The sequence below is a fragment of the Catharus ustulatus genome, chromosome 12, assembly GCF_009819885.2.
Source record: "Catharus ustulatus isolate bCatUst1 chromosome 12, bCatUst1.pri.v2, whole genome shotgun sequence".
NCBI classification, from domain to species: Eukaryota; Metazoa; Chordata; class Aves; order Passeriformes; family Turdidae; genus Catharus; species Catharus ustulatus.
Genome location: NC_046232.1, coordinates 8,187,061 through 8,307,275, shown reverse-complemented (window position 1 = coordinate 8,307,275; position 120,215 = coordinate 8,187,061). Strand labels below are relative to the sequence as shown.

At 40.3% G+C, this 120,215-nt stretch overlaps 5 protein-coding genes across 11 annotated transcripts; 1 reads left to right on the top strand and 4 right to left on the bottom strand.

The window, feature by feature from the left end:
- Positions 1-33,825: 33,825 nt before the first annotated feature.
- Positions 33,826-40,268, bottom strand: RSL24D1 (ribosomal L24 domain containing 1). Its single transcript, XM_033071033.1, has 6 exons — positions 40,154-40,268; positions 38,428-38,541; positions 36,812-36,884; positions 36,046-36,109; positions 35,505-35,590; positions 33,826-34,235 (listed from the first exon to the last, which is right to left on the bottom strand). The coding sequence occupies exons 1-6, from the start codon at positions 40,232-40,234 to the stop codon at positions 34,162-34,164; spliced, it is 492 nt and encodes a 163-aa protein (XP_032926924.1). The 5' UTR covers positions 40,235-40,268; the 3' UTR covers positions 33,826-34,161.
- Positions 40,269-43,457: 3,189 nt separating this feature from the next.
- RAB27A (RAB27A, member RAS oncogene family) lies at positions 43,458-74,563 on the bottom strand. 3 transcript variants are annotated; one of them, XM_033070860.1, is made up of 7 exons: positions 74,425-74,562; positions 64,026-64,143; positions 51,172-51,344; positions 49,545-49,630; positions 48,819-48,922; positions 47,993-48,116; positions 43,458-45,825 (listed from the first exon to the last, which is right to left on the bottom strand). In XM_033070860.1, exons 3-7 carry the CDS (start codon positions 51,322-51,324, stop codon positions 45,627-45,629), a joined length of 666 nt encoding a protein of 221 aa, XP_032926751.1. In that variant the 5' UTR covers positions 51,325-51,344; positions 64,026-64,143; positions 74,425-74,562; the 3' UTR covers positions 43,458-45,626. The 3 variants fall into 3 exon arrangements, with proteins under 3 accessions (XP_032926751.1, XP_032926753.1, XP_032926752.1); XM_033070862.1 differs by lacking the exon at positions 64,026-64,143 and having other exon boundaries at positions 74,425-74,563; XM_033070861.1 differs by lacking the exons at positions 64,026-64,143; positions 74,425-74,562 and adding an exon at positions 55,300-55,388.
- Positions 74,564-76,752: 2,189 nt separating this feature from the next.
- Positions 76,753-85,369, top strand: PIGB (phosphatidylinositol glycan anchor biosynthesis class B). Its single transcript, XM_033070241.1, has 12 exons — positions 76,753-76,843; positions 76,923-77,055; positions 77,230-77,347; positions 77,981-78,085; positions 78,231-78,361; positions 78,969-79,109; positions 79,508-79,559; positions 79,968-80,179; positions 81,385-81,449; positions 83,212-83,422; positions 84,144-84,324; positions 84,884-85,369. The coding sequence occupies exons 1-12, from the start codon at positions 76,762-76,764 to the stop codon at positions 85,040-85,042; spliced, it is 1,590 nt and encodes a 529-aa protein (XP_032926132.1). The 5' UTR covers positions 76,753-76,761; the 3' UTR covers positions 85,043-85,369.
- On the bottom strand, positions 85,358-106,834 carry CCPG1 (cell cycle progression 1). Of its 2 annotated transcripts, XM_033070239.1 has the most exons (10): positions 106,744-106,834; positions 102,401-102,472; positions 98,462-98,576; positions 97,906-97,985; positions 97,499-97,706; positions 93,247-93,495; positions 92,370-92,381; positions 89,678-89,799; positions 87,261-88,657; positions 85,358-86,092 (listed from the first exon to the last, which is right to left on the bottom strand). In XM_033070239.1, the coding sequence occupies exons 2-10, from the start codon at positions 102,458-102,460 to the stop codon at positions 85,915-85,917; spliced, it is 2,421 nt and encodes an 806-aa protein (XP_032926130.1). In that variant the 5' UTR covers positions 102,461-102,472; positions 106,744-106,834; the 3' UTR covers positions 85,358-85,914. The 2 variants fall into 2 exon arrangements, with proteins under 2 accessions (XP_032926130.1, XP_032926131.1); XM_033070240.1 differs by lacking the exon at positions 92,370-92,381.
- Positions 106,835-108,012: 1,178 nt separating this feature from the next.
- Positions 108,013-119,174, bottom strand: DNAAF4 (dynein axonemal assembly factor 4). Of its 4 annotated transcripts, none has more exons than XM_033070610.1 (9): positions 118,332-119,174; positions 115,514-115,661; positions 115,036-115,169; positions 113,779-114,019; positions 112,914-113,053; positions 112,212-112,321; positions 111,403-111,556; positions 110,256-110,361; positions 108,013-109,206 (listed from the first exon to the last, which is right to left on the bottom strand). In XM_033070610.1, exons 1-9 carry the CDS (start codon positions 118,413-118,415, stop codon positions 109,097-109,099), a joined length of 1,227 nt encoding a protein of 408 aa, XP_032926501.1. In that variant the 5' UTR covers positions 118,416-119,174; the 3' UTR covers positions 108,013-109,096. The 4 variants fall into 4 exon arrangements, with proteins under 4 accessions (XP_032926501.1, XP_032926503.1, XP_032926499.1 ...); XM_033070612.2 differs by lacking the exon at positions 118,332-119,174 and adding an exon at positions 117,847-118,286; XM_033070608.1 differs by lacking the exon at positions 118,332-119,174 and adding an exon at positions 116,203-116,344.
- Between the last annotated feature and the right edge of the window lie 1,041 nt (positions 119,175-120,215).

The window sequence follows — 120,215 nt, the reverse complement described above, 5'->3', positions numbered from 1 at the left end:
TGCCCCTACAATCTTTCTGGACAGCTACATTTTGGCAGCAAGCTCTTCCTTGTCGTAATCCAAACTACATTGTAGTAAGTATTGTAGACTTTATTAATAAGCCACTGTGGGGCATTCCAGAGACAGCTGCTCATTAGCAAGCTAAATTATTTTTCTATGTGATTATTTTTTGAAAGACCTATGTTAAATGGCTCTATCCTTTCCTGTTTCTACAGTCAGATAAAAACAGAGGCTGTCCATACCACACAAGTTGACTGCCTGGTACCTGAAGAATCACCTCAGGGAAGGGATGGGCAGACAGAGACAGAAGATCTCAAGTGCTGCTAGATCTGAGCCACTGGTGTAGGCTATCTCTATCCCTGTTTATTTGGTGTAGGAAAGTTTAATTGGAAACTTTGTAAGAGAAGTTTTAGAAGAAATGCCAGTACTTTCTTTTCAAGTGAGTCTGATACTCTTAAAACTGCATACGTATCTCCACTTCACATACAGTGGGTATCCAGAACTCCCAGTTCAAGAGGAATAATGTTCAAAAATAGGAGCATGCTTGAAACTTTACTTGAGAGATCCAAGACCAGAACAGTGTCCAATTAATTTAATCTTTAATGTCTGTGCTGCCTTTGTCAGGCAGCACAGCAAACCACATCTACTATCTGACAGATATTTTTTCCCACTCCCAACTCACCCAATACAAAGGTTGATGTGCTCTCCACACTTTGCACAAGGCAAAAAAATCACTGCCATTAAGTTCTCACAGAATAATTACTTTCAGTCAGTAGTCAGCAGGGGTTTTCAAGAAAGGGGTACTGAAAGCTCTGGGTCATTTTCTGAGTGATCTGGACAAATCCACCTTCTCCAAGTGCTTTAGCATCGCTTTGCCTTCTACAGGATGTGAATGAAATGTGTTCTTTTGCAGAGGAAATGCAAAGCTCTGCAGGTCTCAATCCCCATTCTGCAGAGTTGCTGACACCCCACCCTTTCATGACGACTAGCAGGAACCCAGAGACAAGGCAGAAATCAAGGAGACAGGTTCCACAGCAGGAACAAAGACAGGATTTTTTTGCATTTTCTTTGCTGTCATACCTGTTTCTTCTAAAGTGTCAGATGGAGTTTTGGTAATGTCAGGACTTTTAGCCTTTTCCATGACTTTACAGCTCACCCTCCTCCAACTTAATTCTACAAATCAAGATAAAGAGACAGTTAGCATTTTGCATCATAGGCAAAAATTAATTCTTTAGTGTTTGAAAATCTGATTTTTGCAACAGCCCCTATTCTAAGCGGTCTATCCATGTTGTACTAAGGAAACCATGAAGTCCTAATACAGCTCCCAGTGGGCAAGGAATCAGAGAACCAAACTACAGACTTGGTGCTGAGTCTCTTTTTTGTTCAGTAAAAGCATTCCGATACAGGTGGCTGCCATCTCTCTGCCATACAATGATTAACATGTTTTCTAAAACAATTTTCAGGTGTCAGCTTGCAAGTCCAGCCAGAAAGCAAACTCCCCTTCATCAGGACGTGCCAGCCCAATGAACCTCAGAAGACTTGAACAGGAACTATCCTCTGCCAAATAAATTTCCTTGACAGCTGAATAATTCTGGAAGAGGAGGAGAAAGAACAGGAGTCTGTCCACCTGTCCTGAGTCCCCTTGACAGAAATGCATAAAGGACAATAGCGTTTTTTAAATGCTGAGTTGCAGGAAGGTCTGATCACATGGCAATTATCAGCTTTTCTCCTGCACACCAGGAGGGGTTATCAGCTCGGGGCTAAGAAGCAAAGGATAAAAGTCTGGCCACAAACCTGAAGGGTGAAGATCATTTATAACCCCTTCTAAAGCAAGATCTGATCAATCAACTTCTTAGCTTTTCTCATTCTGCTACTGTTTTTTTCCCTTGGGTACTACCTCTGCCCAATTTTACAGGAAGAAAAAACTGCAACACTGCAGTGGAAGTATGAGGTGACAAGACACAGAGCCTCTGAAACATCTGTCATTACCACACAATATCCCCCCAGTTAAAGAACTAGAAGACAGATTGTTCAAAATGCAAAATAATTAGAAGACTCAAGATAAAAATCAAGGCACACTATTCTCTGTATTTGTTAGCTGAGTGCTTCACAACCTGTGGAAGTGTTTGTCATTGTCCCTGCTCTCTGTGAAGCATCACTGTGTAACAAGGACAGATCTTGAGGCCTGTTTTGTAAATGCTGCACGAGAAGGGACCACAGCGAGATTGAGCATGCAATAATAAGTAAAAGACATAACTGCATTTTGGACACAAATCTACTCGTTACTGAAAACAGAGCTAGAAAGTAAGTTGTATTATAATCATCTGCAAAAAAAAAAAATAAAATAAGGCAGACTGTAGCAATTCTGGGGCACTAGCTAGCTCAGGGAAACCCTTAGTCTAAACAAAGATGTCAAGAAGACTTGTATTTCAAGAAGAAATACACAGTAACTTGTGGACTGCATTTTAAAATCCCTAAAGCTTAATTTAAACCCACAGCCAGCACACAGTGGAACACAACTTTTTGATCACTTTTCTATAACCATGAAAAATGCTTTGTATAAACAGAGTTGAGCAAATTTTAATCTCTGGAAGACTACAAGCAGAATTTTCCATCTGTGAATCCCTTTCTGCAGAAGAGCTGTATTGTACTCTCCCTCCTGATAAGGGAGGAGAACTCAGACCTGAAATCTGAGCCCCACTTTAGATAGATGGCAGTGAATTTTGCACTTTTTGTACTAGTGCTTTTCAGATTGCCTGTTCTGACACAGGGCAGGTTTAGAATTCACCCTATTAAGTTATGACATTCATTTCCTGACTGCTTGCACAGCTGAGATGTTCAGACAAGCATGAGTGAAGGAAGGAAGGTGAGGATAAGGATTGCATTGAAAACATGGCATGATAGCTCTGGATTATACCTTTCCATCTCAGAGATATAAGAAACAGAGATTGTAAATCTTACGTCCGACCTGTAACTCTGCTTATCGCTATATACAGGAAATAAAAAGTCTTCTTACTGCAATTTTACGAAAATGCAGAAACCTAAAAAATCCTACATCCCCCTCGATTCTGGAGGATCTGTCTCATCTGAGACAATGCAGTGCCCTCTGCGGGCTCTCCTCTCATAATACAGCCCCAGCAAGTCGATGCCTTGGAGTGTCGTGAAATTCTCTCTGCTGATCTTCGTAATTACACTGTAAGTACCTATGAGATGAAAGGAAAACATAAACTGTTTTCTGAAAATAATAATAAAGAACTTGGATTTACAATAGATCTGCAGTTTAAAACGTCTCCTATGAAGACAGAGCTGGGGTTGTTCAGCCTGGAGAAGCTCCAGGGAGACTTCAGAGCCCCTTCTACTTCCAGTGCCTAAAGTGGCTCTGAGAGAGCTGGAGAGGGACCTGCTGGATAGGGTGAGGCATAATGACTTTAAACTGAAAGAAGAAAGGTTTAGATATCAGTAAGAAATTCTTTGCCATGAGGGTGGTTGGGCACTGGCACAGGTTGCCAAGAGAAGCTGTGGCTGCCCCATCCCTGGAGGTGTTCAAGGCCAGGCTGGATGGGGCTCTGAGCACCCTGGTCTGGTGAAAGGTGCCCCTGCCCATGGCAGAGAGTTGGAACAGGATATTGGTAATCCTTTCTTAACCCAAACCATTCTGTGATTCTGTGAAATGATTCACTGCTTAGGTGATGGAATTACATAAAAGCATAGAAAACAGGTAACTGCTACCTAAGCAGAAGAAGTCTGCTAATAGTTTTTACAGGAATTTCACGTGCTTTAATTATTAACTCCAGCAGGAGCAAGTACCATTGCAAACTCGATTAGCACTTAAAAAATCAGAAAGGAGAATCAATCACATCATACCAATTTATACAAAGCTTTTGCTTCCCTAGCACGTGTACAAGGTACACACTTAAAGCCATAACTGCTTTGGGCATAACACTTAAACACACAGCCATAAACTCAGAGCTGGTAACATGTGAAGCATGACAAAACTTGCTTCTTGGCCTACTTTTTCATGCAACAGAGAAGACAGAGATATAAATTATTTCAAATTAGCTTCATTTTAAAAAATTAAGTATTCATGATAAATTACCTCCGCACTTTTAAGGGTTTACCAAAGTACATGAAATTCTATTCAGGGCATGGTAACAGTTACTGAACTTCAGAACTTGTATGTAATTGAGCTGTGTTGCATTAATACATCACAGTAAGTTTTGCCACAAAACAGATTGATAAGTGACAGGAGTTGTTTCTTTCTGAATGTGTAAAATCCAGACAGAGGAAGCAAGGAAAAAGAGTAATAATATTGTCATTTTCCTTCCTTTGTATACAATATGACTCAAGGGCATGAAAACCCCTTTTAAAAATATCACTGAGCAAGGGGAAATGACATAGTAATAAAAGTCTGTTTCAAGACTGCAAAAAGCATTTTTTACTGAGATAGTTCTGCCCTGTATCAGAAGCATGGCAAATAGACATTGATTTTATACCAGAAACATGGCAAATAGATATATTGATACACGTGTGCATGCATGTGTAATAAAGCAAATAAACAAATTTGCTTTATGGTAATTCTTTCTAAGGTACTGAAAAGGAAAGTTCTGGACAGATACCCAAACCATTTCAGTAGAATTTCTCAGCTAAGGAACAGCACAGCAAACATCTGCTAGCTCATCAGATGTAACCCAAATGAAACAAAGACACTCTGACAAGTCACAGAGCAAAATGGAGTTCCTAACCAAAGTGGCAGTGCTCCAAAAGCAAACCTAGGGAATCTGTTTAGAACCTCACAGGAAAAGCAGCAGACTCTGACTTTGCAGACAAGATTAAAGGAAATACTGTCCTTATTAATATGCAGCCTTTCAACAATTTCAACATTATTAGGAGCAACATTCCATTAATATTTCGGTCACCTAGATTTTTTTCCTGCTATGCAATGGCATTTCCTCCCAAGAGAAAATACCTGATTTTGTTGCCTTTACACAAAATGCTTAATGCTTCCAGCAATCCCAAGTTTATATCAGTCCATTTTTTCTCCACAATGTCTTTGCTAATGTGATGAGAAGAACAAGCCACAAATCTTAGAGGGAAGAGACTGGATATGTGTTATCCCAGCAGGTCTCATCACCAGCTGGGTGCTGCAAACTGCTCTGAGCATGGAAGTCAATGCAGATGCCAATGACCCAAGATGCCAGGATACACCAGGTTATTACTGACCCCTAGTTGGGAAGCTGCAATCTGACTATTGGGAGTCTTTTAGGAGGACAACCATGCAAACTGGGTTATGAGACCTGTAACTCTGCTCTGATAGCTGTCCTGACACAGTCAGTGTCAGCTGAAGGACTAAAGATTAAATCAGAGAGGCAACAGCACTCTGCTGAGAAAAGCCAGGGGGGAAAAAAGGTTTGTTGGGAAAAACCAAAAATATTTGTTGGGGGAAAATAAAATAGAATCAGTCTCATTGTCTCACTGGATAAAATTATGTCAGGAAGTGAGGAATGAGAAGCAAATCATTAGCTCATGTGAGAGGATACACTGGTCTCATGGCGTGTCCCCTTGAGAACAGGCTGCAGAACAGTGGCTCCTTGACTGCAGCTCTAAGAGGATTCAGCTCCAAGAGGAAAATAAACACAGGTTACAGTGCCATGCCTGCAGTGCTGCTGCTGAGGGGCAGCTTACACACTGCCCTACGGTAGAAAAGAGAGATGCTTCACCCAAAACCACCTGGTATAAAATGCCATTTGCTGCTTTCAGCTTTTGATTAAGCAGGAGGTTACCCATTACAGAAATGAAATACTGGCACACCTCAGCCTTCCCTCTGTGCTGCCATTGCTGCTTCCTGGCACTGGAGCCTTCGCCAGGTTATTGCAGGCTAGTAGCTGTCTTCTGTGATTACAGTGTACTGCAGGGCTGACATCCTCCAGGGGCTCTTGCCCTGTGACAGAAGTAAGGATTCAAGAATTAAACAGTTGCTCTGATGCTCAGGTTGATATTTATAGGGAAGGCAGATTTTCCTGTGTATCTTCAAAGCCGGCTTTCATTATTTTGCTAGCACAGCATGAATTGATCCGTGTGACCTCAGGCCCCCGGCTTTCACTTCCTAATTTAATGTTAAAGAAAACCCAGTATCTTACCCTCTAGCTTTCAAAATGTGGATGCAGCAATCCAGACATACCTCAGGGAATTGTATGATGATGCTCCCACAAGTGTGTGTTTATAATTAGGAACACAGCCTGTAATTTACCAAGTGAACCGCTCAAAGTCGATTTCTCCATTGCAGCCAACAAACATTCCCAGCCAAGTCCCTTGTCACAGGAGGATTTCCAAAATGGGTGATCAGGCAGCAGCCAAAAAATTGCAATTAGTTGGATTCCAAGTAGATAAGTTCATCAGGAATTAGCCAAGTGTTAGAAAACAGACACAAACCCATATGGAAACTAAAGGCATACTTTCACTCTTGACAATTAGTGAAATATCCAGTATTCTGGTGGAATTGCAGATTTGGATTTCTTTTGCACACATCTTTGAGGATTCCTGCATTGTCACTTGAGCACAGAGATGCACAACCTCACTGCAGCTGCTGCAGAGACAGCAGAGATGTGACATTACCTGTGCCCACGCTGTCCACAGCCCCTGGGGGAAGCCAGGTGAGCACAGAGCACCTTGGTCTGCTGTTTGCCTCAGCACTGGCTTTGAGGGCCTCCCCCAGAATGGTCCTTCTTCTTTTTTCTCCTCACAATAGACAGCTCCCAAAACAAGGAGGACCTGAGAGAGAGGAACACAACAGCCAGGGTTCACACAGCAATGTCACACATTTAACAGAAACTTTCATCACTGTAAGGCCAGTTTGCCTGAGAGACAAATGGTGCTGTCCTTAATTCAGTCTGTTCACCACTCACACCACCACAGTTGTGTTCAAAGCCCCCCTCATGTCCTATTTCTTTTCTTTTTTTTGTATTGTCAAGTTTTGCCCATTCCATTAACCTCACCAATCCTCCCATGACTCTTAGCCAAACACACCAAATGTAAGCACCCAGATGACACTGTTTTCCTCCAGAATTCAGGATGAAAAAAGTGCTCCTTAGAAAAGCCAAATGGCCTGTTGCTATAATTCTGCAGTGCCCTACAGCATTAAGTATATAATAAGTCATGCCAAAGATGGGATTGCAAATTTAAGCCCAGCTTTCAGAGAGAATACAATGAGCTGATCTCTTGTTCTGTGTAGATATACCTGATTTAATTTTTTTAAGCAAAATTAAGAAGACTAAAAAATGGAAAATGGTTCAGTTACAGCTATTGTATTCTCCTTACTGAGTTTGTAATTTAAGCCAATTACACACCAGCCAGTTGCTGGGAGTCTTTTGTTTAGGGCACCATCCTTTGACTTTACAGGCACACAGACAGGATCCAGCTGTGCACCAAGCAAAACTTGTTGTACCATAAACCAGATAAAGACTTTAATGAACATGTTATATAGGACTGGAGAAGCCAGTCATTAAATCTGGATGATAATGAGACCTGCACATCTAACTCATAATAAAGTTATTTTTTACTCCAGTGTTCCTGTAACTCAATATGCACCTCAAAGATTGAAAAGAAAAAAAAGCTCTCCACATTTTCACTTGGAAGTTTTGTGCAATCACAAAAGCTTATAAAGCTTGTTTTATCTTTTCCATGACACATTCAGTAATTTTCAGAGATACTCTTCCCCCATCACTAAAAACAACTTTTCAAGTAAAAAAAAAAATATTGTAAATTATGGAAGAGACAAAACTGGAAAACATGCAAAGTACCTGGAAATAAAAGGCAATGCTACATGGAATTTCATGGCTGATTTTAAACTAGAACTGTCCTCTGAGCACACGAGGTCTCAGTGAAACCATCAGGACTCCACTAGAGCTCGGGTGTGTGTTCAAACGGCCCTGGGAAGAGTGAAGACACCAGGCTTTAAACCTCACCTCATAACAGCAAGGCTGCTTCAATGGACACTCTGGAGCTTTCACAGCAATAAACATATTTTAACTCAGTAAAAAAAAGCTGATTTCAAACACATATACACATATATACATAGATACACATAGCACAGAGATACTGAAAGTATAGCTGACATAATTACAAATCCAAGTATATTTGAGAGGTGCTCCTTGCCTAAGCAGTACTCATATTATGACAGTCCCACATATTTTAATACCAGCATGGTTTACATGGATTCTTGTAGTAATTCAGCTAATAAGTGAAACCTGTACAATGCTGAAAGGAGCAAATAAGGCCAGATTGACTGAATAGAGTGAGGGCATGCCTGGAATGAGTACTTACTGCAAGGAGATGAAACCAAGAAGGGAAAAGGAAATCATAGCATCAGAGGAGAGGGCAGTATGGACACTCATCTGCAGTTTGTTAGAAATGCAGGGAAGGAGAGGGAGAAGTTTCCTGCAATATGCTTGAGCACAGTGAGCTTTGCTGAGCAGCCTCTCCAAGGAACAGGGCATGGATGCACAAACTACACCACAGTTAGTCAAAAAGAACTACAGTAGTTTCACGAATACAAGCCGCACGGATTATAAGCCGCACCCCCGGTGCCTCGACAATGTTGCTGTCTTTGTCAATAGATAAGCCGCACCCCGAATATTAGCCGCACTTTCGTTCGTCGCGAGAATCCGTGCGCAGCTTTCACAAATTGGCCAATCAGTAACAGGATCGCGGCATAGCGGGCTTTACTGGCTCGGGGCGGGGCCAGGAAGGCTCGGCCCGCTCATGGTTGCCGACGGGGCCGGGTGGCCCAGCTCAGCGCCACGGCTCGGCGGGGCTGGCCGGCTGGTGCTGCCGCCGCCGCCGGGCTCGCTGGCCCCCCTCTCCCGTCAGCACCGCCCCGCTGCCGCGTTCGCTCGCCCGGCTGGCAGGGCTGCCGCCGCCGGGCTCGCCGCCCGCCCCGCTGCCGCTTTCGCTCGCCCTGCGCCGCGCCTCGCGAGTGCCGCGCCTCGCGAGCGCCGCACCCGCCCCGCGGCGGCGGCGCTTCCGCTCGCGGCGGCGGCGCTTCGCTCGCGGCGGCGGCGCTTCCGCGAGCGGCGGCGGCGCTTCGCTCGCGGCGGCGGCGCTTCGCGAGCGGCGGCGGCGCTTCCGCGAGCGGCGGCGCTTCGCTCGCGGCGGCGGCGCTTCGCGAGCGCCGCTTTCGCTCGCCCCGCCGGCAGGGCTGCCGCCGCCGCCACCAGGCTCGCCGGCCGCCCCCTCCCGTCTGCACCGCCGCCGCGTTTCCTCGCCCTGGCCGGCACTGCAGGTCCCCGCACCGCCGGGCTCCCCCACGCTGCTGGCCCCGATTCTGCTGGGCTTCCCCCGCTGCCAGGCAGCCCCACCCGCCGGCCTTCCTGCTTCTGCCATGCTCCCCTGCACTGCTAGCCCCAGTTCTCCCGGGCTCCCCCGCCATGCTGGCTCAGGCTCTGCCGCCCTCCCTGCCCCGCCCTGCTGGCTCAGGCTCTGCCACCCGCCCCCACACTGCTGGCCCCGCCTCTGCCAGGCTTTCCCACCTCTGCCGGGGCCGGCCGGGCTCCAGCTTGGCTTGGGGCTGCCGCGGGCTCTCACTTCCGTGTTGGCAGCTTTTAGAATTTTGTTAATAGATTAGCCGCCCCGGAATATTAGCCGCACTTCCGGGTTTCCACCAAATTTTTGGTCAAATTGGTGCGGCTTGTATTCGTGAAATTACTGTAATAAGCACAAAGCCATATAGCAGCAAAGGATGCCCATTGCCTCTTATTCACTGGTGAACATGGACATTATGGAATATTAGTTAAGCTCAATATTTACAGGAATAATGATCCTAAAATCTACACTACTCTAAGGTAGAACTGGAACTCAATTCAACCATCTCCCAAGTGAAGGAAAATCCACACTGAAGTCTGGAACTTTTGAAATTTTGCTGATGTGCAGCTCTGCTACCTCAAATATGCTTGTTGAAACTGGATGTGGGTAGGGACAGCCATAAGCAGCTAGTCTCTGAAATTACACTTTTGGTAAGCTGAATCACAGTTCCTTCTCCATATCAGAATGCAACAGGCAGTCAGACAGCAGCTGACATGCAAATACCAAACGCAAATCACAGCAGCTCAGAAAACTGAGATGAAATAAAAGACAGCTTGCTTGTGTCTATGGCTCTAAGGAGACAGAAAATACATAACTCTGCCAGAATCCTGTCCTGCCACAATTATTCATAACACTTCTGTGCCTCAGTACTTGAAATACAGGAATTGCACAAATCCCAGCACAAAGCAACTGCTGCAGTATCCAGCCAAACCAATGGAATCCTCCTCAGTCTATGTTTATGCTTTCCTTCGGGTCCTCTAAACCCAGATTTTAAAATCTGACTTTTCAGTTGGATGCTGATGGCATCCACTGACTGGAAAGAAAATCCAAGGGCCCTCTTGAGAAGAACCATTTTGGTAGTTATTGATGAAGATCTGGTTTGCTCTGGCACAGAGTAGTGGCACAGAGTAGTATTTCGCATGTAATCTTTACCAGTAACCATCTCTGAGCCTAAATATGACTATTATTCAGGCTGATGCCTTGTCCATAAAATGAGTCATATTATTCTAAAGAAATTGCAATTATTTTTAAACCAAGCTAATTATTTCAGTATGGAAAGTTAGAGTTCAGTTTAACTCAGATGCAATTTGATTTTAGAAGTCATGCTGAATATGCTGATACTAAACTGAAAATGAGACTGTTGAACAAAGAAGTTTCAACCAAATTAAATGCAGCAAGTTTATATATAGGTAGGCCTATGCAGTCCACACTTTGAGCAATAATTTACTCCAATTATTTTAACATATGTAGCAATTTCACACTAACTATACATTCAGAGATGCTTTAGAGGACCAGGAATGTTTATATTCAAATCTTACCCTGACTGAGGACTTAAGATTCATAGAGTGACTCACAAGAAGCTTATTTAAATCTCTTTTTCAGAAACTCATAGTATTTTTCTCACATACAAACCTTTGTTTGATCTGAAAAATCAGATTTCTTTCTACAGTTTTAATTGCAAACAAAACCCAAGTTGCAAGTAAAGGTAATTCTATTTTTAAGGCTGAGATCACTAGCAGTAGAAGAGCCGCTCATTTTTCTTCCCCAGGCAGTTGAACATAATTTAATAACTGTTTGTAAACAGTTATTTCAGACACTCTCAATTTTTGGTGTAATGTGTATCAATTAACACAGAATCCCGTTTTAATGAGAACAGTGTTTAGAAATGGAATAAATCACTCTTTAGAGTATCATGGACAAAACCCTACTGCAACACCAAAGAGAAAAAAGCAACAAAAGCAGAGCTCAGCCAGTATGCAGACTCCTTGCTCTTTGAATTAGAAGACAGACACCAAATCAAATCAATACCTAAGCCTACATGAAGACTTTACATCTAAGTAAATTAATTTTAATGTTTTCTTTTCATTTTTAATGCCACTGCTAATCCTCAAGATTTTACAACAGATTAATAAATTGGTATCTCACCAGTCAGTGGAAAAGAGAAAATTGGACATTCCTCTTCCAAAATTTAAGAGAGAGAGAGAAAAGCATATTTTATGTAGGCAAATAATTTCCTCTAGAGTTCTAGTGTACTACCCAGCAAGATGGGATAGACTTCTATTAACAGTTAATGGCTTCCATTCAACAATAACCTCAGCATTTACATTTCACAAAACAGTAAATCTTAAATCTTGAAAAGCCTGAGTCTTGCATCGTAATGTTGTCTCTTGTGGTGACAAGTCAGAATCTGATAGGCCTCTTATGTGTTTTATTCAGCACTCTGTTGAAAAAGGCTGCAGTTCCTGTGTGTTTCCTGTCACTTCAGCAGTTTCATATGTAATACTTCTCACAAGTTATTAAAAATACCAAAAATTAGAGGACACTTAAGTTTCTGAATGTCAACCTAAAGTAGGTAGCTTGATCTCTGGTATCCACCGAGCATTCAGTAAATATCAGCAAGAAATTTGTGGAGGACAATAAACTCCTGATTTGACAAGAATACAAGTGAGAAAAATAAAATCTGCAAGGCAGAGGCTGCATCAAATGATTAAACCCAGGAGTGACACAAGTGAGAAGAATTAGGTATTAATCTGCAGTAATCTCACCTGCTTGATTCTACTTTTTAGTCGTGAGAAAACTTCTGTATCCACTACATTATCAAAAAACATCGTTACACTAACAACAAAAACTTGGTTCACAATTACCTGTTGATTCCTTCTCTCTCTAGTATTGCATTCATCCAGTCTGAGCTCACAAAAATCACTCAATAGTTTGCAAATTCAGCACATGGGACTAAGGTGCTTCCCGATACACTCTGAAAGCACTGGCTACCAGGCCCAATTCAGGTAATTAAAAGAATTGCTCTTGAATTCCTCTCTTGCTTCTGCTGTAGTACATTGTCCAAAAATTTAATTGTCCTGACAGTTAGGAACTTGACTTCCAATCCAAGTTTATTCACTGCTAATTCATGCCCATTACTTGTGCCAACATCTATCTTGCAAAACGTTCTCTGGAGTTTGTTGGTTATATTTCTAAGGTAACACATCTTTTCCCAGGCTTCCCAGAGCTGAAGAAATGTTCCCCAGAATATGTATTGCCCGTTCCCTGACAAGCTCTGCAACTCCTTCTGCACCTGCTCACCCCAAGAGGCTGTACATACCTGCTCTGGCCCTTGGAGCCAAATGCCCTCATGCAGGGTGAGAGGAGCAGCAGCAGCAGCAGAGCAATGCCAGCCTGCAGGCACTGGGCAGCACATGGGCAAGGGTCCCACAGCAGGGACCCCAGAGCTCAGCCCCCAGTGGGGCACAGCCCAGGGCTCTGCTGGCACCTGCTGTCACAGCATCCCACCCACAGGAACCATCCAGGCAGCAGCAGCTGGGCACAGAGCCAGCCTGCACCCAGCAGGGCTGACACCAGCAATAAAGCTGAATCACTCACATCTCACTGGCTCCCTCAGCTCCAGCCTGCCAGAACCACAGCCAGTGAATCCTGCCAGAGCCCAGCTGGAGCCAAGCACTGCCAAACCAGATATCCCTGACAGTGTGACCCCCATTTACCTGCAGCTGAGGTTATGCACCCAAAAATAAGAGCGGGTCAGCTGCCTGACTTCCTAAAACATGTCTACATATATTTATTTTTCCTATTAATTGGAAGGCAGAAAATGCCTCATTCTAGTGTAACAGTGCTTGTACCAACACTGCAATCCAATTCTGCTAGACCCTGAAAGTCTAATATCGCTATTTCAGTTATGTTCTGATACCCTATGCATCACTGTCTGCCACTTGCTCTTTCACAAATACAGATGATATATTACACAGTCTGCATGCCAGATTCTGAAATCCTTTAGCACCAGCCCCCATGGACAATAATGCCATAACTCATCAAGGTCCTGAAACAGTGGTGAGCACCTTTGTGTTGCTCTGGCAACACCCATCTGGTGTGACATTTGCTTTCTGTTCCTTTCAGTCCAGGAGAAAAGTCATCCTCTCAGTCCCATCATGTCCCATAAACACAGGAGCTAAATAACGAGAGTCAGAAGGACGAAGCTGAGACCAGCTACATGCCACATGCAGTTCTGACCTAAACTGAAGTCACAAATAGAGGCTGCTACACTTCCAGGACAGGGGAGGAAAGGAATAGAAGAGTAGAAAAAATAAAAAACATGGAAAGCAAGGGTGGGGACCATTCCCATTCTGCCTGCCATTCATCGCTATCCCAGTCTCACTCTCCTGTTGTTTTGGGACAGCAATCAACAAAAGCCATGTTGTGAAACAGGTCTAGAACAGAAACCTGTCCTCAAAACCAAGACTTCAGTTTAAAAAACGGACACGTACTTCTGAATTCATTTCAAAGCCAAAAATCATTCAAGACAATTTTAAAAAGGATTCTATGAAAATTGAGAGTTGTCACTTGTCTCTGTGCCTCAGTTCATCATCTGCACAGTACAAGATTTGCAAGAATCCATCCAAGACTGAGACTTTCCCACTTTAATCACGGCAGCCAGAATCAAACACACCAAGCTTTCAAACAAAAGAAGGAAAAAATATTGGAACAGAAAAATCCAACTGCCAAGCACATACAACAGAGAGATTTTTAATTTTGTTAGGGAGGAAAACCAAGACTGTGCTGGGGAAAGGGAGGAAAGAGAAAACAGAAGACTGAACAAATCAGGAGTGCTGAGTTTTCAATTATAGTAGGGAGAACTCTAAAGAGGAGTGAGAGCTGCATGCCTTGCAAAAGTAGTGAACACATTTGGAAACAAGATTTTCCAGATCAGGACCCTTGGCTCTCTTATTGCATTGCTGGCTGAGAGGAATTTGCTGGTTTCAGCTGAGACACCAGACATTCAAGTTAGACTAAGATGTAATAACAAGGTGCAATAACAGAATGGTTGCCAGTGGGGTGGATAACATGGGAAACACCAGAAGTCATTTTCAAAACACAGGCAGCTGTTTTCACTCACTAGAAAAACAAGTTCTTTTTGGTCCAAATTACTATCTGCTAATAGCACTTATTATGAACCAATTAGTAGACAGTAGAGACAGTGAACAAATCTTTTCTATTGTCAATTCCTATGGTTCCCTTTGTTCTGGGCCCAGTTTACATCAGTTAACTCTTGCAAGTGACACCACCAAACATGTTGTGCTAACGTTGACACCAGGCATGTGATCCATCAAAGGGCTGGTGACTAATCCATAAGCCACTTGTCCTTTAACTGCTGAGAACCTGAAAAATAGAGAAATATGGGGAACACGCATCTTGTATCTACATGAGACCCACACCATGTTATGAGTCTATAAGCATAGACTGCAGACAGTGGAATTAAGTCTAGTGCATTTGTTCCCTCCTGTCAGGGTGTCTGTGCAGGACTGGAGTGCAAATCCTCTGGGGATATCTGGGAATTGATTTGTGAAATGAGATGTAAGTGCTTCACTGGAGGTTTTACCTGTCTGACTTTTTCTGTCACAAACAAGTTGAGTGCAGACAAGAGGCTGTCTCCAGGCACAAAGGCCAATCTTTTCATTCTTTCCTGCTTCTGACATTCAGCCCTTTGCTCTAACAAGATTTGCAAATCAGTACAGGAATACTACTAGAAAGTATCTTAACTTTAACCAAGGCCATGCAAAACAAAATCATGTGATGAAGTATATATTTGCCTCAGCACATCTGCATCACTGCACAGAGGATGCAAACATCTTCCTGAATATTTCACAACGCTAAGTTCAGATTGCTCTGCAATCACACTCACTTTAAAACTGTACTTTAGTTATATATAACAAAACAGCATGTGAAAACTCCTATAGAACTGCAGTTTCCACCACTTTCAACCTCCTCTCCATGGAAATCCTCATTCCTCTCCTTTTGTATTCTTCTGCTCAGGCTTTTAATGTTACTCTTCCCTTCAACAAGATTATCAGCATCTTTTTCCAAGGCAAGATAAATGAGTATGATTGCTCTGTCCTAGACAAGGTCCACCAGCAATCACACTATCTTTTTAATCAAAATCACCAGTCAACCAAAATGTTTTTTCAATGAAATTGCACCTTTCTTTGATAAACCACTTTCTATTACTTTTATCAAGGTTTTCCCTGATGCTGATTTTGGCTGATATGTTTGTAATTGACAACTTGACACAAGTCAGTACCTTTTCTGAATATTAATGATGTAGTCTACTCCCTAAATCTTAAAAATGTAATGCTAAAAGCTAAAAGGGTTAATTTTCCCCTCTAAGAACTCAGAGAAACAGTGTCAAGACTTTTAGACCTGACTTGCAGGTGCAGCAATATTAAAACTAAAGGAGCTTTACTAAGCCTCACCTTAAGGCAGGCAAATCACACACCAGCATAGCCATGAGAGGATAACACCAGACAGTTTTGGCCAGTAGAATCAAGCTCCCAAAGATTACTAACTCACATTTTTCATATTTACCATCAGGTTACATCAATATTCTCTTTGAAGACTCAGGAGAAAACACTTTTTCTCTACCCCCTAGCCTCCTTGGCAGGCAAGAACACTCCTTGCTTGGGCAGAATTCCTGGGGTCAATGGAAAATTTTACAGAGCATGTGAAACCAGGCAACACTAGAGGAAAAATATCAATATGTGTGGTACTCTTTATTACCCCTTTCCTTCCCATTTATCAGAGGGCTGGTTATCTCTCCCCCTGCCCTCACTGCAATATACTTTCAGCTGTGTATTGTAAACAAGCAGACAGGGTTTTTTTTAGCTGTATAATTAGAAGCCATTGTTTCTGTGTTTAATTTCTCTTTCTGTAACATAGCTCCCAGTCATTACCAGACAACAGTTGTGCTCTTATTACTGACCCTGCTGACTAGATACCTACTCAAACTTATTATCCACTCTCACTTTTCCAAATAAGGACCTTAATGAGGACAAGAATAGTCATTATCTCTACAACTGTATATTAAAATACATTAAATTTAAGATTCAAATTGTAAGCAGTAAAGGAACATAGGTTCAGAATCTTTTTTTTTTAAATATCTCCTTTATAACCTTGTGAAATAATTTGATAGCAATGATATTTTTGTAGTCACTACAATGCTGATGTTTCATAATGTCTGACTTACCTATTGCAAGGTTTATTTCCTTGGGTTATCTCCAAAAGGGCTTTTGGCTGTTCAACAAATTAAAAAGTTGTTGTTAAAAAAAACAAACAAAAGGTTTAAATTAGTCCTGGCTTAGCACTATAAATGTGTTCACAACTTCTTTTAGAAGTTGTTATTCCACTCAACTAAATAGCATTACGATTATGTAAAAACTGTAATTTTTTTTTTTTTCCCTGGAAGAATCTCTTAATTATAAAGATTTCATTATATTCTTTCTGTCACTATCATGGGGATACAGACAATCCCAAACAAACAAAAAAGTCCCCTCACTACTTGCAGTGTTCATGACTCCCATCCCAGCTGTCCCTGCTGTGTCAGCCAGAAGAAATGCATCACTTCTCTCCGTCCAGCAGCACCATCCATCAATGCCCCCTCTCCACACTTGCTTTGTTTGCCTGTCCTTTAGTAAAGCTTGCACTTCAGCATTTCCCCTCCTGAAGGAGGCTCTGAAGCCTGTACTGAGCCAGCCCACCACGCACCACGGCAGGAGGGCAGGTGAAACAACCCCACACTGGGATGTCCTGGGAGCTGAGACCAGCCCAGCACTACACACACACCTATGCACAGAGGCTCTGATCTTCCAGGGAAAAAACACTTCATTTACTTTGTTCTGGAGGAGTGTGCTGAGCCAGCAATATTAATACTGGATAAATCTAGAGATGGGCTTGGATATTTTTCTTCAGTTTTTAAATCAGACACTCTTGGCAAAGAAACCCTTCCCATCCACTGATGTTTTATACAGAGGGGACTGTAACAGTAATATGTTCAAATAACCCAGTTATGTTGGTACAGGTTTTAGCAAATACTAACAAAAACCATTTTCTACTTTGCACACAGCCCTCCACTATCGGCCTGGGGATCTGCAGAGATAATTGGATTTATTGTCCACCAGAGCCCACACTGAGAAAGTTATAATTAGTCATGAAGATGCAAATGTCTAAGCCCAAGTATCATCTTGCAGGCCACTGTACAAGAGAGTGAAATCTTCTGAAGACAGCTCTTTTCAAACTTGTTCACATTAGCAACACAGATGAACGTTCAGACAAAACTGTTGAGGATACCTGGCATGTTATCCCATAAAATTTGCCTCCCCATTTGTAGAACTGCACTGTTTATTTCGGCTGCACGTCACAATTCATTGGAATTACTATTTCAAGACACCATAAAATTCTCTTTCCTGCCCTTATTGCACTTAAATTGTTCAAATTCTCCTCAATTTTTTCTTCAACAGCAAACTTTTTTGCTAGAGTCAAACCAGGACATGGCACAAATACTTATGAAAAAATTTATTAGCCTAAACAGGTACATTTATAGATTCATTTGTTTTTGTCAAAACAATTTATACCATTCATTCCAATTCCTAATCTGGACAGCTCTTTGCTGACTCAGAAGCTTGCATTTGCAATGCCTTTCCAGCTGATCCCATGCTGAAAATACATCTCTCCTGTATCAAAAACAAATATACAAAAAAAGCCACGAAACAACCAACCCACCCTAATTTCTCCAGTAAGCTACCCTTGGATCAGCCAGGAACAGTTCTTTCTCTGAGAATTAGAAAGTTAATTCCTATCTCTGCAACATTGCAAAGATGCCCTCAGCTCCACACTAAACATGCCAGTAACAAGGCAGGACTTAAAGCACATTAAGCCTGGCTCTGACAACAAGGCTATAATCAAGCAAGATGAGGGATCTGATGACTCAGCAAATTAAATTTCCATAAGGATTTGATTTCATTGACTATATTTACATCAACAGATGAGAAAATCTCAAAAGTCATAACGCAGATTAGTGCAGTCTAATGAGGCACACAACAGAGGGGAAATCAAGTCAACTTATTTTAACCAGTTAATGCATTAATCAGCAAGCCAACAGCATTCTTAGACAAAAAACTCGGGTTGAACATTTTACATTGAGTGCACAAGCCCCCAGTGCAGAAATGCAGGGCATTGGGACCCTCCTACCCCCACACCTCCAGCAGCTGGCTCAGTGTGTGAGAAACCAAGCTTCTCCCTCCTCCCAGGGCAGGCAGCACCCGCCAGGTGAGCAGAGAGCACTGCAGCCATCCCACAGCCCAGAGAGTGAAGTAATAAATTTACAGCTTCATTCAGTACCAGAGGTGGCAGAATGGCAGAAGTGAGATGAAAACAAAAACTGAGGCTTTCTTGTAATTTCTTTCCATTACATCAGGTAAAAGTACAAGTTCTTTAGCAGAAGAAACCCCTGATTAAAAACACTCCAATAAGGGGGGCCAGTACCGAAATCAAAAGGATTAGCCAGGAGACCTTAGGACTTGTGAAAAGCTCCAGCCCATAAATCTAATCTCTTCCTGTAAGGTGTCCCAACTGAGACATAGCTATGCTTCAAAAGGCTGAATCAGAACAACCCCTCTTGCCCAGCCCTCCACACATGGTGGTGGGGATGTATCACATCCTGCAGTACACAGCCTGGTCTTGTCCCAGCCCTCAGGTCCTGCAGCACTAGCAGCATTCTCAGAGGGCCCAGACTCAGTGTGACAGCTTGCAGGCAGCTTTGCTGTCTAGAGAGGGCCTCCCCTCCTTCTCATATCCTAAATAAATTCATTGTATGCCCTACCTGCCCACAGGAGTTCTAAGGGAACATTAAACCCTCATAGTCCATCCCCTAGACTGGCCTTTAATTACACAGTCACAACCCCAGCAAGGCTCTGCTCTTTAGGGCTGTTCTAGAAGTTTCTAATCCCTTTTTCCTTCCAAGTACACTCATCAAGGCATGGAAAGAATAAAGTAGAATGAGTTCCAATTAAAGCCTGGGGGATTTTTGACCTGACCAAACAGAAAACCTGCTTTGAGTTGCTGTGGCTCATCCCTCCTGTCTCCTTTGATGAAACAGATCTACATGTGGAGACTGACCAAGGGAGCACCCACCAACCTGCTGCTGCAAAATGGTCTGAAGATTGTGTGCATCTAACAGGCAGGGGTTGTGTACACCTAATCTCTTCATCATCAGTTCCTGAGTGGCCTATTCTGAATGCAGTCAGTGGAAAATACAGGAGGAGTTATTCATATGGGCCTTCTCAGGTATCAAACCAAGAAGCTACAGGTTCAGCATATGCTGGGACTTCTGAACCACATGGCATGCATAAATCACAGCTTCCCCCCAAGGAGCCTACTTCCCTCAGCTCATCCCCACAGAGCCATTCCCTGTGCACAAAAGCCCCTCCTGCTCGGACTGCAGCGCTGTTAGAGGCTGTTTCAGAGACACAACCCCAGTCTGAGCAATCACCACTCACTGTTCAGTCCCCCACCACTCCCATCCTGTCTGCATGATTAAAAATCTGTCACCCTCTCTGTTTTGGTCAGCAAGTGGCCCTCTCTCAGGATAATGCTCAGCAGACACAGGGCTTTAACAGATGGCAAGACAATGACGCAGTTCAAAATCTGACTGTGATGCCACGAGATCAGAGCAGTGCAGATTTGGTAACAGACTCAGTGGAAAACATTACAACTGTGGAATCAATAAGGCATAGCTGAAAAAAATAAATGTATGCTCATACAGTGGGGAGTGGGTGTCCTTTGTTGAAGGATTAAAATAACTTTGCCAGAATGTTGCAGTTCCTGTAGGACTACTTCACATCTTTCCCATCTCCCTGCTAATTGCAAAGCAATATTAATCAGTAAATAGTTCTGCATAAAACACCAAGCACTGTGAATTAAAAGATGTAGTAAATAGATTTCATTCAAGTAGTTATGCTTCACATACCATCAGCTGTTCCTTGTAGAGGTAATGTACCACAGCTAAAAATGAGGACTAAAACTGTCTTAAACACGCGCTGATTTTGCACCTTGCTGCTTTGCTGAAAGTGAAAGCATGCATGAAAGGATTAAGTAATTGGATCATCTATCACTATCATTATCCAGGGAAGACAGGCTGAAACAAAAGACTGGGGAACTTCTGAGATCAAACCAGGGTAACTCAAAAGAAAAGCTAAAAAATTAATTTGAAAAACTATATCAAGATTTCTTCCCTTTTTTGTGAGTTTGTTAACTCAAAAGAGTTTAAAATACCAGCATATCACAAACACTGCGCCTCCTACATGAAATTATGCCTTTGGTTCTTGAATGTTTTGATAACCCACTAGTATTCCACATGATGGACAAGTACCTAAACACAATGTGAGAGATTCCCATAAAAAACACTAAAAACACATTACATACTTCAGCAGTTGAATCACTTATCAGGTCTCCTCTCTGCCTGGAATCAAGCAAAGAGCAGCACAGTGATTATTTCACACCCAGCTCCAGTGTTTGCTCTGCTGTCTGTCACCATCTGAGAGTGACACTGAATCACCCCAGATCATGCAACAGCAGTAAGGAAGTTATCACATAGGATTAATTACCTATGCTCTCATAAAATCTTCTAGGCTGTACATGAGGTAACTGAGAAAGACGGCAAACGTAGAGATACAGAGAAGTAGAGCACTGTGTCCTTGTCCCAAGGGAAAGCCACATTATGTCATTTTAGGTCATTTTAGTTTACTCAGGAAGTGAGTATGTTTCCTTAGAGCAAAAGATTCAGGCTGGGAACCATGGAACCACGGACTTGGATTTTACCCAAACTCATTTTATAGGGAGCTTTCAAAATGCAGCATTGATCCTGTGTTACTCTTTCCCAAGAGTGTTTATCACAACACCACCTATGGACTAGGCAAGGATCAGACTCCACCATGCCAGAAGAGAGAGGGCAGGTATGGAAGCACCTGTTGGGGAAACTATGAAGAGCAGTGGTGATGGATGGAGCAAAGAGCTGCAGGGCAGCAGAATGCACGAGGGAAACTTCTCTACTTATTGAAAGCTGCTGCTCAAGCTGTTACACAGCTTGCACAAAAGCTGTTGCAGACAAAGTGTCCCTTGAATGAGGGATGGCCTCAGATCCAGTTTGCTTCTTTCTAGCCCAAGGCACAACTCATTCAAGACAGTGGATGCTACCCTTGTGAAATATTTAGCCTTAATTTTACAACAGAAAATAACAGCAACAAGGAACCCTCACTACACAGAAACCCTGCAGCTGAAAGTATCAAACAGCATTTCCTCCCCACTCCTTCACACAGGCCCACTGGCTCCATCCAAGATTACTGCTGATCTTCTGGAACTTTAAATCAGTTTCTGAAAACTGATGGTATCCCTAAGGTACTTCAAGGCCATGCACTCTGAAGGATTTGGGTAAATTACATTGTGTTTTAACTGATCTCCCTGCCCACGTGGGCTCTGTGCTCCTAGGGCACCTGGACACCCAGACTCCCTCCATTCCCTGCCTAGGAAAGACAACCTTTCCCAGAAGATCCTTCTAGAGTACTGTAAACTCAGTTAAACTGCATGAGAGCAAGTAACTGAAACAGATTCCCCACAACATTCAAAAATCAACCCTTAACTACAAATTGGTGTAACATCAAAAATTCAAAGACTAAGGCAGGTCTCTCACAAATCTCACAAAAGACCAAGACAAAAGAGATTACAAAAGATCAGTGGGTTAAAAAAATTGTTTAGGTCTGTTTTGACAGAAATTCTTCCACTCCCTCATCACAAAAAAATCTAGAACAGCTGATGCTGTAACTTTCCAAGTTTATCAGGTATTGACTTTTACTTTCTGGAGCTCTTCATCACACATCCACCCACACTACCCACAGAACTAAAATTTGTTCTGCAAACTCTAAATCCATAAAAAATAAGTTTTTTCAGGGCATTATTCCCAATGTATTATAAAGGTGTTTCGCATCCTCTCCCCAGCAGAAGCCTTAGAATATTATAGAGAAAAATTACAGAAAAAAAAATAAATATACATGTGACTTTAAAAAAGGGAATCGAGTTCTTTGTTAAGTCCCAAATTCAACAACCTACATATGTGCCTAACTTCAGGAAGAGAGAAGGACTTGAGTAGCTATTGCAAGTCTTCAATGAGTTGAGGTCCTGCACACACAGATTTCTTCCCTTTTCCTTTCAGAGATGTGACTTTTCTGAGCACCTTTAAGTATTCAGCAGAAAATATTCAGCTCATAAAACAAGCTGAAATAACATCTTTATGTTAAAACTTTTGATAATGTTTACCTTTGTTTAATTTCCAGTGTACACAGATTGCCAAATCCTACTTGCTTTTCATATGCAATTACTCCTACCAAAATCCTTTGAGACTTCTTCTAAAACTAAAATGAGCAGGATTTAGTTTTTAATCCAACACTGACAGGAGGGGAAAATATGATACAGTGTTTTATCCCCAGCAAAGAACCCTGGCACTAAATCCCCCTGAGTGAGTAAAGCGTCAGTGTGTATTCTGCAGCTAATCTGGCAACAGAGCCATTTTCTGTTTGTAATTTCTATTTTTGCGCAAATTACTATATAGAGGCAGATGGTCACACCAAAGGAGGACAGTTCTGGAAAGAAATCTCTCTCCCTGAGGAATACTTCACAAGACCAGTCTGGGGACTGCCAAAGATCTTTTGCCAGGCAGATGAATCACAGCACACGAAACACCTTCAGGTTCTGGCTTCTGTATCACATTCTTACCTCCTAATAAATATAGCTCTGAGGGGGAAAGAGCAAAAAGACATTTCTGTGACTGGACAGGGCTTTGAATGCTAATGACTGGATGTTGAGACTCATTTCAAGTTTTTATCATCCAAGGAAAGCTTTTCTGACTGCATTTTCTCCATCTGTAGGAGTATGCCCTAGGTTACTGATTATCTGGGATCTCATCATCAAGTTTTCAAGAAAGATACTTGTTTCTTTCAGGCTGCAATGGCCCAAGAGAATGAAGTTTCTAAAACACATACACACAAATCTGATTTCAGCCACATAATTTTCCACTGTGTTCTGACACCAATTAACAAGGCCTTCTTTCTTTAAAACAAGTGAGAAAACGAGGGATTTTAAGAATTATTTATGAAAATACATGAGATAGTATTGCAACCCATGTATTTTCATTTGAATGCTGAATCTTCCTTCCTCTGAATTTTCAGCAATAAATTTGATCAGCAATAAATTAATCTCAAAAACCTTCAGGGGTCTCAGGTGGTAAGAGTGACGTTTCAATGGCAAGATGGAATCAAATGGTACTATGATCAACAAGGTGGAGAGTTGACAGCTCTGATTTTGATTAAGTCAAGTTTCAGAATTAAAAATGGGTTTAGAATAGTGAAAGTCTTATCTGTTTTGCTTGTCTGCAGACCAAATAAGACATCACTTCTTTCAGGCTGAGATACATTCTTCATAAGCTTGAGGGCTAAGAAAAGAAGTTTTAATTTACATTTTAAAATGCCAGATTACATTTCAACTGACAAATCATAAAATCTGCAAGCTTAGAATCACAAAGTATCTGTGCTATATCCTCAGTGAATAGCCTGGGAACATTTCAGCTCTTTTGTCCTCTGTCCCTAGCAATAATAAATATAAAGTTCCCAGCGCTAAATTTGATTGCTTACTAGACTTACACTGCTCTTTTAGGATTTCCAAATTACATAAGCAGAGAGAGTTTCTGAAACACGGCCTCAGAGAAAAATCACAGCTGAGTGTTACTAGATTTAAGAACTAAAGAATTACCAGCTATTTAACTTCAGCAGAAGAAGGAGAAATAAGTAAGATGTTCAACACTCTTGGCAATCACCTGGTAAAACAATAGTCAACTTCTTATTTATTCGCAGTCAGGTGTTTGGGGTCAGACAACTGAGTCAGTCATTACTGAATAACACCCAGTCAGACTGATATCATACTGGTTTCTACTGGGCACACATATGAACAATTCCCTCTGACCTCCAGAGCCACCAGAAAACTCTCACGAGTGAACCTGGCCCTACAGGCCTTAGTCAGTGACAAAAACCTATCCAAAAAAAGTGATGGAAAGGATGAATGAAAGGAACTCCATTTGAAAGGAACTCTGTTTCAGAGCTGGGAAAGTAAGATAAAAACGACATAAAAAAAATGTTCCATAGAATTCTAAGATAACATTAATTGCTGCAGTAAGTCTCACTTCAGTGCCTCACTGTGCATGGAAAAGCTGGAAGAGACAGAAAATACTCCTCGGGATCAAGTAGACCATTTCAGAGAGGACTCAGAAAAGCTGAACAACTTGAGTAAAATTACCAAGGGAAACAGAGCCTGGAATAAAACTCAGATCTGCTGACTTGTAGCTGTCTACTCACCACTTAGCTATGGCATGTAATGTGTGGGAAGGGAAATGGCATATTGCATTTAGGATGTCAGAATGTACTCCTGCAAAGGTAAATGATTCATAAAACTCCACACCAGAACACTTCCCTGCATCTACAATCAACTATGTTTAAACATTTAAGACAATGGCATCGCTCACTTCCAAGTCACAGTTCTCAAGAATGAAAAACATTCAAGGTGATTTTCTCTGCTTGCTCAGAGCAGCTGATGCTCATCTGTTGAGATCTGTTTTGGCAGCATTTAATTCCTTTGCAGGTTAGGGGGTTTTTGTGTGTTTATCTTTTTTATAATGCTGTTTATCTCACTTCTCTTAAAAGCACAGTCCTAATCATGATGCATTCAGGTAGCCTTGGACTTGTCTGTTCACTAAAGATTTAGGAAAACAGAGAGAAAACACAGTGAATGAACTGGCAAATTCTTAATCTAAATAAATATGAGCAGTGAAGGTTATTTTCTTTCTACAAAGCATGCAGGAAAAAGTTGGGGATGTTGAATAACACAGTTACAAAAGAAACAAAGAACAAAGGAGAAACAGTGCAGACATAAAGGGTACACCCATCCATATATTGAATACTGCAGGAATTTGTCATCGTTTCATGCCACAAACCAGACAGAACAGACATAAGGAGCAACAAAGACTTTCAGAGGCTTTCCTACAGAACAGGGTAAGAGATCAGGACTCTTTGGTTTAGAAAATAGGTAACTAGAGGTTCACAACACTGCAAACACTGCAAAGAGAATTACTAATCCAGCTTCCCACAACACCACAAAACCCAACACTGTCAAATCTAAATCACAAAGAAGTTCTTCCTCACAAAAATCATTTAAACAGAAGTATTCATCACAGGATCATTGAGAAAGAACAGAGAGGTTAAAATTTAGACTTTATTCAGTCACAGAAGTCTGTATCACCAGAAAATTCCAAAGAAATCCCTAAATTACCGAGTGAGTTGAGGAAGATAAGCCATGGAAAAGGGTACTCAGATGATGCTTTGTGATCCTTCTCTGAAAGGCTCTGCTATACTGGTGTTACAGGTAGTACAAGTTTAAATGGACTTTAGATACAAACCAGCATAAAAGTTCCTCTGTTTTCAGTCAAAATGCTTTAAACATTTCCAGAAAAGGAATTACAGTAATTTCACGAATACAAGCCGCACCAATTTGACCAAAATTTTGGTGGAAACCCGGAAGTGCGGCTAATATTCCGGGGCGGCTAATCTATTAACAAAATTCTAAAAGCTACCAACACGGAAGTGAGAGCCCGCGGCAGCCCCAAGCCAAGCTGGAGCCCGGCCGGCCCCGGCTGAGGTGGGAAAGCCTGGCAGAGGCGGGGCCAGCAGTGTGGGGGGCGGGCGGCTGAGCCTGAGCCAGCAGGGCGGGGCAGGGAGGGCGGCAGAGCCTGAGCCAGCAGGGCGGGGCAGGGAGGGCGGCAGAGCCTGAGCCAGCAGGGCGGGGGAGCCCGGGAGAACTGGGGCTAGCAGTGCAGGGGAGCATGGCAGAAGCAGGAAGGCCGGCGGGTGGGGCTGCCTGGCAGCGGGGGAAGCCCAGCAGAATCGGGGCCAGCAGCGTGGGGGAGCCTGGCGGTGCGGGGGCCTGCAGTGCCGGCCAGGGCGAGGAAACCCGGCGGCGGTGCAGACGGGAGGGGGCGGCCGGCGAGCCCGCCGGCGGGGCTAGGGAACGCGCCGCGGCCGGCGAACCCGGCGGCGGGGCTAGGGAACGCACCGCGGCCGGCGAACCCGGCGGCGGGGCTAGGGAACGCGGCGCGCCGCGGCCGGCGAGCCCGCCGGCGGGGCTAGGGAACGCGCTGCGGCCGGCGAACCCGGCGGCGGGGCTAGGGAACACGGCGCGCCGCGGCCGGCGAGCCCGCCGGCGGGGCTAGGGAAGGCGCCGCGGCCGGCGAGCCCGCCGGCGGGGCTAGGGAACGCGCCGCGGCCGGCGAACCCGCCGGCGGGGCTAGGGAACGCGGCAGCGGGGCGGTGCTGACGGGAGAGGGGGGCCAGCGAGCCCGGCGGCAGCGGCAGCACCACCCGGCCAGCCCCGCCGAGCCGTGGCGCTGAGCTGGGCCACCCGGCCCCGTCGGCAACCATGAGCGGGCCGAGCCTGCCTGGCCCCGCCCCGAGCCAGTAAAGCCCGCTATGCCGCGATCCTCTTACTAATTGGCCAATTTGTGAAAGCTGCGCACGGATTCTCGCGACGAACGAAAGTGCGGCTAATATTCGGGGTGCGGCTTATCTATTGACAAAGACAGCAACATTGTCGAGGCACCGGGGGTGCGGCTTATAATCCGTGCGGCTTGTATTCGTGAAACTACTGTAACACAATTGTCATGAAAAGTGAAAAACTATTAAAACTATTAACAGATTTTGGACAAGCAGATGAAATTCAGGTAATGAAACAGATTTAAATGACTGCCAAAAAATCTACATAGTCTGGTAGAATTATTTTAACAAAAGCTGGCATTTCCTTAGAAAACTGGGAGAATACCTGGTCCTCATATGAGCAGGTTCACCTAGATCATCACATATGACATAATAAGAAAATAAACTGAACTGTGTGCAATTCACATAAAAACCACTGGGAAAGCTTGCAATATTGTTAATTCCTTTTTCTATCAACACAGGAAAAAATAAATTTGTTACTAGAGAACTACAGGTCTCTATCCTGCTCAACCACCTTTAGTTTGACCTAAGAATGCCTTCTGTGTTCACACCTAGACGTTTATAAGCAGAACCTGAATTCTAAATATCTGTTGTAGAAATTCTTCAAAAGTCAGTAAAAGCAATTTTCAGAAAGCCATCTCCTTCCTCTTCAAAACAATTGAATCTACAGCAGCTGTAAAAAGTGAAGAATGCTTCCTGTCACCTTTATATCACAGCTTTCTGACAGCATCAGTGACAAAATCTGGCACACAATCTCCTCCCAAGTCAATACTAGACATGGAAGTAGACATCCATGGAGAAAAAGCACAAGTTCTCTAAATGCAGCATCACAGTATTCCCCAGATATCCTGGGGGTAATCTATATGAGGCATCCCAAGCAGTAGCAAGGCCATGCCCTAAGGAAATCTGGATTAAAGCGCCCTTTGTGCATAGAACATTCTAAATGTATTTCTAGCTCAAGGTTAAATACTGTTTCTTTCTAAATATCACCCATGATTTAAGATCACATTATGATATCTGTATCTTCTATTTCAAAAGAAAGATTTTCTCCACAGATCCCCAAAAGCTGGGTACAGCTAATCAAACAAACCTTGGAATGACTTTCCATCTGTGCCTAGCACAAGTAACCAAGCAAGGGAGGCAGGAGCAGCCTGGGGGAGCAGCCTGGCTGGTTCTTTCTGACTTCCAAACCCACCAGCAGTTTGTTTGGCTTGTTAGAAGAAAAAGCTGTCTATACAGCCAGGCCTGAAGGCTGCTGGGTTCAGGTCTGCCACCTTTATGTATCAAGCTAAACCTGTATGGCCTGTACTGCTCTGTCCCCAGGTTTTGTGTCAGGGAGTACAAAAAGCTGGGAAACACAGGGATTGGAAATGCAATCTCAATCTGCCCAGTGCTGGGAATGGCAGGTAATGGTGGTGTGAGAGAAAACCATTTGGACATTTCACTGCTCACCCCAAGAAGCTCTGCAGAGTCAACTTCTGCAGCATCAATTTCTGCAGCGAGGCTGAATGAAAACACTTCCTTCTGCAGGAGCTTGTGTAAACATAGATACTGCAACAAACCTCACCTCAACACAAGGGAGAATTTCTGGCAGCTTTTCATTTTATCAAGTAACAAGAAATCTTTCAAACTCTCCACTCAGGAATCACTTCAGTCAAGTTGATTACCAAAGCAATTCTCTTAATTTGCAAGTCTAGTGCAGAGCATAGCCTACAGAAAACAGCTCAAATACCTGCAAACAAGATTTTTTTCCAATAAAGCAGAGATGTCTGCCTGGATTCCCAGTGATAATTTGTAGATGCACAATATTGTTGCCGTATAAATAACACATCTATTTCCATTCAGGAGTCTGTTTCCCACACTGAAACAATGCCACTAATAAATCTCACAGTTTGTAGGGCTAGAGCTGACATCCCCCTTAATCAGAATGCACCTTTATTGTCATACATATGTGTGAGACAAAATGTTATCCAAGCACTTTTTAAAGGCGAAGAAACAGCTGTTTAAGAGTGACTTCACCAAATCAGATATAATATGAAAAATCTAAAGATAGGAGGAAGGGGAAGAAGAATAACACACAAACAAACCCAAAACCAGCAAAGAATGTCTTACAGCTACTTCCACAAATCCTTATTCCTCCCTCTGTTCTTACACAGTCTCAAGTAATGCTGCTTGTTTAACATGAATAAAACAAAATCAATTTCTCTGCATATGGTCTCTTTAAATTGAGACCTAAAAATAGACAGACAGCCAACAAGAAGGTTTGAACAATTTTATCAGTGTTTTGGCTTTCTCCTCTCTCTGGTTGCAATTCAGTGCAACCCATAAATAAGTTAGGCTGGTAAAGGAGATTGAATTTTTGAGGCCAGAACAGTAATTGAGGAATTGAACAGCCTGAAGGTTGAGATACCTTCTCCTGGGATATAAGCCTTTGGACCTATTAGCAGCTGTCAATTGCTTTTCCAGCCATGGACACCTATGACCACATCACTGATTTCATTTCTTCGTGTCACACACAGACAGATTTCATACATGTGCTGGGTTCCACCATGCCCTTACTCTGAAACAAGAATATCTCAGGAAAATTGTGGTCAGTGGTGTCTCTGGAGCCTGAGACACCATCGGTGTTCTTTTAGAGTCTCTGTGTTCCAGCCCAAGCGCCGGAGAAAGAGTCAGGAGTCATGTTCTGTAGTTTCCAGAGGTGGTTTATTTATCTAATCTAAAAGTTCCTTCCCTGACTAGCCAAGGTCTGTTCAGCAGGTCAGCCCCAGGCACACTGCCCGTCCTTGGGGTGGCATTATCTTTTTATACTATAAACTACATAGACATTATTTACAATTATCTTCCAATACCTATCACTTATATTGTACAGTCTGGTTCTACTCTAAACCAATCTAAAAGTGCCAACATCACCCAAAAGATGGATGCTAGGAAGAAGGAGAAAGAAGGCCAGAACACGCCCAAATTCCTTCATCTTGACCCCAGACACTTATTATAAACAATCTTAAAAACCTACTTTTTCACCTTACTATAATCTATTTTTTGTGACTTGTAATTCTTCATGTAAGGGTGGTAATTTTTCCCAGGGAGAGAAATCAAAGGCACAGGGGTTCTGGGCACTGTGCCAAGGTTCCTGAGCCCCCTGCCTGGGTCTCGAACCATCCAGGGAACCAGAGGGATGTCTTGGGTTCCCACAGAAAATCTCTGACTAGAAAATCTCAAAACTACGGGAAGGCCCAATGTCCTTTGAAGAAAGCCTGCAGCAGCTCAGCACAATTTGATTACAGAAAGGTGTATTTTACACTTTTTTCACACTATATTGGCACTTATAAAGACTGAAAGTGAAGCCTGAAAGAAGGAACTTCCATTTTTTTCTTAAAAATCAAACAAACAAGCAAAACCAAAACCCCACCATAGCCTGCCATTCCTTCAGTCATTCCCTCAGGATCAAACTTTGAGCAGAAAACCAAACTAAGAAGCAGGGATTGCAAACCCAACTCCTGACCAAGGGCAAAAGAAGGTATCTCCAGGTGTCACTCCACATGCAGGCAGGGAAAGGCCAGGCCTGCAGGCTGTGCCCCAGCTCCCCGTGAGCTGCTGGGGCTGCTCGGGCTGGCCCAGGGTTCTCCCCTCAGGGCCGTGCCCTGCCTGCCAGGCCTGGCCGCTGCTGCCCCAGCGCGCTCCTGCCCCGTGAGCGGAGCCAGGTCTGAATCACAGCTCCAAGGGGTGCAGAAGCCAGCACCCCACAGAACCCACGCCAGCGCTGTTTCTCAGGATCAAGCAGTGAGGGCTCCCCACACGCCTCCCTGAGCAGCCGGGCTCTGAGCAGGTGCAGTGACAGCCACACCAAAAACACACGGAGAACTGTGAGCAAAGACATGAAGGGCACTGTGGGGGGCTCAGGCAGGGCTGAGGCTGGAAATGAAGGAGCAGCCAAAACTCGTTCGCATGAGGCTGACCTCTTCCTCAAAGAAAAACCTCTGGTTACCTCAAAATCACCAAGAGATGGATTATAAATGGAAAAAAGAAAATATGATAAAAAGATACTTACTAAATCACTATTAAAATCCACATTTTCAACTTTTGTAGCCTGAAAAAAGAAAACAACTATACATCTGGTTTTATTTTGTAAGAAAAGATGACAGCAATTGAAACTACAAAGCATTTTTTAAAAATTGGCTTTGACTATATCACATTTGTTCTGATCGAGCCTGTTTGTTTTGAAGAAAGGCCCCTGACAGCATAAAGTACAAACACAAAATAGGAATAGTTTGTTAGATCTGGTAAATGCCAAGAAGACAAACTGTATAATGGAATCTAGCAGTACCAGTTACTCATAAATAATTCTTCTGATTAAATATTAACACGCCATCATCATCATCTGTCTTGTAAGTCTGTTCTTATAGGCACCTTGTGCTCTGCTCCTACCAGATCTCAGCACAGACAGGATGGTGAGTTGGATGTATGACACTAAACTAGGCTCTCTGCTGTGTAACAACGTGTTGCTCATAAAATGCCTCTCCCCAGCTTGCTCTTGGGGAACAAAGGCAGGTCCTGCCTCCCCAGGGACTGGCATAGCTCAGCCCCACACACAGGAGGCAGATGAGGGCTCTCTGCCTATCCCCAAACTCCTCTGGTTCTAGATTTAGAGTTGTTTGAGCAGAAAGAGGAATGTGTTTCCTTCCTTGTATTTGGCAGTATTTATCCATGACCACCAGGATACTGCTCAGTTGGACATTTTCTCTCTAAGTCTCGTAAACAAAATGCAAAATCTAAAGAAATTCTCATTTTAAGCAGGCAAAGATAATAGATCTTCCCCAAAATGTCTTGAATAATAACAATTTCTATTAGAAATGTGGTTGGACTGCCAGCCTCCTAAAATAAAACCACAACTCCTCTGCAGTTCAGCAGCTCCCCATGAAGGTCTCTGCATGCAGTGGGTTATGCAGAGATGTGCAGAATGATCATCAGCCCCACCTTTTTCAGCTGCAGCTCTTTCCCCCTCACCTTGTGCTCCAGTTGACAGACAAGAGAACAGTACACCACAGCAATTATATTTAAAAAAATAAAGGGCACCATCACAAGGGCTCCTTCTAACCAGGTGCTGCAAGCACATCCTACAAGGTTTACACAGCCAGCTGCAAGTCTGCTTCCCACAGAAATGGCACATCTGGCAGAGGGATAACTCAGAATTCACTTCCACAGCCCTTGCTTGAATTGTACCAATACTGAGGTACACAGGCTGAGCAATTCATACAGCTGGCAGTTCAGGATTTATGGTTGTGGTATACTCCTCAAATGGCTCCTGGCTGCTGCACAATGGCTTCACATACAAACCTTCATAGGAACATACACTTCGAGAGAGCACACAGAGCAGTTAATTATTGCAATTCATTTAAAGACAGGTGAACAGAACAACTACAGATATTATGTAATATAAATTATTTAATGTTACACTCAGATGTAAAATATTTTATATAAATACTAATTAACACTCAATGGGGTTCACCACTTTTGTCTGCTTTGCACAGATTTACTTCCCTATTTTTGGAGAAAATTAAAACTCAGCAATTGCTGAACATCCTATCTTTGAAATTTGTAAAATTGTAATATGAGTTTTAGATGAAGTATCCCACCTCAAGGATTAAGGACATCAAATACAACAGAAAAGGCCAGTCAAAAAACATCACATTTCCGAGTGAGATGTTAATTAGTATGTTTATGTGAGGCTATACAAATTAACATGCTGTGACTATGTCCCTCCACAAGGCCAAGCATCTTAGTGTACATATAGCACATATACACTGTATTTGTACTGCACCATCTTAGTGATTTCACCCCACTGACACATGTTTTCTGGCCAACTTCCCATATGCTTTTCAGATGGTATTTGTATTAGGTTGCAGGGGAAATACTAACATTGGCCACCTAAAATGCTATCAGCCATCGCCTTAACAGCAAATTTTAAATGATGGCAAAATTTTAATTTCGTTATAAAAAGGAATTCTATTTTTATTACTAGAATTCTCACTAAAATACATCATTTTCTAAATATCTGAATATAACTCATAAATCAAGAGATAAAAACCTCAGTATCATGCCTGTCCATGGCACACATTCCCCAAGACCCTTGTGTAAGTTTAAACACAATTCTTTCCTCCCTGAACTACACAATACACATGTGGGTGGTAGGTATGAGGTTTTCCAGTGATTGCTATAGCACATATCCGAGTTTGGAACAGAACTACAAATTATTATTTTTGAGGATAACTAGCATAATGACAGTAAATACTATAAATGCCTTTGAAAGCTTTCTTTGATCACACTGTTGCAGATGAACTGCTGGCAGTTTAAAACTATTTATCTCAGTGCTGACACACTGAATAAGTTCCACCACAATATGCTTGTGATTTAGCAGCATCTTTCCCATCAAAATAATCCTGGAATTCAGGTAAAAAACAGTCTCAAGTATGATTTACTGAGCATCTCCATCTGCTTGATTAAATACTAGATTTGCATTTTGGTGGGTGAGGATGATGGCAGGGCCAACTCCAGACTAGGTGATACCACTATTACTATTTTCCACACCTAAGTCCTGCATCAACCTTAGCTTTGTCAGGGGTCATCTGCAATGGAATCCTGGAGTGGCTGACTTAAAAAGGAGATAAAACAATTCTATATTCTTCAAACTGAAAAATTTTCACAAGGACAAGAAGGAAAATAAATCTGAACTGATGAAAATTAATATATCCTGCCCCACACTGTAATAATTTAAATAGATTTTCATCTGCTTTTACCACTATGAAAGAACACACAAAGTAAGAAAAGCTCAGGGCCAGCATTTTTTATTATTTAATTATTTGTATGAACATGGAGAAGTTATCAAAAAAAAATATAACTTCCCAAGGAGCACATAGTATCTCAAATAATGAAGCCTCATTCTCCATCCTGCTGACAAGGTTTTCTGAAATTGCAGAATTTTAAGTACTGCCCAAACTAGCATCCATCCTATTATTTTTCATTTTAAAAATAATTCAAATTGTAAAGGACCACTATTCATTAAAATGTATTTTTCTTCAACTGTAAGCACATTTCTGAATGATGTCAGGTGAGGCAGTAAGGAACTGTTAACTGCTGAAGATATATAAATAGCAAATAAAAGCACTTAAGAGTCTTCTTCCATAGGCACATCCTCTTGTAGCTTCTGCACCATTTTGTCCTCCAGCTGTTTTGGTGTACCTTCAAAAAAACAAGTCAAATTCAACATGTTTCTCTAAACCCAAATAACTGTTTTTCTTTGAACAATATATGCATCTATTCCAGCCTAAACATATCGCTTGAAGAATTATTTACAAGCAAATCCATCAAGCTCAAAGGTATTTACTGCTAACCTCCATCACAATCAGGTTTAGCAGGAATGCTGATGCTGCTTTTATGCAAAATCTAAAATGCAGTCAAGCCCGTGTTTTCATCTGCTATGACAAACTGATACAGCTGGCAAATACCTGGCAGAACCTTGCAAAGGACTACAAAATTCATTATTTATTACAGGTCTGTGGTCTTCTCACACTAGATTTTAAATGAAGATTTAAGCCCTCCTGAATGCTGTGCTGGACAGCAAGAATGTTAACTCTCAATAAGATGACCAAAAACAAAAACAAAGTAAAAAGCAAAACCCAAGATTTAGTTTTGATTCTGCTCTCTGCCCAGTCAGAACTGCAGAATACCAAGAAGGTGTTTGACCAACAGATGTGCTGTGCATCATTTATTTAATACAAGCAAAGCCAAACACAGAAATAAACACTTCAGTTAATTCTTTTCAATTCAGATTTTCTTCCTTTTATCAAAAGAAAAAAGAAGGTAGGGGAGGGGGATGGGACAGATTAGTCAGATTAAACCAAAGTTTAAATATATCCTGACAAACATCTAAGAACAAACATACAACACACTTCTAATTAATATCTAATAATGAAGAAACAAAATCAGTGGTAATTTTTATAAAACAAGCACTGATGGAAATGTTTTTAACTTGTCTTCATTACTTCAAGAGTATGTTTAAAAGTAAACTATTTAAATTTTGACTTTACTGAAGGAACAGTATTTTTATGTAAGTTCTACACAACTGACTGACAAATTCAAGCAGCAAAGTTAAACTACTGTGTTTTATATCATTCAGTGGTAGAGTCTGAGTTCAGCTAAGCAGTTCAAAGGGAAGACTTATATAAATGTGCTGGATAACAAACATGCAGTTCATGGAGCAGCAGGTATTGAGTACAATTTAAACACTCAAAATAAGGAAGAGAAAGGATGAATGCAGGACTAGATAAATAAAAAAGGTATATTTGATTCAGAGCAAAGACACTGCTTACGCTTAGTGGCAAGAACTATTCTTCATATTCAACAGACAAATTAATTGTTAAGACAAAAGTACAGGATTATTGATCAAACTGACAGAATGAGTCATTCACCCTAAAATTGTGTAGGCAAACCAGTAAATTAAGTTCTTACCTGCATGGGGAGCACGAAGAAGGTGGATATTCTGTTTGACTTCTTTGATGTCTTCTGCCTTCTGCAACTCTTTGCTCTTCTTCAATCTGGGAAAGGGGAAAATGAGATTTAATTACCTTCAAAGAGGAGATAATATACTTTCATTTTAATGCATGATATCTCTAGGTAAAGGTATGTACAGGCTGTAAATAACTATGATTATGAGGAAATAAAAGTATTTGAAAATCAATTCCAGAAAATACTGGATACAGAACCACAAAAAATGCAGCACTGTACCAACCACTATCAGAATTTTGTTTAAATTTAAGATTCTGTATAAAAACAAATACTACATTACAATTATTATTCTTAAATGTCCAAAAGCTACATTTCCTTGGACAGCCAATAACACAGGGTAGAGCCCCCCCAGTGTATTTTACCCCATCCCTTGGACGATTGTGTATATACAAAGTAAATTACTCTTTAAGACTGGACCATCCCATTTCTGGAAAGGTTGTCTAACACACACACAAGGGGTTCCCATCATACAAATAATTCTCACCTGTTCATAATAAATCTGGCTTGGCGTTTTTGCTTTATTTCCTCCACTCTCTTCATTGCATCCACTGAAATAAAGCAGAAGTTGTTTTTAATGTGCTTTAATCCCTGCAGCCCATGCTATTTTTGTAAAGCAGCTCTCACCAGTACTCCCATGATACCTAAATACCAGAGGCAACTCTTCACTATAAAGAAACTATTCCTTGTCCAAAGCGCAGGTAAAGGAATGCTCTGGGTAGCAACTGATTACTTGTATTTTACAACTTATTTATGCTTCCACTTTTGTGCCTACATATAATTTGTACAGTTAAGCATCACTGCAAAAGACTCCACTTGAGAAAAGATTGAAGTTACCACCTTCTCCTCAGTGGCATTTATTCACATGAATATAAGCAGTTCTCCTATTCTATGGCAATTGGTTCTGTGAAACAAACTGAAGCGGAATGAGCACAAACAGAAACAACTGCATCAGTGTAAAAGGTTTACATTGGGAGCCTCTTAAAAAGCTGGAAAACCACTAAGGAGTTTTGAAGACGGTAATTCAAAATAAAGGGCTTCTGGCCCTCATTTTCTGAAAAAAAAAATTACGTGAAACTCCACACCTGTTTACAACTCAAACCTCCTCCACACATTACAAATTTGGTCATGATTTCAGTAATTTCGAACACAATCACCACAAGCTGTCAACACTCTACAAAGTTTTTTTGAAAACAAACACATTCATGACAAGCAAAAAATTCATCTTTTTGTTTTTTCCTATAATGACTCACCAGTCTTGTTCCACAACTCTCTCTGGTATTTCACTGGTTCATTCCTACGTTTTTCAAATTCAAATGAATTATCCTGTATCAAGAAAAAGCAAATACAGACTATATGCAGAAGCTTATTTAGACCAATACATTCTTACTGTAGTAGTCACAGAATACTTTAAGGAATTTCCCCCCCTTTCAGAAGCTCAATTCCTAGACTTGAACAATCATTAGAGATAAATATGAGAAGGAAATCGAGTGTTTGACCTCGAAGTGTCAAGAGCCACAGTGATTTGTCTGAAGAGAACTATTTATCACAACATCTCCCTCAGCTATTTTCTATTTAGCAAGACAAAAGGAATAGAGAAAACCCACGTGGAACAGGAAATACAGAGTAAAATAGACAGGTGGAAGGTGAAATTGAAAACCAGTAGATTCAAAAGCATTTATTGCAGGACAAGTAAGTTCTACTCAACAGTTTGTAACTTTGAAATTTAAAAAAAAAAAAAAACCCCAACCACTATTTCATTTTAAGAATACTGAAACGATCTAATTTGAAATTGTGAAATATTTCAACTGATAACTCTGGCATTTGGGACAGCTGCCATCCCCCAACCATGTCCCCTTATCCCCATGAGCTGAAGATGAAAAAATAGTTTCCTGATCTTTTGTTTGCCAGGGACACTTAGCTTTAAGTCAGTTTTATCTGAGGACTTCTCCCTGCCCAAAGGTTGTTTTTTGTTGAGGTAAAGCTGAGTTACACCGTACTAAGTTCATATATTGACTTTATTCTTAAAATACATCATGTATCTTAAAATTGGAACATACTGTCACCTATTTAGATGTGTATAAAGTAATTTTAAATTCAGTTATTTTCAAAAAGGTAATTCAATATAGCCAGAAACAACTCAAAAGCAAGAAACACAACTACTGAAGAGGCTAATTAATCATGGTTTTCAGAGTCACATTAAAAAATAAAATCACATTCTTTCCCTCTAAAGATCCAAAGAAGGCAGGAAATCACTGTGTCAAAATGTTTACTAAATTTTTAATATTCTGTGAAAAAATAGGTAATTAAGTCACAGTAATTCTTAAATTATTTAAGGACTGTCTCACCAAAAGGAAATGTTTAATACTTTTACTATTGAGGCAACTTTGTTTTGAAATTGCATGCTCCTTTTCAAACATTCCTACCTATACAAAGACTTTTCCTACCCACCGTAAGCTTTAAAGAGACTTCACAGGTAAATATTTTAGGGGTCTACACAGAGAGACTTCCTGAGATACCTGGTAACTTAGATTATTTGTGCAGAAATACAACTACCAATTGTTTATGTACTGAGACTGGAGGATTTATTAGTGAGAAAAAATGCCTTGGACTTGGGAGCCCCCACGTGTTACCAGCACAGACACCTCATGCACTGGCTTCCATCCCAAAGGCAGAAGATCTGGGTTTTAATCAAGCTGAATGAACAGCTCACTATCAAGAAACTCTCACATTCTCTTCCACAGACCTTCTTCTCCCCAGCTCATTTCATTAAATGTCAATGCTTTAAGCCACCCAACCCAGCCTGTGTGCCATGGGAAGAGCAATTTTAGTGTGCTACTGTGAAGTGTGAACCAGTTCAGCTTCTTACCACTGTCAGTTCTTTGCCAGCTGCTTTACGGAATGCTTTAGTCCATCTCATCTTTCTGGGATTTCGCTTCTTTTTGAAGTTTCTGTGGCATTTTGATTTGCAGAATCTGAATATCTTCAAGAAGGGGGTGATAAAGAAGAAAAATCTTACTCAAATCACGTTATTTGTGCCCCACTGCAAGTGTGATATCAAATACTGAGGTTATTCTAACAATACTGCTACAATATGATAGAAATTATATTCAGCTTCCAAATGTCGGTATCTTTATAGAAAATACATCTATTAACAAAAATAATTTCAAGCACTAATGTTGTTTTTTCATTATAAAGCAATTTTCACAGCTGCCGGGGTTAAGCACAAGTACTTACAAATAAGCTGATTATACATAAAATGCACCTGAGTTTTGAGAATTATCATCTGCAAAATTAACCATAAAACCAAACCTGTGGTACGAATAAACAATTTTCTACAGCTGCCAGCACCTTTAGATACAGTACCATCCTGAGAACAACAAAAAATCCTCACGCCTCTCATACTGAATGCAACACACACACAGAGAAATGCCTGTTTTCAGGGATGCAGCCTTAAGCCCCAAAGTCCTAAGCAGGAGTCCTAAGCACATTAGTTGTCCTGGACTGAATTCATTGAAAGCTGTTAAAGCATATGCCAAAATGTTTCAAATAGCCTTTTTCTTTCTTCCCTATTTTTCTACATATTCTACAGAATACGACTCTTCACTTAAAAACTATCAGAATTACATGTAATTCAAGGGGTTTTGAAAGCCCTATTTTCCTACAGCCATATCCCCCTTCCTATCCAATAGCCAATTCTAAAATAAATTAATAGAAAATATGAAATTTTTAATTAAGACAATCATGTTCGGATAGCTTTTTTTTTCCTTTACACTCTTCTACCAAGTTTTTCCACCTCAATTCATGCCCACCTGTCATTAGCCTTTTCATAGACTATTTGTTCTCAGCTGATGTTTGCACAAACGCGCCCCCGGTGGCCGCGGTGAGCGCACGGCCCGTGCCGGTGGGAGCGCAGCCCCCGGCGCTGTGACTCACGCACGACCCCTTCCGACGCCCCCGCCCGGGAACGAAGCGATCTGTGCCAGCTCCGCTTCCCGCGGGGGCTCCGGGGGCCGCGCACCGACACGGAGCGCGCAGAGGCTGGGACACGATCACAGCACTGGGAAAATATCACAGCACTCGTGTACAGACGTGCCGGGCCGGGGCAGAGCCGCGCCGCGCTCTGGCAGCCTCTGCCGGGCCCGGCACAGCGGCTCCCACCTGCTGCCCAAGGCTGACAACTAAAGGGTGACGGTTCTGTGCTGCTCTGCGAAGTGTATTATTTCTTACTAAAAACTGAAAACTAGTACTTCAGCCCCCACTTTTGCCGACAGCAGCTGTCAAATTACTACATCACTCCAGGTTCTTATGTTTCAATATCAGTAAGACATGAATTTCACAGATTCACAGAACAGAGTTGAACGGACCCACGGATGCCCAGGGTTACTGACTCCAGCTCTTAAGCACACGCCCAAGCTCGGTGTTCTCAGCACCGTGCTCTGACCAGCTGCGCTCGCTGGGCTCCGGCCCGCACACAGGGCCGGGCGGTGGGTGCGGAGCCCGGCCCGGGACAGGGGCTCGGGCTGTGAGCGCCCCGCCTGAGGCCGGGAGCGCGGCGCGGAGAGCGGAGGCGGTGGCGGGCGGGCGGGCGGTACCTTGCAGTCGTTGCGCACGAACATGACGCCGTGCCCCGGGTAGATGGGCCCCGAGCAGAAGTAGCACTTCTCGATGCGCATGGCGGCGGCGGCGGCGGCGCGGGCGGAAGCGCGGCCCAGCTGACCGGACGGGGCGGGCCCGGCTCCCGCAGCGCCCCCTGCCGGCCCCGCCGCGCCCGCTTCTCTTTATCAAGGACAAATTGCGTTCCGAGGGCGGGAAGTTAGCTAATCAATACTAACATAAGGACAGACAGAGTAACCCAAGGAAAATAAGGGAATTAGACGTATATTTTTACGCCTATTGTTGATTTACTGTAAAATTCAGGCAACGCTTTCTATGCTTCATACCTGTAAAATCCAAAATCTAAGCAAAATTTGAAGCCGTGTCTAAAACCAATGGTTCTGCACACCGTATACGTACCAATTAATCCTTCTGTTCCCTCTCCTGGAGTTACCTGTTTATTGGGAAAGGACCTAAATCCCAGGCCCTGTACCTTCCAAATAGTTTGGAACTGGAAAAGATCTCTCTATTCCTCAATTGTAGGATGCCGTCCCAGCTTTGAGTCTGAAATCCTCCTCACCACATAAGTCCTTCCCCCGCACAATTCCTGCCTCTCCATTTAAAAGAAATTAAAATTTTTCACCTGAGCATCTGGTAAAAAAAATCCATGTGTTGAATTCTATGTGCCTCTAAAGCAGTTTTTGCTTTCTGGTTTCTAGAACAACAAAAGAAAGGCTGTCAGCTTAGTGCTGTATTAAGAAATATCAGAGGAAGAAAGAAAAATAGCTTTAGCACAGTGGAGTCACCTTATCTGCACAGAGGCTGTCTCCAGCCCTTCTGAAAACCAGAGCTCAGGCACATCTGCTGCAGGAGAGCGGGGCAGGAGCACAGGGCTGCAGGATGTTAATGACTCACTGCAGGGAGCGAGGGCTCTGCCTGCCACAGAGGATGGCAACCGGGGTGATCAGAGGAAACGATAAACACACACACAATCCAGTTTTATGAGGGAAGCTATGTAGACAAGTTTACTGCTAGAGGCAAAACCAAATAGTAAACAAGTTTGCTTAGGTCCAGGGCTGTTCTCCTTTTTCGGTTTGATTACTTTGAGTTTCCTGCCTATGCAACTCTTTTTCCCATGGGCTGTATTTATTTCACTTTTCCTGGCAGAGGACAGCTTTTTCCTGGCACAGCACTGTGTTGTGAAGTCTTTGGTGCTTCTACAGTTTAAACACTTTGAATAACAGGCTGTCACCAGTACATCCAGCAAACAGATAGAATGTGAGTGCACAGTGATAATACAAGCATTTACCATTAGATTTTCACCCTCAGCTCTTTTTTCACATCAAAGCACTAATCTCCTCTACAAGCCATTATGCTGTAGATTTGAAGTGCTTGTTCCTGACTAAAAGGCAATACACATTGAAAGTTGCCGATGACAGAATCCAAATTAATTATAAAAAAACCACTGGAGTACTTCTACTCCATTAATAGTTATTCACAGACAGAATCAGGGATCCAGCTGAAAAACACTCTCACTGGAAGAAGAGATTTTGCAGCAAACCAAGTGGCTCATTTGTTTTTGACAAAGATTACTACAGCAAGAATTGTTTCACCAAACATCTCAACTCACTACCCTAAACTCTGATCTGCAAGTATTTACATACTTGCACCAGTTTCCTAATACAAGAACTGTCATACAGCCATATGAAAAAATAAATAACTGTCAGGCAATTGGACTTGTAGGATCAGCTTCAGAGACACATGATCAGGTCGGGTGGAAGACACTTCTGGAAGTCATCTAGAACAAAACCCTGCTCAAAGCAGAACAAAGTAATACCAGGCTCAAGGCCATGTCCAGTTTAGCTTTTAGTGTCTTCAGGGATGGAGATTCCTTAAGTTTCCTGAGCTCCTCTTCCAGTTTCTGACCACTTGTATTTAGGCTTCATTTTATAGAAAACCTTTCTCTCCTGCCTCTTTCCTATCCCTGTGCCCTCTCAGATGAGTTTGGCTCCACCCATTAGAGTTCAAGATACCAGAAAGGTCTCCCTTAGCTTCAAGTTAAGCAACCTTGTTCTGTGTCTTCCTACCTCTTGTGCTCCAGCCCTCTGATTTTGGTGGCATCTGCTGGACTCTCTCCAGTGTGTCAATGTCTTTCTTCTACTGAGGGATCCAAAACAGGCACAGAACTCCAATCAGTTTTATAATTCCTGAAGATAAGGAAAGCCTGACTTTCCCAACCTGCTGCCTTCATTTTCCCAGTGCAGCCCTGGATACAGCTGGCTTTCTCTGCCATACTTCTGCATTTTGGTCAGCCTGCTTTGGAACAGGATGCTCATCCCCTTATCTGAAAAATGCTTTTTCAGCTAGCACTACTGCACTGGGTTATTGCAGCCAGGGTGGAATAGCCAGTGACACTTGCCCCTTTTTAAACTTAATGAGTTCAGCTAGTCCTCTTGCCTGTCAGTTGGAGCACCAATGTCCTCCAGTACATTATAACTTACCTGGTAATAGATACTGCTCTTGATGGAAGCAGTAACTCTGAAAAATCAGGCTCCTTACCTGTGTAGAAGCAATGAAGTTGACAAAATGTATTGTTTGATTCCCTTTGCTCTGAACACGCGACACGCTCAGATGAGCGGCATTGTGAATGTCTTGTGAACACAGAACTGATGTCTCCATTGTCTTCTCTGGGTTTGGGCTCCCCCTGGCATCACCAGGCCCTGTCTGACTGGTTTGGTCAGTGCAAGAGAGGGTCACCAAGAAGTACCTCGACCACAGCACAGACCTTGGACACATCTGAACAAAGAATCCTCACAACACACAGGGACAGTGCAGGACACAGACTGACATTGAACTGAGGTAACAGGAAATGTTACAATTCAGTTCAACAGTGCTGGCAAAGTTCATATCAGGAATGTTTAACTATTTTATATTATAATAAGAAATCCTGGGACAATCCATCTTAATGGAAACACTTTCCAAAACTTTGTTCAATTACAGATCAATCTGTAATTGAATCTTTCTCCATCTGACACTGAATGGAAACAACTTTTCTTGAAATAAGTTTTGTGCCACATAAGAATTCTTGTTTCTTTCTTTCTTTCTTAAAACCAGTACTAGTCTTGTAAGAGCAGTGTAATTTGTTGTCAAGAAACATTTTCCATGATTTCTAATGAGAATTTAAAAGGGAACAAATAATTCAAAACAGATAAATCTCATGACACATTTCAAAGGCTGACATGAAAGCAATTCTGTGTAGATCCTCTTTGTAAATAGTTACAAATAATAGGCATGACATAAATATGACAGTTTCAGTTTTAATATTTAATATCCAATTTAAACATAAGTATTCAAAAGGAAATATTTTTACACTATTTCAGTAGTCACTTAGCTCAATAGCTGGTTGCAATAATCCTTAAAGTTTTCAGGAACTGGATGGAGCTGTAAGCACAAAAACTCCCATTTTAAGTTAATGCATGACAAAGTTCCACTGCAACCCTCTGAAAAGCAAAGAGTTACATTAAAAGAAATTCAGACACTGAAGTACATTGAAATGTATTGTGTCTTACACTAGAGTTTCTTACTCTACTAGTCAGAAACATGATGGTAACTTCAAAAGGCACTCTGAATTAAACTACAGTAACTCCGGTCTACAAGCATTTTAGAAGTGGAGTAGAAAAAACCAAAACCCTATACTCATATAAATTTCTTTTATTATCTCTGTCCTAGCCCCAGAGCAGTCTAATTATATTGCACTTTTAAAATATTTCTGTGTAGGCTGTGGTAAAAATCTAATATTTACACATTGTGTTTGTTAAAGAACAATGCATTACTGTGTAAAATATTTTAAGAACCAAGTTTTAACACGTATTCTTGTAAGAATTAATATAACCGGAAGCTACATCAAATATTTTTTTTCCTTAGATCCTATCCTAGAAACATTTTGGTCCTTCCTTCAAAAATTTTGTTATGCTGCAATTCAAGTTCATAACTGGTATCAATACTTGCCTGCAATTGCAGTAGTTAGAATATTTAAATAAATAAATACATAATTTCTAAAGAAGCAATAGCTTTGGAGTTCTGTAAACAAGCTGCTGTGGAAGGTCTGTAACAAGACTCAATTTGGCATGTTATGACTTTAATTGGCAACCTTACAATTATACAACCTCTGCCAGGGTAGAAAACAGTTTGGTAGGCACATCTTATAAATCAGTCTGGGCAAAAGCCCAAAAAATACTGATTGTTTCCTAGGTCATAAGAATAAATAAAAATGGTTAGAGTAACATGATCCACTGAAACCAAAAACTACATTTATGTGATCCATAGTGGGCAGGGGGGCAGGGAGAGAAAAGTAACTCTATTCTTTTTAAAATACAATCTAAAGAAAATGAACAAGCCATAAATGACTATATGATAACCAAGATGTTCAGGACACAAAGGTTGGCAGAATAAAATGAGCATTATAAATTCATAGAAATACTGATCTACAGGACTAGTATCTTAGCTGCATCTCACCAGAAGACAATGATCATTCATTTCACAATCCAAATTTGAAGAAACATTCTCAATCTGTGTTTGGTAAAACAAATTCAGTGCAAAGCACCAACTCTGATGAAATTATCCTGACATCTAGGTTGCCCTACATTCCTGTTAAAACATGAGTGGGAATGTGAAATAAACATAACAGATGCACAGTTATGCCATTTACATATAAATTTACGTACATGCATGTTCTAGAAATTCAAATTACGTCAGGAGGTCTCATAGGCTGTGTTGGATATATTTCATATAGTACAGTTGTAGTTTACATGTTCAATTACATGACATGCCCCAAGTGCTCTGTATGCACACCCCTGTGCTTCTCTGAGGCTTTTTATTCTGTACTGAAGAGCTTTCCTTTGGTTTTCATTACTGAAAACTGATGGATTGGAGAGCAAGGAAAAACTACTCTCAGGTTTTTGTGGAAAACACAGGATATGCTCTTTAAGATTGTTATTAATTGGTGAAATTATTAAATGTTTCTGTTTAAAACCAAGAAGCAAGTTGGTTATCTTGCTGTTAGGAGACACCAAGAGCTGTCACAGTATCTAATTTAAATGCCTACTCTGTGTAGTTAATGGAGACTGCCAAGGGCAACTGCAAACCCCTCAACTCAGAAGCCTACCCTTTCTGGCTGCCCACAGAGACATGTTTCTGAATTTGGTAATAAGAATTCCTTTCCTCCCCTTTCCCCCCCAAGCAGAGAATTAGAGGAACATCCAGTGCTAATCCAAATTAAACCTCTGTCCCAAAACTAATAAACTGCATACCTTACAAGTGAAGATCAATGTTGTTTGAGAGAAAGCAAATAAAAATTTGTATCAAGAATTAATATAGCTCATTAAATAACTACACAAAGCGATTTGTCCTGAAGTTAAACAGGTAAGCTGCAACTGTACTGTATCATACACATTAAAGTTAATTGTAACTGGGCTAACAGCCACATCTGCCTTTTTCTTGCTCCTCATTCAGTTGTTCTGTAGAGCTGTGCCCATTGGAGCGCACCACCCCTTCAGGGATCCAGGATTTATCCACACATCGCTCCATGCGCTTCATAATGAGGTCAAGCAGAGTTTCAATGGCTTTGCTTACATTATTCCCATTTGCTGCACTGGTTTCAAAATATGGTATTCTGCAGGAGACAAAAAACATAACCTTACATCACACAGTTGTCATTCACAGGAGAAAAAAATACAGTATTACTGCCATGTACTTAGAACTCACACTGTCACTGCTACTCCACAGCACAGAGACACTAAGTGCTCAGTGGTATGAAATTAGGAAGAAATTAATGAAATGGCTGCCTGAAGGTAGGGCAGAAGGGCAAACATTAATGGAGTCCACAATTTACAGAGGCACTTGTCAGCATGATTTCCCAAAATTGTGCTCCTGAGGTCTGTTTTTTTAAACTCCATTCCCTGCAAGAGATGCAGTTACTCCAGAGCTGGTGTGCACAGAAATCAGTAAGGAGAAGAATTGTGCACACAAGGACTTACAATGTTATTGCAGGAAAAGGAATGCTGCTATGGCTTTCCTCTGCAGGCAAGGCACTAAAGACTCACAGTGTGGTGGCACTCATCACTACAGAAGGTGACTTTCTTCTATTGACACCGCAACTCCAAACTTTCTTACATAAAAGAAGAAATCTCAGTGCTCAGAACACCTTTGTCTTTATCAATAAAAGTTTCTGGCACCTTGGTTTCTAAAGGACATTGCTTGTTTTCTATATTGTTGTGGATCAGGATGTTCCACTGTGGGTCTGTAGGCTATGGCCTTCTGCACTTAGTGCTCCCCACAGCATGGTGCTACAGTGGCTGCATTTCTGTTATTGCCCAACAAACTGATACCATCACTTCAGAACTTTAAATTTAAATTTCTCACTTAATTTGCAAGACTCAATGAGTGGCCAAATGTATATTACTGTGTCTGTGCAGATCTCTTGCAGTCTCTTTCAAATACATCACAAGGCCCTTCCACAGAAGGGGATATTCACTGTCTCACTTAGTTACCAGAAGACTGTTCACTGCAGCAGGATTTATCTTGCCTCCCCTCAGGAGAAAGGGACTCCTAGCAGCCATCCTGTCTCACCTCTACAGGGCAGAGAACTTTCTAACTGCCTACAGATTGGATGTGACCCACAACCTTGACTTTCAGCTCACTATTCCTAAATTAAGTTGCATGTTCAGCCACAAACACTTTATAAATTATTTTCAGACATCACATGCAGAGATTTAAGATATGATCACATTCTATCTGCTGCTGTTTAAAACTTCTTGTTCCTTCACAAGCAGTTGGTTAAAGTACCACATGCACTTGTTGTTGTCTGTGTGACATGGACTTCAAACAAGCATTTTCACAGAAGGAAAAGGTAAGAAAGTATTACTGCACTAAACCTATTTCTCTGTCATAGAGAGATTGTTTCTGATTTGCCTCCAATGATTCTTTGAGGCCAAGGCAAGCTCATTTGTGTCTAGTGAACATCATGACACAGCAGAAGACCTGCAGAACAAGGCAGCTTGCACTGAGGAGCCAGTGCTCACACCATGCCTGTTTTGTGGGCCTTCCTTTGGAGCAGTTCTCCTCTACCCCTCCAGAAGGTGGATTAGTGGCTGGAGCACATCATTTAACTTGGTTTTCATTTGAGAGGGAATCCAGTTCATGTGCTAGAAAATTGCTCCACTATGTGAATTAAAACACAACAAATGCATCAGATGATTTCGTTCAGAAGTGTGTTTCTGATTCTCAGTGAAATGCAAATGTAATCCAAAGAGGAGCCCCATGAAAGTGTTAAGGGAGTATAAAAGTACAGATTAATATCTGATAGGACCAAAGATTTCACATACTTCCTTCAGAGGCACATGACCTGTGCCTACTAGGAAGGGGAAGGGCAAGGCTACCCTGTCTTCCTCCTGGTGTGACTCAGTTTTCAGACTCTCTGGGAGCCTGTGAGAGTGCAGATGCCTCAGCACAGGTAACAGCAAAGAAGTGACCCATTATTCACCTGCCTCTCTAGCTGAATTCTCTCTATTTTCCAGAACACTTGTGAAAATTTACACTGTTTACTGCCGAGCAAAGAAGATTAGCCCATCTCCAGTGCAAGATTATTGTAATACTAAGAATTTGTATTTAAGCAGTGCAGAAAGTATTAATCTCAGATAGAAAAAAAGATATCATACCAGCCAGTTAAGCATTCTAAAATGCTTATTCTCACAATAACCTTTCAGTATACAGAAAAAAGTATTACAGAAAATATCTCATTCTGCTCTAAACACAACAATAATTGGAAGAAAGTTACTTACCCATATTTTTCTGCAAGTTCCTTAGCCTCTTCTTCCTTCACCATCCGTTGGTCCTCCAGGTCACTCTTGTTTCCACACAATACAATGTCTGGGTTTTCACAATATGCATGCATTTGTAGCTGACCTGGCAGCACCAACATGGAGAGGAGTCACAAGTCACTGCCACACACAGCTCCCTAGCAGCACTACCCCAAAGCAAGCTTGTTCACTCCTGGCCCACAGCCCTTCTCCACTCGCACTGAGGAGCTAGAGAACAGGTGGGCTTCCACTGTCACACACAGTGAAAAACCCAGGCAAACACCAGTCTGGTAAAGTTAGCACAAAAACTTGTGTAACTGCAGCTTAAGGAGTTACACTCACTAAGTATCTACAGTGAGCTGCTGGGAAAGGATCTACTTCCCTCTCCAGATGGATGATGCAGTTTGGGAACTCCTTTGCCTGGATATACCAGCCAAGTAACATTTGCCTTCCATTAAGTTTTGCTGACAAACTTCAGGTGAGTCAAAGTACTTTTGGATAGGCTTTCCACCCACTTAAATTACTAAACAGCACCAGAGCTGGGGATAGGATATTGACTCAGCTTTCTTTTATATAGGTTAAGATCCAAGTTCAGTAGGCAAAGCTGAATTTCAGGTGAGCTCTGGAAGCCATCACTAGCAGCTATAACAATTATGAATACAACACCTACATTCTTTTACTGAGAAAGCCATAAAAAAACTAGTATTTTAAGTTCTAATTCTCAGTGAGACTCCATATTTACAAACATAACCCCCACTCCCCATTCTACCCATGCAAAGAAGGGAAAGAAAAAAAAAAAAAGCCATACTTATCCAGTTCCTGACATTCAGAAAGCTTTGCTCATTTGTCAGATCAAAGAGTAGAAGAAACCCCATGGCATCTCTGAAGAAAGCTGTAGTCAAGCTACGAAACCTAGACCAGCAAAGCAAAATTAATTCGCTCATCTGACAAGTTACTTTGAAAATATAATTGCTTACAGTCATAGAAGAACTGAGGTAACTCAAGACTGAATAAAACAGAAGGAAATATTCATAGTTGTTTTGCTGAGGCAGGGACTGTGTAAGGAAAATTGCTAACATTGCTGTGGCCTAATCAAGGCCTGAGGTGCTAAGGAGACTTGAGTGAGAGTTTCAAACAGTCTTCTACTATAAAGCATGCCTTGATCAAGATTCAAAACTTTAAACAATAATGAAACTCCAACTTTGAACAAAAATGTATCCCCTATACACATCAGTCCTTGAATTTAAGACTAACAACCACAAGAATGCTAGTCTTTTGACAGGCCAATAGAAAAGAATCCTCTGAGATGCCATTGCCTGACTTTCCCAAGACCTCAACATATTTACAGAAACTTAAGAGAACTTTAAAAAGACAAGTTTTAAAAGCATCTATATGCACTGACGATGAAAAAAATACTAAAAAGCAAGAATTTTTGTGTTCTACAGTTGTAAATTACAGTTAGAATTTAATAGGTACTCATATGAAGCTTTCCATTGCTGTTAAGGCAAGCTCCCATTGCCACCTTGAGCCATACCTTTCCTGCCCTGCAGTGTCCCAGAGCTGAAGGTGGATCCTCTGTCCTCTGCCACCGACACCATCTGGCCCATTGGGTCTATACACCTGGAAAAGGTAAATTTGCAAGACTGTCCAGCTGCTACAGAACATAAAAGAACTGACATTTCAAGTCATTAAATGCAGCAAAAGTAGCCCTGCTGATGCACAGATCCCAACTACAACTCAATCCTCTGCTTTGTAAGACAAAGGTAATATGACATGCATTTTAATATTGCATCCAATTAAATAGTTAGAAATCAGGGTAAAAGTGAAACTGCAAAACCAGTACCCAGTAGACCATGGACTCCAAACAGTTATTTAGAGCCACAAGACAAGATTAATTTTAGTGTTTTAATTTTCTGGATTTTTTTACTACAAGAAAGCAACAATGCAATCTGGCAATGTATTTGTAGTAGCAGCAGAACCTCATTAGCAAACAGAATATACTCAGAGATAATGACATCTATACTTAGCTGCCAAAATGCTGCTGAAAAATTGCTGAGGGTAGATCTTATCAGATCACAGCTTATAAAGCAGAAATTGGATGATAAAAATAAAAGCTGAAGAGTTTGCTCAGCATGAAAAAATAAATAAGGGCATCTATTAGTCTTGCAATGATCAGATAAAAATAGATTCATTTCTTGTTTAGAACGCTTCAAGTTAGGTCATCTTCTTTACCTTCAAATGCCATAGTATCTAGGATTACAAAAGCTACAAACATATCTTTACACATCCACAAATTCAACAAGTTTATGTGTCATAAGATTCAGGCTCTGAAGCCTAAACCTCATCCTGAATTATCAAATAAGCTGATCAAGTAAACCACCATGTTTATAATCCCACAAAAAGAACAATGATGTATTCAAGAGGCCAGTTTGGCATTTAACTAAGATATCTAGTCCTTGAACTACTGTGGTGCATGTCATGCACCAAAAAACCAGTCTGCACAATGCCCATTACACCATCCAGATTTCTGGACACAGGAAATCACCAGGCTACAGTGAAAGACATTTAATATCTGTACATAATAACAAAAAGCTTGTGCCAATTCCATTTCTCAGAGCAGTAAGGACCAGCATCCAATTGGCTATGACACTCATGTGCTCAGCTTCATATCAGAAGTACATTTGCTTAGTTTAATAACAATTCAGGGGTTGAAAAAAACAACCTTATTTTTAATAATTTTTCTCTGCTAATGGTGACTGCTTAGGAAGTCGGATCAGCTGCATGTACCATTTCATCCACATGTTTAAAAAACTGCATGTTTGTTTAGTAGCCATTTCAGTTCATAGCCAGCAAAAACATTTTACTACAGTTCAGTCCTTCCTTGTGAAAGGAGTTCAAGAGTAAAAGTGGTACTCCAGGTACTGTGTGCACAAGTCACAGAGTAAACACAGTCATCAACACCTGCTGAGCAAAAAGAAGTGGTTTCTTACAATCAGCTCTTTAACTTTTGGGGAAATGAGTCTGTACATAGCAATGACAAAAAATAGCCAGGTCAGATGAGGCCTTTCCTGTCACAAAATGAAGCTCACAATAACACTGATTGCAGACCTTCCCACAGATAGACACCATTTTCAATTAGCACATTCTTCATAGAAACTCACCACTCTCTTTTCCCGAAAGTCAATGCCCACTGTTGTGATGAATTTGGAATTAAATTTGCCATCTGTATATTGATAAAGAAGGCTGGTCTTTCCTACTCCAGAATCACCAAGTGCAAGGAATTTTATGAGGTAATCGTAGTCCCCATCAGACATAGTGAGAATTCAGGCGGCGCCTTGAAAAGCAAAACAAAAAGGAATAGTTAGTCCAGAGCTCTGCCAGGACTTCTGACAAACGTTTAAAATACAAATCACTCCCTGAAGTACAAAGCAGCAAGTGGTAGGGCCAGTTCTTTACACAGACTTCCCTTTAAACTCTCAATTACACAAATTACCAATATCAAGTTCAATCAGCTGTGATTGAAAAAGAGCATTTTTAGTTTTATTACACTCCTCTTACTAGAAAGGGAAGGCAACACAATTTTAATTTCTTCAGGCAAGACTGAAAATCAAGGTCAAACTATTCAAGGTATCTGGAACATAAACTGCAGAACTGTTTTTAATCTTCATGGGAGCTGGCAGTAGCTATTTAATTGTACTAGCAATGCAATTCTGGTCTCATACTCACTGTGGCATTAGTAACATATGAAAAAACCTGAATTTTCTTCCTGGACGGTCCACTATACTTAAATATAATTTACAATAATTTCCTATTAATAGTTATTTTTCAGTCTTGAATAAGCTTTTTCTTGCTGTGGGGTTTTTTGTTTTGAGGAAGAATCTTCAGTTTTTTTAGTGATGCTAGTTAGCCATTCAAGCTAAATCTTGAGCCTGAATTGACATTAAACAAAAACACACTTTTTTTATGGCTCATACACATTTAAGAAATTTCTTTCTTTTTTGTGTCTTTTTAAAAATAACCATATTCTCAATAGTCTGATCTAAGTACAGGAACAACTAAAATATGCAACAAATCACTGGCAAATTTCTCGTGTACTAGAAAAGCTGATGTAAGTGCACTGGCACTTTCCTGTTGAGTAGCTACTGAGCCTCTCCTCCCCCAAAACAAACAGTAGAGAGCTGCCTTGTGCTGTGTTCAAAGACATGAACATGAAAAGATAAGCCTAAAATAGCCACTCTAAAAGCAACAGAAAACTGGTATAGAATTGCCTCTTATGAAGGACAGAAAAAAATGCCAAAAATACAAAAAAATAGATGATTAAACAGAATTTTAAAAGAGTAAAATCTGCTGTTTCAACTGTAACTATTTTTGGAACTACTTGTAGCTTGAAGTAGATAAAGTTATTAATTTCAAATCAAACACTGCAGTAGTTTGCATCAGTGGCAAAAAAAAAAAAAAAAAAACCCAAAGAAAAAACCCAACTAATTCATTTCTTGAATATCAACTCACAGCTTGAGGTCTGGAACAAACTGTGTCTCCAGCATGTGGGCGTCAATCACCACCACTCCTCAAACCGAAACCATCTTTAAAGCTTCACCTTTAGAATTGTCCCGCTCTTGGTTACAAGTCAGAACTGTGACTAGTTGATGTGGCCATAAGTGGCTTACTAAAAAGCAGACACTGGTCAGATTTACCTCAGATACTCTCCAGCTGAAGAGTCAGTGGAAAGCAGACAACACTTTTTTTCCTTTTTGAAAAGCAGTGAGGTCTCCCTTTCCCAGCTAATGTGTATTTCACATTATGCCATCAATGCCAGTAAAAGCTTGCAGGAAAGGGTTTAGGTGACAGAGTTCACACTCACTGCTGTGCTACAGCCAGCTTACTCACTTCCTACTGTTGTGTTTCAACCAAAGCTTTGCAATAGAGTAGAAGGCTGAAAGGGAGAGCCCTGGAACAAGAGTTATCACTGAGATTTTTATATAAATGTCCCAACTGCAGGACTGCATCCACCATGCAGGTCTGAAGGAGCAGCATATTCAAGTAAGCAAGTTGAACAGGCAGCCCTAACACTGACATAAGAACATTTTCAGAAATTAAGAACCCTGATCCATTGGACACACTCGCATGTATCAGCAAAACTAATTTGGGGGGTGGATTATTTCATTTTTTACATCCTCTCTCCAGTTGGCAAAGGAAAAGAAAAAGCAAAACCAGATCACATACCTTGTAGCTCTACCAAAGTCTTTTCATTTAAATGTACCAGAAGAAAAGGAAAAATATTTTATTTAAAAATAGATTGATTTTTTTTAAAGCTAAATTTTATTTAGACTTCCATCCCACACATGGCGTTTCCTTTGCCCTCAGATCTTCTCAAAGGGCTAAGATCTGTGTAAGCTCATCCTCTACTTAAGCACATGTTCTTTCAGTCTCAATACCCCTAAATTAATTGTTGCTTTAAAAGACTTAGATGTAAATCTTAGTGCCAGTATATAACACAAAGACAAGCTTTCTTCATGTGCTATGCCACCTGCACAGAAATACTTGCCTTGTTGGTTTTCTGTTGGGTCGCTGTAGGTGTACAGATTTTAATAACAAATACCAATGACAGTGCACCTGATCACTGCTGATTTATGCACCCTGTGCAAGACTACACAGAGGAAGGAAGGAAGGAAGGAAGGGCACTGGGCACTGCAGTTCTGCCACAGAGCTGTAGGGAAGTGTTACAGTTCAGCTGCACCTTCCACTGGACAGGGCTCCATGAAAGTTCTGACCAAAACAGAAAGGTCAAGATTAGGCCTTGGGGAAGTAAAACCTAAAAGGTATTCCTAGTGTCATATCTCATTTGTAGAGTGTCTGTCAGAACAAACACACCTCATTTGGCCCACTGAAACCTCAATTTTCCCTGTGGCTGGTACAAAACACAACTTCCAAAGGACTGTCAGAGGGTGAGGAATCCTTCACAGGAAGGGCTTTAGAAACGCCTTCTAAAAGATTTGCTTGAGAAGGAAATTTTCTCCTTTGGTTTTGAAATGCACACACCTCTCACTGCACCCCATAATGTCAATGTATTATTCAAATATCTCCAGGGAGTGGTTCTTGTGAAACCCTGCACAGTTAACCTATCCTTGGAGACATGTAAAGAGCTATTTTCATAGCAGTTTCAAGCTTTGTCCTCCTCCCTGTACAAATATTTAAAAAGTGATCTCCACCCTCCACTTCCGAGACCTGCAGTCCTAGTGTCCAGACACATGCAGTTTCACGTAACAGAAATAAGAATATATTCATTGCAAAATATATTCACAGCAAAAACTGATGTGAAGTTTCTAAAAATCATGGCCCTGCTACTAAAACTCATCCTATTTTTTCCTTCCAATTTCAGTGGGTTTTTTTAAATTAGGTTTTATAGTTTTACATTTCTCAGTCTTTCCTTCCACTTTTCCATACCTCAAATATCAGGAGAGTAGGAGGTAGAAAAGGAAGATTCTGAAAAAACCAATAATCAATTAGAATTCACCACATTCACCAAAAGAAAATCATCCCCAAATCTTGCTTCTAAGAGTAAGAATTCCTTGGTTTAAAAAAAAAAAAAAAGCCCTGTACAGTTTTGCTTGTTGCAAATCCCTCCTGAAATCCCATTCAGCTCTGGCTTTGCACTTTGCCTGGTATGCAGAGGGACAAGAGCTGTGAACAAGCGCTGGAAAAGCTCCACTGGCCTTTTCCATGGCTGACAGGACCCCCACTGCCAGCATCTGAGCTGTGCCTGTACAGCTGCTGCTCTGGAGCCTCCACACACACACACAGATTGTGCCTTATCAAGAAGGGATTCTCTCCAAATCAAGTGCTCCTCTTGTTCCCTGCATTTCCTAGTCTGAGGTACTTTCACATTACAGACATCAGTGTTAATGGGTTCATCTTTTTGCCTCTGGGACACAGCTGTCACAAGACTATTGTTTATAAAACATTCCAGACTAAGACAGATTTGCTCCTGTATAAATTAAGAAAATTGGCTTGGCATGCAGGATTTCCCCCATGCAGTATGGGAATAGGGAATATGCTTCCTGAACACAAAACATGCAACTCCTGTGCTGCTACTGAGCTGATGGAGTGAAGGAAAAAGGAAGGTAAAAGAGATGAATACATGGAAACACAAGCCAAAAGAAAACCAAAAGCATTGATCTGCAAATAAAAACATGCATATGTACACACAATGTAAAATTCAGGAAATCTGAACATGCCCCTACTCAGACAGTCCTCAAGCACATCACTTTAAAGCAAGGTATACCACTTACCCCAGCTCTGCAAAAGGAATAGTTAGGGCACACTGGAGATAGTACTTCCAGTAGGAGTACTTTTCCAGCACCACCTCTTCAGCACACAGCCAGGAGGCTTACGTGTCAGCTGTTTGCATCCACGTTGATGGGTGCTCAGAGATAAAGAGGTGTGCCCGTGTCTGTGTCTAGGAGGGTGCTGCCTCACTGCATGGCTGGCAAGCAATTACACAGCTCACATGTCCCTTTTATTCCTAGAGGCAAACAGCATTTCAAAAGAGATTTGTGCAAGACCTGCCTTGGAACAGATCTAAAGTTGCTGCAAAATCACCCACACAACTTAAAACAATTATGTTGTTCCCAGCAGGGGTTTTCATCCAAAAATGCATGAATGATGGAGTATATGGATCACACCTGTTCAGTTCCATTCACAGCTTTACATTCTTTACCTCAGGTTTGAGAATACAGCAGTCTTTAATGTAAACTGCTTCCTTTCTGTTGAGGCTCCATGCTTTCGATTAGAGTTGACATGGGCAGGGGGAAAAATGAGTCCAAAATCCCCCACAGAGAGAAAAACAAGACCCTGCAGGTCTCTCAGTGGGCAATAATGCATCTGTACAGATTTGATTATTCTGCAACTGCATATCAATTCATACTATTTTTTTTTCACCAAGGCACTATACAAACAAACTTCAGGAGTGTTTTATGTGTCTCTCCATCTCTGAGAAAGCCATCCAGAGTGCAGAGGAATAAGCTCAGTAATCCTGTCACACCAGCACTGCCACCACACTGCAGCAAAGCAAAAACCACATTCCTGCTCAGCATGGGCGAAGCACTGCATGGCCTCACCCCGCTCTAAGGCTCCAGCAGCAGCTGAATGCTTGAAGAACTGGTCAATCAAACACCAGCCAGCTCTCTCCAAACAGGGGACAGAGACTTAAATAATGTTCCTACTTAGTCAGCACTTTGTTACAAGTGCTTTGTTAAAAGCTGCCAGATCCGTACAAATGTAAGGTAAACGTATCATGACAACAATTGTTCATAAACTCAAGTACCTGCTGTGCTGGGGGAACAGAACTAATGAATTAGCACTTCACCAAAATGTTCTGAGCTGCACTATTGTTTTTCTTAGGAATATGTATGACTTGGCTTGCTTTAGTTTTGGTCAAAATGACACTTTCTGTAACACAAACAACATGAAAAAAGAATACTCCTTGGTTATTTTCAATTGCTTTATTTGACATTTTACTGTTATGATGCTTTTAGTTTCAACTGCAGAGGAATTCTAAAGAATTGCAGGATGAATGTCTAACGAGTGCCTCTTTCTGGGAAAGATGTAACCAATTTTAAGGGTGCTCAAGATACATAAGAACCTGCAAAAGCAGGTGCAAAAAGACAGGCTGGAAGGTTTTAGCCTCCAAACATTGATGTCACTTTTACTTGGCTGAAGGTGCTCTACAACCATTTTCCAGCATCACTACAACTGCAGCATTTTGAGAGCATGAACTGACAGGCACACTGTGAGAATGAGTTACTATGGGACATGCTAGGCAGAAAATGATAATCCCACCCAGAAAGGGGACACAAAAGGGAAGCAGCAGGTCTGATGTGGTAAGAACCTTGCACAACAGGCCAGGCAAGGAAACAGCAGGTTCTGGACTTTGTTTCCAGAAAACCAGGAGACACTAGGAATGGAAGAGGCAGGAAATGGAACAACAGTTAGTTTTGCAATTGCATTTGCATTTCAGCATCACCAAACCAACAAGCAGGCAGCTAGATCTCAAAGGTTATCTCAGTTACACAAATGAATGAAAAGCAGCATGGAAGTGGAAAAAAATGAAGAATAAAAGCAGGAATGTTGCAGATGGTTATTCAACACTCCCCATACGGGAGGACCTTTGTGCAGTTTCAACTTCCATGCAAAAAACCACAGCACCATCTCTATTCCCTCATTTCCTAACATTTTCATGCTCCATGGTAAGGAAATACTGTAGATAAATAAAGATTTGCAACACTATGTGAGGGAAACAGTTGAATTCTCTCAGAGGACCTGTTGCCATCCTGGGAACAAGAGCTTTTGCCTCACAAGTAACCTCTTTGCACTCTCATCAGAAGCTGCTTTCAAGTTAGAGCACTGAAGCAAACCTCTGTATAAAGTGAATAAACTCCAGAGTAAACTGGGGAAAGTAAAGCAAGCATTTTTAATTTAATCAGTTCCTCACTGCTTACTCCATCCTCAACCATTCCCCTGTTCCTCTAATAAATACATTAAGCCACACTGGTTTCCAAGTGTGTTTCCATGCTTTTTCACTAACTTATAAACAGGAAATTCAGAGCAATGCTCAGCATCCTCCCTAACCACTTTGGGACCCACCTCCTTCCTCACAGCCCAACCTTGACATCTGGAACACATCACTGCACTGCGCCTACTCTTCACAGGATCAAGGAATTATGAATGACAGTCCTACACAGATACATTTTCCAACTGTTTCTGACAAAACAGGAGCCACAAGAGTTTCACCCACAAATTTGTTCATATTCACAGGTGGAAAATATCCAGGAGTTTGATCATCCACTGATTCAGCAACACTTTCAAATTCAGAAGGGCAAGAAAAAAGAGCACACTTCTATTTCTGCCCACAGAAATATCCACCAAAGGGTAAAGGAGAAGATAATAAGAATCACACAGAATAATAAAAAATGTACATTTCTTTAAGGAATAGTTTGGTTTTCCAGAAGATAAAAATCTCCAGCAGATAAGCAAACACATGAAAATGCATATTAAGAGGAATAAAAATAATAATTGCTTTTAAAGTTTAAAATCTAAACACTGCAAAAGGAATCAGTTTCACATGTGCAGGTAGAATATTAATGAAATGGCATCTCAAAGAAAACATGTGCAGGTACTCCTGCTAAAGAAAGTATAAAGTTGTGCTCTGCCTATATGGGTGGTGCAATACATGCTGGGCCAGGTTCTTTGTTTAATTCCATTAAAGCACACACTGTAAATGGCCAGAGAAAAATAATCACAGCTTCTTAAAAAAACCCCAAAACAATATAGATACAGATATACTTCTCTTTTGGAACAGGAAAATTCTCAGCTACCTTCTACCTTGTTTCATAGGCCAGATACCTGGAATATAGGAAATAATTCTCTAAGAGGTTAGACTGCCAAGCTTATGAAGGATACCAGATACATCCTGCATTAGAGAGGAGTAAATAAATTACCTTGATTAGGACAATTAGAAGTCAATGGAGAAGGTCATCTACCAGACACCTGAAGATATCTCCTAATCATTGTTAGATAAGTGAAGACCACACAGACATGATACAAATGGGACTATAAAACTACATCATTCATCTTACATGATATGATAAGGATACACAGGGGGGAGGCAGGAAAGAAGTGCAGTGCAGAATTCAATCCACCTTTTCATCCTTTGGATTGGGAAATACGTGGGGTTTTGTTTTTCATAGTAAGTAAACACTTTCCCTTGCTAATCTGGTTGTTGATTGGAAGATACAACAACCTTTTTCCAGCAGTCACTGACATTCTTTAGTATTACTGCTTTTCTGTAATATTGAGATCTAAACTAACAGGGTTCATGTATAGAGGATTTATAACATTTTGTTCTTCTAGTTACTTCTTAGCAAATTAAAGACTTTCTCATTATTTAGGCACCATTGAAATATCCAAAAATTTTGAAGTTCACTAGAAGTTATTCTGAAAGCAGCTAATCACAAGGCATCATGGCCTTTGGGAGCAGGACTAATGTCCTCATTCTTCCAGCAACCAGTGAAAACATCCTGTTCCCCAGAAAATTTACTGGTTATCAAAGTTACTGACTGAACAACTAAGCCATGTCCATTTCTAGTGAGCTGGAAAACTCTAGTATCTATGGATATCAGGCACAACATCAGGAATAATAAAAAATTACTGGTGAAAATATTTAATCAGAGGGATTTCTTGAAAGAATGTAACAAAAAGGACAAAATAACTTCATAGTTATCTGCAGGAAAGCAAGGGAAACTAACAGTTAAAACCTCATCCAGCAACTAGAGAAAGTTATTCTTCTACTCCTCAAATCCAGCATCACAGAGAGGCTAAGCAAAGAAAGGTACAGAATGGACAGAGATGGAAGGATGGATCTAGATTGATAAAACTGAGGCTCACAGGTAGCATTCACTTCTCTCAAGCTTTTAAACATCAGAAAATGTTGACAGAAGCATCCTTGCAGGTGCTGAGCTCACTGGACCTACCCAAGATCATGCTGCCAAGGGGAGCCAGTCAGAGCAGTGCAGGCAGGCAGCAAGACACTTCAAAGAGTCTGAGAGCTGGGTGGCAGCTGTGAATAATCTGCTTCTAAGAGGTCTCAAAAAGAAACTGAGCCTTTAATTTCAGAGTCTGTAATATCTACAGTCTGAGAAAGATTTTCAGCCAGTACTAAGCAGGACTTGTTCAGTAAATATGTTTGGAGATAGTGTATGTGATGCTTCCATGTTTCATAAATGCTATGAAAAGTTTAGAAATAACTTGCTGAGAATACTCTGGCCATGACTTAACATGCCCATTACATAATAAAACACCACTTCTGCCTGAAATAAGCTGTATTCAATAGGTCACAACCTGTTCTCTTCAAGAAGTCACTAACATGTGACAGCAAAGCAGAAATCTTCACAGAAATCTTTGCAAGACAGCAAGATACAGCCACTTTGAAGCATGCTTGTGGCTCAAAACTACCACTCAAACTAAAGCAAAGCTAAAACTATGGTGGTTGAGTGGGCTTTTCTTTCAAGGATTGAAATCCAAGCCCCTACTTCCACCCTGTCCTCCACTTGATCAGCTCCGGAACTGCAGCACAAATTAACACTGCCCAAGGCTTCAGAGGCCCTGCAGTCTGCCAAAATACTCAGACAGTGCTTGGGCAAAATGTTGGCTTCAATTTGTATCCTAGCACAGCTTTCTAGAGCCTCCAGGAAGGCATAATTCAAAAGAAGCACTGATTAAGCAGGCTGAACTGCTCAGCACAAAGCTGCCATTCAAAAAGCCTGCTGTTTTTCAACCTGAGTTGCCAACAATATTTATCTCACTGCTCAGATCAGAATCCCATAATACAGCATGAATTATAGTTAAAGCCTGATACACAACAAAGACTCCTGAGATAAACAGCACAGCAAACCAGAATTTCTTACATTAATTGGTGTTATATAGAAATATATGAGCAAGAAAAGCAAAAAGCAGCACAATTCTACTGCCACAGCTTACCCATACCTTTCCTTTTAGTTATGCCCAGGTGGAGGGAGGGCCCCAGGATGGCTGTAGAGTAAAATCCCACCTGAAACCTGGCAGCTGTTGCCAGTTTCATGCTGTAGGTGCCTTCCTAAAGAATTCTTTCATAACATTTCATGCACACAAAGCATCCTCAAGTTTCTCTTGAACTGACCTGCAGTAACAGGCAATTCCCTACCTCTACCCTTAGAAGGCTTCAGTTAAAATTCAGAATGGTTCTGTTTATAACTAATAAATGTTTCATAAGCATCAGTTAGCTTACAGAACAACTACCTCTAAAACCCAAGTTCCAGAAAAAATATACAAAGCTTTTCTATGAAAATAAATTGCCAGTCAGAATGGTCTAATTGATCCAAGCAGTGCAAGTTTCCTGTCACAAACTGTCAGGGAAATGCATATGCAGTTATCACACCACAGTGCATACAGACTGTGCTGTCTTGGTGAGACACCAAATAGAAATGTTGCCCGCTTGTAAAGAACTCAAAAATCTTACACAAACTGGCAAACCACCAATTCTACACCATAACTGAGGAAGGCATCAAATCCCTGAAATGAAGAATGGAATATAAAGGGTAAGTACATAAAGGGTAAGGAAATAATCTATTCAGCTGTGCCCTTCAGTGCACAAGTCACAGGAAATGGGAGTCTGTAATGGCATTGTCCCACAAGAATTTCTGTATGAAAAGTCTCATTAAAGTAGGTGCTGGTGTTTCATCATCTGCTAAAAGACTGACTTTGGCGTGCAGCATTTGGTTTGATTTTAAATCAGTGCATGTGATTCACTACAGAAGAAACTAAGAATCCAGTAATGAGATCCCAGTAAAAGCAAATAACTATGTGAGAAAAGAAAATCTCAGTTTGCACTAATCAGTGCAGCTGCAGTGCCTGTAGTGGAGGCGTGCTAACCCACTCACTCCCAGAGAATTTCCTCACCAAGATCCCAGTTCTTCTGTTTATACTAACAGTTGCATCACAGTGTATCAAAACAGATCTTTTTAAAAAGAAATTGTATCTCTATGACACAGTGCCTAAACAAAATTCAGAAGCAGGAACTACACTGTTTCCTAGTTATGAAGAAAAACATTTTAGACCAAATAAAAGTTACTCCTTTTTCTCCTTCCCATTGTCTAGAGCTTGATGCTCTCCTCCTACTAGGATACCTTCCAGATCTTTTTCCGTTAACTGTTTTAAGATTTTCTGAGTTCATTCCAAGTTTTCTATAGTTTCAGAACTTCTGTTGGTCTTTTTTTCTAAAGAAAAGAAATTACAATTTCTTTTTAATGCAATTGTTAGTGACATGCTTAAAGAAGCCCAGCTGAATTAGATTCCCCATTTGCCTTTACCAGGCTTAATTTCTAAGCATATTTTGTTTAAGATAATGTTATAAATTAAAGGCATGTTGGAAACATGCAAATATATGGAAATCCAACAAGAATATGATGAGGGAAAGGGTGGCAGCACCAAATACTAGCCTATTGTTTTGCAGTGTACAAAAGAATCCAACATTATCAAAGTTTAATCCCCAAATAACTAAGGCTATTAGAAATCACTATACTAAAATGTGCTAGAAATAGTTTCTGTAACACACATTCAAAATGCACATGTAATGCAATAAATGAAAGTATTGTGTAAATTACAGTGAAGCAGCTACAACAACCAATCCATCCACACTGCACAGGAAAAACAAAAAGAGTGAGCCAAGATCCATGTTTACAAAATCCTCTTTCCAGTTACTTTATATAAACTTTTCATACACTGGGGACGTCTATAAGGAAACTATAAGAAAATATATTTATTGAACTACATTTATGAATTTCTCACTTCTCTCTCATAAACACAAGTCAGATGGTGATGATCTGGAGGAGAAAAATCATCTTAAGACATTCTATGCTAGACATCAAAACCCTAGGAAAGCCTTGTGACCTCCACAGAAGTGGAGAAGAATGCTGTTTTCTGTTCTCTGAACAACTCCTCCTTGGTTATTTACAGTCTACAAAAACTGGAGTTTTGGTCCATGATTAGAAAAATGCTGGCAAACACATGGCTAGAAAGGATGCCTGATTACAAAATCATGCCTGGGGTGGCATGACATGACTTAGTCAGAGGGGTACAGATATTCTGATCTTCTTCCAAAGGAGATACAAAACACAGTAATAACAGCCCACCTTCCCATTGCTTTTACCATTCATTTTAAGATTCAAGTCATTACTATATGACTGAACAAGGAATGTGAACTAGATGAGCTCTCATGGTTCCTTGCTATTCTTTTTTTTTTGTAATTAAAAATAACAGCCTGTGCAACTCACCATTTTCATGCCTTTAATCACCCCTTTAGCAAACATGATAACAAACATGCTGGTGCACAATGCAGTTAAAAAACCCCACCATTCTAAAGGACTGTTTCATTCAGTATAATTTATCTTTAAATGCTAATGGGAACACAGGAAGAAATAGAGGGGGAAAAAATTCAAGCACTGCAACATTTCAAATGACCGAGTTACTTTGTTCAGTATTCTAAATGTTATTTGCACAGCACAGTTACTATCAGGGGTCTAATTTCACCTTCTAACTGCAGAACAAGTTTGACTTAACACAGAAGAAAATGTAGGCTGGTGACATGGGACCATAACAGGCATCTTAGGGCTACAGGATTCAGACTCTGCTCACTGCAATCATTTTATTTATTTTGTTTGATGCCTAAAGAGGCTACCTAGAACAGAGGCTAGACAGTGTTAAAGGAATAAAGTAGGTATTTTTTTAAAAAGGCCTACAAAGGATTCACCTTGGGCAATACAAGAGCCTGGCCATGGCTCCACCCAAGATGGATCCTGGTCCCGAGTTTTCACACTTTTATAAGTTTTAGTCTATTTACATTTTGGGGTTAATTGTCCAATTAAATTACAGCTTCAGGTTATAGAGTCCCATCCTCCCAGATTTCTCTCCTCAATTCACTGCTGTTTGCAGTTTCTGGGGCTGAAGCTGCAATGGTGTCCTTGATTCTCAGGCTGGAAAAGGATTGTTGTGTCTAACTAAACTGAAGAAAACTTGATAATGTTTTGTATGAAGTTCAGAGTTATGTACTAATGCAGTACAGAATCCGGAAAATATGAAAGCTAAAACTTAAGGCATCATGTCAATAAAGTTACCCTGGTTTGTATTGAAATCTGATTTATTTATGAAAAGCAGTGACTAAATATGTACCAAAAGAACTACAATTTTGTTATTTAGCCCCAAAGCCTGTGTTACATAAGTGTACTCCCCAGCTTTACTTTTCCCTCTAGAACATGAGGATGCAGCAATGCTGAACTCTCAAAATAAGAGTATTCCAGGCAGCTTGTTAAAGTCAGCAATGGTGTTTCAAAACTCTGAACAGAAGAACAGCTGGCACAGTCAGCTCAAGGAAAACAATGTAATAAATCTTCTGAAAATAAACAGAAAAGAGAAAGTGTTTACATACCTATGTTTAACAGCTGTGAATGGATCTGTAGTTTTCCAAACGTGCTTCAGTGGCAAGTTTCCTGACACAGTTCAGATCTCTTGAATACCATAGTCATGCAAAAAGAGCCATTTCTCATCTACAGGAAGCATCAGCAGAGAAAGAAACAAAACCAAAATAATGTAGTACAGACTAATAGCTCTAATATTCCCAGGGCATGGGAAGCTGCCAGCCCCACACAACCACCCTCCCCACCTAATTACATTCAGCTGCTTGTCATGTGGTCTTGCTGACCGATCAAGTGATCTCTTTTCCCCCTTTTAAAAGTAAGCAAAGTAGCTAACTAGATCACCCTAACCAGGTAACACACCTCGAGCCTTTGCATAAACTACTGACCCTCCTCCTTGTCTTAGGAAGTTGTATATGTGAGCATAACTTTTTCTGAGTATACAAAATATAAAATACAGAAAACACAATAGTCTACTATATTGAAACACAGCAAGCACCAAAGTTCCCCAAACTGATTTTATTTCTCACCTTTACAGAGAACAGAAAAAGTTACTGATTCCAAAACTGGCACAGACACCAGAGAGAGACCATGTGAGCAGGATTTGGGGCACAGGGGCAGCTGTACCACAGGGCTTTGTAGGCACCTGTATCTTTGTCCAGCCCTTTCTGCTGAACCATTTCTGATGGCAACAAGCTCCAAGGAGAGATCAGAGTCAGGATGGTGCCAGAAACTTTCTGAAGCACAGACACTAAACCTACAACCTCCTGCCCCTGCACAGTCCTAAGAGACACATGCAGACATTTTAAACATTTAAATAACTTCAAGGAACTAAAGCTACTGATTTAACAGGTAAACCGACTCTTCAATGAGTCAGTTCACAAGGGCCTGTTAACACAGGCCCCCCAAGAGGCAGAATTCACAGGTCTGCCCCAATTCCTCACTGGATGGAGGGCCCTGCTCTGGGTCCAGGGGATGAGACAGGACCTTCCCAACCCTCTGCAGTCCCACCAGACCTCATCCCCTCTCAGACTCCTCAGCATTACAGATGCTCACAGGAGAGCACTGAAAGGTAAGTTTTGCACTCACCATGTAAGGCTTAGCTGATGTGAGCTTTTGCAGACAAATCTCCATGGACAATCCTTTCTTGTCTCAGTTTCTTTCCTCAAGCTGCTTCAAGAGCAGCAAATAAAGGAAATTAAGGTGGTGTCTCCAATCTTCTAATTTAAGAAGTGCTGCAGACAGGCTGCTACAAATATTTAACATATGGATTCATCTACCAGTAACAAAGACAATTTTACAAGATTCTTAACTCTCACTTGTTTCATTGCTCAACTATGTTGCCTCCTTTCATGTGAATCAAGGCAATTTTTATTTTCCTTGCCCTGGTGAACATCTAAGATCTGTTATACAGAGCTGGAACACTTTTTCATGCCATGCCTTAGCATTTTTCCAGAATTAACTAAAATCCATTTATTTGACCTTTAGTAGCAGGTTGTAATTTTTCAAACTCTACCAATTCTTGGCTCAATCCATTCTTCTATAAATTTCACCAGTTTTAGAGGAATAGAAAAGGCCCTTTTTTTGCACCCACATGCAATTAAAAAACAGAATTATGGTTGATTTTTAGCAACGTGCACATTTTTAATCTTCAACTGCTTGCTTCCCTGATCAATACTGCCACATTTGCTTAACTGTGAAGAAATATTCAGACCACAAGCACCCTAGAATGTCTGGTAACTGCTCCAGAGTGCAGAAGGAGGAACAGGATAAGAAGTGTTGACAGACAAAGCAGCAACTCTTCTGCCATGTTGCAAACAGCCCTGGGGGGTGACTGCACACACTGAGCACAAACTGTCTGTCTGGAAGTCTCAACCAGCAATGTAAAAGGACTTCAAACTCTTCCACACAGTCAGATGTTTACCATCTTTAATGGAAAAACAATTCATAAACAATCCTCAGACTTCATTGCTTTAATTCAGGATGAAATGAGGCTGCTCAACTTGTCTTTTATGGTGTGAGGAACACCAACTAATTCTTTCTCCCTACCAGGCAAGGGTTTTACCTGAAACAGTAAGACTTTGTCAAAAAGGTACAGCTGAAATAAACATTTTTTTGAGGGTGAAGTTATGTTGATTTCCAACTGGAGAGTTATAAACTGGGAGGACATCAATGTTTGGTTATTTATAATGTCTATTTTTAAATAAACACGTTTGCAGTCTCTCAGCAAATGCTGCACAGGCAGCTGAGGCAGCCCTGCAGTGGTGGCAGGAAGCAAACACAAACCAAGCAGCAACAGCTGGAACAGGAACCACTGCAGGCAGCCCAAGGTGAACCTTCCTCCCACTGCTACCCCAGTCCTAGGGGGTTGTAAGAGCTTGGACAATTTCTTAGTTTATTTGGGGATCAAAATTACTGAAACTGTGAAATGTAGTTTTGAAGCTCCAGCTCTACAAAGGAATGCCTATCTATTCACTTATTAAATATTCCCAATGTTTTTACAACTTCTATGAACAGGTTGCATGAACAAGATGATCTGAATGCATGGAATTTATGGTTTACTTGTAAAACTTTCCTATAAAACTTTCCTATGCTTTACAGACCTAGGAATTTAGGAGGAAATTTGAAGAGCTAAACACAGTGAACAGCATGGAACATTCTTCACTATAAGCATCAGAATATTTGCCTTCATACCCTTGAGAAAATTTGCAGGTGTCTAAACTCTCCTGTAGCAGATATTTCTTCTATAAGAAAAATGCTGGATTGTTACCTGCCTGCAGAATTAAAGACATCTGCCACTGGAGAGAGGAATAGGAGAAGAATTGGATCTAGTAACAGCCCATTTCAGATAATGCTACAGAACACATCCCTGTTTCCAAAGCCAAAAGCTGTGCCTAACATCAATGTCATCTGCCCCTGCTCTGCAGTAACATGCCAGTGCCTCAGGACAGAACTAAAAGGACCAAAGGACCTGAAAGGAGGAGATAAATTCCATATAAAGAATTATTTTTCTTTTACTTTCCTCTCACCAATATCCTTTCAGGAAAAACAAAAACAAAAAAAGACAACCCACACTCACAAAATCAGCTTTCACACCAGAACTGTTATAGCTGAACTTTGCCAGGACCAAATCATGAAAGATCCCTTCAGTGATTAAAATAAAAGTAGGTCAGGCAGGGCTTCCTGCTACCCAAAGGCACAACTGCTAAATATTTAGTAATATTATAAAGTAAAACTTTCATTATGTTCTTTCCACTGTAAGCCAATCTAGGCAATTTCTAGTAATGATGACAGAGCTTTCTCTTAGCTTAGCATGTGATAAAGGATTGATATATTTAAGATCTGTAGCATTTTACATAGAAAGGAGGTTCTTAAAAATAATCCCCTCCAAGAGAGGCTCCATCCAAGAATCCAAGAATTACCAGGGTCTCTTCAACAATAAAAGGTTAACAGTAAAATAATCAACAAATGAAAAGCATAAGTTTTGCTTTCATAGATCATCGTACTGCCTAAAGACAGAAATCCTTTGCAGCAGCTGGGCACTCAACATCAGCATTTTGAAAAACTTTAGACGAAACTCTGTCATCAAAAAAAAAAAATTGCTTCCCAAATAAGATTAATATATGGTTATATTTGACCTCAGAAAAGATTAGTAGAATTATCCCAAACAAGTGGCTGTAATTGATCTGTCAGTTCTGTCAAAACTGCAAGTTTCTGCCTCCACACCTCTTTCTATCAATGCCCATGCATGCAGTCTGTCCCAAGGCAAAGCCCAGCTTTGATGACTATTCCAGATCTGAATCAAAAGGGGAAGGAAAGAACCCATTAATACCTGAACCAGGTTCTCTCTCTTATTACAGCTCTGAAATACCAGAAAGGAAACAGTATTAAAATAGTATTGTACATGTCCTTGTATAAGATGTTACAACACCAAGAAATTGTCAAAACAGGTTTATTTAAAATGGCAATAAAATGTGTATGAATAAACATGATTATTTTTTCTGACTGAAATGAGTAAATGTGATCATTTTGCATGCAGGAAATGGTATTTGGCAACATTCACACCACTCAAATTATGTAATCTGTACTCAAAGGAACATTTAACCAAAAGACATATGAATTATTTGACATGCTACAGTTCTTCTGTGAGACTACATTGTTCATATTTTGTAACATTTATGAAGTGAATGCCTGACTGCATGAAGAGAGCACCTAGAGCAGCACTGCATGAGACACCAGTGGCCCTGCATTGGGTGAGGAGCTGTAAAAACCCACCAATAACCTGATGTCTCTTTCTTCATCCTGAAGAGCTACAAATCTCATTTTTGATCAATGATCTTTATCTACTTTAAAGGGTTGATGACTAAGTGAACTTTTTAATGAAAAAACATAGTATCTTTACAGGAAGCTGCTGTACCAGTTTAAAGGAACCTGTGCACTATAGCTACTTAAGAAATTATTTTCAATGTTTTACAATTCTATACTAATACAGCTTTGAAAGTTTCTGTCATACTTCTATCAACACTGCAGCTTAATTGATGTGTGTTTATTCTTGGCACTACCTGATCCAACACATTACTTGAAAACCAAGAGCAGAGCTGGCTTTTCTTTCCAGCACAAGACGACACTGTTCACATCTTTTCTGAATCTACTCAACAGGTTCATCACTCTCCTCACAAGATACAACAGTGCCTTTTGCACTTTAACTCTGCTCTCAGGAGGAAAAAAGGAAAGGTTAATTATGTGAACTATGTGACAGAGAAGTCTGCTTCTTCTGAGCTACAGCAAAGAATTGCTTCTGCAGTGTATTGTTTGATCTTCCATGCAATGAAGACATGAAACCAAATTAAATATCTGTGATGCCTGTTTTTTCTACCATTTCTTAAAACATGAACACCATTAACATATTCATATGTTCCTTCATATTCCCATTCACTCAGTGGCTCCCCAGGTTAACTAACCTGACTGGTTGATCTGCTTTCCTTCAGGGTGTGCAGGAGGAATGGGTGGGCTTGGAAAGGTGGTGATTCTACAGTACATTACCAAGGTAGATCTTTCAGTTCCATTGGGCCCATTCCACTCCCTGTGTTACTCCCAATTACTAAAAACGTTACTGCTCCCATTCTTCATGCTCCCACAGTTTGCCAGGCTGAAGAAAAATTCCCTAAGGCTCAACACACCACACTGGAGATTATGAATGCAATAAGGACTTCTTGGAACAAATTTGCAATGCAAAAAACAAAGCTGAAATGAGCACATGCCTCTTAGCCTTGTTTCCTAAGGAAACAAAGCTCATTAGGGAGGGACAGAGACACTGAATTTCTATTATCTCTGTCTTCTCCCCCCATATTTGAATCTGCTGATCAGCTTTAACACTCCTTTACAGAGGGGAAGAAACCACAAAGATCTGAAATTTCTGAGCACTTTGTGAAAAAATGGTGAAAAAATGGCAGACTGGATAAAGGGAAGAGTGGGCTGTGTGCCTCCCCTGAAAGCTGGGGAAAAAAGTCACTGGGAAAGCAGTCACAGTTTCCAGTTCTGCAAGGGGAACCCACCAGCTGCCCAGGTTGTACCTGCTGCAGCACAAACTGTGACAGTCATTCAATTTTACATTTACTTTCAAGTTGGATTTAAAAGACACTATCTATTTTAAAAGCAAATTAAATTGAACTGCATCAATCATTAAAAGGTGAATGGAATAAAACCAGTGGAGTTTTGCCATATCAGCAGTTCAGATTTGGGGGAGGAGTTGTCTTTCAAAATCTACTAAAGAGCATGACTGCACTTTTGCTGCACCTTCTTTTCACAGGCGTTCCAAAGCCTGCTCTGCAGCTCCTCCTGACACACAGCAGGATATCCTGGGAGCTCTATCCAAACTATCAGAGAAAGATTTCTATTCACCTCTTCCATTTCATAGCTAGAAACTACTACTTTAACAACTCCAACTTGAGCCTGTATTTATCCAAACTAAAATTATGATAATTTTGCTATGAAATTCAGAAGAAATAGAATCAAATCAGGAGGTACTATCTTCAAACTTGGTTAACACCATCTCTGTACAGAGATGTCCATCCTGACACCATTCCAAGAAAAATATGGAAAAATTAAGTATTAGTCAGACAGTTCATGCCCCAACAGAAAAGACCTGTCAAGCTGAATCAGTGTTAGAAGAGAAAGTCAGTGGAGCATGTGCTGTTATGTGCACAGGATCTGAAAGTGCTGCATGAGAAACTGTTTGAAATGGATAATACCAGCAAGGCCAGAACTACTCTGCTATCTGGATTTTGGGTCATATTCAGTCACACATAAAGTTTGGTTTAGAACAAAACAAGTGGGGGTGGGGGAGGAGGAATTATGATTAGCCTTTGCAATTAAAATAAAACAAAACCAAGCCACCATAAAAAGACCCCAGTTATGCAGCCTTTGCTATAATCTGCATTCTGAATGTTATCTAGGCTTCCAAGCAGACAGGGAAAGCACCAGCCACTGGCAATAACTGTAGCAGCAAATCATCTCACGCAAAAAAGCATTTCACAGCACAAGCAGTCCTACAGCTGTGAGCCAAGAGAGATACCCTGAAATTCTTAAAATGCACCACTCTCCATGAGAGTCACACAATTATCAGCAGGGATCTCCAGGAGGAAAGTAAATGCTCTCAGCAATTACCAATATAAAGTACTATACTAGCAAGACTGGTGGAGACACATGAGAAAAAAAGAAAACTTGCATTTTTTTATCCATAAAAAGAAATGAAGTTTTCTTTCCCCCCTTCCCACCATACATGTTTTATTAATCCTTATCACTGCTAACAGCCTTCAGTCTAGTTCAAATATTCCCTTTCCCCAAGGATGTTATTGGAATGAATTGTTTTCTTCCTTTCAGTTCACAGAGCAACCGTTTTCCTTACAGTCTTTGGGTGATAAGGGAACCAAATGAAACATCTCACAGTTATGAAAATAAGCCAGGCCTTCAGAGTGAGACTGGGCTGACTTTGGACAACAGCACTTCTCCAGAGAACCTTCATCACCTTCTAATGATATATGCTTAAAGTATTATAAAAATTGTGCATCCATCGTTTTCAATTTTGCTTTGCACTCTATGTTTCTAATTCAAACCTGAAAGATGCTTACATACCTGAAAGCCTATCCTTTCCAACTAAATAAACTGCTCTAATAAAAGGCGTAGCTTTTACCCATGGAGCTCTCTCTACCTGAAAATATTACTGAAGAATCTGTTTTTATCTGCTTTGCTATTTATTTCTTTATCCTGTTATTACCTTTTAAATCAATAGCAGTACACAGCTGCAAAACTGCAGTCACATACTTCAAACCTAATTTGGACTCAGCTACTTGATTTGTGTAGCAGTGTCCTTATACCCATCCAGTGTTTTATTTTTTACATTAAATATTTCAGCAAGGTGTACTCCTTGCAGTACTTTCATTCACATATCACAGTTACACAAATAATTACTGCAGAAGCGTACAGTTATTTTCAAAATACTTTTTGCACGTGCCCACAAATTTAACTTTTAATTTAAAAATACTGGTTACATATTAACCAACTTCTTTTGTCCATTGCAAATCACAGGTTTCTAGAAAAGTTGTACCCCTGCTAAGTTTGTATCTTCACTGCTACTTCCTGCCCCTTTACTACCTTACTACCTCTTCACATTGTCTTCAAAAGTGCCTTTTTCTGACACGCTTCATTCTTACCCATTTCTCATCAGTAAAAGTATCAGATATAGAGAAGGAAAACTGCTATGGGAAATGGGTTTGCAAGCTCAGGAAAATATCACTGCACTGGTGTACACTTTGATATTATCCTCAGAGCCGTAGAAGCAAGGATATTTACTGGGTTTCTTTTCCTCCTGTAGTCTAAAATACTGAAGAACTTGTTAGGTCAGCTCCAGAGTGCTGAAATTTGCCAGTATGTGAAAAGAATTCCACCACCCAGGATATGCAAAACTGTCACACACACCCCAAAGCATCCCCAGCCCTTTGAAGCCACAACAATACCAAAGGAAAAAAAGTATGCTGGTTATATGTCATATTTTAATCTATATGCCATAAGGCTTATTAGCATGGAAAAGAAATCACAGACACTGAGACTACCTATTACTATAAATCAAAAGTAAATTCTGCTGTTTTATGTATGAAAACACAACAATGTAAGGGTGTTCCAGAAAAGAAAGTCAGGGCTAGGACTTATTCACAAAGCTCCACTGGAGATAAAAGGATCATTAAAGCATTAAGTGATCTCAGCTGATTTAACATGGTTCAAGTTAGTCCTGCCTCCTGACAGGGATGCAGTTCTGACTAAGAAGAAAAAAAAAGAAATGAGGAAAAGAAACCTCATAACAAGACGCTATATCCAGAGAAAGACTGATTGGGAATATATTTGTATAAATAGAAAAAAAATGTGTTTCTGCTAAAAAAGCTGCCTTTTAGAGAGGAATTTATCAAACCATGCTGTACTTATACAACCTTTCAGGCATGTTTGAAGCCAGTGCTGCAAACTCAGATTGTATCTGCAGCACTGAGTGCTATCTACAAGACAACAGGAGCAAAAGCAAGCTCCAGAGCACCATGTATGCCCAGCCCAGGAAAAGTTTAGCTGAAAGTATTTAAGTAACCCTCTGCAGGACCAAGCACATGTACAGAGTACAATAACGCAGCTTTAATATAGAAGGGAATGTTTGATGATTCATTATTTAGATCATGAGTTTAATACATTTTAAATGCAACTTAATTAATTGCTGAGACATCAACAGGGGAAAAGCAGTTTTCATTCTTTATATTCCACCCATAGTGCAAATTTTGCCTGTTTCTTCAGAATAAATTACATAAATTCCAACTACCTCTGTTGACTGTGACAGACTGATCTCAGTAATGGTGTCGATCTGCAAGTCCAGGGTTATGCTGGAAACTTGCACACCTATCACAGGTCTTTTGTCAGCAGATACCTGGCAGGAACAGCACAACCAAGAATTCAAAGGGACACAGGATTACTGCAGATAATACTTGTTTCTGTAAATGTCAAATGCTACTTAAGAATTCTTTTATCTCATCTTATCTTCTCTTTGAAAGAAAAGGAAATGTGTAATCAAGTGATAAAAAAATGTGTTCCCGTGTTTAACAATAGTGATAAAACAAACTTGCAGTCTGGTTTTAGCCATCTGGTTCATGAGAAATTTTGTTAACTGTGAAAATAAACCAGTTTAAATTGTAGCACACCCTCTCTCCCAAACTCCTTTGTGCAAGAGATTAAGTAGATGTAAAATCAGAACCCTGAACGAGAAACACAGGAACATGCTGTTCTATTTTCCATCTTTTTAACCATGCTTTTGAGACATTCATTTAGCATTACAAATACCATTCCTACATTTACCTATCAACATTTGAAATGCATATTGCAGTATATGCTTTTTCCTGGATGGAAAACACTTGGAACACTCACAAAACTAGTAAAAGTCTGTGACAAGAAAGAAGGGCTGAGAGAAGATGTCTAAGTAAGATTAAGTTTCCAAGAAAGGGCAGAATAGATTCTGTAGGGTTTCAAAGAAAAACCTGTAAAGCATAGCAACACATCACCTTGCAGATCTAACTCCAAACTTGTATGTGTAATCCTCATGAAAATCTCCTAACCACCATCCATGAGGGAAGTGTTAGAGGAATCATACAATCAGAAAGCTCAAAATATTCCTGATACACCTCTGAGAAATAAAAATTTAGTGGTTTCAGCAGTTCTACGCATGTCCTTTATACTTTGTTAGCACCATTAAAAATACCACTTATATATTAATATACTCTAGTTAGTTACAGAGCTAGGGAAATCAATAGGTGTTTCTAATGGATTTAGTTTTCTTTAGACCCAAGATCATCAAAGTGTAAATTCAGCCCAAGCACTGCAAACCAGGCTGAAGGGCCTTGCCAGCATGAATCCTCCCCCAGACAAACGTGGGGTGCTCAGAAAGGAGCAACAGGTCTGTTCATGGTCTCACGTAAGACGCGAGTCCTGGCTAGCCAGATGTAACACCATTATAGTGCTTTCACAAGGATTTACCATTTTAAATGCCTTGTCAAAGATTTAAACCAGACATGCAACCCACTCCTCCTCTGTAGAGAGAGACGCAGGTTGAAAGCGGGGACGCCTGCAGATGCTGCAGCAGCGGCAGGAGGGGAAGGCCCGAGCGGGGCTGTTCGCTCCGGGCAGCGCCGTGAGGGGAAGCGCCCGAGGGGCGGCCCAAAGGGGGCTGCGGAGGTCTGGCCCCGACCTCCCGAGTGATCTCCCCTTTGTTACAGCCCGGAGCGCCGGCACGCAGAGCCCCCTGCCCCAAACACCCTCCCAGGCTCTGCCCGAGCCCAGCCCGGCCGCCCCTGCCCGCCGCCCCGGCCGCCTCCCCTGCCGCCCTACCTGCTCGCCTCCCGGCCGCCGGCGCTCCCGCAGCCGCGTCACACCGCACCTGCCCTTTTTTGGGTTCCGACCGTGTCTTTCCCGTCAAGGCAACATCACTTCCCGTACAGCCCGAGGTGGGGGCGGGCCGGGCGGCACCGCCCCGGCTGTCCCGGCCCCGCCGCGGCCACCTGGGCGGGCGGAGCGCGGCCCGCGGGCAGCACCGCGCGGCGCTCGGCGGCATCGGCCGGGCTGGCTCCCAGCCTTCCCTCCTCCCCGCTCTGAGACACCTCGCGCCGCTTAGCAGGAACTCATGAGAACCAAAACAGGTTTTGCAGCGAAAATCCGCGGTGCCTGGTTAATGCGCACCAGCGTGGGTTTAACGAGTTCTTCCTGCCGCCTGCTGGCTGCCTGCCTTCCCCCGCAAGGGAACAGTGCTCTTACTCTCAGCAGCTTCCCAATACACGCTTTAAATCCAGCAGTCTCAAGAATTCAGCGAGCAGAGTCTTAAGCTTAGTTACACCAGTAACCCTTTCCACCTGTATCACTTCAGGCATCCTCTTTCTTGAGGCTTTTCAAATTCAATTGCCGTCTTTATGGACAATTCCAGTCATATTTACAAAGGAAGTGCTTTCTAGACCTGAGCTACACCTCTTCAAAGTGACCTTTTCAATACATAGTGGTACTGTAAAGGAATCTGCTGGAGCCACTGCAGTAGTCTAGTGTTTGCATTAAACTTCTGGGGCAATTTGTGGCATTTCCTCATAGAATCAGGGAACAGTTTGGGTTGGAAGGGACCTTAAAGATCATCTAGTTCCAGCCCCCTGTTACCGGCAGGGACACCTTCTGCTAGACCAGGCTGCTCAAAGCCCCATGCAAACTGGCCTTGGACACTTGCAGGGATGGGGCAGCCACAGCTTCTCTGGGCAACCTGTGCCAGTGATTCACCACTCTCACTGTAAAAAATTTCTTCCTAATATCTTATCTAAACCTGCCCTCTTTCAGTTTAAAGCCACTACCCATGTAATGTCATGTCCAAACTGCATTTTCTGCACTCAACTGCACCTCCCAGCCCACCTTCTACTGCTATCCTCCCATCTCAGCTTCCATACCACTGCCTCCAGCTATAACATTGTTCCTGGTTTAAAATACAAACACACCCAGACAACTGGTTTCTTCCCTCATTCTGTCCAAACAAGATTTTGTATTAAAACCAAAACCTGGCATAAGTTTGTCCCAAGATCTCCTGGGTTTGGTTTCTTCTTAGATTTACTGAAGTCTTGACATATCTACTGATTTGGTTTCCCTAAGTGACAGGTTCTGAGACAGACAGATTAGTCTGTCAGACTAACCCACACCTATTCCAAGAGCCATGCTGTCTTCCTGAGCTACACCAAGTACAACCCATTTTTCAGGCGGATTTTTCTATTTTATACCTCACTCTGTCAGAAAAGAAACCTGTGTATAAGCACATGTGATACGTGTGTGTATATACATATGGCCAGGTCTGATTATAAGCTAAAAATACCAAAGTTGGGTGCAGTTCCCTTGTCAGCCATTTGCACAACTGCTTTCCCAACTGAGCTAACGTAGTAAGAACTGAAACCATGAGAAGCAGAGAAAAATTATATTTATCACTTGGAGGATCAGATCAGAAGCAATCCAACAAAACCCACGAAGCGCAACCACACAGCAGCAGCTTTCTTTTTCGCGTTTTTGATCTTATTTATATTTAGAGGTGAAATAGACCTTCAGACATTCAAAAAGTCACACATGGTTCAACATTCCCGTCCCGAAGTCTGGTACCAAACACGGCCGCGCAGCTGCAGCTCCAGCAGGCGGGGGTTCCAGGCGGGGCCGGGCTGCGAGGGGCGGCTGGGGCGGGACGGCCCCGGCAGGTGACGGGCGGGACGGCTCCGAGCGGCTCCATTGCCCCGACGGACAGGCCGTGCGAGGGCCGGGCGGCGAGGCCATGGCCGGGAACGGCGCCGCACGTCTCCCTCAGGGCCTCTTGTCGGGCGCGGCGTCCGGCGGCGGCGCGGCGGGGCCGTGCGGGGCCGGGGGCGGCTGGAAGAGCGGCCCGTAGATGTAGATCCCGCTGGCCACGCCGAGCGCCACGGCCACGGCCACGTGCTGCAGCGGCAGCCGGCCCCTCATGGCGACACGCGTGGGGCTGGCGCGCACGGCGGCGCGGCCCGCCTCGGCTTCGGCCCGCGGCCCCGGCCCCTCACCTGGACGCGGGACACACCAGCAGCCCGGCCCCGCTCGCTGCAGGCACCGGCGGAAGTGCGGGCGCTGTCCCGCCCCGCGCAGCCGCGCATGCCCCGCCGGGGACGGGCCGGGGCGCTGCGGGCGCTGATGCCGGAGGCGGTGCGGCTCCGCAAGCGGCGGTCCGTGCTCTACAGCTCGGCCGGCGGGGCCGCCGCACAGCGAGGCGCTGGTAAGCGGGGCCGGGCCGGGAGGGAAGGGGCGGGGACGGCCCCCAAGGGGCCCGTGACCGACCGGCCTCCTCCCCGCAGGTGCGGCCGCGCCCGCGCCGCTGCTGGCGCTCGCCCTGGCGCTGCGGACGCTCAATTGCTTCCTCGTCCAGACCAGCTTCGTCCCGGACGAGTACTGGCAGTCGCTGGAGGTGGCACATCGCATGGTTTTCAAATATCCTTCACGCGCCCTCTCATCGCTCCCGGCGGGCCGGGGGGCACGGGGAGTGCTCAGCACGGCTCTGCACACACCCCAGCGTTCTGCCCAAAGGGACAGAAAGTTTCGACCCGGGTGGCTGGGGGAAGCTTTCCCTTTCAGTTGGTCATGATCTGTCCTTAATATTCGTAATTATGGTTACCTGACTTGGGAATGGACAAGTTGCTTAAGGGGCTACTCGTACCCACTGATCTTTGCAAGCATGTACAAAGCATTACAGCTGCTGGCTAAGGATAATGTTCAGCTGCTGGTGAGTATAATCAAAAAATGTGCATCTGCTACTAAAATCCAATTTCAAAGCATTGTATTTAAACACAGCGTATTTTTATCATTGTCCAAGAAAAATGCAAAGTCTTGAGTCTGGCAGTTAGAGAGATGTGAGCACAGAGACCCCATTGACTTCCCAGGGGGGCAGAACTCATTCAGAGATTTCCAGTGACAACACTGATGCCTGCAAGTACAGAGGATTATTCTTGGCCTCTGTCAATCTCTTGGAGTTTCATACTGCTTGTGTTTGCCACTACATCATAACTGCACAGTAGTTCAGTTTTCCAAAGTGTTTAGTAATATATATTTGCACTCAACTCACAATAATTAACTAACAACAGCCCCTTTTGATTTCTGTTGGAGATGTAAAGCAGATAATTCTACTTTCCATCTTTGAACACTTTCAGTTGAACATAGACATTCTCTGTTTTGGCAGAAATTCTATCCTTACCCAAGGACCTTACTATTTCATTTTTAAAATCATAAAAAGCTATAGGCAATATTTACCAATTCACTATTTTCATACCTGAACAGCCATTCACTAATTCAGTCCTCTCTTAAAACTTAGAATTTAACTTGGTTCGTTGCAAGTACAGTTTTCTTTCTGCTTACACAGATCTGGGTCCCTAGGATTGCACAGGCAGTGCTGGCTGCTTTTGCTGATGTGCAGCTTTACTCATTAGTGCAACATCTTGAAAATTCAGAAACAGCAAAGTTCGTGGTGAGTCACAGCCTTTAAAAAGTTATGCATGTTAATAAACACTGATTTTCCATTGCAAGTAAGAGCAGAATGATGTGTCACACCTTGAAAAATTACCACCTTCATTTAGGTGAACGTATTTTAATGTGTTCATAATTATTTTCAGTTCTTCTGCCAGCTCTGTTCCTGGTTTACATGGTATTCCTGTACCAGAACTCTAACAAACACCATGGAGACTATTCTTACCATTTTTGCTCTTTCCTACTATCCCATAAAAGGCTCCAAGATGGAGAACAGGTGAGAAACTTTCTCCTAACAGTATGGATAATTTTTGGTTTGGGATGGCACCAGTAGATTGGTGTCACCAATCTACTGGTGCTGTTTAAAATGCTAACTTTTTTTTGTCATCTAAGGCAACCAAAGCCCCCTCACTCATGTAGCAAGAGTTCTGTCTCATGGAAGGAACACTCTAGTATCTCCTCCAAGTATTTTTTTAAGATATTGTTATAGCTGGTATGTAAAATTAGCTATTCCCCTGTTTCCTTTTGCAAAGTGTGACTTTATGGGAAGTTTTATTTTAAACTTAAAAAAACTGGAATATATAGTAACTTGAGAAAAGATAACAAAAGCTTTTTGGGGTCAGATATAGGTGAACTTGTGGTCACAATTTTCTTTATTGCTTGCTATTTTAAAGTAGGTACTTCTAGCTAGCAACTCCATTGTAACAAAGCAATTCCAGAGTTGCAGCCTTCCAAGCAAAACAGAGTACCTGCACTCAAAAGTTACCTGCAGTATGAAAAACTTTTGGCCAGAGACATGACAGTTGTTAAAATGTCACTGTCTGCAAAAGAATTGACCAGACATTTTGATAAGCTGCTGGGTTTTCTATGTTTCTTCCTCCTAGTTGTAAGTATTTAGCTTTGGTGGCACTTGCAATTGTTATTCGTCCCACTGCTGTTATCCCGTGGATACCTTTGGTCTTCAGTCATTTTTTGCAAGAACAGAGGAAAGCAGACCTTATCCTACACGTCTGCATTCCAGTTGGGTAAGTTCTTTCTTAGAACCGTGACTGTGCACAGCTATGTTTTAAGATTGGTTTTGCCACTGCAAAGGCAGACAAGCCAAAAAACCTGCTATCATGTAAATAAAAAAGAGAACAACTAGAGTCCTTTTGCAAAAGTTTAAGGAAGGGGCATGTTTCCTTTAAACTATTGTATATGCTGCAAAAAAGCATCAGGAAAGATGCTGGTGAGACATGAGCAGCATTCCAGCTTAATCTTGGATTGTGCCTAGGATACCAGGTGATGGCAAGTGGCCACTGTAAAATGGCAATGAGTATGGATAATCTCAAAAATACTAGGAATCAGAGTTTTGACAGCTATCTGGAGAAGATACAAAAGCAATTCAGGTAATATCAGTGCAACAAACTTTCCATTTTTGCAGATTGGTCACAGTAGGAACCTCTTTAATAATTGACCGTGTGTTTTTTGGTGAGGTAAGCTGTTTTAAACTTGACTTTTAAGAAGGAGCTTGGGGTTTCGTATTTTAGCATTGATGGGTATTTCTGACTTCTCTGACTTCTCTGACTTCTCTTGTTTCTGTGACAGTGTCTGGCCTATGATCTCTAAATATATCCTTGAACAAACCCTTGAACACTGACTCCTCAGGTATTTCAAATGATGGACTGCTACATAAAATCAATATGCTCAGTCCTCAACAGTTATCAACAAACTTACACACTTCTGTGATTAATTGCTAAATATAGGAAGTCCATGCTGAGTCTTAGTAAAATAGCTGAAATGGGAGTGAAAATGCATTATACAGGGCCAGTGATGACTGTGTAATTCAATGTAGTTGTTGGGTTTGACTTTGCATTTGTGTTTAACTCCCCCCCATCTCCCAGTGGGTACTGGTTCAGCTGAACTTCTTGAAATTCAACGTGCTGCAGAATTTGGGAACGTTTTATGGCTCTCATCCTTGGCACTGGTACTTCACTCAGGGACTCCCAGTCATCCTGGGTCCCCATCTGCCTTTCTTTATCCATGGCTGTGCACTGGCACCAAGGAGATACCACATCTTTCTACTGACAGTGATCTGGACAGCACTGGTGTACAGGTAAACTCCTGAGTGGAACTACTGCCTCTCACTGGTTGTGTTCTTTGCAAAGCTCATGTCCTCTCCAGAAAAAAAGTAGCATAGTATTTATTTAGGTTAAGTGACAGAAAACTATTCAAACACTCCAAGAAATGCAGTCAGTTATAAAACTGGTTCTAGAATTTTGTGTAATACTGCTTCTTGTATTGTCACTACCATGTGTCTTTAGAATTGACTAGACCTTTAAAGAATAAAATAATTCATCATGAAATGCAATGGAAAATAAAATTCTAAAAAATCCCGAAACCAGCACTCAGGCACCCAGCAGGTGTTTAAACAAAAACAGAATTAGTTAGAAAACACCATTCAACCAGGTATTTGGTTCTTTAATACATCCCCAGTAAGGTGAGAGGTTCTTAGACCTCTAAAACGTACTCTATTCACAAATTTATACACAGCTCTTAACTATAATAAGGCTGTATTTCTCATTTTAAGCTCAGAAGTATAAGAAAAGGTAAGTTTTTTCTAAAGCATCAGAACTAACTGTCGATCAAACAGGAGAGACTTTCAGACAAGAAAAAAATACAGCAAGTAAATAAATACTAAGCAATAAATACTTTATAATATCTTAGTAAAACTAGATATTATAATATCTAGCAAAACTAGAAATGCCATTTCTTCTTTCCAACACAAAACTGGAAGTAGCTCTATTTGCTTTAGGACATTTTTACCTCCCTTAGTCTTATAAGAACCCCTTTGATTCCCAAGACATGAGTGTTGCAGTAATCCCCAAAAAAAAGCCCAAAAAGTTGGCCTGAGAAATTGTGTATTGTTGTATTAGCAGGGGTGACAGTTAATTTGCTAGATACAAATGGGCACTTGAATCTTAGCTTTTCATCCACACTATTTATTGTGTCTTATTACAGAAAACAGATTGGTGAAATACTGGCTAAATTACATCTAGTTGTCAAAGAATCAGACCACTTAATTGTAGTTGCCAGGAATTTTTACCAGTGCTTGTTTTAAAATGACCAAATACTCTTAATTCAAATGTACTTAGGTTCTTCAAAAGTGACAATTTGGATTTTTACTCTTAATTGCTTCAATACCAAAAGCTTCTTAATACATGCACATGCTCTTCCAGTCCCTGGTGTTCAAAACCACATTTTGTCAACAGAACTCTAGCATTTAACTTTCTTGATATACTATTATATGTTTTATTACAGCACATTGAGCCATAAGGAATTCAGGTTCATCTATCCAATACTGCCATTCTGCATGATTTTTTGTGGTAAGCATTGGTTTCAAATGTCTTGCACCCTTACCAGGATATAATTTTTACCCAGAGAGAGACTGTTAATGGTCATGTAGGTATTTGCTAAAGGATTCTTAGAATTAGCCTAGCCTTTTCTTATAGCTAGTTAGAAAGAAAAAGGTTGAGGAAGAGCAAGTGACTGTGCACAAATAAAGAATCCTTAGCATGGTTAAATTTTTCCTGCAAAAACATGACAGTTGTGTCAGTGACTCCTAACTTTTCAGCACCGCCACCCTTAAAATGAATCTTGTTCCTTGGCAATATTCTTCCAGACAGTACTTTCAAATATGCCTAACAAATGCCTTTAATTATGCAAGAAAAAAATTAAACTACCCTTTTCTAGATTCAGATGTTACAAAGGAAGATTAAAATTTCTGGAACATGAAGCTGTATAGCTTCAGTTTAAATACAAGTTCAAAACTGATGAATCACTGAACACTGTAATTTTCTTTTACTTTTGTTTAGACCAGCAAAATAGGTTAATCTTATTTCAATAATTTTGCTCTGTGCTAAAATCAAATATGTAATAAGGCTTGGCTTAGTTCAGTAGCAGCAAGATGAACCCATTCTACCTGACATGAATAAGAATTCCAGTCAAATAACAAAAAATACTGAATCTCCCCCAGCTTTCATATCTCTAAGACAATGAGATCATCTATACAATTTATCAATTCATTTTCACCCATCTGGATACTTAAAAGAAAAAACTACAGAAGTTACTTCTGATACTTCTACAGTCCGTGGTTACAAAGTGATCTTAATTGCTCCAAACATTATAAAATAAAAGCACAAAAAAACCCACATGAATTTCCAAGTAATTTCCAAGCACAGAAACATAAGCCAAGAATTTTTCACAAAACCAATTTAAAAAATTGCCCATAATAGAATGCTACCAATTGTGTTTAAACCACAAACTAATTTGTGGACTTCATCCAAAATACAATTTGGCAGAACTGACCAACTGAAGACTAATTGAATCTGCTTGTTACTGATTTCTGGAACATGCCTTGTTTCCTGTGATTCAGTACAGGTGTCACAAAGCTACATAAAATATTCTTCTCGTGATACTTACATGAAGAGGGTTTGACTTGAAAAGGGTTTTCAGACTGGCTGCAAGGTGAAGCTGGTGTCTGTGCCATCTTCTGCTAAGCTAGGGTTGTGAGAAAGGGGCTTCTGGAACCATCTCCCCCCCAGGAGAAATGCCTTTTCCCATTATTAGCTCCTTCAAGAAAAGTGGGGAAAAGGAGCAGCAATTGGAGATGGGAAAAAAATGAAGGAGTATGGTCTTCCAAGGCCAGCAGCTCAAAATTTAATAACAATAAAGGAATGCTGTGGTTTTCAGCATTTTGGAGAAAAAGAATACCACAGCCATGCACATGTAGTTACCATTTATTCTGGCTCTGTGGACGTGCATGAATTAGAATACATCAGTAAGTTGCCATATATCATTCATCCAAACTATTGAATGGACTGTTTTCCACTACAAGAAATTAAATTTAAAGAGACAAAGCACTGGTTTTGAAACTGTATTTCTATATTTCAGGAGACAGGTGTGTTTAAAGAGTGAAGTCTAGCCTTTGAATTTCCATTCAAAGAGTAAAGACTCAAAGAACACTCTAGTGAAGCATCTCAAAGCAAAGTGTTGCTATTTACTGAGTAATGGTTTGCCACTGTATTAGGGTACTTTCAAAAATGTGTGAATTGTTTATCTCCCAAACTTACTCAAATATTTCTGTAGGATATTCTTTGAAACACTTGAAAGCATGGAAGAAAACTGCAGCAAGTTTCCTGCTCTTATCCAATTTAGTGCCAGCCCTGTACACAGGCTTGGTTCACCAGCGAGGCACTCTGGACGTTATGAGTCACATCCAGCAGCTCTGCAATAGCTCTCAGCAGTCACAAGCTTTTGTCTTCATCCTGATGCCGTGCCACTCTACTCCGTTTTACAGGTATTAAAAGCATTAACAATGCACTACATTAGAATCCAAATTCTTAATCAGACATCAAGATTTCTTTTTTACAAGGCATAATAAATTGAGATAGATTTGATTTTTCATACAGTTAATGAAGAGTGAATAGGGGACATAAGCCAAATGTTTATACCACAGAATAAAATTCAGCATTAAACTTCATTTTTGTGAAATAGTTTTGTATGAGGATATGCAGTAATACTTCACCACGTATGTCGCACTTCTTGATTATGGTAACATTTGTAGCAAAATGAAACTAATTGTTGCAATCAAGATGTATTCATTTTACTTCTGCTGCTAGGCAGTAAAGAAATATTATTACAACAGAGTGACTGAGGTCACTGCTAAAGGTTTTCAGTAGATCCTGGCAAGTAAACAAAATTAAAGCACATATAAATAGTGAAGCTGATACGGAAAAGTACCTTTTTAAGAAACGGATGTTCTGCAAATGGTATTTTTATTAAGATAAATGTATTTTCTGTTAACTGCTAACACAGTCCCAGCAGTTTGGAGCTGAGTCTGCTTGTTCTTCTTTGCTTTCATATGAAGTATTCAAGGGAAGAAAATACTAACTACTCTGAGGGAAAAAATGTAATTGATTTTTGTTTTGACTGAGGTATCTTTTAAAGTGATGAGTCATTTCAAATCTCTGATTCTGGTCACTTTATCATGAAATGTGTGTTTTTGTTTTTCTCCCTAGCCATGTTCACTGTCCTCTGAAAATGAGATTCCTTCAGTGTCCCCCAAACCTAACTGGCAGTGAGAACTACGTTGATGAAGCAGATGTGTTTTACTCTAACCCACTTGGCTGGCTGAATAAGGAATTTTACAATGACACATTATTACCCAGTCATCTGATCCTCTTCAATGTGCTAGAACAGGTATGGTAACTGCAAGATGAAACAAACTACTTCTGAGGATAAGTTATGAAATAAATTAGGGAAGAGTTATAGTTAAATTTTTTGAAAATTGTTGCCCACAATTTTTTAAAACACAGCTTGTATTAAAATTAACACCTCTAGTCCATAATAAGGGTATTGATATAATATTCGCATATACCCTCTCCTCTGTGCAAATTCTATGGGCCACAAAGTAATGTTTTGTGGAATTCTTCTCAATCCATGTTAAAACAAACGTGCCATCTGTTTCCAGAAACTGCACTTTTAAATAAGCAACAGTGAAAAGCAAAAACACCTGCAGTACCTTTTAATCCTTCAAATTTTTAATGAATTCCATGCACTCAAACAGCGGTGGCTGGTGAATATCTGCTGCAGACAGGACCAAAAAGGATAGGTACTTCTTTTTCTAGCAGGCTTTCCTAAAGGATAAGGCTTCCCAGGGACAGCTGAACTGATCGTTGTCAAGAGACTTTGGAACACTTATTCTTACGCTCCCAGCTGTGTTTTCTTACTGTGGAAATTAATGTGTGTTTATTTACAGGAAATATCATCATTTCTAGCTTTAAGGGGCTATGAGAAAACAGCCACTGTCTTTCATACTCATGTACCTCAAGGACGAGTTGGAAGCCACATCTCCATCTACAGTAGAACAACTGAAATGAACTACCCCAGAAGATCAGTGTCTACACCTCAGACCTAATGAGATCAGGTTTGCAGAGCAGTAGCTGTGCTTAGACCTCGTACTGCAGAAAGGAGAGAGCAGTCAGTCTGAAACTGGGGAAGTCAAATGGTAAGTCCCATGAGGCAGCCAGTGGCTGCCTGCAAACACAGACCTCCTCCTGAAGGCAGCTCCAGTTGCAGTGGGGCAGGGTGGGGTTGCTGACCTACCTTACAACACTAGAAAACATTGGGAAGACCAAAGTTACCATAATACTTAAGCAATAAAATACAGACAAGAGTGGACCATTTTTGTAGAACTGTACAGCTATACTAAGTTTCTTTTATAAATAAAGACTTTTACCCACGATGTCTCTTTTATTTTTCTTCTACAATATGCAGATATGCAAGACATTTCAAGTGTTTAAATCAGCACACTGAGTAGAATGCAGCACAGCAAATTCTTCACAATTCAACAGGCTCTTGAACCCCCCCAAAGACAGGAAGCAAATATAAGGTTACAAAACACTAACAAATACATTACCACAATGTTGACCTATTTTTGGAAGGATGAGATGAAGTTAGTATATCAAACATTGGAGTTAGTAGTTGGTACATTATGCATGGCTCAAGCTTTAACTACACTAATGGAATGCAATTAAGCATTTTTTCAGGTCATGGCATGCCTAGTTTCTGCAACAATACTGCTGGCACCCAAACTATCTTCACTTCCAAAGAACAGTAAAAGCAACGGTACAGAATATGCAAATTAGAAAGCCTGACTTCTGCCTGTTAACAAAAATGTGTAAAAATCAAATTATTCAGAAAAAAACCTTCCATCTTGCTGCTTTGTTGAAAAATAATTAGTTTCCAGAGAGTATGTGAATTTTAATCTTAATTTTTACAATAAATTACTCAATATTTTGGATCAAAGGGTAGTTGCCCCAATTCTATTTCAAGATTTGCCATGTGTCTTCCATTAGTGCGACCATGTTTATACCATTTACCTTCTCTTTTATTACGGTGTTGGTACTTCTGAGCTTGTTTTTCATGTCTGGAATTTTCAGTTTGTGTAAAAGGTCTTTTAGGTCGACTGCAAGGAGTAAACAAAAGCTTATTACTACTAAAAGCATTTTGAAACACAATTACATTTTCAAGTACAGCTTTTAACATGCTGAGGTTCATGGAAAACAAAATTAGTAGTAAGTAGTCTTTTAGCTTGTAAGAAAAATGGGGGAAGCATTTGTTCGTTTAAATCATCAATAAGATGGTATGTATAAAAGAAATGCTTTCTAAAAATAAAAATGCAGCTGATATCACAAGCTTCTGTATAACAGTATCAGTAAAATAATTTGAAATTGTTTTTCTACAAACTAAAATTCTCACAAATTAGGTATTTAGTTTAAAAATAAAGTTCATTTGATAATAAATTAGGAAGATGGACTATAAATAAAATCATAAACCTTATGTGTTTGCCAAAACCACATTAACTGGGTAACTGATAATAGGACTATCACCCTCACGGTTCAGCTTTCAATAGGAAGCAGTGCAACCTCAGGTAATACTTAGTGACCCCCAAAGTAGTTAATAATTCAGACTTCCAGCTGCAGTAAAGTATATGAAACAATAAATAATACAAGCGTAAATCTGTAAAGCCCTGAGAACACCTTTAGATCCAGGAAAGGAATGTAGGAAACAATTAACACGAAGGGCTGGCCATTCTGAGCAAGTCTGACCAAAATTTAGTCAGGGTCAGAATCTGAACTAAAACCTGCTGTGTGATGAGCTCTGCTCTGGGCATACAGACTAACCCAGTATTACACTAATCTACACGGGAGTAGTAACATGTATATGCCAGAACAGGACTTGGAGACACCTCAAATACACTCAAAAACCTCATACTGCAAAGGACAACAAGGAAGCCCTAGTTAATGCTCCAAGACAATTATTCATTCCATCAGATGGGCAACGGTCTAAAGAAATCCTACTGGCAGTTACAATTTTCTAAAGAACCCAGCAGAAACATGAGATTGTGCTATTTACACACAAAAAAATTATATAAAGGGTAGTACAGATCCACTTTATATAACATTATCTAATATTTCCACTAAGTCCTTCAGAAAGTCTTCTAGCATATGTGTGTGTGTATATGTATACATACACATACCTCCTCAAAGACCATCCATTACAACAAGGACATTGGCTGTCTTTACAAAAAACAGTTCTCTGTGTTATCAAGTTCAGGAAACATGGAAACAAACCTGGGTCCATACTGGGGTGAATTGTCATAATGGAAGTAGTATCTGTAGACGTATTTGTCCAAATCATCAAAAACCTTTTCATTATTACTTTGGTATTCCTTCATATCTTCCAGGTAATCCTTGACATCATTAACAAAATCAGTGAACAGCATCTGGTCATGTATAAACAATCCATTATGAAAAAACTTATTGATGAAATTTTCTAATTCTCTCCAGTGATGAAAGTTATGTACAACTTGTTGCAAATACTTTCTCATTAGCCGATTAAATTCATCCACCCTGATGGGATCTGAAACTCTGTTAAAGAGACTGATGAATTCTTCATGAGCACATTCAAAAATGCCAGAGCAGCCCTTTAGAGCAAACTGATGTTTTTTATTACACAAATGATCATTGAGACATTTCTGGGAATCTGAATCTTTTCCAAATGTTGTAAAATGATGTTTTCTTCCGTTTCTGGACTCTTTTGGCATGTGAGGTCCCCTGTAATGCATGTGCTTCAGATTCTCGTAGGAGTTATGGTCTCGGTAAAAAGTTCGAGCTTTCTTGTTTGCCTCGTATTTTTTATTGCTTGATGACTTCTCTTTTTCATCAAAAATGTTTTTTGTGGTATCTTTGAAGTGTCTGAATGTAGACTTTACAGAATCAGAGAATTTTTTCAAGTTTTCTTTCACTGCTTCTTTAGCCTGCTTAATCTTTTCTTTATGGTGTCTTACAAACTCTTTTGTGGAATTTTTCATAGCATCGAAAGTTTCTTTAACTGAACCAAAAAATGTCTCCTTTGATTTCTTTCTACTCTTGCTTTGCCCTTTAGCACCTTTCTTTTCATAAATTTCTTGTTTTTCAGACTGGTCTTTTGCTTCAACATACAGCTTCTCCCATAAGTCAGAGCGTTGTTGCTCAAAGTTCAGCTTTTTTTCTAGTTCTGCCAGTCTTCCTCGCAGAGTTTCTATTTCTTGATTTTCTCTTAATGTCTCATCATCATCATTAGCACTGTCAGGTGTTTGACGAGAACTTAAGTGCTCTAGCTCTTTTTTCAGAGCTTCTGTAACGTGACGTTCTTTGTCCAGTTCTCGCCTTAACATCTGTGCCTCTGCAAAGAGCGTTTCCTTTTGCCTGAGAAAATTGCTGTTCCTTTGCTTTTCCTCTTCCAAATGCTCCCTTAATTTCTGATTTTCTATTACAATAGATTCAGTGCTACTACCTTTATCTTCTAAGTTTCTGATTTGTTGTCTTAGCTTCCTTAATTCTTCCTGAAGTGAGGCCAAAGCTTTTTCTTCCTTCTCTAGAGATTCTCTTAAGTGCTGATTTTCTGCAGCAAGACTTTTTTTTTGAGAATCAAAGGATTTCTTCTCCTCAGTAAAGGTCAAACATGTGGCAAGATCTCCCTTGGATGACTAAAAGAAACAAAAAGAAAACAAGAAGAAACTCTACTATGAGGATTGTTACAGTTTTAGCTAAAAAGATGAATAACCAAGGTAGCCCAAACAGAACTCCCTTGTCATTTTGGATGCAGTGAAACATGCACAGCAAGATGCAAAAATAGAGCTGTTTGTTTATCTCGGTTGGGTTTGTTTATCACACACTTTCTTGGCAACAAAGACCATGTGAGAAACTCCCCCAGCCAGCCAGAGGTCATCACCCCTCACTTGTATTGGCTTAACTAGCTAAAGGATAGTCAGTTGGGTACATGGACTCTAACATCTTAAAACGAAATAAAAAAATGCATGTTTGCTGTTGATTTATGCTCAGCAAACTGGACTTACAGATTAAAAAAATAAATTAGCAGAAGCAAAGGCATTGAGCTGTTGGGGCAGAAATTCACAAACTGATTTTGAACCAAATCCATTGCTGAAAATACCTGTTTGTGTAACTGTATACTAACACAAAAGGAGCTCCCCAGTCTGTTGGCATCATTAACAAGCTCTAGAATATGCTAATTATGTACAAATGCTGCTAACAGACACATAAAAGAAAACCTAAAAAAAAAGACTCCCTAATCTTCTCTGATGCAACAGTAAAAAACCACAAGTACGGCTTAAGTATTTTTAAAAATTAATAACCATTGATAATTTAGAAAGCAAATTCACAAAGCCTATAGGTTCAACAGGTTTTTACAAGCATTTTCTACTTCAGTTGTCCTCATTAATGTCAACCTGGCATTGTATCACAAGGAAACAGAGTCTCTGTGTCCAGATAACTTCTAGACTACAGACATAAAACCCATCATGTTTAAACACATTCTGAGAGCAAATTCAATCAACATAAATCTTTGTCAAGAATTATAGGGAAAGTTCTCTGAAAGAACTTAAAGACAAAAATTTAATGGATTTGTGGGAGAAATTCATTTCACTTTGTGTAAAACGCACACATAATGACAGAATTATGCAATGACTTCCAGCTAAGCTCACACCTACCCCCACTTTGTGGTGCACTTGATCTCCTTGCTCTTGTTGGCACTGGTAAAGGTCATCTTTCATATCTCTTAATTCACGTGTCTTTGTCACCAGCTGCTGCCTTTTCTGGATCTGCACTGTACCTACAAAGATAAAAAAGTTTTTTTTTTTTATACACTGACTTAGAGTAAGCAGTTAAGAGGAACAGAGGAACCTAAACATCATTCTCTCTGCAAGTACAAAAGCATTCTTACCTTGCCATTTCAGCCCTGTCCTTACCAGTAATTTCAATGATAAGCAATTTCTCAGATAAAAAAATTTGCTTCTACACGGTTTTTTTTATCATTAATAACAGATAAAGCAATTTTGGAACACTACACAGAAATAAGTTAGATCCAAAACAAAAAAAGTTATGCAGGAAAGAATATTTTTGACTTCTCTGTAACTTTTTTAGTAACATGCAAGTCAGCCAGGATGAAAGGGAGACTATTGGTCCATGCATTATCCACTTCAGAATTACAACCCTGACTGTAAATTGAATTACATGAATAAGGGGATATTAGCACAGTATTTAAATTTTCATGCAGAAATACAATCGTTACACACTGTTCACAAAGCAGCAAGTATTGCAGGCCCTATCTTGTCCTTCTTATCCATAAGTAAAGGCTGCAGAGTAAGCAAATCTGTTTTTCAATTGCCAGAAAAAGGCTGAGACACCCTGGTTTTCAGAAAAAAGTATCTTTGCTGTACTAGCCACCAAATCTTTTTGTCAAGAACAACTTCTTGACTGGTACTTCCTCACCTAACACATATTCTCTAAATCCTAACACTGATGTAGTTTTTATATATTTGCTTTCAAGATTCTCTTGAATTGACTCTAGAGAAGAATGAAACAGCAATTTTTAGGTATTTCTTTCAAAACCACTGCAGCATATTCAGAGCTCTATATCTATATTTAAAGGCAGGGGGAGATGTATTGTTAAACAGAAGAAATACTGTAAGTACACTTACACTGATAAATATTTTGTGCTCTCTTAATTTTTATCTATAGTCAAGTGTGACCTTAAAAAAAGACTGTTACATTAAACCAAGTTGAATTATAATAGTTCAATTCAGCTAAGCGAAGGTAACATTTTTACAGCAATGACCTTAAGTCTGCAGAGTCTCAGTAAAACTTTTTAGGAGCATAGATAGTTTCATAAATGAATTTAAGTATAGTGACAGTAAATTTGGTTTTAATATTTATCTTTTATGGATACTTTTGAGGAAGTCCATAGATCCTAACAATCCAAAGCCTGCATCTGAAAAATAATAATTTAGTATAAAGGGTTCATGTTAGTAGAACCTGAATTACACAAAAACACTTAAAACTCTCTTTCTCTCCCTATCAAAAATCCTCATTTAGGTACAGTAAGCAAAACTGACATTTAGCAACACTGAAAAGGAACATGTTGAGGTGCCATTCCTCAGGAATTGGTTTGTGTTTCCAGCTGGTACTTTAAGTCACAGTATCCTTCAGATTCTTTAAGTAATCAATCCAAATTCCTAGCATTATAGCTAAAGCCCCCCCTTGGAGCTTCTGGTTAAAGAAAAAAATTAAATATCTGAATGTCCATAAGGAGACATTTTTCTGCAAGGACTTTCTATTTAATTTGAGCCTCACCTGCTACCTGAAAAGTTTGCCCTCTTTCAGTTCTCCTTCCTAAAGCATCATAGAGCCAGTTAACTCAGTTTAATACTGATTAGGATAGAGTTACTGATTAAAATCTAACCCTAGTTGCTTTCTACATCTCTAAAAGACTTAAGGGGGTCCTGGAGCTCTAGCTAAAAGGAAAACAATATCCTAATATTGACCCATAAAAAGAAAAGTAATTTTATAAAGAGTTACCCTTTCCAATCCTCTTACATGAAAATTATCCTAACATTAGAAGAGTGCTGTGGGAAACATTCATTCCAAGCTGAACCACAAAAATACAAAGTAGTCCTCTAGGGAGATGGACTTCTCTCTGCACGTTTGTGTTGGAAAAAAAACACATCTAAAAAGGGGAAGATGGAAGCATGGAAGGACTTCATTTCCTTTCTAGAGGTAGAAAGATAAATTATCACATAACCATGAAGAACTTTCACCTGAAGAAACAAAAACTGAAGTCATAAATAGTTGCCTTCTTTCTGCTGAAAATGCTGCCATCACGGTCATCAGTGATGACAATTTTTATTTCGAAGTACAGATTCAATGAATGAACAAGTTAATTCCTTAAAAAATATATTTCCCTGAGTCCACATTCAAGGTGTACTTTTCATCCATAGAACTTCAAGTTCTTTAAAAGGATAGTATTTATCACTAACACCAAACTAAACACAGTGAAATGATTAACAACTGAAATCTCAAGTTCCCACCACAAGCACTATCACAGACTGGTCTGGTCATTGTGCTCCTCTATACCTCTAGCATGCCAATGTTCACCAACCAGTTTCCATACCAGTTACTACTACCTGCTGTACCTGCTACATAAAATGTGTTTGTACGATTGGATTAGTTGTTCCTGTCATCCCACATATATCAGCAATCCCTGAGACTTGACTTATTATTTTGTTTTCATAATGTAAGTATGCATACATATAGGGATGTGTGTGTACACATACACAGGCACAGTTTAAAAAGTAAATCTGAATGCAAGCACAGCATCCACAGTACATCACTCATGGCTCTTACCTTCAGGTTTACCTAAGAATAAAAGAAAAATTGGGATCAAGTGAAAATTAATACAAATTTCAAAAGAAGTACCAAAATTTAAATCCTTAACAATTAGTCAAAGTCAACACCAAATCCAAAAAGAATACAGCAATTTCACGAGTATAAGGTGCACTTCTGGGTGTCGACAAATTTCTGCACTTTGTCCATATATAAGGCACACCGGACTATAAGGCACACCTTTTTTTTTTCAGTGACGATCCACGTGCAACAAAGTAACGAATTAGTAACAGAATTGCAATCGCGGGGTTTACTGCCAGGTGCTCAATTTGCAAACGTTTCTCACAGATTGGCATAGCCTTTAAACTCAGCCCCAGGCGCCCTCGCCGTGCCGCGGGTCCTGGCACTCCCGCCCACCCCGGCACCGGCTGGCACAGCTCAGCACTCCCACGGCACTGCCCCACCTCGCAGCTCGCACTTCCGGGTTGGCAAATTTCCCAACTTTGTCCATATATAAGGCGCTCCGGAGTATAAGGCGCACTTCCGGGTTCGAACCAAAATTTTAGTCAAAAGGGTGCACCTTATAGTCGTGAAATTACTGTATATCCCCCATCTCCAACTGAATCACATGGTTTTTTTAGAATGGCATATTTTCATATAAAACTGGAGCTACTCAGGAAAAATTACCATTTACCACATTACTATACAAAGTGTGCGTATTACATACAGTTGCACTGCTGGAGCACCTCCCTGTACTACCAATACAGCAGCAGTTGCTTTCTCTCATTTTTAGGTTTAAGTTGTCAGCAGAGAACAAGAAAAAACATCAGAGTCCCGACAAAACAGCGTTTGCTACACAAGATGCAGGCTGTGCGCGTTCTGCTCTCGCTGAACTCACCGTAGAAGTGCCCAAAGCCCATGCTGATGGCGATCACCAGCGCCAGGATGATGCATCTGTTCAGGCCGCTGCTGAACTGGCGCTTGTGCTGCTCCTCCTGGGGCGGCTCCGCCTCGGGCCCCGCCGGAGCCTCGGGCTCAGAGCTCGACACCCCGCGTTTCCTGGGGCGCCGCTTGCGCACGGCCGGGCTGCACTGGCTGCTGCCTTCATCGCTGCTGGACTCGTCGGGGCTGGCCTGCGAGGAGAAAACTGAACAGCAGCACACAGCCCTGGTTACAATGCATTCGATACAGCAATAAAGAGCAAACTGAGTATCAGCATCCACAATGTTTACGCAAAATAGATTTGGCGTTTATCTTGGAGAACATCAATAAAACTAAAATTCTAATTATATAGCTTGTGCTGGAAATTATGCAAAGAATGTGTGCTCACCAAAGTAAAAAATTAATTTTTAGAACTAAATTATAGAGAATCAAGAAACCATCACTAAAAAGCTGTATGGCACTTTCCCATGCCTTATCATTCACTCATTACAAAGTCAATGCTGCCTCCTAAAGTACCTACACGTACTGCCCCTGCAAATTCTTGTGTGGTAGAAAGACTAAGAATTCAGTTTTCCTTCTTTTGCAGCTATTAAAACTGAAATACTTAATAGTGGAAGAGCAATATAAAGGGTTGCTAAAAGATCTCCTAGAAGACAGATGTGGTTTTGTCATATACTCTCAAAAAACCTAATTCTGTGATCTGCATGCAACTGCAGACAAAATTCCATTAAATTTCCATTAATGTAGCTATTAGAAATATTCAAAATCAAGATACAAATTTATTTAAATATACAATTTCATTTTATTTCAATATCTACCATATATGATCTCTTAACATCTTCATCCACCTTTCAAAAAAAGCCATTTTCAACCACTACTGCATGGGAAAAAAACACTCAAGGTGCTTTTCTGTTTGCTCCTTCCCAATACTCTTCTATTACCTGACTGAATTTCTGGTAAATTGGACAAGATGTGAGATAAGAACAAACTCTAACCTTAAAAAACACCTTTTATATAATTTTTGCGAAATTGTATTTGTTATACCATTTGTATGTTCATGTTCTAATGGCCCAAAAGCCACATATTCTAACCAGGAAAATAACTACACAGTTGCAATTGTTTGTTACCATTTGTACAAATGTTTGCTGTGCATATTGTAAATAGATTTATATTGTCCAGTATATAAGTAATTATTATTTAATCTCCCTCCTTTAACTTTCAAGTGCAAAGTGAATATCAAGGGGAAGCAGTAGTGGGGTGGAAAAGTAGCTTTCCAGTATCTACATTCTGTACCTAATTCACATGTCTGGAAGAAATTCGATGGGATCAGTGAAGTCTCCAGACCTGATAAAGCTCCTGCTTGGACACTAATTTTGCTGCTCACAACCACAAAATGCTAATGCTCCTCGCAGAAATACAGTTGTTCATCCTTGTATCAGATATTATTAGTAAAAATGTAAAAATACAAACATAGAGAGACTGTCCTTTAAAAATTCACCACTGAAAAATCATTCTTTTGAGCAAAGCCATGCACACATCACTGAACAGACAACGCCAAGCAATGCTAGCTATTATCCATAAAATGCATTACCACTTAAGATTCTTCACTTAAGATAAATTACAACTTGATAGAAGTGATTGCATCAAGCCCAGAAAATATTATCAATCAGTATCTGGAACACTTCTAAATTCTAAGTCCATGGACAAGCAACATGACAGATTATGAAAGACAACTTCCTCCCTTAATAAAAAACTCCATTTTAGTAAATCAGTCAAACCACACCAACCAAGCAGACCTTGCAATAAAGACAAATCACTTAAACAGTGATTCAGACATGCAGACACTTCAATGAATTTATATAGCTTAGTAGAGAAGAACACTATTTTAGAATCAGTTATTTAAGCAGATGCGTACTTCCCAATCCTGGAAAACAAAGGCAAACATTCAGAATGCATTCCTGGAATGCAGAGGTCAGACATTATAGAGAAATATACAGGACAAACTTAGTAAGAGGTGTTATTCTTGCTCATCTGTGGGGTTTTTCAGGGGTTTTCAACCACCAAAAAAGTTTACACACAAGGAATACAAAAGTGGTTAAGGAACAAGCTGCTTCTAGCCAAATGGGAAAATTCTTTGATACACATTGGACAGCAAAGAATAGGAAAGGAGAAAAAAGACAATCAGAAAGAAAAATGCTGTAAGACACTTAGAGCCATTCATAAGCACTTACTGGCAAGTTGTCAACAGCAATTACACTTCCAGGCAAGAATGACACTGCCTTACAGCTGCTGTAAGAGTTCAGTGCAACGCTGTGCTCTAACAGTACCAGGATGGAAAGGACTACAAATGAAACAAAGTGTGACCACAATAGCAGTCCAAAATCCTAGTTTCTACTGTGATTTTGAAGTGTCTGATCTACACCAAGATTCAGATTAAGTCAGTTGACATTTCTGCACAGACACAGCTCAGAGACAGTTCACTGCAGCATATGGGTACTTCTGCTGGCTGAATGTCATTCATGAAGCAATATCAAAACACTTCTGTTTGCATGATGAAGACAGCCTAAACAGGAATTGATTTCCAAAAAGAAGTGGTAGAAAATCCTTGCAGAACACTTTAGCATCTACATTAGGAAGAATCTGAGGCTCATCCTTTTCCAACACAAAAGAATACTCAAGAGGAAGTGGATGGCAAAGATTTCTATTGCCACTTGTTGCACTGCTAAAACTTCAGCATTTAAAATAATTGCTAAAGTATTACCAACATTTTCTGCAATGCTTGATCAATTGAATGCACAGCACTAAAGGCCATGCTGAAATCAGCTTAAGTTAGAAGGAACAAATTCTTTTTGCCAGTCACACATAAGCTTGAATTCCAAGAAGAACTATTCATTTAAACAATCAAGCACACACACTAAAATGTATTACAAACCTTACTGATGTCTGCTCCAAACCTACATGCAAGGTTAACATCTTTTTAAAGCAGCACATAAGACACTGATAGTTCAGCCAAGTTCTTCAGTGAGGATTGGCTTTCAGCATCTGTCTGTCAGATTGCTATCAAAAATTGTAAGAACACTCCATGCAAGCCATGAGCAATCAGCTTTGCACAAGCTGATCAAATTTAATCACACCACCTTGGAAAGGAAGACTGCGAGACACATGCTCTTTCACCTCATTTCCCCATCCCCTTACACAATCAGGAATCTTCCACAGCTTCTCCAGCCAACTGACTTTTGTGTACAAAAACATAGGGGGGAAAAAAAGGCATTTTTAGAACTCATCCCTAGAAAGAAAAAAACAAAGTCAACTAAAGCTTAACTTTAAAATTAAGTCAGATTTCCCAGACGACTTAAAGAAGGTGACAGCTTTGTTACAAATCTTCACTGGTTATAATCAGATGCTGTCTCTTTCTGTTTCCAGTGGATGTTATACAGACACACAAACAAAAATGATGCTGTATCCTACTCTAAGATAAAACAGTATTTTAGGTAAAATCCTGCTTGTATAATAAACTTAATTTGGAAGATAAAAATCAGCAATACAAAGGTGTCATAGAGAACAAAGAAAACAGAAGAGATTACAAACAAGCAGCCAAAAAGAATTGCAGAGGAAGACTAGCGAACTAGAGAAGAGCAAAAAACCAGGAAGATTTTTGTTTGGATTTGTTGGGGTTTTGTTTGCTGTTCTTCTTCACTGGACAATTATAATGCACTGCTTATTTCAGCCAAGCACTGGGAGTATCTTATATATATAAACATACACTACATAGCTATGAGGTTGGTACAAAGTTCTTGTAGTCGTACTGCTTAGTCCTCATGGCACCAAAAATCATCTCCCATTTCCTAGTCATTTATGCCAACTCTATATAAAGCCAAAAATATTGCCAAGACAAAACCTATAATTATTCTAGGAACTAAAAGTAATTTTAATTCTACAAGATATGCTACAAGTTAACTTTCTATTTAAAATAGTGAACACTTAATGAAAGAGATTGCTTTCATGTAAAAAGATTGAAGACATACATTTAGACAAAATTGTAGAGGGCACCTAGAGTTTTTCTCAAGACTGCAAATACTTGGATATGTACTCAACAAGACCATTATTTTTATCCCTCCACAAACAGAGGGTTCCCTAACCAAAGACTGGTTTGGGTTTTTTTCCTGATGATATTTTTGCACAGTTGTTTAGGACTGTATTGCCCTTACCAGTTTCTACATGGGAAAATGCATATTGACTGCTAGAGGAGGAACCCATGTTAAAATCCTCTGAACTTTGGGCTTCTTCACCATCAGCTGGAGCTTCCTCCTGACTCTGAGTTTCTTCTGGTTTTGGCGCTTCAAGTGTAACAATGTCAGAATCATCACTAATAGTTCCAATGCAGGCCCCATCATCGGGAACATTTTCTTTATTTTCCTAGGGAAAGGGACAATGTGAGAACTATTCAGACACATAAAACAAAGTATTTAAAACAAACAAACAAGCAAAAAACCAAGAATTATTGGAACTTTAGGAAAGGAACAATTTGTGTCTTTAACGCCTTCAAAACATTTCTTGCCACTGACAGATGGGGCTTGCAAAGCTTCTGAACAATTTAATCTGTAATGTGATTTACCTCTGGAACTGCCGGAGTTTCCTCAAAACCAGAGAGGGTATTATCTACTGCTGGGATCTCTTCATCAGTGTTGCACTGAGCTATAAGAATAAAAACAGGAAATAAGCAAACAAACAAGGGATTAAAAGCAGCAACCACAAATTACGCCCACATCCATATAATATTAAAATACAGTGTAACAATGTGTTTTTTCAGTAGTGCAAGCATTGATGGTTCCTTCCAATTTATTCTTATTTGATCCATGACATCACTAGGGAATGCTTCTTTTATCAATAACACTTCTATAAACTATCTTCCAGCATCACCAGTGCACACTATTCTGTAACACAAACAGTCTTGACAAAATGAAAAACATTCTATTAATTTCACATATTTAAAGAAAAAATACTTTTATAAAGTTGATTATTGAATATTTTCAACATAACATTGGTAAAGCAAATACCCTGACAGAGGTCCACAAAGTATATAAAAAATCTATTGAAAATTCTAATTTTGTATCAATGCTACAAGAAATATTGACCTATTTCATGAAAATGTTCCTCTTTTAATAGCTTACCTTGCAAATCAATTGCCTGCTCCTCTTCTTGCAAAGAAACATATTCTTCTGAAACAAACTCATGGTTGTCATTTGTGCTTCCATTTTCTGAGGTCACTGTCTCTATGTCAGAACCCTGAAGGTGAAGAGTTTAAATGGTCATTACAGTTACTGGGTTTCCAATGGTGAAGTAGGAAGAAAGGGTTACAAAGAAAACAGAATATTAGTAATAAAAACAGAAACAGAAAAACTGAGTCTTTAAAACTGAAGATCATTTTGAGCAAAGAAAAGAAAGTGAAGTATCAAGTAATTAACTAGAGTGAAACAAGCGTTAGTGTGCAATACTCATGACCCAGGTTAAAAAAGGTTACATGAGGACAATTCTAGGGGGGAAAAATGACAGAAATTAGGCATTAATTAATACACTGAGTAGTTTAAATAACTGGGGTTTTTTGTCTTTATTAGACCTCCTTATTAAATGGAATTTAGAGAAACAGAGGAGGTTTTGAATATGGGATGTAACACTCTCTCCCAGGTCCATCTATTGTATGCAAATATACCCTCCCAAAAATAGAACTTTCAAGCATACTAACATGAGTTCTAATAAATACTATTACCAGGAAAAACTATGTATAACTTTACTCCATTTCAATTCCTGACAAATTTTGAAAGACTGTTTATATAGCACATTTCTGACACCTCAAAACAGATATTTATACAAACTCTATATTGGATTTCTGTCTTTAACCTGGAAAGGAGCCTTCATTATTAGTCACCTGTCAGGTAGCAACACCAGAGCACAACAGGAACTGCAAATAAACAACACCAGGAGACTGCAGGGTATTAAAGGCAAGCAATATGCCTGATAATTCCAAGTATTTAATCTTCATATTTTAATTTTTGTTTAGAAGTACTGATGAGATACCAGTAAGGCTATTAGCAAACTACAAACATGCAAAACATAACTGACAAATACTAAGTCACTCTGATCCATAAATAAGCTGAGCTGTTTTTGTAAACAGAGGCAGTTATTTTTGCAGCAGGAGGTGTGAAATTACAGTAGCAGCAATACTTCCAGATCAGTCTCTCTGGATGTCTCATTTCGGGACTCAAGCAAACATGTATGCTTTTGTTTTTATGGACACTGCTTCGGGAAGATTAGGTACCTCAAAAAGAATTGTATAGGATACATTCTATAATCATGTTACAAAGTTATGTGTCTTTTTAAAAAGCTTCAAAATTTAACTGCTTTGGTAACCTGTTAAATATTTTGTATTTTTAACTTTTTTTAAGCAGTTTGTATCTTTTTTCCCTTCTGTAAGTATGACAAGTTTGATTCTATGTATATTGCAGAAATTCACCTCTCATTTACAAGTAATTTACTAAAATCTGAGTGAAATCTCAGGATAGAAAATACGAAGTTATTAGGGGTTTTTGGGTTTGATGGGGTTTATAGCTAGGTATACAGCTTTATTATGTGACAATTGTCTTCTGGTGTGATAGAACCACTACGTTCATTTCTTAAATTGTGAATAAGAACTACATTTCAGTTTGCCCAGGCTCACAAGAAGAAAAACACCAGGAGTATTGCTTAATACAGTTCAGGGTTCCCAACAAAAATTGTTGGAAAATGGGCTAGTTGAGTGCAAGGTAAGCCATCCTTTTTTAAAAAACACACAGCCAGGTGTAAATGCATGAACTCTGGCACACTTTATCTGATGCTGGACCTTCATCACTCTTTCATTTCAGCAGTAGCAAAGAGGTCAAGAAAAAATATTGTCACCTCCCCACCCTCCTACACAAAATTAGCAAGTCCTTTCTTAGGAGCAGTCCAACAATTCACAGCACTGCTTCTCTGTGCAAAGCCCACACTCAGCCCAGCACACACAGCTGCCAGCTCCCTGCAGCCACAGCCTGGACAACACCACTCCTTGCCCCTAACTCACTGCAAAACACATCCAGAAACACATTCCACTGTGCCATCATTAACACAGGGCACAAGAGTATGTGAGAAAATAATACTACAGTACTCCAAATTTGTCTAACCCATAGTTCTACCCCTGTCCTAAATATCCAAATCAACTCACTGTAGCATACAGAAGTCCATGACTGCCCTCCCTGGGTGTATAGCTGCTCTGTGAAGAGTACCTGGCCATCCCATCCATTCTACTTTCTTCATGCTCAGATTCAAAGCTGTCCTACCAGAAGAATGCTAATAATGGCAGCTCTCAAACACCAGTGTTTCCCCATTTTTATTTCACTGAATCAGGGATGAATAACCAGGAACACAAAATCTCCATGTCACAGAAATCTTTTCTGCTTTGGCTAGACAAATCCCAGCCATCCTACAATCTTCTGTTATTTTAACTTATTTAGACTGCATAATTCATTTGCAGTTACAGTGTAAAATAACCATCCCAAGAATGAAAATACAGTCTGCACTTCACAGCTGAATAACTCAAAACAGCTGAACTCAACCTCTAAATCCTTTCACTTTTATCTGAACTCTGTGAGTCCAGCAGCCTGCACACTCTTGTAGCCCACTGGACCTTGAGGAATGGAGTGCATCAGTTTTCTGCTTCTTTTGGTGACAAGATTCCCAACCTGTCATCCAGCCCAAAACAAGGAAGTTTAACCATCTCTTAAATATCACTTTGCTGCAACAGAAATGAAAGCATGGCCCAATATTTATAAACTTCAAACTGCATCACTTGTGACACACAACTGCCAAAACATGAGTGCAATCACAAGTTTGTAATAGCTTGGTTCTGGAGTTATCCATTTGCATTATAATCTGCAAAACAGGGGAGTGTGCAATGAAGGACAACTGACCACTAAGACAGCATGATCTTCAGCCATTTTTTCCTACTTTCCTCCTGTGAATGAAACATCTCAAGCACTGGTCCTTCAATTTTTTCTGGGGCAGGCACCAAGCAGACGCAGGCAATACGTAAGTGTAATTCCAGGAAAACTGCCACCCCATCTGTCCTGAGGATTCTGGCTCAATGGCCTCCTCAGTTTACAAGACAATGCTAAATACTTAAGAACTAAACCAAACAACCCACCCATCCTACACTCACACATCAGCCAAGATCTGAAGAGAGACAAAAATCCCCCGTACTAGAGGAAGAAAGGATATCCACTCTACCAGGGAAAGCTCCTCAGAGGTTCTGAGCAACTCAGGCCTGCCTTGTCCACTATGGGAAGGGAAGCTAAAACTCTCTTCTTATCTACATTCCCCTGAGCAGGTGCTGAAGGCACTGTTTCAATCACCACAGTCAGTGCAGTCATTTGATCAAACCTGGGTGCTGGCCTTGACAAAAGACTCCTGCTCTCCAGACTCCACTGACACTGATTTCATGCACAGAATGCAAACTTTGAAACCAACATCAGACCCAGACACCTGTCCCATTATAGTCATGGAATATACCCTTGGCCCTATCCTAATTTTCTATAAGGAAGATTATGCAAGGACAGAGAGCTGTTCCTGAACAGCCACTGCTGAAATTACGATTAAATACAAGTGGTAGAAAAAACTTGGGGAAATCATAGAATCGTTCCCTTCTGCACAAGATAATTTTCCTGCTCAGTATTCCTAACTTTGTTTTGGTGAGGGTACAGATTTATCAGCAGCAGAAGAAATATATTAGCAACAGACAAACTGCACAGAAAGCTTAATTTTTCATGCAGGATGGAAAAGAAGAATGCATGCCACTAAAATTCCACCAGCTCTTCAAAGTAAAACCTTTGCAGAAAAATAAATTCTTTTAAATATAAAAATTTATATCAACTATAGTAAAAGTACACTTTTTTTAAAGTAGTAGTTTATGATTTACTTATAAATTTCTCTTCTGCATTCTCTGTTGGCATGCAAGATGCACACAAAACAAGAATTACTAAGCTGAAATAACATTTTAGTCCACACAGATGGCCTTAAACTGCCAATGTGAAAGTGGGTACCTCGTGATTGATGACAGTCCAGCCGCAAGATGAATCACTGTCACTGGAATTTTCAGACATTTTCAAAGCACACTGCAGGTAAAAGTAGACTATTTTAATATACAAGCCACACCATTTCACTGCTCTATCGAAAAAAAAATAACAGAAGAACAGAAATTGTGATGTTACAGAACAATACACTAACACACCAATTGTTACTCTGGAACTGAGGAAAAAAACCAATAAAAGTTGAGAAAGAAAATATATTCTTTTGTACTTATTTCCTATTATTTTCTTTATACTTGGAGCAAATATAGCTCTGCTAGGTACATACCTATTTCAGCCAATCAAAAAGCTTTTAGGCTAGATAGACACACACAAGAGGCTAGTCAATAAATCAATAATTCAAGTTAAACAACTATGCTGTAGATGAATTTTAGGACACGATTCAGTGCATGAAATAATTTCTGCTTTGTTACCTGCACAGAAACTACATTTTATTCAAGACAAATACTGCGAGGTTTTTTTGAGAAGAAACAGATTAGGATCTTTTGGAACTAATGTTCTCCAACTACTGGGCAAAAACAATGTTTCCTGTTTCTTTCACTCCTTTCAAGTACTCTCAAATAAACTGTTTCTGAGGCAAATTGAGAAAGTACCTGGCAACTACAAAAACAAAATTAAAATAACCCAAACTATGTATTTTTTAAAGCAATAATACCAGATGACTGGTAGCCACTTTCAGAAGAGAACTGTCCAGCTGTAGCTGCTTGTTTACCTCTTCTCCTTTTTAACAGGAATTTACCAGGAATATAAAATATTCATTATCATTGCATATTCAGATCAATTTTTCAAGTCCTTAGCTAGCAAAAAGACTTTTAAATACATTTTTTTCTCCTTGAAATAAAAACATATCGAGTTGTTATGTAAAGTTTACTATGGATTCACCTTGGCAGAAAAAGTCTTCCCAAAATTGAACAATTTCCAATCGATCGCTTGTTATGCATCAACGCAATAAAAGAGCCAAAGAAATCATGGTTCAATAAAGCTTTTATCACAGAATTTTAGACACCTGCTTTATTTGCCACTCTTGATTAATTCCAGTAAGAACACAGAGGAAAGCATCTATGTGTTTAAATTTATTTGCTCTCTGCTTTACTATCAATCCTGTCTTCACTCCCAGTTTCTCAACACAGAAATTATATACAAAACTTTGAATGAGAACATCTAAGTACACCAGTGTGGCTAGAAATTGGCACAACAAAATATAAAATTTCCAATTCCATTTAGCTTCCTCACAAAACACAGTAAACATGTGTCTCAAATCTCTGCATTATGGTAGTTGTTGCATGTTTTTCTAAGATAAAACTATTTTCTCATCAACTTCAACTAATATATTTACACTTCCTCTGGGAAAAAAAAAAAGCAGCAACGGAGACAACCACAACAGTTGCAGCACAAATATTCAGTAATAATCAACTTAGGTATGAAACTCAGAGGAAACTGCATTTCTATTTTTTTATAAAACTCTACTTTCAATATGGTTGTCTTTTTCCTGTAGATATTTTTCTTCCTTCATTAGTGTTTTTCCTGGAATGTCAACCAAGGAATGTCAGGTTGGAAGAGGTTGGGAAGAAATCTATTTTGGTTTTAGTTGTTTGGGTTTTTTTAAAATCACGCTGCATACAAGGATCAATTTCTTTAAATCGTGATTTGTTTTTAAATCATACTCCTTCAAACAGCAAAATAACAAATGGCCAAATGGCAAAGACTAAGTTCTAGAGTTTACGTGTGGCAATGACATCTGCTTGCTGTCATTAATTACTGTAAATTTGACTGGGCATCCAGCAGCAGCAGCATTCCTTTCACAGGAATGTAACTCCCAGCACCAGAACTCATCACCTGCCACAAACATCCCTGGCAAAATCTGAAGTGAATTCTTAAAAGACAACTTCAGGGCACCAGCACAGTTTGATACAAGTGCATCTGCAGATTTTGAAAGCCCAAATTGTAACAGCAGGTTCTGTGCTGGACATTGCAACATTTCTCTTCCTCCAGTTAACTCAGCATTTCACCCTGGGCCCTGGCTAACACAGAAACACCATCCTGCTCTGCCTCTCCAGCTCCAAAACACACTGACAGGCAACTGAGCATTGCAGAAACCCAAATATATCTTCTGCTCTCAACATACAACCATGGCTTTGGCTTCCACATAAACATCTGTCTTCCCATCCCAAACAAAAACTTCAGGACCTACGTGGGTACCAGCATCATCAAAATACATAAAAAACAACAGAGAAACAAGCAGCAAAAAATCATTATCTATTGCTCATTTGTCTCAATAAATGGTCTTGAGTTAAAAGTTATTTATTTATATTCAACTTATTCAATTTCTATTCAAATTTTATATTCTTATTTATATTTAAGAATATGAAACTAATAGTGCATATTTAGCTGCATACAGGTGACAAATGACCAAAATAAAAAAGCTTTTAAAATTAAGAAAAATAATGGAATTTTTTTTCAAAGAATAATTAGAAAAACACTGTAGGAACAACTAAGGTTTATGGTTAGAACTGCTAAATTTAGCCAAATTACAATAGATAGATAGTTTGGCATCAGACTGAAGTGCATCTCTAGGGTAAATGTATTCCTACAGGTACCTTCAACAAACATACAAGTATAAAACAGCTACCAAAATTAAAGCATTTTATTACTTCATTAGATCTAGAAGATCAAAAATACCTAAAAGCTTTAATTAAAAAATTACCTAGGTACAGTATTCCTAAACTTCAATCACCAGCTAAAGAGCTTATTTCTGTAACAGATTAATAAAATGCACATAATCATAACTAAATCCGAGGTCAAATTCACTCCCTTAAATGCACTGATAAACAGAAGACTAATTTGAACCCAATGGTTAAACCGACCCACTCACAAAACCTCCAGTTTGATTCTCCACCAAATGACAAAGACCCACTAAGAACCAGTAAGCTTCTCCAACCAGCAAAAAAGGGGCTGGAAATTCTGCCACTGTATTCCTGAATGCAACTCTTTAAAAAAAACATAGCTCTGAGCAGGAATTAAAAAGACATATAGGTTTCTAGTCCAATGTATCAGGGATAACTGCAGGATACACTGGAGTGTTCCACATCTCCTGTATGTCAGGCCAAGCCAGATGGCAAGACTGGGGGAAAAAAAACCAACCAAAACCACATCCCATGGTACAATGTTTTTGTATGCTCACTGTGTATCTCATAGCCTCTGACATTACCTTCTTAATTTCTATCTGGACAAATTAAATATCCATTACATTCAGAGTCCAATTAGTATGTGTTTGGGGAAGAGGAACAGGAATTCAAAAGTGTGAACTATTTTCCTATCCTTAGTGAAATGTAAACCATAAGGTGTAAAAGCTTACAGACACATGTATTGCTGATAACACAATACTAAGTTATGCAAGGTATGTATACAAAAATAAATCTGAGATACCACATCCTATTTATCCACTATGAAGCAGAATAAATACTGGTCTTAAAAGGAAGAACCACTCCAGTCTAAATAAACCCTTAAGCTCTATCATCTAAAAAGAGGATTTCCTGGACTAAAAAAAAAAAACCTTCAATAAGCATTGACAAAGATGAGTAACAGGCACCAAGAGGAATATGAGTTCTAAAGAGTTTGCTGTGCTGTCATTCCAAGTAAAAGCTCTCCGTTCCCTTCTACAGCTTATTCTTTGTTGCACAAGAGAAATGAAAACAGGTTCAGTGCTATTATACGTCAGGGTTCTCATGGACGTTTATTATTTCTACTAAGTGGTAATCTCCCTAAACAGCATTCTTCTCTAAGAATATATTTAGCAACCCATACTGAATACAGAGTATTTCCTTGTTACAATGGAAAGACAAACGCGGCTTTCGCCAGCCGGACTCTCGCAAGGGTTGGCACTCTCCGCTCGGCCCCTGCCCCTTGTCCCGCGCAGGTGTTCCTGGAGCGCACCTGAGCCGGAGCGCGGCTCGGCGCCAGCGCACCGACAGCGCCAGGACGCTGTTTATGAAACACGGCACCTTGCATCAGCCGGCGAGGCAGCGGCGGACGATGACAGAGAAGGAAGTTGGCAAACGGCAGCGCCCAGGGCCGGGGCCGGCACGGCGGTGCCCCCCGCCCCGAGCCCGCTCGCCCCCCCAGCGCCGCCGCCCCGCACGGCCCCGCTCCCCGCACCGGAGCAGCCGCCCGGCCCCGGTACCCCGGGCTCTGCCCCGCTCCGGGCGGCCCTTCCCCGCCGCAGCCGCCGCGCCCCCCGGAGTCCCCGCGGCCGGGCCGGGGCAGGGCTGCCGCCCCCGCGGGCCGGTCCCTCCGCTTACCTGAGCGCGGCCCTGGCAGGGCCCGGCACGGACGAGGGGCCGCGGCCGCAGCCGCCGGTGACGCCGTCACAAACAACCCGGCCCGCCCGGGCCGGCGCCTGCGCGCGGGGCGGCGCCCGCAGCACCCTGGCGAGCGGAGCCCGCGCCCCGCCGCGGCCCGGCGGCCACAGCGCCCAGAGCGGCCCGGGCACCGCCGCGCCCGGGGCCGCAGCTCCCGGCCCGCCCCGCGGCCCGCCCCGGCCACAGCCATGGCAACGCCGCGCCGCCGAGCGCGGGCCCTGCGGCACGGGCGCCGCTCGTGCCGGGCGCAGCTGCTCGGAGACCCCTCAGCGCCGGCAGCGCTGTGCCGGTGCGATCACAGCCAGCCAGCTCTGAGGGGACGCGCTCCGCTGCATACAGTAACGCCCGTGCTAAGGGAAAGGGAAAAACAAACAGCCACCGCCCACACCCTCACGCCCCAAAAAACAGCCAAACAAACAAAAAGCCCTACCAAAGAACTCCCCCAGAACATGCCCCCCAAACAAACAAAAACAAACAAGAAAAAAACAGAGGTGCTGTATATGGGCAACAAATCCTTGATTCTCCTAGCCTCAGGTGGAAAAACTCTGATGACTGGGAATTAAGTAATTTGGATAGTCTCCTCAAAGGAAAGCCCTGCTGCTTCAGGAGAAACTGTCCCAGGAGCCACAGACTGGGGATAAGGCCGTTCCTAACTACCCCCCATGCTCCTAGACCACATCTCATCAACAGGCACTGTACAAATAAAGCAGATACAAAATCCCAGAGGTTTAGACCCCAACAGTGCTCCGGTAATGGAACAAAAAGTAAATGGGAGATGACAACAACAGGCCTCATTAATGAAGTCAATGTCTTACTCAAGTTTTATCTAAAATAGCAACTTAAGTGTCAGCTTCATGTCTTACACGACTGAGAAACACAGAAAAAAGCCTTCACTGCATGTCTGAAAAGCAGCAGGATGTAAATGGCTTGCTCAGCAGCACTAAGGGAGGTACCTTACCCAGAGAAGCTTTACAGCAGCCTCATCAACACAGCACTAAAGCACTTCCCATAAACAGACCAAGACGTATTTGTCATATAACTCACTCTCTTATAGAGGAAAAAAATAAAAAGAAAAAGAAAAATACATACATGTGAACATGAGTGAGGAAGCACAGTCACTTGTATATTTCTCTAGGGCTCTATTTTTCAAATTCCTCTACCTTAGAAAAAAGGTTAGAACTAAATCAAATCACCCAGTCTCACTCTATTCTTACTCGCATTCATATTTTCATTATTCATACTAACTATTTTTACCACACGTATTAAGATATTTTCTATGCTCAAGATTATCACTAATGCAGAAATTCACATAAATCTCAAATTTTACTTTCTTCCATTAGTCAAATTACCACTGTCCACAGTTTACTAAATAAGGTTAAAACTGTTAAGTTCCTCACTCTTTGCCATGCATGTATTTCAATATACATCTTGAGCAATATTTGCTCTGACCACAAACACTTAACAAATTTGAAATGCTTTGCTCTGTTAGTTGAAAGGCTGAGTAAGATGGGTTGAATAAAATATATCTTTCTCCCATTGTCAGTCTCTCCTCCTTAGCCATCATTTCCCCTCAGTAATTATACAAACAGAGCAGTAATATCTGTAACTATAGCATAACACTAAATTGAGGCACTCCAACTGCTGCACTGCCCTCCTTCCAGCTGTTATAAAAAAGTATTTTCAACCCCTTCCAGTGCAATACAGCACTTTTCTGTGGGAAAGCAGGGGCAGCAGCTACCCCAGACATTTCTGACTCACTTCAGCACTCCTCTCAAGGCTTTAATTAAAACAGTTGGAAACAATGCCTGCCACCTTCTCCTGGATACAACACTAAAAAATTTTCACACAATAATATATATCTGCCTGAGAAATACTTTATTATAAAGACAGCAATCAGTCATAAATGGTATTCAGGAAAGAGACTGATGCATAAAATTCAGAAGTCTGCTAAAACTGCTACTGAAAGAAATGTTGTTGAAATGGTCCCAGTTTGGAAAGAACACTTAACAAGAAGGAACCTCTTCAAGTCCAGGGTTTCAGATTGTCATAGTAATACAGAATGTTAACAAAAAGCAAAAATATGAAAACTTTGACAATATGACTTATTTAAAATATATGTAATCATGTTTATAACACTATACTTTCCAATAATATATCCAATATTTTACCAATTTTGTAAGTGTTCCGAGTGAAAGAGAAAAAAGTCTAGGTAACACACACTGAAGAGAAACAAGATTTCTTCTGATATCCTCAAAGGTAGCACAGAGTTTCTTTTTTTTATATATTGTTTTAATTAAGAACTTTGCATTGTTCCTTGAATTAGATGTCGAATCTTCTCAGCATCTTTTTCTATATTTTTATTTGTAGGATCGATCTTGAGAGCTGCTTCATAATCCTCGAGACCTATTTTGGACACATTAAAAAGAATATCAGTCAATAACGCAAGAGCATCCCCTTTAGCAACTAACAGGAAATAACTACTCCCCAATCATATGCATAAAGTATTGATCTTGAGGTTTGTCCTTAAGTAAGAAGGCATTAGAATGACATTAGTTTAGCTTCCGTCAGTAAATAAACTTATTTTTAGTTTATCTTATTTTACAAAATATTTTAGTGGAAACACTCTACCACATAAACATCTTCAGGTTTTGAAACATGAAAATAGAGCCTCTTCATACATGTACATACACACCTATATATGTGTGTGTGTATGAGGGGACTGTTCCAAAGTGTTCTGCAGAAGACGAAATGGTCCTGTATGAAAATAAGGACAAAAAGAGAAGTGAACTAGAACTTGTGGGGAAAAACCAAATCATGAGTATAGGAAGTAAAATCTTGCCTACATTAGCCTTTTTTATAAGGTTTCAAAGTGCAAATGAAGCTGTAAGGGAATAACCAAGTGATTCCTAAGTAGAAAAAGGTAAACAATGGCCAAAGCTTAGTACTTCAACACTGACATTCTGAATATTGTTCAATTTCTAGTATCAGTTTTCACTTGTAAATTTGCTTTACAGAACTAATCTGATACTCTTGAGGAACTGAATAGGGCCACTGCAAATTCAGGTATTTTCACACAAATCACGTGTGCTTGATGAATCATTTTACTCATCAATATGGGTTTCCTACCTCATTTTACAAAGATGTTATTAAGCACTTCACAAGTATTTTAGAAATATTTCATGTTATTTTAATATCTTCAATGGAAAAACTCCTTAAATTAGGAATGCAACCCATTTTCTCAAACTTGTAGAGATTTTACAAGTATCTGGCAAATTAAGAAAACAATAAAGAATGTGGCATAAAGGTTCATAACAAATAGACATAGATTGCATAAACCTCCTTCAAAATCACTCCTGAAAACATAAAGGTGTGAGCAGCCTCACTGAGCCAAACTGAGCTACTTGCATGTCACTATAAATTCCTGTGCATGTTTTCATAAAACCAAGCCTCACCTTCAGTGTACAATTCCAGCTGACAAAACGCTGTTCCACGTCTCACATGGGCTTTCACTCGAGCATTCTCATTATCAGGAACAGGCGGTGTCAACAGTTCCAGTGCCTTTACAAATGACAACACCCAAGGTATTTATAAGTAGATTTTCCATAATTTGGGTTTTTTTCTGATTTACAAACACTTCTCTCACCTAATTACTATTATTATACAGGACATAATAACTATTCAAACAGAAATAGAAAATAGCTATTCAAATTTAACTATAAATGGCTTGTGAATCTAGTCATTAAGATTTATATCCATCACCCCAGTTTGCCAACTACAGTTACATTGCTATGGCTAAAAACTGACAAATACCATGTTAAATGTTTACTGCAGTCAAATAATGTGTTCTGTTTTTGTATGTCATATGACCTACCATGTTACCAAGAAAAAGAAAAATAGCACTAAAAAAGCACATGTGTTTTAGTAGTAATTACTAGGGGGAAAAAAAAAACCAAAAACAAGACCAAAAACCCCCAAGTGTCAAGACTCAAGTACTTATTAGTTTAAAAAAATTATAATTCTTAGAAAACTTTTTCCACACTATTCAGGTCCCATTTGAGATCATTCCACTTGTTGCACAAATAACAGCTGCTAAAACATCAGGACAATACAGCCCTTCTTTAAAAATGCTTGGTTTGTTGGAATTTTTTTTTTTGTGATATCCTGCTCATTACCACTTTTTTTTCCTTCCAAACAAATGAAGCACACCACAACATAATAGAAAACATATGAGTATACTTTGGTTTTGTTTTTCTCTGCTCCAAGTTGTGGGTTTTTTCAAACATACATATGGTACATATTGCTACAATATCTGTACAAAATCTGTAAAGAATCATACTGGCCAATATGTGGCCATTTGTCACAAATGTGTGGAAGCTTGGTTTAGGGTTTATTTTATTGTTGCTTTGTTCTAAAATTCTGAAAGTTCATTAATCACTATCAAATTTTAATATTTCACCATGGCTTCATTATATCAATTTTGAATTTTAAAACTTTGGATTGCACTAATATGTATTTATAGATCTGCTTAAAACAGAACCATCACAGTAACAAATCACAGGAATGCCTAAGATGACAGCCAGAGCTCCTGGATTTTTATACCTTCGAGGAATCTTGGATAGCTTTGTGTAAATTCCTCAGTTTAAGGTGGCAAGCAGCACGGTTCAGGTAAAGCAGGGGGAGTGAATTGTTCAGCCTCACTGCGAGGTTATACGCGTTTACTGCCCCAAGGTAGTCTCCCATTGCAAACATTTTGCTAAGGAGTCAAAAAAAAGTGAAACATGCACTTTAAAGATGGGGATAAATACAAAATCAACATTTACTAATTGTTAATTTATTTTCAAGATTTTGAGGTTTTAGCATCTTTTCCTTTGAAATGCTCCTTTATAGCCTTTCCTGAGAACACACTGACAATATAGCTTAGAGATACACAACAAAAATAGTCACTGCCTACAAGCAATGAAGAATTGTAAGAGTGGACACATTTATGTAGACACAGGACTAATTTTTTAAGCTTTGTATATCTGATTATGATTTCCTAATCAAATAAATAAACCAGTATTTGTATGAAGTTCCTAAAGTTCATTCTACACAGATGTTTAACCTCTCACTAAAAAAGTACAAATTAAATTAAATCCACTTAGGTATAATAGTGCCTCAATTTTCTTCAAAGAACAATATGCATAATGTGTTTACAATGATTAAGTTCATCATGAGCTTCAACAAATGCATCTCATGATTTATCAGATTCTAACCCAATAAGCTGTCGATAAAATCTCTAGTACGACTACCATGACTAATCTAGACATTCAACAACTCTGTCTAGAATAAATATAATATACCAAAACTGAACAGCAAACACCATAAAACTAATTAATTTTTAATACATCTTCAAGTGGAATGCAACTTACTTTCCTTTGTCTTTTAACCAATCTGGATTCTTTTCCTCTTCTTTTAAATCTTCTAGCTCAGCTAAATCAGAATTTATTATTCTTCGAGCTTCTGCTTGTTTATGTAGCCACTGTAAATACAAAATGTGCTAGTATTACTTCAAAAGCAAAAATTCAAATATAAGGAAGGATTTTATTTTCATGTCTTCACTCATACTTATCAAAAGAATTCTACTGACCACATATTTTGGACAGAGGAAAATATTTGTGTCCCATATGAAAAACTTCGAAGTTTCCCCAAGTATTTTATTACCATGAAAAGTCAGGTTACCACATCCCTAATACATTTTTGCTTACTTTTCTGTTTTGATCTTTCAAAATTACTTTGTGTTCATTGAATCAAGCTCAAAAGAGTTGTGAGCTTCTTTTAAGACAGAACTGAAAGAATCTTAAATATAAGAGTCAGGAGATTTTAAAATTTTTACTTCACAAATTAAATTAATATCGCTGTCTTTTCTCCCTCTCCCCAAAAAAAGAATATGTTATTTATTAATCTGCACAACCACATGGTGAAAATAATTTTTATATACATTTTTTTCTTTATATCTTGATTTAAATAAGACTGCCATCCTTGGAAGATAAGGACATTGCATAGGGAACATTCCTTGGCACAGACACTATTTTTGTATTGACTGAACACACAATAAATAACTCCCATCTTACCTCCTCCTCTTCTGCAACGCGAGATTCTCGCAGAGCTGTGGGAAAAACTCGTGGTGTGAAGTTGACTTTAATTGTAGCAGCAGCTCGGGGAGCAGGTAACTGTTCTTCCTTTAAATTCTGTGAAAATATACTACAGGAACCTATGAAAAGAGAGCACTGGAAATGAAAAATGAAGCAAAAGATTTTGCTGGTTTTCTATCAAAGTCCAAAGTACACCTGACTTAGAAATGTGGCAAGTTAGAATTAAACTTTTAATCGCTTGAGAAAAGGTTAGACTTGCTCTTTTGAAGGGAAGGTTCAAACAATTTTTCTTTCTAATGCAGCAAGTAAATAAATGGAATTATACAGCATCTGTCAAAAATGAACTTAAACTCCTCTTGCACCTTTCTCTTTGTTGTTCATATGATGCTATGACAAGGCAACAATAAAAACTGAAACTAACCTACCAAATCAAACAAACAAAAAATTAAATGTCTTCTGCTGGTTTAGTTCCCTGAATTGGCTCTCCATGGAGCCAAGACACAGGACAGAGACAGCAAAAGGAGATGGAATATTTCCATGAAATCAGCAGTTAGGTAACTTTATGTAAGAGAAACTCCACCCCAGGAAGTCTGCATTACAGAAAGCCAGAAAGGCTTTCTGATTTACTTTTCTAAAGCTCAGAACAAAACCCACCCTTGTAATTCCAAAGACTTTACCAAAAGCTAAGAACTCATGTGCTTTAGCTCAATAAATTGCCTGAAAATAATTTTAAAAGGACTGGTTTGGTATGGTGGAGACAAAGATAAGTGACGAATTAGAAACATTCAGGAAAAAATTATACCCACACTTTAAAGAATTATAAAGTACAGTTCAGTCATACAACCTTTTGTGGATTTGAGTCTGGTCTTAGAAGTTCTGTCATTAGGAATCCCAGTTTTGTTCATTTTTTCATTTTTTCTCTCTTTTAACGGCTCTACTTCTTGATGCAATTCCCCCTTTTTTTGTATGCTCTTGTATTTATCACCATCTTTTTGTTGTTTTTTCCACAACTCCAACTCTTTAGCAACCTTTGTCCGCTCCTTTTCTTTCAGATCTTCAATTCTTTTTCTTTCTGCTTCCTCTAGCTATTTGAACAGATAAACACCTATGAGATACATAACATCTGATAATTCTGACATGATTCCATTAAAGTTACCATTATTTTCCCAGTTTTATATCCTAAGCATAGTGTAACCAATAAAGTGACCATACAAGCTGAGTTAATTAAGATGCTTAGAAATTACTGTAAGTTAAGATTTCTGATTAGCTTCTAGAGGTCTCATCTACAAACTGTTTTAGTAACAACCCTAAGGTACAATCCAGAAACATTCAGAAACAAGTTTTACTTTTAAACAGTGAAAATCCTAGCCATGTTCCAGTGTAGATCTCTGGAGAATACAGAAATGTAAAATACATGTGAGGATCTGAATACACTATTTCTTATTTCTCCTCTCCTCTTTGAGATTATTACATATTTAGAAGAGGTACAATGTTGTTACTAAGACAGTCACTTACTGTAGCTCTTTTTGGTCCATATTGCATAAGAAATCTTAAAATTTCATTGCATGCTCAAAAAAAAAATTCTTTGATCACAAGTGAAGTGACCAGACTTTTTATATACATTAAAATTTCAAGAACATATCTTAAAATATACATAAAAATTAGAATAACAAAAATACAAACACACAAAAGACAAAAAAAGGGCAAATCTGATATAAAACACAACAAAGAATAAGTAAGATTTTTTACAAATCAGTAGTTTTCATAGTGCTAAAGGATTTAACACCTGCAAAGGCCACAGGAGACTACAGTTTTGCCACATGACTGTGCTTTCCTTTGAACAGACAAAAATCTGAGCTTCTCACCAAAAAACTTTCATCAGTATTGCTCACAGAAAATGGCAACTTCTAAGCACTTCGTCAGTAACATTTTCATATTTGGTAATAAATACGTTTTAAGTGCAAAGAAACAACAAGGTTCACCACCACTATAATACAAACTGGAACTTTTCATACATTTTAATGTACATTTAACAAGGCATCTGCCAGATTAGTTGGCAGCTGTTTACATGTATGTCTTGCAGAGCTCCTTCTAAACTTACCTTCATTGTGGCCTCCAGAGCATATTTTTTGTGTTCTTGTTTTGTAATTTTTCTTGCTTCTGTCTCCTCTTTTGCCTTTTCTTGGGCTTTAAGAACAGCATTCTCTCTCAGATTTTGTAGTTTCTCCTTGTCAGCTTAAAAAAATAAACTATTTTAGTCATTTAGGCCTGGTGTTCTATTGCTATATATCATGTTAATGAAAATACTATTTCTTCTGTTTGGCAAAATACAACATGGTTACCAGCGTCTACCAAGCCCATCTCTAAAAGAGAAAAATTAAGATTTGCTTAAACATAAAATGTAAGTTTTAGAAGAAATATTGTTTTGTTTCATACACGCTAGAACCAGTAGATGTTCTTTGTTCTCACATATTTTCTATTTTTCATAAAGAAGAAGGCTGAATTGAGCAGATATCTACCAGAAGTTTGACAGTATGGTTTCCTTACACACAATGGAATTTCCAGAGTAGAACACTTACTGTTTGCTAGGGTTAGGGAATCCCACAGGGCCGGTTCTTTTTTATACAGAGTGAAGAAAATGTTTCCATTTCCAATCTTTGCTGTGCTATTGGTGTCATCAATAGGAGCATATAAAACGGCTTCAAATAAAAAGGGAGGGACGCTTACCTACAAAAATATAATTTGCACTAATATTTATTACTTGAAATGAACTCTTACATATTCAAAACACTTAGCATAAGCATACAGGAAACCTCAAGAAACAGATACTATTGACAGAACTAATTTGCATTGTATCCACTGCGGTTTATGGAAGTCCAGAAAAGGTGTTTCCTCCCCGTTAAGGGTGGATAGTTGCAAGGATATATTTTTTATTAATGAGATTGAAAAAGTTGATTTTTCAGCACTGCAACAGGAATTTCAAATTTAGGATTATTATTCACAGTATAAGCAAATGTATAAATGCAGTCCATTCCTGAGAGTAAAGGCAGCTGGCACCTGTTGAGTGGCCAGAGCACTAGCAGGGAATGAGCAGAGAATGCATTGTGTGCAGGATGGTGTTTAACAGCTGCAGCACACACGGGAGGCGAGGAGAGAGCCAGGGCTGGGAACGCCGGGGGTTGCCATGGCAGGGCGGCGTGCCGCTGAGCCGGGCTCCGCAGTAACCCCGCGGGGCTGCCGGCAGGAGCCCCGTCAGGCGAGCGCCCACCTTCAGGTACTGCTCGCTGCAGAAGATGCTGCCGGGGGTGGCCCGGGCGCCGCGCAAGGGCAGCGAGAGGTACACGGCGGTGAGGGTCTGGCGCCAGCTGTGCTCCCGCAGCCACACCGGCATGGCCGCGGCCGGGCCAGTCCCGCGGCCCCTGGCCCCGCCCCGCCCCGCCCCGGGGCACGCCGGGAGCTGTAGGCCCGAGGGGCCCGAGGGCCGCGGGCTCGGCTCCGCCTGGCGATCCACACCCGAGCAGCAGGGAGCAACGCAGCTCCTATCATCCTCATACGTTTCTACAAAGAGACAAACTGCTGATAGTGTAGAATCTCAGACCAAAAACTATCAAAAGCCCGGGATGGCTTTGACTGATACACAGAACCACAGCGTGGGTCAGGTTGGAAGGAACCACAGTGGGTCCATCTGCTGCAGCCTCCCTGTTCAAACAGGGTCGTTCCAGAGCACGTAGCATAGGATTGTGTCCCCATGGTTCTGGAATATCTCCAGTGAGGAAGACTCCACAGTCTCTCTGGGCAGCCTGTACCACACAAGTTCCTCCTCAGTTCAAGTAGAACTTCCTGAGCATCCATTTCTGCCTGTTGCCTCTTGCTCTATTGCTCACAACCACTGGGAAGAGCCTGGCTCCATCCTCTGGCACCTCCCTTCACACATTTACACACATTGCTGAGGTCTCCTCCCGGTCACCTCTCCTTGAGGCTAAACAGGCGCAGCTCCCTCAGCCTGCCCTTGTAGGACAGATCCTGCAGACGCTGGAATCAGCTCGGCAGCTCTGTGCAGGACCTGCTCCAGCAGCTCCCTGTCTCCTGCACTGAGGAGCCCAGAGCTGCACACGGTGCTCCAAGTGTGCCCTCACCACGGCTCAGCAGAGGGCAGGAGCACCTTCCTTCAGCTACTCTGGCAATGCTGGCACCGAAACTTCCACATGTCCCCTACAAATAACTGGGTCATACAGGCAGCCCCATGGTAATGCTGAGCAATATTGTCTTCTGTACTGTCTCTGCCAAAAACTCAGGAGGTAATTCGCACATTACCACTCCATGTTTCTCAAACAAACTGTAACACTGTATCTGCCAAAATAAAGTCTAGTATATTAAAAGCAAAGGCTTCTGGAGAATATGGCCTGAAAGATGAGCCAAACAGAGCTGGATAAAAATTCAGGTATGTGTAAGTTCCTGAAAAGCATACAATTACCCAGAACTATTAGGAAAAATCCAGAAAAAAAAAAAAGTCTAGTTTTCCCTCTTGCTTTTAAAATGAGACCAAGAATAACGGAGTTTAACGTGGCTCTCATCAGCTAGTACTTCTGATGTGTACCATTGAAGATCTAATTTTTATGTCCTATTACATATAATAGACAGCAATATTCAAATAGTAGAGGTTACTTTTAAGTACTGTACATATATGAAAATAGGTATCACTGAGATTTGAAACTTTTTCAGAGCAAGAAATGCATCATAACTCATATGATTTCTGGGTGATTCTCTACCCTCACTCACATCAACTTCACCTGGAAGAATCATGGACTGGAATCCAAGAACTGAATTAAATTCCTCTTTCCAAGAACATTCAAAGTACATAGCAGCAGCAGCAGCTAGAATGATTAAAATGTAGTAACTCAAAACCTCCTACCACTCCAGCTGTAGTCATCCAGAAAGCATCCTTCAGTTACAGAGTTCATTCACAGACAGTAAGTCAGAGGTTTTGAGCGCAGGTCTTCTGTCTTGCTCACTCAGGTGTCATCTTTAGTTTAATCACAGAGAATATACTGAAATGAAGCAGCTTATTATTTATTCCTGCTAGAAGAACTATATTATGCTTACATGCTTTACAAGACAAGACACAGTTATGGTTACCAGTGTTTGGTCTTCTCAAATGACAAAAAAGAGCTCAATACATCAACCAAAATGTCTATTTACTTATAACCTAGATCTGCAATGCAAAGCTTGTAGGAGACACAGTAAATATTACCAACAGGTTTTTATGTCAAAGTAGCAGATTTAGCTGCTAAAGGACACAAAAGGGATTCAGCAAGGTCTTGGATCAGCATTTAAAGTTTTGAATTGATGTGTATGTGCAGAACCACCACCTCTGTCCCACCCACTCCACAGCCTTACCTGGAAAAGCTGCTGTGCTCCTGCTGTGACACACTTGCAAAATAAACAAGAGGCACCCATACAGCATGGTTCTTCTGCTGGCATTAATTTTATCAGTCAAAAGTCTGCAGCGAAAAGTTTGCAGTGAAAAATCATTTTTCCATTGAAAATCTGATTCCTAAATTCCCATCTCTTGTGCTATAAATGATACAGATTTATGTTCCAGAAAACCTTAATAATATTATTAATATTCTGGACCTTCCAGTTGCCTATACATAATATATTTTCTGGTGTTATTTCACTTCTAACAGCTTAAGAAGTTTTAATATATGGGAGAAAAAAAATTCTTTAGATAGTTTACATTTTCTTACCTTTAATTATTAAGCTTTTTTTCTCCCATCCTTTCTAAATTCTCCCTCATTTCTCCCACCCCTCCATATTTTTAACAAAAAGCAGAAACATTTTATGAGACTGTTTATTCCAACAAACTGTTTTGCATTAAACTGTTTGCTGTAAAGCAGTGATTTGGTATGTGTTAGTTCTGGCATTTTAACTAACAGGAAGAATTTATTAATAATTTTATAAACTGGAATAAATAATCCTTTGTATAATCACTTTCCAAGTTCAGAAAGTTATATTAAAAAATCTATTTGGACGAATGGTGCTTGAGCCTCCTCTCCCATCCTATGAGGAAAGAAATGGGGCTGAAGGCACAAGACCTTTTGTGCTCTGCTTTGAAGTCACTGCAGATTAACACCTCTACAGAACAGTGGGGCTCTCCAAGAGAGGCAGAAGCTGTATTTTCTGAGCCATATGACCACGCTGCTTCTTGCAGGATTACACCTAATCCAAATGCATTGTCACAGGCAGAACATCAGAAGAGTCCATCCAGGCATTACATCATCTTCAGAAAGTCAACAGGCAACTTCCCCACAAAAATTATCTTTATTTTAAAAGAAATTGAAACCAGACAACAGAAAGCAACGAAGTTACATACAGTGCTGGACAAAGTCTACCATATACATTTTCCAAGAACACTTGAATCAGATTCTGATATATGTTCTTCTAAAAGGTAAAAATATCACATCGTTATTTTAAAAAAAAAAAAGTCAACAATCTTAATCAGCTTATATTTTGCATTGTTTGGATGGCAGTAGATTGGTAACTTGCCTTTTTCTACTCACTTTTAACTCTAAAAGGAGAATGTGAACAAAAAATTCCAAGTCAGAAGGCTGCAAAGACCACAATGCCTGCTCTAAAGGCCACAAACACAAGCTTGGAGCAAAGACCAGGTCTTAAATAAAAATCCTTAACAACTTCATATTATTTCACATTTCAGAAAAACAAACTATCAAGAAAGAAAGAAAAAATAATATATAAAGAGCTTGCCCTCCTTAAGTTATATGGAAGTTCAGATTTAGACTATTGTGTAGAGAAACAGATGAGTGTCTAGGAACAGACAGCTCTCATAACTCCAATCCCAAAACGTCTCCAGGATAGCAATTCCTGAAATACAGCACAAAATCTCCAAGTAAAAAGCTGGGGTTGAATTAAAAAAATGATGGTGCTGGGATAAGCCATTTCTAAACCAGGAGACAAAGGGTGACACTGAAAACTTCAGGCTAGAGGCAGCACCTCTGAGGGCCTGAATGCAACTCAGAACTAATTACCCCAGAACTGATGACACACAGCACTAGGCCACTAAAGGGACCTTTCTTTTCTTCTAAATAAAGCAGAAGTTATCAACTCCACATAAATAAGTGAATGTGCATAACTCAAGATGTAGTGTAGGATAGTTGTATTGCCTTAAAGAGTTCTGCTAAGTACACTTAGTTTCCAATTTTAGGGAAGAGTCAATTCTAATATAGAAAGCTTCTGCCAAACTTAGCAACTGCAGAATAACTT

Excerpts from the sequence above, each read along its gene's own strand:
- RSL24D1 (XM_033071033.1), bottom strand. The coding sequence starts at position 40,234 with ATGCGCATCGAGAAGTGCTACTTCTGCTCGGGGCCCATCTACCCGGGG. Across the intron at positions 36,885-38,427 it reads CTGGCAAAGAACTGACAGTG|GATAATTCATTTGAATTTGA; the intron begins GTAAGAAGCTGA and ends TTCTTGATACAG. Across the intron at positions 35,591-36,045 it reads GCCAGATTTATTATGAACAG|ATTGAAGAAGAGCAAAGAGT; the intron begins GTGAGAATTATT and ends CCCCTTTCCCAG.
- RAB27A (XM_033070862.1), bottom strand. The coding sequence starts at position 51,324 with ATGTCTGATGGGGACTACGATTACCTCATAAAATTCCTTGCACTTGGT. Across the intron at positions 49,631-51,171 it reads ACTTTCGGGAAAAGAGAGTG|GTGTATAGACCCAATGGGCC; the intron begins GTGAGTTTCTAT and ends TACCTTTTCCAG. Across the intron at positions 45,826-47,992 it reads GAACTTGCAGAAAAATATGG|AATACCATATTTTGAAACCA; the intron begins GTAAGTAACTTT and ends TGTCTCCTGCAG.
- PIGB (XM_033070241.1), top strand. The coding sequence starts at position 76,762 with ATGCCGGAGGCGGTGCGGCTCCGCAAGCGGCGGTCCGTGCTCTACAGC. Across the intron at positions 77,348-77,980 it reads AGGATAATGTTCAGCTGCTG|ATCTGGGTCCCTAGGATTGC; the intron begins GTGAGTATAATC and ends CTGCTTACACAG. Across the intron at positions 83,423-84,143 it reads CACTCTACTCCGTTTTACAG|CCATGTTCACTGTCCTCTGA; the intron begins GTATTAAAAGCA and ends TTTTCTCCCTAG.
- CCPG1 (XM_033070239.1), bottom strand. The coding sequence starts at position 102,460 with ATGTCTGAAAATTCCAGTGACAGTGATTCATCTTGCGGCTGGACTGTC. Across the intron at positions 98,577-102,400 it reads GGACTGTCATCAATCACGAG|GGTTCTGACATAGAGACAGT; the intron begins GTACCCACTTTC and ends CTTCACCTTCAG. Across the intron at positions 97,986-98,461 it reads GCAGGCAATTGATTTGCAAG|CTCAGTGCAACACTGATGAA; the intron begins GTAAGCTATTAA and ends TTATTCTTATAG.
- DNAAF4 (XM_033070608.1), bottom strand. The coding sequence starts at position 116,325 with ATGCCGGTGTGGCTGCGGGAGCACAGCTGGCGCCAGACCCTCACCGCC. Across the intron at positions 112,322-112,913 it reads GCGTTGCAGAAGAGGAGGAG|TGGCTACATAAACAAGCAGA; the intron begins GTAAGATGGGAG and ends TTGTATTTACAG. Across the intron at positions 110,362-111,402 it reads CTATCCAAGATTCCTCGAAG|GCACTGGAACTGTTGACACC; the intron begins GTATAAAAATCC and ends TCATTTGTAAAG.